The sequence below is a fragment of the Mastigoproctus giganteus genome, chromosome 9, assembly GCF_048544385.1.
Source record: "Mastigoproctus giganteus isolate SK-2022 chromosome 9, ASM4854438v1, whole genome shotgun sequence".
Taxonomy (NCBI): domain Eukaryota; kingdom Metazoa; phylum Arthropoda; class Arachnida; order Uropygi; family Thelyphonidae; genus Mastigoproctus; species Mastigoproctus giganteus.
The window spans coordinates 72,130,683-72,246,766 of record NC_143583.1 but is presented as its reverse complement, the minus strand read 5'-3'; the positions used below and the strand labels follow the sequence as shown (position 1 = coordinate 72,246,766).

Below are 116,084 nucleotides of genomic sequence, written 5' to 3'. Positions count from 1 at the left end.
GAGTGCCCTGTCTCCTTCTCTCCCTTGGCAAATACAGGCATCTCATGGATCACGTAAACCTGTGATTAGGACATTTGTCAACAGAGAGAGACAGATAGAGATTTCAGATAATTGAATGACAGAAAACGATTATTCTTGAAGTAAAATATCGGCTGGACTTTCATTCCAAAATTTAAGAGTCAAAAGGGGATAAATGGACTTTAGGGGTTCAGCATTTGGGAAAGGGGATATTGTTATGCAAGAGCCTTTTCAATCAAAGGGTTTGATCTTTATTAACCACCTTATAGGCCCATGTGTTGCAATGCTTTCGAGTAACTGCGAAAGTATTGCAACACATGGGTCTATTAAAGTGGTTAATAAATGGACTTGTTTCACCCAGTGTCTGTTAGTCGGTCTCAGGCATCGATAGGATTTTTTCCCAGGAAATTCTAGTTTTTCGTCCAACAAAACAGTCAAATCGGCCAGAGAACACACGAAATTTATGGACATATTAGAGGTGAGCGCCCTTGTGGTAGTACATGGTAAAATCACTGTCCTCTCCACATCGGGTGGAAAAGACCTGAGTTTGAAGCCCTTCAATGATGCGAGGAATTTTTATTGGCCTTTTTTACAATGGCTGAGTTAGTCGGTCTCAAGAGAGGGTTGCATGGTTTTTTCCTCTCCCGGGAACTTGTTTTTCGTCCAGCAAACAGCAAAGCGACCACAAAACACACGAAATTTTCGTGTACTCGTAACGTCTTTGATGGATTTTGGCCTTTTTAATCCACACCACCTACGTCTCAAAAAAAAGTAAATAAATAAGCAATAAAAAGCATTCGAGTCCTGCATTACAATATATGCGTTGACCAGGATGAAATTGAATGCTGAATATAAGAAAATTAACTATAAGAAATGTTCCTAAACACAAAAACCAAAGGGAAGTCCGTATCTGTCCTAGGAGAACACATTAAGATTATAAAATAGAAGCTGATTGATCAAGAGATTTCAACCCTCGTAAATATCTGCAAAATACTTTACCAATGATAAAATATTTTGCAGGCAACTTTGGCTAAATACGAAAAGTATGAGTGGAAACTTTTTTTCTGAATAAGCTTACTTATGGGTTATTCTAGCAGTCTGGATGTCACCGATGTATAATGAAAATACATCGTAGGTGTCACCCAGAAACATTTCATAAGGGTTAGATATAAAGATCACAAACTTCCCATGCTGTCGCTGATCAGGGACGCGAACCCCTACCGCTACACCACCGTACATACAGAATAATCCTGGCAAAGCAGGAAATCAAACCAGGTTTTCACAAAGAGCATAACTTACTCAAGACAAACGAGGAAAAATTATTGAACGATACTTTCTCTTCCGCTTCCTGGGCCACAAATATATTTTTATTTATGCATCTAATGAATACATTATTGTAGTTCACTCCGAAAATATTAATTTTTGGCCAACTTACATCCGAAGTACAGAGGAAAAGTAATTCTTATTATACTGTACACGTAGCGACTTTCTGTAAATAAAGAGCGCTTTATCGGGGATTTACATTGTGACTCAAACTTTTTATTCTGATTCTTCTTTAGCAAAGAATCGGGTAATAAATTATAAATTTTGCGTCTCTGTAATTGAGCTGCCTCTTCCGAAGATTTCTTTCGTTTTTTCAATGTTTAAATAAAAAATTATATCCGTGAATGAGGCCACATTAGAGACACGCCCGTATACATAAACATTTTACTGGACGCGTATCTGCTTATTTATTTTATTTTATTTTTTAATATCGTTCTATTATGCAAACTTGGTTAGAATTAGTATTAACATTTCAAAGGATGCATAGAAGCTGACTTTACGTAGAATTTGGAATCAAAAAATATAAAGTTTTTCTGTCTAATTTTATATTTTATCCATTCCAGATATTTATATAATCGCTCTTTTCGCTCTTTGAAAAATCCACAAGCTCTCTCTGATTTTTAATGATACGTGTTTGTAATTTTTCAACCTGTGATTACTCTGCGACCAAAGGTAAATTTTCTTACATCCAACAGTTATCTTCCTTTAATATTAATCTATATCTCTTGTTTATGGCATCTTATAAAGAGAAACATATCTTATCATTAAGTTTGCGCAATCCCTTTAACACCTCAAACGGGGAAATTCTCACGCAGATAGCTGGTTTCTTGCTCTAAGAATATCTCTTCCACAATTGGTCTTGTTGAGCTTTGTACCTTTCCAAACAGGTCGATATCTTTCCTGAAATTAGGCATCTAGACCAGTATTCAAGACGTAGCCTGACCATTTATTTGTGCAAGGAGATTATCTTTATAACCATGCGCTTATTATATTATCTTTATACCCATATCCTTATTATATTGTTCGGTGAACTTCATATCGGACTGTATTGCCACCAACCAGATCCTTTTCATCTTCAATAGTGTTGAGTTATTGTCCACAATTGGCAGTTTAACCTCGAATTGTTGTAACCCAGACTCAGCATTCGCTAGCATTGCAACTAATTACCATTTTTCGATAAGTTGTATAATTTATCTAAATCTTGTTCAATCAACAAACTCTGGTTGCAACAACCCTGCTTTCCTTAATATCATCAGCAGATTTTGGCATGAAACACGTAATACCATCATTAGTGTCATTAATTAAAATTAGAAATGGCAAAGGCTGTAGCATAGATACTATACATACCAAGATCTTCAAACCTGAATCCCATTAAGTGAGTGAGAGATGTCTGGGAAGACAAATTTCGATTCATCACCCCCTCCTGATCTTTACATGAGTTATGAACTCCTTGGAAGGGAGTGGAGGAAGGCAGAGGCCACTTCATGAAAAACGAAGTGTGAATACCGAAGTGTGAATATCAAAAAACTGAATAAGGAAGTCCGTTCGTTGTAAGAAAGAATAACAGATTACTGTGCAGTCAACTTGTTCAGGACACTGTGGCTACCAATATCAACATAAGTATGGCTCGAAGATTTCAGCTTCTCTGGAGGATGAAACTTGACAAAAGGAGTGAGTCTGTGTACGTTGATTGGTATAGATGAGAAAGTAAATAAAATGTAAATAAAATGAACGAGTGGATGAATAAGAGCACAAGGTTTGGGCAATTTTAAATTTGTATATACAATATATAACTGTATTTCATGTTTTCTTGTATTAGGAATGCACATAACCGCTTGACGAGACGCCAACCAACTGCAAGCATGTCGGGAAGACAGAGGATAAATGTTTAAGTGTGGTACGATTGCGCTGGTTCAATTTGTTAGCTAGGTTTAAACATAAATAATTTTGTTATGTATCGTTTTTATATCCTGACATGAAGCCCTTGCTAGCCCCTCATAAGTACACTCTTCTACACTTGAACCAAATCTAATCTGTAAGTAGAATAATGCATTAAACTATAGACGAGGTCACTTCACAGAAAATAGGAGTTTCTTGTTGATATAACACTCTTCTTTGCTCTCATGACGTGGCTTGTATACATAGCTACTGTCCACTTTGACGTATGTAGGGGTGGAGTGGATGTTTAAATGTGTCAAACAGATACTTGAACACAATGAGGTTATCGCCAGCAATTTTTCCACACCTCTGAGACGATCTTCGTCGTGAAAACAACCAGCTAAATATGTACCTTGAAGCACTTAAAGAACGCGATAATTTTTTTCCTAGAAAAACGAAAGTACTTTTTCTTATATCTTCGCCCAACGTTTGGGTATGCAGTTTCTCAGAAATATTTCGTACTTAGAAACGCCCTTCACCCGATGTCTTTAGATGACCCTGACCTTGCCGAGAGATTCATTAAAAACTTCCAGGACTAGAGTAATATCCACACCTTCCTTGAATGGCGTCTGCGCCTAAAAAACTGAATCATTATCAATTCCTTTGATATCTCTCAGCACGCTTGAAGGACAAAACACCAAGTAGAATTTTAAAGTGTCTTTTGAAGTCTCTGAGGTCATTAATCTTATAATAACAGTGATAAAGATGGACAGTCAAATTAAAAAAAAATTAATCAATCCGCATAGCAGGAGAATTATTGCATTTATTTAGAAATGCCCTCTAAGCGCATGAATACATTTATCTCAATTCGTAAAAAGTTTGTTCCTGCTGATCTCGTAGAAAGATGTTGGTAACTACAGCGATATTTCTATGATCACATCATTGGAAAAGATACAGACAATATACTGACACCTGATGTTCATAGTTGCCTTGGCGCTTAACACACACATATCATAACCTAACCATTGGAAAACAGTTAGCGAAAAATCGCCATTTTATATATATATTTTTTCCTTTTTAAAATTTAATTGTCCAATTATGTTTTCATAAGTGGCATATTCTTTAAGATACAATGTTCGACTTCGATTTTTTGTCATCCTGAAGATTATTTAAGTTTTAAGTCCTTCAGTGACGCACATATGAATTAATTGCGATTGCCATCTTTAATATATATCTTATTTACCACGACATTAGGCTCTGCCCATGTTGCAATTAGAAAATTTGATTATCCCAGAGGTTCCTAAACTTTTATACCTTGAGCCCACTTAAAATTTTTCATAAATTTCACGCGATCCTCAAGTTCCAGAATACTTGAATATAAACAGATTTGACATAAAATTTAATACATTTAATCTACAAAGAATATAAATAAATGAAAAATGCTTCTTACCTGGATTACTGGAACAGTTTGTCCAAATTTCGTTAAAAAAGTGCTTCATGAAAGACACATCCCCCTCCCAAAAAAAAACGAAGTGCATTCCGCAGGGATGGCGCGCCCCACACTTTGGGAAACTCTGGATTATCCTAAGCGGATGTATACAGGGTATACTACTAGATGGAGAACCATCTGGTAGTATGCAATTAGCAATTGTATTTATGATTATTTGTAAACTCCTTGTGGCGGAGTATAAGCAAGATTTTCTTCTTCTTCTTCTTCTTCCCTGTCTGACTTCTCAATTTAAGTTTTTAGAAGAATAATTCCCGTTGGAATTCATAAGGAAGGAATTTCAAATAACTGTCTTCTTAATAATTCTTTTCAGATTGTAAAAACTTCTTTCGTTTTGTCTCCATATTAATCCCTCAAAATCACATCATATGATTTTTAATGGGAAAAAACGTCTTTCTTTTCAAAACTAGCTTCATTTAACGTTGGATATCCTTTGACAGAAAGTCATTGTACATAAGGACCTTGTTGTCTATTTAGATTCAAAACTATTCAGGTTAAAAATCCAAATCCTAAAACGTAGGCATTTTACAAAAAAAATGTGGCTTTCTCTACCACGATCCCATCCATATTACAGATAAGGGATTCAGAAATTCTGATAAAATAAGTATTTCACTTTACATTCTCTCTCTCTCGCTCATGGTCTGTTGGTTCCAAAATTTGGACTGCTGCTGACCCCTGAAATTTTAAAGGTTGAATTTGTTCACGTGGGCCAATAGCAAATGAATTTCCAAGCATACGTCATCAAAGTCTCTCCTGCATAAATAGAAAAGATCTGGATCTTGTGTACTGAGCGCCGAGCCTAAAGATAATCCAGGTCAAGTCTTTGGTTGCTTTTTTTGCAAACAGCATTGTCAACTTTGGATTCCCCCTTCCATCTGAGATCCCGAAAATCAATTGATTAACAGCTTCTCTTGTTCCCGTTGTAAAAGTCCATTCTAATTTTTTATGGGATGGATCAATATGATGAGATGAAATTGAGCAATAAGATTACAAATACTATTTTCTTGCGTTCGCCCTGGTGGATAGCGCAGTTGCTATAATCATTGTCCCCCACACCTGATGGAAAAGACCCCTGAGTTCGAATCCCGTCAATGGGCGACGAATTTTTATAAGCCTTTTTCACAACGTGGTTGAGATAGTCGATCTCAGGTGAGTGTAACATGATTGTTCCTCTCGGAAACTCGGGTTTTTCGTCCAGCAAACAATAACTTGACCACAGAACACAAATGCATGTGGGACTCACTTCAGAGATGGATTTAGGACCTGAAAACAATAAAAAAGTTCATGGTCACATAGGTTTGATTTTGCTTTGCTCCCGAGTTACAGCTATTTTTGTGTTCCAGCAATTCTTTCCACAAATTGAGTTTGCATAGCTGGCTCCATTCAACTGTTTACAAACAATGCTCAATATCTCATAGAGGCCTTGCTGCAAACAAGACCTCGTAGTGTTCTTTGAGTGATTTCAGTTAGTTCTCCTTACAAGGGCGCTACATTTGGAGTTTGTTATTAACATTTTTATACTGTGCATTTGATGTGATAATGGAGGTTTATTTAAATCGAGCCGTGGCAGACATGCTTCTCGTGTATGAACTTGCTAGATGAAATGCAGCCGAGGCAAGACGTCTATATGCAGAAAACTCCCCTAATCGTTCTATGCCAAATAAGAAGACTTTTCAGAGAATACATCAACGCCTTGTGGAAACTGGTTCATTTAGAAAACGAGTTTCAAATGGTGGTAGACTAATCAGCACCAAAACAGCAAATCTGACAGGCACCTGGAACTTTTGAGCGAGTGAAGATGTCTAAAAGATTCAAGAGACCGACAACAATGGAGGTCGATATCAAAATAAGGACTCAACCCGTGCCAAACGGAAGAGTAGAATGATGATGATGACGAAGAGGTCTATGACGAAGAATTGCAGGCTTGTATTCAGACGCACGGTGATCATTTTGAACATCTCCTGTAAACTTAAGTAGATAGTTGCTGGACACAAAAATGACTGTAACTCGGAAACAGGGCGAAATCAAACCTATGTTTATATGAATTTCTAAATTGTTTTAAGTCCTAAATCCATCCCTTAAGTAGGTCCCACATGTTATGATATGCCCTATATACGGCGCAATATGGCCTAAGTTGCTGAATGCGCCTAAACTAATCCATCTAATCCTTGTATCCATTCTCCACTCTGGTTTTGGAAATATGCTTAACTGTTCGTACTGTATTACTAGTAACGTTACTTGTGTCTTTTTCCATTTCTGTTCGAAACAACCTATTCCAGTACGAAGCTTCGATCCCTTTCTGAAAATGGGGAAGATACCTTAAGGTATTCGAGAAGAACGCAGCTGGTTTTCTAGATGCTTACCTGGTGTGAAGGGCAGAGAATTTATGATTTGATAATGGCCAGCGGGGTCGTCATAATTTTGGATAAGCGTCAAGTTTTATTCACAGCTTCTCCACTGGATTTATTTCAAAAAAAAATCGCCACTGTGGCGATTAACCTACCCGTTCGTGTTACACTTCTCAGATGTGTCACCGCTCTTTTGCTTTCTTTTTCTGCATGCGTTATACGCGCGCGCATACATGCCAAGCACGTGCTACTGACACTTATCTACGAGGAATTATACGCATTACCATTACCTGTACAGATAGTCAAGACACCTCCAAGTGACGACCGAAGCCAGAGGCGGTCTATTATTCAGGCCCAGCGACGCCCGTATGAGATTATTGATTTGCGAGCCAGTCCAACTGTACCTCCGTTACGAGAGGTTATGAATGCGTGGTAAAGACCTCCGCTTATCCGTTCTTCTGTCGTGACTGCATGTCGTATCTGATTACTTGAAAGAGCGCTGTAGAAAACGAGAGGAGAGAGAGAGAAGGTAAAAAGTGTTTTTTACTTGTTCGCACTTCGTTGTCAGACCCATGCTTCTCTGCTCCTTCTCTCACCCCTCAACTATTTGTTTCTCCTGGTCACACCGCGTGACTTGTTCGCATTAGTCACCGAAATCACATTTAGTAAGATTACAGAAGAACAGTGGGGAAGATGAATGTCAGAAAGATAAAAAGGCAGAGAAATAAATTAACTAATTACCAGATTATTGTGTATACAAAGCCTGTACGTACAATAAAGGGAATTTATTATGTTATCATGATAAATGTACGGTCATTGTAATTGAAAATTCATTAATCGATTCATTTTCATTGAAGAGGAGGGCCCTGGTTCGCCAGAGAAGCGAAAAACGATTAATGGAAGATAAAATAAAGGTGAAGGTGGTTTAGATTGTGACGAGTTCTCAACCTGTTTATTGGATGAAAGACGTAGATCGTTTTATCTTTTTATCTATCAAAATATGTTGCGTTTGCTCAGAGCCTAAAACACTATTAATAAAGAAACAGATTTTATTTTGACTTATTTCAGAAGATTGATACGAAAGTAATATTTAGTATATGATGTCCAAACTTGCGTGAGCCATTAAGGGCCGTTGCTCACTTTCGTACAACCCTATTACAGGAAAATTGCTCAAAATACGACTAGTCAGTAGAAATCGCCAGTCTTCAGGATATTTAGTCCATCCTTTGAGACTTTTAATATTTTTCGCTGTTAATGGAGGTTTCCGAGTGCCATACACTTTCTGTAGCTCAATCAACGCAAAATATTGATGGAGGTGGCTGGTTTGCTTTATCAAAAAACGTACGCCATCTAACTCAATCCAGAACGAAAAAAGCCTTTAAGTTCCTCTGGTCGATGATGGAATACGAACACAGATCATTCTAAAATTACTGGTATTCTGCATAACCATAACCGCGAAAGCTCAAATAGCTGCTGTACTGCTGCCACATATTAATTATGGCGGATTCTTGAATGAGAGGTCATCCTACCCAGCCGAACAGAAGGAAATGTCCTACTTATATTCATAGTACCTACAGAAGACATTGTCAATGTTTTGATAGCAGCTGCGCACTTCACATTCGAGTAATTTCTGCAAACACACGTTTATTGTTCTTAGACAATAATTCATAACTGGTAGGAATTACTTGACCTTTCGGCAGCTTGTCCTAAGGTGGCCTATCGAAAACGAGGTCACTTGCATTACTTGTGCCAGGCATGCGGTCACTAACATTATAAAGATCATTTGTGACGTCACGCTGTGTTATTCTTAGCTATTGCTGTCATATGCACAATTCATGAGACATTCGTCTGATTTATTAACTTGTTCGAGGGTTATTTTTGCACTTTTCTTCTTTAAATGTCATTCACGAAAGTTTCGTTGGTCGAATAATTTCACATTTTTGGAAAGTAGCGCTTATGTCAAAATAATTCAAATGTTAAAAAACAACCAGAACAACCCAGTGTATTCTTTACATTCTCACAGCCTTTTCATGTTATGTTTGACTATAATTTTATTTCCCTCTGTCTATCTAAGCCATCTCAATACCTGTATACTGAAGAGTTAATGAAGTCATATCCTATTTCCAACAAGGGCTTTCCTTAAGTGTATTTCCGAGAATATAGAAACCCAGTGGTCCCCAAGCATTTTCGGCCGCTGGTTCTCCAATGCCCCCCCCCACCGTACCCTAAGGAAGATAATAACACAATAAAATTTTAAACAGTAACAAATTAACTGCACATTTATTCAAAATCCAATGAAAACTTTTCAGTATATTTATTTCAACAAAATTGACGAACTTGTTCCAGTGATACTAGCTGTGATACTATCAATGATACTGATAGTCATTTAGCGAATCTTAGATACCACATTTAGTAACTACTTCACTGTTCAATAAATTCTTAATGATGGGTGGGCTTGATGAACCGATGCCAATTCCAAATGTCTGGTTTAAAGTCATTTAGCAGGCGTCTTAAATCACCATGTTTAGTAATCTGGAGTTGATTTCTTTGCTTGGAGATGGCCAAGCTAATACCAGCATAAAATATTTACATATAACTACGAGAGTGCAGTAGCACACGCTCTTTGAGTAGACCAGGGTTCAAGCCCTGACTGCTAAATGCGGTTGATCTACCAACCTGCACTGGACTAGTGTGGCAGATTATGGTCCATTTCCCGAAACATGAATTGTTGAGAAGGCTTCCATCCTGCATTGGGTTGATAATGGCTGCAGTTTACCTTTATCTGTTTTTACTTACCAAACATGCATAAGCGTGCCTAAAATCAATAGCTATTACCAATAATTGGCAGTCTTGTGACAACTCCGAATCGTAAATATAAACAAAGTGACCAAAGGAAATATCTTTAAAAGGGATAAGAGTGGTAAAACTTTAAATACGAAGCTAGGAAGGTGTTTCGCCCTAGACGCTAGCCTGGTCAATCGTAAATAAGCGATCAATGCGCTCGGAGAGCTCACCTCCAGCAGGAGCACTCCTTCCGTTCCCTTTCCCCTTAGCGCCCTCTTGGTAATCCTACCGCCCCTAGGGACAGTATCGCCCACTTTGGGAACCACTGCACTAACCATTGGTCTTTTGTTGCAGGCGACCTATGCGCCAAACTTTCTAGTAATTTTTGGCAAGTTTCAATAGAAATAAGTAGTTATTCCCCAAGAAAAACCTTTTAACGTGCCTTGTGAAGTTTTACACCTTGATTTCGCATATGCATCTCTAATTCATCCAACAGAGGCTTAATGAAGCTAAGATCGGACTCTGAGCTAGCCAATTGTAGAACTTTTTTCACTTCGTCATATATTAGCGTACAGGCTTCATAGCAATAAGCATTATTCTTCTAAGACGTGTATGGGCCTTCAAATTTCATCAACGCAGGAAGTGGAGCATTGTCTAGGATATCATAGTAAGATAATGCAGTCAGTGTGCCTCCTACAAAACTCAGCGGTCCAACATCATACCATGAAAAGCAACGGTACATCATCATGCTTCCACCAACATACTTCATATTTGGGACGATTCAGTCCGTATAGGAGCTTTCGCCTAGTTATTGCAAGACCCAGATTCTTCCATCAGATTGAAACAGCAATGGCGACGAATTCATCGCCAAAGAAAACGCATATCCACTCCTCCTATCACTTGATTTTTGTGATCATCGATTTGTGAATCGCAGGAAAACCATTTCGATGCCTTGTGTACAGTAATTATTACCATTTGTATTAGTAGCGGCATATGACGCAAGAAAGCAAGTTTATGCAGCATCAGCCAAAAAAAAAAAAAAAAAACATTTTTCATTTCACTTACCCATTCACTCCAAACATATGTCCAGTTTTTCCTTGAATTTATTGAAGCTATCAACTTCCACAACGACAGATGGAAGTTTGTTCCAGCAATCAACTACGTCCTGGCTAAAGGCAAACTTTGGCACATCTATTTTGCAACCGTCCTTCCGCGACTTGGATTTATGTACCCCTCAAGTGCGTAATCTGAGCAAGAGGAAGAATCTCAGCCCATTAGCATTGAGCTTGCTCAAACCATTCAAAGCCTTAAACATTTCAATCAGATCACCTTGCAGGAGCCTAGTCTCCAGATGCTGCAATTTGCAGAACATAAGCCTTTCTTGGTAGGAGAACCCCTTTGTTTCCCTCACCAATCTCGTTGCCCTTCTCTGTATTCGTTCCAGGAACTCTACATCCTTCCTAAAATGAGGCCTCCAGACCTGTATGCAGTACTCAAGATGTAGTCTGACCTTTGCCTTATATACTGTATAATCACCTCCTTATCCCTGCTAGAAAAATTCCTGTATATCATTCATAAACCCCATAAGCTGTCCTGGCAGTCTGTCTGCACTGTTGAGAAAACTTCATATCTGACTACACAAATACCCCCAGAACTTTCTCATTTTCCACTACTCTGAGTGTATTACTACATACAATAGTTGGTACGTTACTCTGGGGTTGCTGTTTACCCACATGCAGTACTTTGCATTTTTCAATGTTAAACTTCAGTTGTCATTTCAATGTTAAACATCAATCGCAACTATTCATCACGTGAACGCCACGTAGTGAGGTTTTGGTAAACTTTTCCTGAGTACAAGATAGAAATTTTTAACCTCTGAGGTACCTTATTTGATAACGTACATTGTGAGACAAATAGAGGTATAAAACCTCTCCTTTAGTACTGCGTTCAGGTCTGGAGGCCTCATTTTATGAAGGATGTATATTTGCTAAAACGAGTACAGAGAATGGGAACAAAGGGATGCTCTTACGAAGAAAGGCTTAAGTTCTACAATTTGCAGCACCTGCGAGGCAATCTGATCGAGGTGTACAAGGTTTTGAATGGTTTGAGCAAGCTCATTGCTGATGGGATTCTTCCTCTTGCTCAGATTACGAACCTGAGAGGACATAAACTCAAATTGAGGAAAGACAGGTGTAGCATAGACATGCGGAAATTTGCCTTTAGCCAGCGTGTGGTTGATTGCTGGAACAAACTTCCGTCTGTTGTTGTTGTTGTTGTGGAAGTTGACAGCTTAAATAAATTCAAGGAGGAACTGGACAAAAGTTTGGAGCGAATGGATGGGTGAAATGGGAAGTTTTTTTTTTTTGGCTGCTGCATAAGCTTTCTTTCTTGCATCATATGCCTGTACTACTGCTAATACTAATTTGTCTTCATCATGTCTGTCCGTCCACACATGTAGCAACTCGGTCGAACATATTTTCATGAAATTTTATATTTGGACCTTTTAGAAAGATTTCTCGAGCAGTCCCAAACTTCATTAAAATCGGACCAATTTTACAGAGACAACTCGAAATTTTATTTCATAAAATTTCGAGTTGTCTCTGTAAAAGTCGAAGCATTTTTCAGATGTTGGGCACTCTAAGGAAAAGTAAATTAGCACTAAGTTTTCAGTTCAGAATATACTCTTTTACTCCTTCGAAAGTTTTCCAGTTTTCCCTAGAAAACTTCCAGAGGAGTAAAAGAGCTAATTCCCCACCCTTATAGAAATCTGTATTAGTTTGAAGAGGGAAAAATCTCATCATCACTTAACTCTCGGCATATGTCTAGTTGGTCCCTTGGGAGCTTTTAGGAACGTATGATTCCATAATCCTAATCAGTTTCCTCAACCTCCCCCTTTTCAGGTGGTAAAATCAAACTGCTACATAAATCCGACCTCAAGGCACCTGATGTTCACGTGATGGGTAGCATGAAGTCGGTTATAGAAGTTTTGAACTTTTGGAATTGAATAATCGAACATCCCTGAACATCCCTAACTTGTTTCATGCTGCTAAGTGATGCACCCAGATTTTTTTGGGGGGGCGCTCGTTCTTAGGAGTCTTTAGCACCCCTGTGGGTTCGTCTATGATGTTAATCTCAAATATGGTACAAACTTTTGCAGCACCCACAGTTTTTGTGACATTTCTATCTTTATTTTTCTTAAACATACAGAATTAAAAATTAAAAATTAGTCTTCAGATGAGTCACCAGGCATTCAAATTTCTTATTAACTTAATGATGACTTTTAACTTATGAATATTTCCTCAATTATTTCAGTTATTGAAATCTCCTGATTACCAATCATTCGATTATGCCATCACTAGATCACATTGAACGAATCCATCAGTCCCCATAAAACTTGAATACTGTTATTTCTTTGTAAAGAATAAAAAGTCCTATTTAATAAGAAATATCGATATAAATGATTACTTATTCGAGTAATTAATTTTCGCTTATTTCATATAATTCAAATTAAATTAAAAAAAAAAGAGCCTATAATTTAAAACTTCTGCATGAGTTTTTTCTTATAAATTGGTTTAACTTTAAATGTCACGAAATGAGAATAATATCATTTTGGTACACGCATCCGGGAAACTTTAAACAGAAAACTTGCACAAGCTTCTATTATTTTTTTATGCCTAAAAGAGGAGTATTTTTCAACCTTTTGGATTTCCTTTTTTCGAAAGAACTAGTAAGTTACCTGTGGCTTTAGAATGTTGCCAATTTTATTTTTGATCATGTTCTATCGAGCATGAATGCTCATAAAAAGCTTCTATTATTTTTTCTATTATTTTTTAACCTTCAAGAATGGTTAAAAGTTGTGAAACGTTCCGCCCAACCCCACTTTCGAAAAAATAAATAATTCGAGTAGGGTAAATTCATTTTTTTTGTCTCTTCGAAAGGTTGGCATTTTATTTTTCTTTAACTTTGCGGAATTACCCGAACTACGGTGTAATTGGGCATTTACAGCTCAATGAATTTCAGGTCTGCCATATTAATATAGACAGTGGGCCACTAACTGACACTAAAAACACACTACACTACTTAAATTTGAATTGGTTTAGACGCAAAATATTGCTTATGGTAAAAGATGGAGTGAATATTAAATTATTTTCTGTCTATACTGCATAATGTAAAAAGAATCCGGTACGATAATGAGAACAAGCAATCCATTATTCAGTGCTGGATGAATATAATGAATATATACATGACAATGGAATGATTAATCTTAATTTAAGAACTTACGAATTTGTTAATACATCTATTTATTTTTCCAAATGCAAAGCCTAGCAATCTTCTGGAGAATAATAGTAGTTAAAGAAGAAGAGAGGCACACGTTCTGAGTACAACAGATAAGAAGTAAGCGAAAGAGTATGTTAAATACCTATATTTTGAAATTTTAGATGCTGATAATGAAGACGGCTTCCTGAAAATTGAAATTATAGTGCTAAAGGTCATCCGTGATTGTACACTGGATTCTCCAGGTGTCACTCGTTTGGAAGGGTTTGAGTTTCTTTTAGCAATTTGAGGAATTCTTAAAGGTTTCTCATTCGAGGCTGCAGTTAGCTGATCTCCGGCTCAGAGAGTAGAATTTTCACAAGGAACTATTCCAGGTTTTTAAGATGTACAACATATCGGCTCTTTAGAAAACACTTTAATGAACTGGTACGCTAGTGCGCCAAAGAACTACTAATTAACCAGCGTTGAGTGGTTTTGGAAAAAAGAAACAAAGTTTCTGAGGATATTTGTCCTATTGTGAAGATCCTGACGTTTCTGGTAGTGATCAACCATTCAGAAATTTACCCGGTTGATTCCAGAAGCATTGCCTAATTAATAACAAGTTGGCTATTGTGCCTAATTAATAACAAGTTGGCTATTGACTATTATATAGAAAAGAAGGAGTCTCGTGTGGCTAGAGGATCGACCATTTCATATGAATAGCATTTTTGAGACTGAACCGAGTTTGTGAGTTACAAATATAGTCTCTTTTCTCTTTGTATATTACTGGGCATTGAAATGATTCACCTCAAAGGACTTTAGGAATAAGTGTCAAGGAAAGAACAAATGGTACACAAGTTGAAATGAGCTCTTACTCAAAATAGGTGAAAAATAAATATTGCATATGATCTCCGCGGTCAGTGACACGGACTGCCGTACACTGTAGTGGTGAATCAAAATGCTGGTCAATGTTATCCAGTGGGCGTCTATCACTTGCTCTTTTCGTGACTTACTTTAAGCAAGAGTTAAGACGTGGAAGTACTCAAAAATGTATCCCATCATGCCTTACACGTGCTCTATTAAAAATAGATTAAGTGAGCTTGTGTCTCAGCGTACCATGCCAGTATCACGAAGGCACTACCCGTATATTTCTGCCTGTACGCCTATGAGTAGGCATTTTCTTGCTGGAACATGGTGTTTGGGACGGATGAACTGCAGATACAAGAGTCTCAGAATGGTATCGACATAAAGTTCGGCCGTCAAAGTGTCTTTGGTAATGTATGACTACTGTAAGTGATAGCTCCCCATACCAGCTTCTTGCACTTCAACCGCTAGCCAGTATAGCTTTTCCTAATGAAAGAGTGAACAATCCATTTCGTATGTTCCCGACATGAATACACTTTCGATAAATTGCAAACAGAATCGAGGCTTGTCCTTAAAGATACAACAGCATTTAACACGCTAATTGACTATTTCTTTACACCATTTTTTATCTGACGATGACGGACTAAGGAAAGAAGTATACGGAGCACCTAACAGCGAAAATGTAGCCTGGTTGTATGAAACGTTTGCACTTGTTGTATCAACGAGTACCATTAACAGTCATCTGTTCGGTGTTCGTTGATATAACCAGTGTCAAGAAATTTTAAATCTAGCAGGTAGCGTCAACCGGGACCAATAATGAATCCATCAATCGCACAGTTTGACGTTTGTGTGGCTTCAGATCCTTGCGACGGGATTCAAGTACTGTTCTTGTAATGAATTCCTCCTGTTCACTGGAAATGAATGCCTAATTTACTGAGTAGTAAAACAGTAAAACCAGTTGTTATCCTTATTATTGATACGAAAACTATTTTTGATTATCAAGATATTTCGAACACTGGTCGGCAATACTGAAATCTGGAATGAATACGCCGTCTATTCAAGTTTGCCCTTGTGTGTATTAAGCGCAAAAGCAACTGAGGCTATGAGGCATCAGTATATTGTGTCTGTAAATTGCGTGTATTCTTTGGTTGATTTTCCTGTTTGCTCGAAAAAAAAAAAAAACCTAGCTTCCTGGAGATAAAATCATGCAACCCTGGGCTGAATCTAACTAACTCCATGTGAGAAGAAAAAAAACAAACAAAACAAAAAATATTTGTGTCATTAACGGGAGTCGAAATCAAACCTTTCCCACCCCGTGTAGGTAGACGGTGATTATACGCGCTGTGCTGTGCGCGAGGAAGTTATTCCTGCTAATGAAAGAGGGATTTGCTGATAGTTTAATAATAGAACTGATGGTTTGATATAGTGTCAGTGTTAGCTTTCAGCGGTTACGATCGCTATTCTTCCACGCCGCGTGCAAAAGGCAACGGTTGGAATCAAGTCCTAGGACTGGATTCGAACTGGATTACAAGGCTAGAGGCGCCTCCGTAGCCAGATGGGCAGGAGCAACAGTGCGTAGCACACGCTTCTTGATTAGACCGGGGTTCGAGCCCGTGACCACCAAATACGGATGATGCGGAAAGGTCAGGGAATGACCACCGCATATCCTCCGGAGCAATATGGCCGTAGTTGCTAATGCTCCTAATAACAAACAACAAACAAGGCTAGGACCTTGGACAGGCTAACAAAGCTTTTGCATAACCATATCTACGAACCAAGTCACTCCAGGTTCATTATGACGCAGTGCATTGTCATGTTTAAACAGAAACGGGTCCCTTCCTGTGTTGCTCCCACCGTGTAGAAAGAGCGAAATTGTCCAGAATGTCATCAAAGTACAGTGTGACATTCATTTTTCCAAGGTTGCTCTAAAATCAAATAGTCTAAATCCAAAACACAACAAACAATCCCAGACGGTGACTGCACCTCGATGAAACTTCGGAGTTGTGACGAAACACTCTGGTCAGTAACGTTCTTCGAATATTCGCTAGACTCAAACACTGCTTTCACCTCGGGAAAACCACGCACCGTGATTCGTCTCTCCAACATAGCTATCCAATATTTCAGGGATCAATTACTCATCAACTTTCCTGGTGAGTTGTGCACCAGGAAAGTTGATGCTGTTCATTGCGTGCTGTGATCCCTGGTTTGTGTGCTGCAGCAATTCGGTAAAATCTGATGCAGTCTAGCTCCTTGTGTATCATCCTTGTATCATTTCGCGTAGGCTCCAAGAACCCTTGGTTGACAGAATTCGATGAGGACCGACGCGATCTTCATACCTTTGTCTTCTGCTCTCTTTCCATCAATTTCTGCAGTATACCCGAGCGTTTAAAAGTTCATGCTAAATTGTAAGAGTTAATTTGTCTTCGACAACTTGATGGAATTTGATTCTAACTGCTCTAGTAGCAGCTGGTTATCTCCAGAATTTCAACAGTTGCTACTAACCAGGTACTTTTTGTTTACAATGAAGACAGCACGTAATTTTCCTACAGCCTATGTTCATAATTGAACATCCACGATCCCCGGATTTTTATCTTCCTGACTATTTAAAAGGAGTGGAATGCAATGACAACCTACACATACTAGACGAATCACTCTAAAAGTCAATACAGAATCAGAAATTCCAACAATTGTCAAGTCTCATCAAACATGGCGAAAAGTGTTTGTGTTTATGTTTGGGAAGGAGGAGACGTTCAACGTTTATTGCAATATCTGCTATAATTATGTTTATAATAATAATTGAAATAAAACTGAGAATATACTATGGGGTGTATATGTTTTGTATGTCAGATTGTAGCACTATCAGTTTTCATTTAGTATTTACATTAGCTGCTGGTGATGGAAAATGTTGCAGTTTTGCTGAAATTGCGCTAAAATATTGATTAACATTGCATCCTCTAAAAATTCTCCATTGGGAATCACTAAACTCAACGTCTTGACCCATCTACTGTGTTTTGTTGATTTGCTTACTTCCAACGTAAACTTAGTTGCTTTTTATATCTATTTCTGAGACGTGGATATCAGAGATATTCGTTTTTAATAAATTCCAAGGGTGCCTGGATACTTTCGGCAATGTAGTGTACCGCTCCATTTGGAGCTGTGCTTTTCTATTGAAAATGAGTAGTGTAAAGTCCTCCAAAGTAAAAAATCGATGTACTTATAACTGTGCTCAATGCTTCTTAAAAGCGGTGGCTATGTCCCAGATGTACAATAATCGAAATGATTAAATATAATTTTTAAATATTCCACGCGAGTAATTTTAATTCCCCTGTACATCTAAACAATATATTCAACCGGCCTCTATTGCATTTAATATGTTCTGAAAGGCTCTCTTGTTTCCATACAAGGTTTAGTATCACTGAGATCATCGCCCTTTAGAAAAAACATCTTTAAGACGTGTTTTTGCTTAGAGAATTAATTTAAATGATATTTCCACCACGTACGTTACGGTGGCGCTTTTGTTGGTAAGGACATTGCTCCTGTAAGTCCGGATGGGGAGCGGGGGACTGACTCACGTTTGCAATAATAGGATTTTAAAGAATTATCTTACGGGGAAATCTTTTTCTTTGCTTTATTTCCTGACAAGAAGCACCCCTTTCTCTCAACACTCTAAATACAAAGGCTTGGCCTTCCACTGATGCGCAGTTGACACCTTCATTACACCGAACTGTGGGGGATCAAAAACAATCGGCCTTCACTGTTGTATAACCTCCTCATCCTTATACTGCGTGATAGTAAGGCCATAATAGGTGTGTGGAATGACCTTAACCATGCATTCATTCATTCATTCGTCTGATCTGACAGAAGTTGGGATAAGCTTGGTTTAGCCTATCTTCTCAAAGCGTCTTTCTTCCAATTTCTCTTCAATTAGTTTCTTTAAGATGAATACTTTTAAAGTCTCTTTATCGCGTTGCTCATTTTTTCTAATTATTTATGATGCAGAATGAGTAACAAATGAGGGCGAGATAAAACGAACGCCACTGCGTTTGGACCTGGTGAAACGATGATATGGAGGAAAGAATGCCAACAGATTTATCTCTGTTGGATACTGGAGGATGAGGTAGGAAGTAAAAAATAAATGACACCACACTCCATCTTCATCAGAACCAAGAATGACGGAAGACAACATAGCAGCGAACAGAGGTCAGTATTAACGAAGTCATCAAGTTGTTGCGATGTGGAACCTAGATGGGCAATGTCTTAAATGTTAAAGATGGATGGCCAGATCTGTTGGGAGTCCAGTAAAGTTCTCAAGTCATTTACAGGTTAATGGATTTCGTGACGAAGTCAGGATATGGAAATAATGTATGTGTACGTGATCCATTGAAAGTATCCGGAATAGTTTTAAACACTGGTACTTTTGCAAATAAATTAGCAAGAGGACGTTGACTAGCATGCCAACCCAGACACATATCCGGTATAAAGATTTCTCTATCAAGATCTTCTTTAGGTAACAACAGAAATCACTCTTCTGTCAAAGTTAGACACAACAAATCTAAGAGCAAAACACTTCTCATGCTAATATATGGCGTGATTGGACTTTAATAATATACGCATCTTGATAATACACTGCACAAATAAAAATGGGTTTTGTTTTTGATTAGAGAAATTAAATTTATAATTGGTTAATGAAAATCAAAGTTCTTATTATGAATAATAATAATTGCCTATTTCTAAAAGATCTAAGCGATAACAAAGGAAAGTTTTCAACCAATACATAACACATTGGTGGTTATTAATTAGTACACTCTTCAAGGATATGAAATGTCGTAAAAATAAATCTATAAACGGATTTTACTAATTAATAACTATTTAATACAAAACAGCTACGCAAAGTTCATTAGTAGTTCCAAAACCATAGCTAAAATAAACATTCACGTATTGACCTATTATTTATTTATTTTTTTTTTTTTTTTTTTGCATCAGCTCTGGCACAGCTATACGACCACCTCAATTGCGTGTTATTCTGTAGAAAGGCTGTTTGGATATTCGAGCACACCAACTCGAACGGATCACAGTTTATCCACTTGTGTCACTAACAAATCAACCCAAATCTTCTACTCGTGAAGCTAGTAAGGAGTGCGTTTGGAGTTGCTAGGGATTGTTGCTACACTCCCTAGAATTCTAGTGCCCTTGAAACCAGTATGTTCTATGGGTTCCATTCTATTCTTCAGGGTGGTGGTGGTCACTGAAGTGCATTGGTGTACAGGACTATGGGATAAAAATGAAACGTAGTCTGATAAACTGTATTCGGGACTCCAAGTTCCCATGGGAACTTTGTAGTATGACTGTTAATGTGTATTAAAATTCTTTGCAATATTCTCCGTTTTTCTTCTTATTGTTGTTGAATTATATATGTAGTTGTTATAAAGGAACAGAGTTATTTTGACATTGAAGGGCATCTCTATAAGAATATTAAACAATAAATTTAGTTCAGAGTTTATTCAAGCAGTCAGAAACAAATATCATCTAAAACTTTAAATTCAATTGAACCTTTCTGTAGAATTAACAGAATGACGTTTTAAAAATTTAATTTAAACAAAAAACATAAAATTTAATAGACAGAAAAGCAAGAAACATTTCTATTTCCTCCATAAAGAAACTACATATCAGTATTACACTTTGGTGACTTAGATGTTTCAAAGGACAAAGAGCCCAGTATATTTCTTCTAACAGTTGGCGAATTTCGAAATGACTCCAACAGTTGGCGAATTTCGAAATGACTCCAACAGTTGGCGAATTTCGAAAAAAAACTTCATGAAAGCAAAGTGGTGCAAAATATGCTTTATTGAAGTCATGTCCAAAGTATACATCGCTTATTTCTCTTAGCATGTGCAACCGTTTCGAAATTCCTGAGTCATTTTTTGCACACCCAGTATCCTGTTTGGACCACCAAAAATATTTAAGGAGTAATACTAAATTTAACTGTATTAAAAATGAATTGGAAATTGGTAATAAAGAGGGGCTACCAAAATACCTCGCTGGATGTGTGAATCAGATGAAGGTGAAAGAAATACTGGTTAAATAAAAAGTATAACACATTCGCCAGTATTTTATTTACATCTGTGTTAGAATACATTAACCACGGTAAAGAAAGGAAGTTATTCAAATGACTATTTTGTGTAATTACACTAACCATCAACGAATAAAGGTAGACTTTACTATCAACAAAAATTATAAAGGGAATGCGCAGAATGATATAAAGATCAAGTTAGTTTTACAGTAACCTCTGCAATCTTCACCCTTACCATTACGTATTAAATACACCAAACATTCACTGATAGACAGAGGAATGATTTGTACACAGTTTTATATTTTCATAACTTGATTTCGATTCATAGAGCATATCTATCAATCATAGATAACATATAACAAATCTGCATAGAGTTGCTAGTGATTATTTAGTACACATAATATATACCAATTTTCGCGGCAAAGCTTATTAGTAACATAAAAAGCTTTAAGAACCTTTCTTTATCAATCTTATAAATTTTAAGAATTTCTTCAGTATCACTTAGTTCAAATTTCCAGTTCACAGACATTCCAGACATTTTCTTAACTTCCATTCAACTAAGTTCACTTATGGAGCGTGGTCAAAGACGTGAAATCAGTTCATCTTTGATTCAGGAACGAACGATTTTCTTTTTTAGGAAAAATCCAGTCAGTATAGATTGAGTTATTGATGGCACATAGTTGAATCTAGAATGAATGTCCATTTATTATGTAGCTGTCAAGCATTTCTGACAGTATTATGTGCAAATATGAGAGGAATAGACACCATATGAACTTGGAGATCCAGACAGGGATTCATTTGCGTAACAAAACAAGTGACAATAGAAGAACCCCACAACTGATGTTAAAGTGGACGGAATAATTGATCGTCTCCCACGTTTTTTTATTTCTTTACAGTCATTTTAAGAGCCCATAAAGCTCTGATACGATTGTGTGCGTATCGGATGAGCAAAAGGCAAGGTACTGCTCCAGGATTTCATTCATCCAGCACTCAATTACTGAAGGAATAAAATCTACAGACCAGGTGGAAAGTCAGGTCTGTAGATTATGCAAATTTCCATTACATAAACAGGGATGATCTTCTTATCTTACTCGATTGGAAAGTCTTTCCGAAAACTGAGCTTATCATTTTCGATATCATCAGAATGCTCAACTTTCGATTAACTGTCACTTTTGGTTTTAACTTAACCACTCTGGCCTCACGAAGAAGACTCTCGAATGCCAGAGTGACACCAACGTGGCTATCGGCAGCGGACACTTCGTAAAACTGACAATGGAAATGAAGCGAGAGTTCCTGACCGTCATCTACGCCAACCTGGCGCACGTGTTCCAAGTCTCTCTTGTTCCCCAACAAAATAACAGGAGTGTGTCTGGTTCGCCTTTGATGATGGATGCGTCGCAAAAAGTCAGCCGCCACGTGAAAACTCCACCTGTCGGAGATGCTGTAAACTACAACAAAGGCGTCTCCCCATTCAATCTTGTCAGCAGGAAATCCATCAGCCTGAAATTAAATTTAAAAAAAAGCATGAAGTCGTTTAAATTATATGGTTATATATATTTTGTTGTTCATATTGTTTATTTTTGTAATCTGAGACGCGTGTTTTGAATATACAAAATATTTCGCGTTCTAACAAAATGTTTCAACAAAATACTTTTTTAAAAAAATCTTGCAGAAAAAAACATGGAGAACATTTATTATCAGTTGTTGACCGAAGATAAATGCATTAAATACCTCACAGAGAGGACAAGTTTTTAAGATATGTTTGCGTGCAATTTTTTTGACCCTTTCATGTTAGATGGTTCTCACTGTATGTTCCAATAGAATGTGCGCTGTTTTTTTTTTTTAAGAATGTTTTATTCTGTTAAAATAATCAGTTAATAACATTAAACTTTGTTAATCAGCTTACAATTGCTATAAAAAAGAATAAATGCTCTCATTTTTATTATTCTTATTCTTTTCTTATTTCTTATTCTTCTATTTTCTTTTGTTATTCTTATTTTGAACGCTTTCTTTTTTGTTATCTTTTATTTCATGGTAACACTTGTTGCGTCTTAATGCTTTCGAGTACATTAATTGCCTTGTGATTCGATTTGGTTGTAGATGTCATTTTTGTTTTCACAAGTTCAGCCAACAACTTTAAAAATAGATTGGCAACGTCACCATCATTATTGATTGGCCATTTACGTTGACGTGGCAATGACCAAGAAAGGAGACAATTTGTGTTTGCTAAATGGGCGAAAGACATAATGATAGAGTGGATGTCATTTTGATCGTTCTAAAGCGGGTCTCGGTAAATAATACTTGTTCGCGCGCACTCATGTACATTTACGCATGTTATTTGTGTGCTATAAAGCAGACCTTAAGTCACCTCATCCCTCAGGACATCGTCAAAGCAGGTTGTTAATTAGATCAAAAAATGCTTCTTTACTCGGCAAAAATTAATTAAAATCTACTTTAATCGCAATAAGCAACGCATAATCTAAATTCAGTATAGTTATTGCAATAAGCACTTCCTCCAGTAGTCTTGGAGACACTCATACACTGACACGTTGACCTCTTCTTTTGACGAGAGGAAGTAAGCGCTCCGAGTACTTCCTCAAAAGCAAGAAATTTGAAAATCACTTGGCAATCAGTTTGGTAAGTATGGGAGGAGTAGCGCATCAAACCAAATCTCCTGTCCCATCTCCAATGTAGAACAAGCTGTTTCACGAAGACCCTATCATACAAGAGCATACACACACCTTTAGACAACAAACCTCGACTCTTGACCAGGTTTATTCACCGGTGATTCATACACACCACACCATATTGAAACTACATTTTACTCCTTCGGCACTTAAAAAAATTATTTGCAGATCAAATCTCAATCTTCGTGCATAAAGAATTTAGCTGCTGTCTTGTAGACTGTCTCCTAATTAAAGATTAACCCCAGGGGTTCACATCTGGTGAGTATGGGCTTGGCACACCCAGGTTCCTGAGCTGGATATCATCATTCTTCTCTTTCTTGGTGATTCCCTTCTACTTCTGACTCTTGTTTTCTCTCTCAGGGTGTAACTCAATTTTTTTTGTGGCTGGTGCAGCAAAAGCCTCGGGCTTCCTTGCACCATATGGATAATAATAATAATAATGACGCTAAAAAACGGGTTACCACATGCTCTCAGATGTTTTATTTATTAATGAGATTTAATTCATAATAGCATATTTAATGGAAGGATCAGAAATAACAAATAAATCAAAGTTAAGGTCTTTCTAAAACAGGAATTAGAAAAACGATGATGAGTACGTATCGGGGTTATGCAGTATTGGTATTTACAAAAACGGAAGATCACAATGAGTATATGCATGGATGTTTTGGCTCTTGAAACACACGAAACGAAAGAAATGAAGATACGCTATTATATGATTTATTATTAGGGCATTATCAGAATACATGATTTACTATTTTTGTTTGACATTTAATTCAAACGGTCTCAATAAAAAGTGCAGTTCTCTCGGAAACTCGGATTTTTTCTTCTAGCATAACAGGCAAACCGACTAGACAAACCCAATTTATGGACATTATATACTTGGGTGGATGAGGTTGAGCGATCGATTGAGATTAGCGCTATAATCGGACTACTTATGGTTTGAGGATAATAATTGATAATTGTACCAAACACATTCTTAAATCCTTCCAAAAGAGAAAAGAAAATACATCTAGATTCAAGTCTGAAACAGTGGTTATATATTTTTTCCTATTCGAAATCACACCCATGTATTTTATGAGTATTAAATGACATTGAGAAACTGAGAGAATCCTTGTAATCCAGATTGGAAATAATTGCATAGTCTGTATAGTCATAATATATCTATGTAGAACAGGATAGAATAGTTCGCGCAGAATAAATGTTTCCTTCGGTATAGTAAATATAATGTTAAGGCACAATCTTAGCCGAGTTATTAATATTCAAGTAGAGGATGATTCACTTCGCATGTTCGAATCCACATGACACCACAAAACACAATAATAGTAATAATCTTATATTCTCTATCTTGTAAACTCCTCTAACCCTATTTGATCATCCCAGAGAATAAAAATTCATTTTTATTTAAGTTTATTATGTTTTCAATTGTAATGACCGATTTTATTAGTTTCGTCTCCACTCACTTGCTTTTTAGTTCTAACTACAGATACTAGATGAGAGAAAGACAAATAGACAGATGAATGATACAACTTACACTCCCAACGAACGCTATTAACAGAACCTTGCCCTAAAATAGCCCATTTATCATATTAAAATGATGCTACCATTGTTATACGCTATGAGGGACAATTTTAAGCCATCTAAAAGGCGTATGACCTGAATGCAGAAGATTTAGGAGCAAACGTTAACCATAGTAAGACCAGTGGATTGTGGACTGGAAAGTGAAGAGCCAGAACAGACTACTCTCCTATCCAATGCAGCTGGTCTAATGACGAACAGAAATATCTAGCTGTGTCACCCCATTGTCCCAAATTTCGAATTGTTGATTATTTTCAACGATGTCCTCGGAAAATGGAGCATAGAATGTACAACCTACTCAGAGGGAAAGTTTCAATGTTTTAATTTCATTGTTTCAATTTCAGATGGAGACAAGTGTACTCTGGCATGCTCTCAAAGTGCTAACCCCATCTTCTGACTTCCTCCATTAAATACAAGCAGATATCATACCCTTTCTCTAGAATAATAGACTGGATGTCCTTCTCAAAACTCTGTTAACCGCTTACTCAGAGGCCAGGATCTAATCTCCCTTTGAAGATAAAATTACAAAATTTCAGACAGATGAAACTGACATATTTCTTTCACCATGGATTTTTTTTTAATATCCACAGTCTCAAATACATGCATGCATCAGCACTAACTACTCGTCTTCAATAAAGATGTACTGCACCATTGGGAATGGCTCATCAAATTCCATCACTCACTTAATGGAACATCACTATTGACAGTAGACAGGGAACAGATAGAGAGACTGGTGCACAGTGGAGGTCCCTGGATTTTCTAAAGGTGGTTTAAAGCAGTGTTTGGAGCATTAATAATCATGTAATAGTAAAAAAAATCCACATTATTTTGATCATAAAAGGCATCACAATTCCCTCCCAGCAGCTTCTTTTTGTAGTTTTTTTAGCACCTTTATATCTTCTTTTTCACATTTCACTCGGCTCGTCCTCTAGTTTCTGTTAAAGTTTCTGTCTTTCTGTTTTCTTAAAAACCAAAAGGAATTTTTAAAAGCTTAAACTTAAAGCTTAAACGTGCTCTCTGGAGAGAGAGAGAGAGAGAGAGAGAGAGAGAGAGATGAAGAAAACAATCTAATCCATCATATGTATACCATAAACATACATATTCATATTTAGGACAACTCCAACAGATATACATCATTCGAACTTGCCCCCCCAAAAAATCTTTCCCCTCCAGTTACGCTGGTTTCCTAGTGTTCAAAATATAAGAAGGTTGTTACTTAACAAGGTGCCGACCAATCCCAGACGGTGTCCTATTTTATAGAATTTCCTTGACAAGGGAGGGGATCCTGTTTCTTAGGTCCCACTTCCATACCGCTAGGTATAAAATTCTTTTGATAAAAGAAGGGTCGCTATGATGCGTTTATAATTCCCAGCAACAAAATAATTGGCAGTATTTCCTAATCTTTAAAATCATTTCGCAATATATTCTGCTATTTGATTCTTTTTTCTTTTTTTTTTCACAACCCACCCTTCGCAGAATACACCCACACGTGTTAACGAGGAAGGAAAAACTAGTTCCTCTTTTCGCTTTATTGAATTATTAAATCATTTAACCTTTCGGTATTGCAGACAGACTTTGAAAAGAATACAAGCAAACACTTTTCATTAATGCTTTTATTATAGAACCTGATGCAATCTATGTACTCCCACCTCATTTGCAACTTTTTGAGCAGGAAAAAACGATGGTCACTTGAAATAATTTTTGTGACATTTTTTATGAAGTTATATTTATTCTCCAGCATTGTCATTTGTACAAGTACTTATTTTACTAGCACGCTGTGTAGGTGCAGCCTTCCTTCCTGAATCTTATTATGCTAATGTCCTCTTCTTCCCACAGTCACTAAATATGACTGCCGCCATGAATGTCCATCAGGAGACTGACACTCAGGAGGTCTCTGCGAGAGCAATCAAGAGATCAGCGTTTCATCTTCTGCTGACTTTGTCTCCACAGTCCAGCGGCCCTCTTGGGTAGCACTGTTGGTAGATTCGCCGTACTCCCCACACTGGGTGGAAAAGATCTGAGTTCGAATCCTGTTGATGACGTGAGCAATTTTTATGGGCCTTTTTCACATTTAACCTCAAGTTCAGTTAGTTAAGCTCAGTTAGTCGGTCTCAGACGAGGGCAGCATGGGTTTTTCTCCCATAAACTCGGATTTTTCTTCCAGCAGAGAGAAAATCGACCACAGAACACACGCAATTTACAGACAGTGTACACGGAGCAATATGGCCTTAGTTGCTAATGCTCCTAAAACCCCACTACAACAATAACAACAACAGATCCACAGGCCAGCGACCAACTAAACTTGCTACAAAAAAAAAAAATAATAAATAAATAAATAAATAAAATATTAGTATTAACAATCCCCTTATAACCGTGCGTGTCTTATATCTGCAGAAGTACGTTCAGTAGCCGATTTGCATCTTTTCGGGTTGAAAATCCCAGAAAACACACGTGTTAAAGCCCTCCGTCTGAGATCTGCTATTAATAAGTCTTTAGAAATTCGTCCAATCGAATCCACGCCTCTCTAAACGAGTGGCAGACAGCAATGTTTCGTGTCGAGTAGGCTGCCGCGGACAACATGCTGAAGTCGATAAGATCGTCTGCATACGCTTTTTCTGTCGTTATGTACGTTTCCAATACTCCCTCTCTGATACACCAAGAATTCAATAACAACAACATGTTGTTGTTGTTGTTGTTGTTGTTGGGTTTAGGCGCATCAGCGACCTAGACCATAATGCGCCGTATATAATATGTTAGTAAATTTGCATATGTTGTGTGATCAATTATCTATGTGCTGGGCAAAAAACCCAAGTTTCTGGTGGTGGGGGACCATGCTACCCGCTCCAGAGACTAACTCAGTCACGTTATGAAAAAGGATCAAAAAATTTACGGCGTCAGTGACGCTATTCGAACTCAAGTCTTTTCCACCTGGTGAGGGGTTGATTTGATTTGATTTTTAATGGCGCATCGGTAGCCTAGACTATCATGCACCAAGTCGAACCCGGTGTGGGAAGGATGGTGATTATATCAACTGTGCTACCGCGAGAGCTTTACAGCATGCTGCTTCTGACTGGCATTCCTGGAGGCAGCCATCTTTAGTGATCGCTACAGCAATGCCCCCCCCCGTAGGAAGATGATGTTATCATCATAATAAAAGATAAAAACGTAATAACACTGTAAAGGTGTTGATATATTAATAAATATAAATATGTAAAAAAAAGAAATAAAATTGTGAAGCATACTTTTAGAGTAACTTCTTAGGTCTTTAACTTAATTAATTAATTAATAATAATAATAATCTCCTTAATGATAAATAATATTCACTGATATCGCCTCAAGACTTCTGTCCCATTTTCGCAATCTCTAGGGAAAGCTGCCTATTCCCTTTAGGTACTTATAAACTTGCTCATCGATCTATCTATCAAGGATTTAAACAGATAAGGGAAAAATGTTCGAAATATTTTGAAGTCAGAACAAAACAAACTGGACAAGTTTCTTCGCCCAAATATAAATGATAGTAAAACGGAGGTGTCTACGAACATCGCGTTTCGTAATCTGTCTGAATGTGTGATGCATTTTCTCAATTACTTAAATATATACTAAGGCCCTTATCCGTCATATCCCCGTGCCATTCGCATTGAAAAGGAAAGTCGTAATAATTTGATTAATAACTAGCATTAAGAAAACGAAGAAGATCGCTAAAGTAGATAAAATATTGCTATGCCAAATTTAGAATACCTGATAACGAGATGTGTCCAGCAATTCCACTCCATGTCGCTGCTGGTTGATCGATAAGTGATGATGATACAGCAAGTCTGGAAACAAAGATAAAAAATAATTAACTGATTGAACTCAATAAAAGAAACAGAATTTTGAAATGTGTTTTGAACGTGCTCCTAAATGAAGCGTTTTCCGAATTTCTCCACTTGATCCATTACAAGAGCATTGGATAAAAGAAAGTCGAATTTAGTTATAATGTTTGGCTAATTGGATTTTTTTATTTTAGAAAAAGGTGGGGTCTAATTATTTGAGTGCGTTGTCCTTGGTTCGTGCGAGAGAGGCCCTCCTATCAGGATTAAATTCCTTATCGATTTATTAAAATGCAGAAATGTCTACCATTTATAAGCACCCTGTGGGATGCTTGATTTGATTGGTTTCAGGCAATTCCCTTTAATCGTCAATGTCAGTTACAGAGGCTAAGGGACTTGTTAATGTAGCATTTAGAGCGGTTCCTTCACCATTTTTTGTAAACTGAAATGTTGATGCACGACATATTAAAAAATAATCATGAGAGGCCACTGATATGTACCCAATTAGTAAAAGGAAGCAAACTGGAGTTTAAATTGAAGATGTTCCAAACCCACACGCAAACCTCAACGATTGGAGATGGTAAACGAGGCACCAGTATATCTTGTTTGAAAACTGATAAAATTATTGGGATGAAAAATCCATGGGGGAAAAAAGTCTTCACCTTCGTCCCGAGACTCTGTCTCAGTCATCGCTTAAAATATTTCTTTAGAAATTCGTTCCATCGCTGAAGGAAATAGATAATTTGGAATAAGTGTGGCATAATTTACAACGATGATTCTTTCAGGCTGTTCAGGTGGGTTTGGAGGAGTGTGATAATAACCAAATAAGAAGTTAAGTAAGTGACCCTTTGTCAGTTACTTAACTTCTTGGGAAGAAATATGATGGACTGATCTCGGCCCACCATATTTGTCCTCTACAAAATATGAAGATCAATTCAGAAAATGTGAATGAAAATCTAAAGGCAAATCTGATGTTTGTAGAAATATATTTTGTAACTTTTCTAATTATGTACAAATTATTCATACATGAAAATATGAAACCGAGTTTATTTCGATTCTCGTGAACTACAATAGATATATACTCCTAAGCATGGGCCGTAGTCTTAATGCTGTCATTGACCAATCGAGAGCTTGAAATAATGACATCCTTTTTTTTTTTTCAAAATTATAGTGTTACTGAAATCTAATTACTCTGACAATCCAGCTTGAAATTAGGAGTCTAAACCGTCCAACAGGACATCTGTAATTTGACTGACAAAAGAATTCGTTTCCAAATATTTTAAAGATATTTCTATTCTAAGATTTGGCTTAAACACGAATGAACTTAATTGCATAAAATGCATGCAACAAAGTGGCATTGCAAATTATCCAATGCGCGCAATAATTCTTTAAGAAACAATAAAATTTTGAAGGAACCCTTATATTTATTAGCAATAATTATCAAAAGCACTAATTATTACCATCAATAAAGGTAGCCGGTGTCCTTCATTCAACACTGTCCCGCGTCTCAATTAAGTTTCTCAGGAGCAGTGAACCATTCTTACTACAAGTTATGCCTGACTATGCAGTTCTATGGCCTTTGAAGTGTGTGGAAGATGATCAAAAAGGAATACCGATCTACAGCAGCGGCTTAAGCAAGCCTTTGATTAGACCGTTTCGTTTCTTTTGTAATTTACATACCAGATATTCGCACGCACTTGAGTCATACATCATTTGACTACATAAGCGTATTGCGGTAGCAAAAGTGCCATAGAAAAAGGACAAAATTATTGACTTCGAGAAACTGTCTTCCTGGATAGTTGACAAGACTGATGTGACAAATTTGTCATGCCACAAATAGCTTAGCTAGCCACCAACCAGGAATATTAAACACTTCATTTAGGCGTACTGATTTGTGTCACCGTACGACTGTCCAATAAAATAGCCAATCATTTGACCTCGTGGAGCCATTCGTTTCCAAATATAAACTTTCGAAAGATATACGAGTGAATTATAACCTACTGTTTAAGTTACCAGTCACGAATAGGATTTGAAAATGTGCTCTTTTTTATGGTAAGTAGATAAAGTTTTACTTCATAATTACTTGTGTTTTGATAAATGGCACAGATCTGTAAAGCGAAAAAACAGCAATTCGAGAACTTCGGTACCACTCAACACTTTGATTTAGGATTCTTAGCCAAAGGTTGTGTGTGCGTGCTCCTCAACTCGGCATTTCATTTCATTAATATCTTATCAACGAATTTACTACTATTTAATTAAACTTTGATTTAATTTATCTAATAAAATATGAATATATAAAAGTTTCTCTCTTTATAAACGTTGATATATATGTATTTGATTAAGAAAGAAAGAGCAAGTAAAAAAAGACTAAAAATGACCCACCTTTCTTTGAGCTGTATTCGCTGATAAACCTTCTGGTTAAGTATCGAACTGTTACAGCTAAGGAATAAAAATAAATATATATTATATGAAGCTGATAGCAAATATTTTTCTGCTATAGTAATTTTAAATCAACGCGTTAACTATGCTGGGGGACAAAATTAAGGTGTAAATAAGATTAAGATGAATAATGTACATAATTTTATATTCAATTAATTTTCAATATACAATTGAAATTACTCTAATACATTAGAGTTTTTAGAAGTCTAAAAAAATGTTTTCCTTGGAAATTCGAGTTTTTCATCGAGTAAAGCATCAAATCGACCACAAAATAAACTGACCCTTCATAGTCTTAGATACTCTGGCACAAAAACAAAACAGCGGAAGCTAAAGACTTCATTTCAAGGGTCTTACTTTCTCCTGACATTAATCTCATAATTAGTAAGAAACGCTACTGAATGTGAATGGAACTTACTACATGTGGTTGCTGTAGTACGATTTTAAGAACATCGGCAACTAAGGCCATATTGCCTGTAAATTGCGTGCGTTCTGTGGTCGATTTTCTGTTTGCTGGAAGAAAAACCCGAGTTTCTGGGAGAAGAAACCATGCTACCTTCGCCTGAGACTGACTAACTCAGCCATGTTGTGAAAACAGCCCCATAAAAATTCCTCACCTTATCGACGGTACTCGAACTCAAGTCTATTCCACCCGGTCTGGAAAAGACCTGAGACGGCTATTCTACCAACTGTGCTACACACACGAGGGCTCTATATGTGTGGTCCTTTGTTGCTATGGGAGTTTGTGCTTATTGACGTCTCGTTTTGAGAGCTATTCAGCTGCAAATAACGGCTTAATCGTTATAGTATTGAAGTGGGACGAAAAGCTCAGTTTTAATTGCTAAGCAATAATCAACGAAGGTGACTTCTGCGGGTAAGGGGCTTGTCTAGGTGGTAGATGAAATGCTGTATTTCAACTTCAGTGTGTTTGTTTACTTTGCGGTAGGGACATCAAAGAGAGAGAGTGTGGGTTGTACGTATTTCAAAGAGAATGGGTACTGGGATATGTCTGGTTTTAATCCTAAACCAAATTGATTAAGGGATGTTGTAAAATCGAGAGTAATTCATTGAGGGATGCAGTTTTAAGTGCCACATTATTGTATGACTTGATGGGAATGAAAATCTCTAAATCAGCATTGCAAATTAAATCTTGTTTCAACATAGCAAAAGGTGAAATTAGTGCTGTGAGGAAAGTTCAAACGAAACACCACCCTGTGGAACACCGGCTGAGAGTGGACAGACGTGTAAACATTCAGCAAGCAAAAACTGGATTGATGTTTATTCTTAAGAAGAGATATGAGAACTGCAACAAATCCCGTTTAATGTGGTAATGGCACTCTGGGGGTTATAATCATTATCCTATCACACCGGCTGGAAAAGGCCAGAGTTTGAATCCCGTCTCGAGGAATTTTTAAGGCTTTTTTTTTTTTCACAGCGTGGCTGAGTTTATTGGTCTCAAGCGACTGCTCTATGGCTTTCCAAAAAGCAGCAATTCGACAGAAGAATACATGCAATTACAGACTCAATATATCAATATATATATACTGACGCCTCACAGCTTCACAGCCTTAGCTGTTTTGTCGTTTAATGCACAACTGCTAGCTTTGGTGAAAAGGCAGAATAGTGTGATAACATCACGTCAGCTATCTTTTGAACTGTGTACGACCTCGAGAAGAATGGTTTAGGAAAATAGAGGCGAGAAAACAATGTAGTGGGATCTATGTCAAGAGGCCAGCGGCATTTGTCTTATTTCAGTCTTCCCACCGAAGGTGGTCGCTCCGGTGAAAAAGAGAGAAGGAAGACCACACAATCAGGAACGTAGCAAGGATGGTAATCCACTCAGGAAGCGGGTACAAACGAAATTGTTAGTCTCTCAACTAAGAGTGGGAGGCGTGGAATATTTGATTTTAGCACGGGGCAAAAATCGGCTAGTTACACGTCCGATCTTAGGTTAGCCTGCAGTCGTATTACAGATGTCATTTGATTCGGAGAGACGAGTTACACGATATTGCCTCTTCAATATCAGGAAAGACTTTGGTAATCATCAGGAGGTGGCATGACAATCAATGGTAGTCTTCCTCTTTATATATATTCAGTGAAGGCACTATGATTGCTCAGAGGTACAAAAGATCTTTGAGCAACCTTAACTGCGAATTTTAAGAGTGTTGTTGGCTATAATTTCCTATGTATGGATGAAAGCGTTTTCCCCCGTAGGGCTCAACTGGTGCAGGAGTACACATAAAGCAAACATATCTGAAAGATAAGGTGCCCAGCGAAGTCACTTGACTTAAATCTCTTCTAAGACGCAGGGATACTTTAAGGGATTATTTTCATGTCAGAATCTACTCCAAAATAATTTAAATCATTTGGAAATGAACTTAGCAGGGGAACTGGTATTTGTTATCTCATTCTGTGATGGTCAACTCTATATTGATATATGGGGGTACAGGGGGTTTCACTTTAAACGAAATCCTTTTAATTTAAAATATCATGTTAAGCGAAATCCTTACGTACGCAGTTCAAATAAACGTGGATATCATTTAACATGAAATCTTCAAGTTAAAAGATAAATGGTAACACAAATAATTGTTTTACTTGCTTTCAAAACGTATATAAATATGAAGAGGTATCCCTTGTTATCCGAGTTAAGAAAATTTTCAAGCGATAATTTTTCTCTGGCTATATTTGCCAAAAATTTCAAAAAGCATGCAAATTTTAGCGCATTTTGATTTCTAGTATTAATAATTGAAAATGTCAGCATAACCTTGGAAACTCGATGAATAAAATAAGCAAAATTTTTATTCTTACACGCTCATAACCTAATAAAAGAATACTTATAGTACACGAAAAAATATCTGTAGTTTCAATAACATTTATTCAGAAAATCAGCTCTTCCAGTAAATCTTTGCGACGTTCGTTTTAGGTCATATTTAAGAGGTGATGAACTGGAAACTCCCAGAAGATTAAAGAATGACAGTAGGGGGTTTTCGACGAACATCAAACAACTCCAGAATAAATGGTTTCGAGAGGAATATGACCCCAATTGGTCATGAACGTTTTGGCATTGTATGCGAACTCCACTGATTCTCTACGTCAAGAGGCATGACCTAGAAAATCAAAACTGTTACAAGTCCCTTAATCCTATAATCTGGGAGGAGTTTCTCTACAGGGAACAAAATGCTCGCAGATTCTAACATGATAATCACTGTATTGGGAATTCTTTTTCTATGGGCATTGGAACGAAATCCTGTATTATTGTTTGACAAACACTTACGAACTGTCATGAGGTAGTGCTGATGACCTTATGAAATATGAAGGCCTCCCCTCCCACAAGGTGCCGCATTTCAACTTTTTTTTTTTTCGTTTTTAATTTCCTAAACAGCTCTGTTCATTTTCTAAAGATCCTTTCTAATTTCGGGAGGTTACTGTATGCGTTTAAGGTTATTTCATGCAAGATATGGCGGAAAATTATATGAAATTAGATATTTAAAGTAGCATAATATTGTGGGAGAACAGAAAACATTAAAAAGAAACGAATCTAAGATAAGAAGATAAATTACAGTCCTGTAAATTGAAACGTAAAATCTGGAGATCACGTAATGTTACTTCCTAAGTTTGCTACGCTTATTTCAAAACTGTCATCCATTTCTTTCTTTGTTGGTATCAAGTAAGGGCTTTCCACAAAATGGAAAGCCCTTACTTGATACCAATGCGGAAGAACATTAATACGAATTGAATATCTCCAGACATCTCCTTTTTGAATGATCAGCAGTTATCTACCACCGTGTTTACGTTCCACCTTCTGTGGTATCTTCTTTCAATCTCCTTTACATCTTAGTGGAATCGTTAACCCTGTTACTAACTGACGGAACCAATATGTTTCGAAAGAAAATGTATGGTAATAATAGAAACGAACCTTGCTTGGAATTTCGTTGGGTCTCTGGAACCAGCAAAAGTCTGTTGAAGCAGTACAAGTCAGTTTCTGCGTGCTGTGTATGTTGTTGAGTCAGCCATCAGCTGACCCAATAGCATACAGAGAACCCTGAAGTTTGTATAAGGCAACCAATTATGATTTCATATTTAAATTTAACTTTATTAAGACGTGTTGAGTTGTTGCGCAGAAAGGATTCAGTACCTAATAAATTTTCAATTTAATTTCACATTTTTCGCTTGGAGTTAAGTGAAGTGTTATGCATTGCAGAATGGTTAAAGATTAACATACGTGATCTCATGTATGTTAAATCTTTGCTCATTTTGTTCTTTGTAAGTAGCAACAATATCAATCGCTGTAGAACTCTCTGGAATTCACCACGAAAGGCCTGATTACACTCTAGACATAAAGAGATAATCAGTTCACACGTAGGTGGATATGCTTTATTTCTTCTTTTAATTCAAACATGGCTTTGCGTTTTTGAACTGCTCTGGACGAACCAGAAGGGTATAGAAAATGACATCCTAGCCACGGGCTGTCCACTTATATACTTGTCATATTAGGGTTACCTGAGAAATATCTCATGCACCTATGTGTATTATGTCCATAAAGTTTGTGTGTTCTCTGTTCTGTTTGCCCGTTTTTCTGGATGAAGAACCCGAGTTTCAGGGGGGGATGGGGAGAACCTTGCTATCTTCTCCTGAGACCGACTAACTGAGCCATGAAATGAAAAAATCCCTGGACAAAAACTCTATAGAGTTTTTGTTCAGCTTCTTAATCCACTTTAGAGTTTTTGTTCAGCTTCTTAATCCACTTTAGAGTTTTTGTCCAGTGGTGACGGTCCGATTATTATTGGAAGTCATCAAGACTTATCTTTGGTTTACTTTTCCAATTCTCGAAATATAAACTTTCAGGATTATCAATTTCCTATAGAACACTCTTCCAAATTGAGACATTATTTACAGAAAAAATTATTTGTAGTGCAGTACCAAACAGACAACAAGGAATGGCTTGGTGGCATAGTCTAAACCTCCAATATAGACACGTAGTATGAATAAGAGCCGCAGTCACCTGTAGATTTTGGTTTCGCGATCTTAGACATAAGGGAGTACTGTATACGCTTACCGTTTTCTTTACAGTTTATTTACTTTTAAAACTAAAACTTTGTAAACTTTTAAAAGAAAGAGTAAAAATATTTGAATTAAAAAAAAAGCAGAAAGTGGCTCTTAACGCAAAGCGAGATGCTAAAAATAACTGTAAAATGAGGACCAATTTTACCGCGAATGTATGTTAGGGAAGGACGTTACGTGGTTGTTTTCCATTAAGATTATTACTATAATTAATACCCACTCATATACCACGTGAAATTTCAGCAGCATGGTCTGATGATGGGTATCGATAAGATGCCTTAAACGTCACCTTAAATGTATAGTGATTTAGGCGATTAGCTTAATAAACTATATTATTAATTTCACGTGGTATATGAGTGGTATTAATTATAGTAATAATCTTAAAGGCGAATGTGTGATTCTCTGGAACCAATTTTCAAGGCAAACAAATAAAAGTCGACTTATAAACCGGAATAAAAGGAAATTTAACTGCTTCTTCGCCGATAATAAGTATCTATTCTTATATAAATATAGGTATTAAGTTCTTCTATAATTATAATTATACTATATATTCAAATTATACATAATCTTTTAAATGGTCGACGCTCGTTAGGATTTTGCAGAACAATCCCAAGAGATCTCGTTTCCTAATTCAGCAATGGTTGGATGCCAATGAAATGCACACTTCGAATTTGTTTTCGTCCTTGGTTCATTCCTAGTTCAAAGCATTGAAATAAAAACAGGCCATTTCTACTTCTCACGAAATCTTACACTTGATATAAAAGAGAAGTCCAGTTTGAAGAACTCATAAATTTTCTTCACTCATCTACGCTCACAGTGTTTATGTGGTTCGTTCAGGGAGACGCGGGAACTTATCTGTACTAACGTCATTCCGGTCCATTGAACTGAACTTTATGGAAGCCATTAAGTGCTGTACAAAAGTCGAAGGTGGCAGATTATTATTTATTTTTTTTTTTTTCTAGATGGACATCATACATGTGTAGTGGGTGGTATAAGTTACCAGGAAAGCATAAAAAATAGTGGTGTTCGATTTCCGAAAACAAGTGTGGTTGAATTATAAACACGATGGAAAAAAAAGTGCATTCGTTTTAAAATATAACCATAAATCGCTGAACAAAGAGAGTCTTCTGCACTGGATCAGACACGCTGAGTCCAGAGTAGGAGACAGCTGCTCTTCTGCTAATAAAACTTACGTTACATTCAAAAGCATGAAGAACGTGAAAACTTAATTTCTTTTTAACTGTGTTACGAATAAACTTTAAATAAATCTTGAAATTCGTAACGCTGTTCAGAACTTAGTAGACCACCAACGTACGAACACTTTATGTTTCTATTAAAAAACCCAAGAAAAAGCGAGGTACTTTTGTCTCGAATTAGATAATATTGATCTTGAAATTTGATGATTATTTAAGGAACTGGAAATGATTATAATTAATAATAAATTCCCTAAGAAGGAAACAAATTCTTTTCACTTATGAAGATTCAATTTTCATGCTGGAAATTGAATCTACATAAATCCCCGGAAGAAAATATTGGTTGGGGAAGGCGCATACCCAAACTTACTTCGACCTCCACCCTCCCCTTTCTGAAGGTCTCAAGGAACGCTTTAAAGTAAGACATGGAAATACGAGTCATATCCGAAACTTACCAGATTTTCCTACTTTCTTGGCGCCTAAGACAAGAATTCGGATCGCTGACGTTGCCTGTGGCGTCTGCATCATTATTACCTTCGTGCTGACCCTTTAGAGGAACGGACCATCGGCACTAGGCGGAGATGGACTTTTCGGAGAGTTCGATGCGCGACACCTTTCCGCAGATCGGAGAGTGTTCGCACCTTGTGAGAAAGACAACAGTTCCGGATATGCCAGAAGCACGTGTAGACTTCGCTTCCGAGACGGGTAAACGAACCAGTAAACTGTTAGACGGGAGGAAACCCCGTCCGGCGAGGTCGATTACCCAGATGCCACTAGCTGCCTGAACATGCACGAGACTGGGCCATTTACTCGGTGCCACCAGCTGGCTTAGGGTCACCCTCGACATTCGTCTCGTGGCGCCAGCTGGCATGTACTCACGTGGATCGAAGGGGGGGATTTTAAGAGCATTTTTGGCCAATGGCGTGTCACCTTTGGTGTTGTCTAGTTAAAGGAAAAGAGGAAAGCAGAAGAGTTTGGACTTTGGCAGCACTCACGATTTTACGCTAATCGCGTATGAAAGACAACACGCTGCCTCTGTCATCGCGAAAAAAAATTCAAAACGGAGGCTCCGTTTTCATTCTATTCGCTTTTTTTTTTATATCAGTAAAAGTGGACTGTGGTTTTGAAGATGAAAAGTGTCGCGTTTATGCGTGACTAATTTAGTGGGTTTAGGGATGAATTTATCTCTTTGGTATGCTGCTACATAATTTCTTCTTTCTTACTCTTTTTCTTCCTCTCCTTTTTTTTTTTCTTTTTCTTTGTTGGACTTACAACATTGAGTGACACAGCGCGTTCATACGTTTCTTTATACAAAAATTAGACTTCCAAATGAGCTAAACGATGTGGGTATATTTTAAACATTTTTTCCATTTTTACATGCGATGATTATTCAAATTAAAGTCGCAAAATTTATATAAAACTACTTTAATCGCGCAATAAACAAAACATTTATTTCCGTTTTAAAATAGCATTAAACTTATCGGGATATTCCTCGAGTGAAAACCCATTCGTGTATCACCTTATTGAATACTTCGTTTAGTGTGTGTGTTAAGCGCTAAAGTAACTAAGCCCATGAGGCGTCATATATTTTATCTGTAAATTGCGGTGTATTCTGTAGTCGAGTTGTCTGTTAGCTGGATGAAAAATCCAAGTTTGCCAGAGGGAAAAACCATAAAACCCTCGCCTAAGGCCGACTAAGTTACCCACGTTGTGAAAAAGACAATAGAAATTCTTCGCGAGATTCGAACCCGACCTTTTCTGCGCTTTGTGAGGAGGACACTGATTTTATCCAACGTGCAACCAGGGAAGGCTAGTCTAACGAGAAGTGAGTGCTGCCTAATAGTAGTCCCTCCGGTAGAGAGAAAGGTACAAATCACTCAGTGTTAAGTCTGGTGAGTGGGAATGGTAAAGTAAAACTTCAAACTGAATCGCCTTTATCATATCCAGTGTGCAGCGAGTAGGACTGAGGCACTGTCTTAAACTTCGATATTTGTCGGAGTTTATTTGCCTTTGGCTCATACGCATTTCACAGTACCGAACTGATATTCTACGATAGAATTTGGTTGGTATTTCAGCGGTTAAAAAATAAATTACAGATGACATCTTAATCCTCGTGACTAATTGCAATGAAGCCGCCATCTTGCTCAACGATAATATGAGGATGGAGAAGAGGGAGGGTGAGGGAATGATGGAGGACAAGCGATTATTTTGCTAGCAGACCAAGGAAATAATGTTTACGCAAGAGTTTATTTTTGCTGTTTATTATTTATTTATTATTTTATTTTGCGTTTGTGACATGGTGTCATGCATGGTCAGAGGTAAAGTGTTTAACAAATATCTTCAGTTTCGATGCAGTTTAGATCGCAAATAGTACAGAAGGGAAAACGATCGGTAATGCTGTGCGTGGTACCGTTTTGCACTCTGGTGTACTTACAGGTAAGGACAGATATCAATCTCGACTTCAAGTTGCCTGGTTCTTGCTGGAGTTTTCTTGGTCGAGTAAACCCTCTGCGACTTCGACCTGTTTTTTTTTAACCCAAAATCAAAGAAAGCAAACATAAAGTCACATTTCCTATATTAAAAATAGGGAAACTTACCTGCCGCCTGCAGATATCCATAAAAATTGCTGCGTGGATAGAATTTTCCAATTACCACTTGAACAGCAAAATGTTATATAATTTTTTTTAAATTAAACACAAAACAGTCATATTTCAATTATGCTGTGTAGACGTAAAACAATAATATACATATCTGCAGCTTATATTCATTCTATAATTATAAAAAGACATACCAAATTGAGATTTTATATTCATTGTAAATTAAAAGTTACATTACGCAGATAAAACTGTACAAAATACAAATTGCGACCTTTATGAGGAACCAAGCAAATAATTTAGAGATCCTTAAGGCCTGGTTAGTAATATATGTATAACTAAATGCAAACAGCTAACTTTTGAAAGAGTTAGATGATTCTGGCCGGCTGGTGAATTTCCGAATCATACTGGATGACTTGAGTCCGGGTTCCAATACTGTTCATTTATTTATTTTTTTGCGTCAGAATATTGGTTTATTATACAACTTGGCTTGTCAACTTAACCATAATAAAGATCTGGCAACATATTAAACATTCTTCAACTATACTAGAAAGGGATGCTGACCTGAATGCGTAGTTCCAGTTCAAAATTCTTGTTAAGAGGAGGGAGGAGAGTTTTATGGAAGACCCAAAATCCCTTACACTGATCACAAAAATAATTATAATCTCGCTTTAATATTAATATTAATTTCGTTGTAGCTGTCGAACAGCAAACACAAAGTGAAATATTTCCATATTTATAGAAAATAATTTACAGTTCGGTAAAAAAACGAGAAATTTAACAACATTTTGATAGATAAGATAGATAAGAGTATTAAGTATGTGATTTCAGAAAATTTTACATCAACAGGAAATGGTTTTTAAAGTGCTGTTACCCTTGTGTTTGAGGAAGGGAGAAAAGTTTGATGAAGTGTGACTCTTATTCCTTATTAAAACAAATCTCATAAAATATCCATTGTATTCCTTCTATTGGTCACATACGCTTGCTCAATGATATTTTTGTTCAATGCGCATACATAGGAAGTTCATTCGCCAACACTCCCTTCTTTAAACGTGAGAATTTTTGAGAAATAAAACAAGAACAGCATCTTTATACTTGTGCAATTATTAATGTATCGAACTATCTAGCATTTACAGTTTCCAATTGCGCATCTGTTGGACGACTTATTTTAAGCCTTGCCTTTCTGTGTGCACGCCACACCATATGCAACCCAGCGGGTGGACTGGACGTTCAACAGTGCTCCAGTCGAGAAAAACGGAAGTACTACCTCAGTTCCCTCTTTGTGTGGACACCTGCCCTTTGTATACCCCACCCCACTGCTTGTGAAGTTAGGTGAGGAGTTGTTTCTTTAACCCCACGAAGGACATATTCACTGAGAACTTCTCTTTCAACATCATAGCAGCACTCCTGCATCTTACTATTTCTGATATTGCTATACTATGATTATCCACGTTAAATATCTACAAAATGCTTAATATTTTCTCTTTATTCTGGTGGAATCTGAATATATGGTTAATATTTAAGAAAAAAAGAAATATCATATGCTAGAGAAGAAGGTTTGAAATCTGAATAACAATAAAGCTCGATCTTTTCTCTTTTTTTTAAGTTTCATATTAAATAAATCTTAATCCTTGTATCAATTTATCCTTCATTAATACGAATTGTATTAATTAAGTTACGTTATATGTATATCAGGTTTTGATTGTGTGTACGGACAGCGCACATAGACACAGACGTTCAGCGGGAATATGGATAAAATACAGGAGATGAACAAAATAATGGAAACACCTGCGATAAGAGTTATGGGAATGTACTCATCTGGTGTTAAGCCACCCTTTGCTTTTAAAACAGTTTATATTCTACGTATAATAGATTAAAATAAATTTCGAATTGTCTTATTGGACCATATTTCATGGAGGGACGTTTCGATCTCCTTGAGTGGTGACGGCTGAGGAAAACTGCTCGATCTCCTCTCCAAATATGTTCACAGTGACTCAATAACGTTTAGGTCTGGTGATTGTGCAGGCCATGGGAGATATTTGGCCTCAGTTACTTTATCCTCAAACCAAGATAAGATTGGACATATCCGGTTGTGTGTATTGGAGCATTATTATTTTGAAATATGGCATTATTTGTGGGAAACAATTTGCACAATTACTATTATTACTTGCTAATCCCAATTTAGTTCTCTGTAGTTCTTTTGTTATGGTTAAGTTCTTTGTCTTCCCTGTGGATAAATCCTACATCGTACTCTTTTGCTTTCTCACTAAAATTGTCTAGCACTCTTTCTAAATCGTTTTTATTTCTGCCATTAATACTGCATCGTTCACATTGCAAATGTCAATGTAGATGATGTGTTAGTGGTTAAGTTCCGCAAATATAAGATGTCAATATGGATGACAAACGAGGTTAAGAACTCAATTGAATAAAAGAAACACCATTTGAACATTTACATGTAATCACGTATTTCTGATTTATATAAGCATTATAAGAGAATATGTAACAAAGCCACTGCCGGACTAAGACGAGCGAAAAGTTATTACAGGGGACATTTATTTATTATACTAGGCGTTCCTTGCCAAAAACTGGCATCTACGCCATATCATACAAAACCGTCCTTAGAGACATAAGTACATGAGTCCACTTATACAATATATATAAATTTAAAATGCATGTCCAGTTAGTCTAGTCCATTAAAAGACGCTCAGGAACTACAACTCCATGTGACAGGAAGCCCACTAAAACGCCATCAGTCCATCAACTGTAAAAAGTGCACATTGATGAAGTTCAGACTGAACGAAGATGCCACCAGAAAGAAGAATCCACGTTAGCTAACTATATTCAATGAAGTCCGAAAGAAGTGATGGGTTCACCAAAGACGCGCTCTCCACATGAGGTACATCTTGGCAGACTGCAAACACTGTCGGCAGCAAGTCCAGATAGATCAAATTATCCACTCATCGTCAGCAGTCCATCAAGTATATATGATCACTAAGCCAGTTCGGATTAAAAATAAGCCCCCAGAAAAGTCTGAATTTATGATATTCTCCTTAAAGAAAACGCCTTCTTCTATTCAGCCAATTCTCCTATCCCCATCGTCAATAAGCATACTTCTCTCTGGGTTGTTTTAGATCCTAAGCTCTGCTTCAGTAACCACATGGACAAGCTGCTCACTCAGGCAGCTCGACTCCGATGGATTTCCAAACAGTATTTGCATTATATTAATGTAGTCACAACTACCATAAAATATATAAAAACTACGGTATACTCTTCGAGTTTATAGGTGCAGAAGTATTAGCACCTGCTGCCCCTAGCACAATTATACCACTTTTTTCTGCTGAGTTTTGGCTCTTAAAATGAGCCATAAACAAGCATAAACTTCCTGCGCATTTAAGGACAACTAAAATGGCTAGTTGGAAACAAATTCATAGGCTTCCCAAGCTGATTAGGGTGAAACGCCTTACCACGACTGCCAAAATGATCGTTGGCAAGATTTCGGCACCATCATTCTGGGACTTGCGCTCTTGGAGTCCCCAGTCTTCTCTTCAAGCGACTCCAACTCTGTGCCCACATCTAAGTCGTCTCCACCTATCCGATAGGTTTCTGCCTTTTCAGCTACTCTCATGTGCCTAGTTTTTGGATGCTGACATTAATAAATTTGCTTGTGACAGGGAATATAGACGCCTTATCCTTCAATTGTATTTTCCTGTCCCTGATCCTTCTCCTCGAAGCTCGTCTTAATGCCGCAAGCCAACATTACCATATGATATGAATATGGCTCACTGACTTTTCAGTTTCCCACCTATATCTTCTTTTTGTGGTAAATTCTGGTGTTTATAACTGTATTTTGAGTTTTGCTATCTGTTTCCTTATGTTTACTTTATCAGTGTCTCTGTTTATTATTATCATTCATCGATTTCTCTTATATATTGTATTATCACTGTTAACCCCTGGCCTAGTGGCCGTGATGGGCAATATTGCAATGTTTCGATTTGTATTATTATTATTATTATTGCAATAAAGATATCTAAATCACAATATAGTCCGAGCTGAAACTCTTGGCAGCACACAACTCAACAGAGAAGATGCAACTAGGTGAATAGCAGACATTGGGAGTTGAGGAAGGTAGAGTAGAGCATACACCGGCTCGTACTCCCACCCAGTAATCAGAACAGTACACACATCCGAAGTCTACTCTGTTAATAAATATTAATCTGTTCTGATCTGCTGTTCTGATGCACCGCCTGCAAGACCCACAAAGATTACAAGCCAGTGTGCTGCTCCAGTTGGAGCGTTGTTTTTTTATTTACCAGGCGGTCCCTGCCAAATTTCAGCAACCTCACAATATATTTACAATGCCATATATACAATATTATTAGAAATCTTTATTGCAATAATAATAGTAATACAATGGATACATTGCAATACGCCCTTCACGACCACAAGGCCAGGGGTTAACAGTAATATTACAATATGTAAGAAAAAGAAATTAATAAATTAAATATAAAAATACATATTTGAACGAATAAAAAGTAAATACAGCTCAACACTCAAAGTATAATACAATTAAAAACATCACAATGTACAAAGAATATATAGGTGGAAAACTGCAAGGTTGGTTTGTAAGCCATCTTCATGTTGCATTGCTGGATTGTCGCGTTAAGGAGATTGCGGAGAAGAATCAGGGACGGGGAAGTACAATTTAAGGATGCGGCGTCTATACTCCTTATCACTAGAAAACTTATTAAGGTCAGCATCCAAAGACTGGGCGCATGAAAGTAGCTGATATGGCAGAAACCTATCGGATAGGTGGAGACGGCTGAGATGTGGGCATAGAGTTGGAGTCGCTCTGAGGGAAGGCTGAGGAACTCTCCAAGAGCACAGGTCCCAGAATGATGGTGCGAAGATCTTTCCAGTGATCATTTTTACAGTTGTGGTAAGGCATTTCACCCTAATCAGCGTAGGAATCCTGTGAATTACAAATACAATTCATAGTATCGTACAGAGAATGAAGTGCATCAGTTCGAAGTAGGCAACCATGTCCAAAGTCCATCCGCAGGAGTTCTTTTCATATGTGACTACAAAAAAGAAGATGGTAAATCAAACAGGTCTCTTAATTGGTTGCAATGGGAGCCATATAAAGCCAGCAGAAATGGCAGACGAGTCAAAGAGACACTTTTCAACGATATTTACAGTCGAAAGCAAGGTCCAGTCTCTGGGGAATGTCAATAGTACAAAATGTTGTGCAATAAGTGATCTAAAAAAATGATGTCGTTTGCTATACAAGCTACTGAGTTAAATCGGACATGAAGTGCAAAAAGCATGTAGGAAATCACATTGTATCATTAAATCGTATCCTCTCCACGATTTAGAGAACCTTTTCTAGTAAGCAGAAGGACGTGATATCCTTCTGTACAAGACAATGGTTAGACAGCATTTGGAACATTGTATTCTGCTCCGGAGACGGCACCTAAAAAAAGACATAAAACTTCTACAGAGAGAGCTCAGAGAATGGCGACTAGATCAGTGATGAGGGCAAGTCGATGTATCGAAGAGAAGATCTCACTGAGGTGAACAGGGCACTGAAGGGACTGAGTAAAATGAATGAGGACGGTTTGTTCTCCTTCGTAGATGAGGAAAAAGTCAGCGTCACAAATATAAATCTAAGGGAATAACAGAAGATTGGATTCAAGTTCACCTATGGACAGCGAGTTGTCGAGCACGAATGTTGCTTCCCAACGTGGCGTAGGCAGTGTCTGACTAAATTCAAAGCAGAATTTGATGGTTATCTTGTGGGAATGGGAATAGTATAAATGTTTTATTATTCAACTGAAGCAGAAAAACGTGCGCTTGCTGGCATCATTTGGCCTCACTAATTCTAATACTACTCACTGTTCGAAAATTGCTAATCAAAGATTGTGCTTTTGTATTTCCAGTATTGTATTTTAGTAATACAACGGTGTGTTGTTGATAATTAAGTATAACCTAAATCCTACAAATTAATTTAAATTTACTTTTAGAATATTTTTGCAAGCACTGTTTTTCACTGCGTAAATCATTTTTTATGAATTTCAGATTGCCTTCCTGTTTTGTATTATCATTACCAGGTCAGGTTCCCTCACTTTTTGCTATTACAGAGTTCAATATAACAAGAATTTTTCTTCTTAGCAATGAAAAAAAGAAAGAGAGACAGATTTATTTATAATTAGGCCAGAAGATTATGGACAACTCTTGTTTTCGCTGATGTGTAGCAGATGTGAATATTCTTGGACGAAATCGCTGCAGCTATAATTTTAATTTTATTGTTATTTTTTTCATTCCATCAAAAAGGGAAGTTGAAGATTAGAGGAGAAATTCCGAGACATTATCTAAGTATTTATTTGGCATTTGTGCCACTGTGTCATAAACCTCATTTTTATCAAATTAAGGTCATCGTTTTATGAGTACCTCATCTACCCCTCGAGAGTTCACTTTCATTTGTAAGGAGCTGGTCGTTGGTGGGGAATAAAATGTCGAACAGCTAGACCATGGAAGCCAATGAAATACTCCATTTATGTTTTTGATATACTGCGGTTGGAAATGGCTATAAAACTTGCCGTCTTTAAAGACTATCATATCCTTTCCGCACTTTTTTGTCTGCTTTTTGGGGGCTGAAAGCAGATAATTGAATAGTAAATTGATGTTACAGAATGTGTGTCAGCATCTACTAGGAAATTTACCAAAGCTAGAGCAGTCGCATATTATTCCGTTAGATGACTGAATATGGGCAAAGCCAGCTGGCGCTCCCGATTTTCGATACGCTTCTCTATGAATATGTTAATAAAATGCTTAAAAACACTTCTGTTTTTATAAAAACTGGATAGGATAATGGAAATTGCTAATAATCAGTATTGATTCTTCAACTGAATTAATTTCTTAATCGGGAACCAGGTGGAACTTATTAAATAGCGTGAACTGTTCAAAATAAAACATACACTATTTCGGAGCCATATTTTTCATAAATGATAACACATTTGGTATGCCTTTAAGAGACGAACAAATTTAATTGTTCGTCTCTCTGCATCCGAAAGAAAAAACCATACAACCCTCGTCTGAGACAAACTAACTGAGCCGTGTTGTCAAAAATTCCTCGCATCATTGATGGGATTCGAACTCATGAGTATTTATTTTCCGCTCGGTGTGGAGAGGACGGTTATTATACCAACTCTGCTACCCAGAAGAGATCCGACCCGGATCTCTTCTTCCAACTGGTCAATATTTCATATAGCAGAACAATCTACAAAATCCTTTAAGCCAATCAGTGCTTTTATAGCTATATCCAGTTGCACTACAAGCACTAAACAACACTCTTGGTTCGAAACTTATCCCATTTAGTGTCTGAAGGGTGCTTACCTATCGTCAAACAAGAGGGTGCATTGTGCTTACCACTCCAATCAGTGCAAAACTGTCCACCGAGAATGCGGCTTAATGCGCACAAGCGATTGTGCTTCTAGTGTCCTCAGCCTGGCATGTTTCGAACTCTCATCCTTATCAGAAAGAAAAAGCAAAATATTAACCATAACAAATTTGTTTCTTTTCTGTATCTAGCCATAAGTCTGATGAACTTGCCTGTATTCTTGTAAATAAAATAAATATTTATGAACTGTATTTATTTATATCATCGATTTTTGGCAGTATCCTCGCATTATCCGAACTTAACGAAAAATATTAATATTATCTTTATGCTTTGAGCATCATTTATCAAATACGGTTAATCTAACAAGTTACTGCATTCAGTTCGTAGTAAATCACCGAAGCAGGCGAGGTTAATACGAATTAGCTTACGACTAATCCTTTTTTGGAAATTCACTAGACAGGAGGGGAAATCTCGGATTTTTCTTCAAGCAATTTTAGGATTTTTTGTAATTTACAAATTAATATACTGTCACCTCATAGTCTTTGTGTTTAATGCGCGAGCACACACACACACACACACACACACACACACACACACACACACACACACACACACACAGATTATTGCCTTTTCATTTATAAAGCAATTATTGACTCATTCCAATTCCACTGTGATCATTTTAGTTCTGTCCCAGGTGCTGTTCTACACATTCTATAACGGAGTTCATATTGTTCGTTATCACCTCAAAGTGTTCCGTCTCTTTCTTTTATATTTGTTCCCCATCCATCGTAACACTTTAATTTTCATCTTTCATTCAAACATGCAACACTTTTGCTTAAAATCTTTCCGCAGTCATAACATGATTTATTTATTTTTCCATTAAAAAAAAAAACTTTATAACGTAAGAGACACAAACTGCTAAATATAATTTTACATTATACAATTCAATAATACGGATGTTGGAACAAAAGGCCTAATGTCCCTCGTAGAAATTATTTAATTAAAATGAATCCTTCGCACCTTATGGGTAAGAAATGTGAATTTCAAGTTACTCACGAAATCCAGTGGTAGTGGTCAGAAATAGTATTCATTAACTCGCTAATTAAAATAGCAAGACTTCCTTGTTTTATAATGAGCTAAGCAAATCGAGGTTTGCTTAAGAAAAACAATTTTTTTTCCATTAAAGTGGCGTTGACTCTCATCTGCAGGGCAATTGCCTGAGTTTTTCCAGCATTCTTTATTTATAATGGTAAGTCACCATCTTTACAAATGGATCAATGCCTTCATTATTTTTTTTCTTATACAATCCAAGTCTTTATTAGCTAATTATAAAATAAGGACGTAGGTTCTATTTCTTAAATTAGTACAGTATTAACTTTAATGGCACGAAGCTCTTTTATTTTAACTACACTATTTTAAGAGCAGAAGCAAAGAAGATAGTCCAGATCAGAAAGTAATACATAGAGAACAGGTAATTATAATCAGCGCGAACTCTTGATATTTGATCACATTATCTTCACTGCATGTGTTGGCTGCTCGTTCCACACAAGATGCATCATCAAGCCAATCGCCAAACTGATTCCCACTGAGTTTGAATTTCACTGGAGGATTTGTTCTAAGGCTAACTTTCCATATATCTGAAGGAGAAGGGGGTAGATATACGGTAGTCAAAATTCAATCATATCTCCTGTCTCTAACCCTTCAGCTCACGATACCCATCATAACCTTCATACCGATAGCCCACGATACCCTTCAGCCCTCTATCAATCATTCAACCTTCCAATTCTTCCTCTTCCTCTAGATCTCTTTTGTTCATAGCTATCCATTCAATTACATCTAGTAACAAATTCTCTCCCCTAAATTTAACCGCTGATTCCGCAAATAGAAAACCATACAAGGCCTTCCCCCGTTGGCAGTTGCTATGAGAAAACTAAATCAAAAATTTCCAATCGGATTTTAGTGTGGTAACTGCAAACAAACTTTGGTTTCACAAATATGGTGAAACCAAATTGCAAAAACCAAATAAAAATTGTTCCCAGCATTTGATTAATATATTTAAACCAAGCTAAAAAGATAACTATCAATAACTATTGTACATATATTATATAACTATATGATATAACTATCCCATATTATGGTTGTTTCTTTATTACTTGATCCACTGTATTCCAATATTGACAATATTGGATTAAAGTTGCTTATAAATCTTTGAGTTTTGTAGCTTTTTCAGTGTTTCACATATCGTACAGTATATATAAGTTAATAATAATAATAATAAAAGGGCGCGATTAGTCCAGTGCTTACAATGCGACTACCAATATCATAGACCCGGGTTCAAATCACTTACACTTACATGGAACTCCAGAAACCTGCGATCCTGAACACCTGTAGGATAGTAAGAGAGTTCCTCAAACAACAGTAATAATAATAATAACAGCAACCGGACACAACCAACCACCCCAGGCACTTGATACCAATACCCATCAAGGGAAGAAAGAAAAAGCCATCAACAGAAATAATAATAATATATTTCTCAGATTCGGATTTCTTTTGGACTCCTGTCCATCTCAGCGGCAGCGGCATAGTTTTGTTCAATATTTTTTTGCTTCATCACAACCAATGGTGCATATGAAACGAAGCAAACAATTTTTACTATCATTAAAGTTTTATTTATTCATTCGACTTCCTCTTCGACTCATAACTTTCACCAGTCTCCCTGACTTTCTCTGTTTATCATTTTTATCCAACACGATGCAAGCAGCCTATACTCTTCTCCTCAATATAAATTCTCTGTCTTTACCCTCGTTAATGTCCCACCATTCCACATGCCAGCTGGGTGATTTGTAGCTTTATCACTCGCTTTTTATTCTCAGTCGTGGGTCCTTACCCATTTCTTAGAGCATACAGGAGCACCTGCAGCATGACTGAGAGGAACACCCTAGTATTTTTCTTACATAATAGCCTACTACTATCCATGAATTATAATAGAGCAGATTCCTTGTAAGGGGAAAAGGGAGGCAATCCGAAGACGGTTTACATGTATATTTAATGGGAGCATGTACTCACCTTGTCACAGAGTTATTATTAGATGAAGTGCTTAAGGAATTCGTGTATTGCATTGAGTTGTTATTGTCAAAAAAAAAAATAAAAATAAAAACTTGATTGTGCAAGCCACCTATAAGGTAACAGGGAGAACAGGTGGATCACCTAAACTATAAATACTAATAAAAGAAAGCCTACAATCACAAAAAAAATGTACTTTATAAAATGTACATTTTTAAATGTTAAATGATTGAATATCAGTGAGTGAAAAGAAATTGGAAAGATCTAGAAAATGGGGATAAAATATGAATGAGTATAAATACAAGGTCTACCGGGCTAGCCAGGTGGGTAAAGTGCCTGCCTGGCAACCCAAAGGTCGCGAGTCCGAATCCCGACTGAAATACAAAAAAATATTAAAAATGAATATAGAATTTAAGTAAAACTGTTACAAAATATCCTGAAAGTGTCCAGTTTCTCGTATCGACATTCACTCATTTTAGTGTGTCCAATGAAACTCTACAAAGATTACGTTAATGACGCAAAAGCAGTAATCAATGTTTGCTAAGGGTCATCCAGTATGTGAGTTGTTTGTGTAAGCGATATTCTTGAGTGCGCTCTTAGGGCAATTTTCCAAAATAAACACACCACACCTTTCTCAGGAAAACCCACATTACGCACCGCACTAATAAATGCAACTGATTCTGCACTTCTCCTCAAATATCGCTGCTCTTACAATGAAACTGCTTTTTGCCACCTGTCTAAAAATACCTCACTCCACATCTGATGACAGCATCCACTCTGTTGCCACAGTTAACTCGGCAAGCACACAACGTTACTTAATTGACTGCCAATAAATGGATAACCTTGCTTTTAATAATTCATTCGTGTCAAACATTGCGTTAATTTGCTTCTGAGGTGATAATTAACGTTAGAATAAGTTTGGATCTCTAATCACTGTGTATGAATCTTCAGTATTTTTTCTTTGAATTATCAGTCTTTAGAAAATATCACCACGTATAACTCTACACAGTGGGTGTGGGGGAAAGAGGAATCTACTCCACCCAGTGAATTAACGTCATTTTAAAAACTATAGCAAATTACATGTTGAAATCTTAAAGTGATCCACTTTTCCACAACTCTTCCTGTCTTATATCTACCTCTAATCTGCTTTATTCGTAGGCACAGTGGAAAAGGAACTAAGCAAACTACCATGCTAGGTTCCAAGTACGGGTTAATACGAGTATTTGAATTTTTTCTAGGCTTTTTTAAATTGTACCAATATGGTGTTTAGGAGAGATAAGCATGATTTTTTTTATCGCAAACGAGTGACGGGTCTAGTAATGAAATTATTATGCTGAAGAAAGCTTGGAACTTGTGGTAGATATATCAACAGACAATTTTAATAAAAAAAATTAAGAAAAGCCTACATTAATATGATATTCGATTACTTGAGGAAATGTTGGAAGTGGAATATATTCGCCAAATGTAGAACGGTATATTCTCTGTCTTAATGGTACCAGGCTGATTTTCTTTTAAAAGCAAGAGCAGAAAGTCACTGAGGATAGTTATTCATTTAATTACTTAATTCGTTCACAAATGCATGGCGATCTTCTTTCAAGGCAAGATCTTTTTCATGTAATCGCTCGTTGTGAACATGGCAACCCCCATGTGACCGTTTCCAAAGCGATTTCCTTGGCGAACGTTCCACATATGCACTGACCTTTGTCCACGTTGATGACCTTTCTGAACCTGGCCTGTCCTTTATGGAACTGGTTTCAAACAGCTTCTTCTCTTAATATAATATTGCCGTTTTTGGTAGCGCTATTGAATCTGAAGAAGGAATTGAAAATAAATCACTTTAAACGGTCAAAGGAACCGTTTCTGAAGTTCCAATGTCTACAGTGAGAGATCGCATGAAAAAAGATGATGGCTAGAAAGTATAGTAATTGTGTTCTTTAATGGCCTGTTTTCCACCACTAGTCATAATGACACTTGCCACTATCACTTCAATGCTGTCAACAATAGATTTGTTTTTTCTGGGGGAATAACGGGACTTTTCACCCACCCTGTAGATTGCATGTGTTGATCATTCATTTTTCTGCTTCCTACTAGTAGACTATATCAGTATGAAATTCAATCCTGTTCGAGACAGAACTCATCTAGATGGAGGTGAAAATATTATAGTATTATACACAGTGTATTATTAAATATTATAGTTAAAATATGATTTTGATTTTCGACAATCTTGTATTTATTCATATTGAAGCTAAATTAAAATAACAGATGTAACATATACAATATTCACCAGCAATGAAGATTCAGAATACGAGCATAAATGTACTTGCTCAGTAATCTTCAACATTGATTTTCGTTTTATACCGGCCAACAATAGCTAACCTTGCAGCATCTAAAACAGCTCAAGAAGACCGGGGATCGTTCCAATTTCGTTTAAACAAACAAAACACGGTGGGACGTGCTAGTAGTCCACATATGACGGAGCACTGCTGTAAAATTACAGGGAAGGACAAAGTTAATATAATGCATAATCGGTGACGATAATCAGGCGGCCGTCTACCTTTCTGGTGTTGGGGGGCGGAACGAGAGGTTCCGTTGAATTCCAATGTGTATACGGGGATAAAAGCCTCCATCCCCCCCCCCCCTTTGCGTTCCGGTTAAAGAGAGGAAATTACTCCTTTCTTATTTTTCTTAATTCTCCTGTGCTGGCACAAGTATAGTAATTTCCTCTGATCACTAGGGTTGGTTTGACCTCACGTGACATCGGAAGACAGATGAGGATAACTCATTCGGAAAGACTTATTTTGATGCTTAAGACATCAACGAAGGCTGCCAGAGTGCTTGGCATTCAATGACAATAAAAAATAGAATCTCTTTCGATTGCATTGTTTGCAGCAGTTTTGATCATAGAGGATTTGGTTATCGGACTTCGTGCCTTGGTCTTGAAGTTATAATTTGCTTTCCAATGACTAAACAATAGAACGTTCCTCTTTCTCTTTCTCTTTTTTGTGTATAAATCCTAGAAATTCGCTTCTGTAGTCAATGAGAAGCGAGCAAAATAGGTCAGTGCCAAGAACTGGGTGATATGATCCACCTTTCTCGTTTTTTAGAACAAATAGCTGTCGGATAACGTGTGCTAAGAAGACCTCAGAACTGCTAAACATAAGTTTAATCAGCAGTGACCTGCTTTGTGAATAATAATAATACCACCAGGAAAAAGATGGCAACTTGTGATGGTCCCTACCTTCCTTCAATATGCCTTTTTCTGATGTTAAGGATTTGTTGGGAGCGTCTGTTTGACCCATACAGTAATGAACGATTTAAGCTGACTTCAGACCTGACGACTTCGCTAAAATTATGGCTTCCTGTGTGAACTATATGAACATAACGAGCCACGTAGATTTATGCAAGTATACTTAAGAAATACGTAATATATTTAGAGCGAGTAATTAAAGCATGCTGAGAGAACTGTCAAAGTTTAGTTTCAGTGTACGCAAAGATACAGATGTAGCCTCTGCTGTAGCCTTCCAATTGGCTTTATTGAAGATTCCATTTTCTTAATATTCCGTATTTTAATGTGCTTTAGTAATGGTTTTATTTTAACGGTTTTATTCAGATGCAGTTTTTAATCTGATGATTAGGTTGCCATGTCGTCGGTTAGATAGTACGAGCTTTCCGAAGTCAGCGATTGCGAACATGATGAAAAGATGAAAGACCGAGGCTGATGAGGGTTAAACCACAATCCGGTAGGGCTTGCCCGGATTGTGGTTTAACCCTCATCAGCCTCGGTCTTCCATCTTTTCATCATGTTCAACAAAGCCTTATGGGGATTATGGTTTAACTCTCACCGAGTCAACTCGGTCTTCATTTGCTGTGATTTAATATTAAAGGACAGCGATCGGTATACCTTGAAGAGACAGTCGTGTCGTCTTCAAAGACTCTTCTGTGCCTTCGATCTAACACAGTGGTTGCTATGTGAAAAAGGCCTTAGTTTGATTCCAATCGAGACACGAGGAATCTTTACGGGCTTTTTTTAACATTGCTGTGACAAAGTTAATTGGTCATGAGCGAGAACTACGCAAATAAAAAATAAATAAATTTTCTGTTTATACTCCGAGATGACCAAATAAAGTCAGAGAGGTTCACAAAATAGAAAGAATACCACACCAGCTTGAATCATGGACAACTCAAAACGAGCGTAAAAATGTACCTTCGCGTTTTATCACTCAGCTACGGTTGCCATAAAGCTCTTTTTCTCTTGGAAATTCGTGTCTTTCATCCAGAAAACAAGCAGACAATACACGACCAAAAATATACGAAATCATAGGACTCGTTCCACATCGTTTGCAGTTTTCAGTTTCTCATTGTTTGTGGAGTTTGAAACTCCACAGATAAAGAAAAAGGAGATCCTATGGAAGAGAGATCGAGAAGAAACCAACTGGAAGTTAAATGGAGTCAAATTCTAACTGGATACTCTTCTCGTGACCTGGTCAAAAGCCTTCCACGAAGGCCCAACGACATCATTAAGGCAAAGATGGGCATACTCGTTTTATTTTTAATAAAAAAATACATATCCTTTGTTATTACTGTTGTCCGAATACATATAAGAAGCATAAAAATTTTACATGGATGCAACTTTTTGGAAGTTATTTTGGTTACCGAACGACATATATTATAATTATAATAATAATATTTACTAATTAATTTTTCTTCACTGACTCGTGTAATGTCATAATTTGTTTAAAACGAAAGGGAATTTTCTTAAGTAAGATATGATCGATTAGTCAATAAATATCAATCAATAAATCAACTTTATTAATTCAGTTCGGTTTTGTTTTTTTAAATAGCTAAAGTATAGGTTAGAAATCCAATTAAATCCATTTTACCAGCAAATCAATGTTTTAATCAATTTATTAACAGATATATTTAGATAAAAAGAAACTTAACCACAAAAAAAATTTAAAATATGGAGCAAATATCCTAATAAATAAGAAAATTCTGCATACACGCCGATTTGTTAATAAAATAAATTTAATTGAGGTCTTATGATCTCGCTAACTTATGAAATATGTAGCGTAGTAAGCAGCTTTTGATGAAGTACGCAGATGCTGATGAACTGGCAGAAATCGAAGTGCATTTAATATCGATTTATCTCGGATATTTGGGATTTGTAATTCGCTGCCACGTTGTATGCGTTAAAATATTAGATCTTAATTGTGTTGTTATTTGTTGCGTTTAAGAAGAAAGCCCATTAGTTAGCATAGTTAGTGTGTTCTCAATGTTTGCTCTTCATACATTATCATTATATTAAACGGCTTCCCAACAAGACCAACAAAAGCCAATCAATTATCCTTTTGAGGTGATCACGTGTTTGCACCGTTCTTTGTTAGTTTTTATCACACTGGGGTGATGGGTGCAGCGCCCATACTTAATTATAGTTCCACCTGGCAAGTAAAACTCGTTTTTATAATTAATCGCTTTAATCAGACTATACCCCTAATTGGGGTCGACTGTACCCTATCAGATAACGTCAAACCCGCTACATAAAACATTGCACGCCATCTCCTTCCGTCCCTTCTCGCTAAGCTGATCACGACACAAGTGTTCATCGACTAACGGGGCAGCTACTGGTGTAATAGCGGGGAATGTTTCTCACCGCTTGACCTATAGAATACAATCTATCAAAGACGTGACTGAAATTATAAGCCTCATTGGCTCATTTAGGAGGAAATGTTAAAACATTTATCCTAAGTTGGTTGATTTGTTTTTCTTGCATACAACAAGTGCAGTGTCACTGTAGGCAAATATCCTTCCCCCTTCGTATAAATTTATAACAGTTCACTGCCCGTTTTGAGATGTTTATTCAGTCCATACTTTTCAAATAATGAACGATTGGATCAACTTGAGGCGATTCTCGTGGCACGCCATAACAGTTTTCCTTCTGGGGATTCATATTCACCGCTAACAATTATAATTTTATTTTGCAAGTCAATCTCTTCAAGGCAGACACCCTCAATAGTCTGGATTACATATACTGGATCGCATTAATTGCAGAAAGTTGCAGAAATGTTCGAAATGAATTTGTTAGATGGGATATATATCTGTGTGAATGAAATCCAACAAAAAGACTCCGCCTGGTAGACCTCATTGCCGTAAATATCTTCCCAAAGGGTAAAACGCGTAGTTAATGAAAATATGAGAAATCGGGCAAATAACAATCAAGACAACCAAACGTACATTTTATTGCATTTACATGTACAAACTGAAATGACAAGTTAACATAATAGTATTATGTACTGTAAATCAGCAAAATAAGTCCTCCATAGCTTGTTGTTCTTCCTCGAGCTGCAATTACAGCCTTGCAACCATCTGGCATAGAAGTAATGAACTTCTGGATATACGATTGCCCAATTTCGTGGCAATGCTCTCCTGCATTTGAATCTTACTTGTTGGCTTCTTCTGAGCAATTTTAGATGGCATATGTACCAGCAATTTTCAATAGGGTTCAAACCTGCACCGTTGCCGGGCCAGTCCAATGCTGTAATGCCAGCATTTCTGAGGTATGACTGCACCTTAAGGGAGAAAACGAGGGAAAACATTGGTGTAAGTATGTTTTAAGCCTTGTGAGACAAGATGAAAAACTCATCATTAAATCTAAAGCATAAAACTTACCAATTTTGCTGTGTGGAAAGGTGCTGAGTCATGTTGAAAAATGAAGTTTTTGGACGTCTGTACGGTGATCCCTAATAACTGGTTTCAGGCACTCCTCCAAGATAGCAGTGTAGGTTTCTACATTCACCGTTCCGTTAATAAACTTAATTCGCCCAACCCCTTTGCTTGTTATGCATCCCCAGACCATCTGACCAGCGGGGAACTTTACAGTCGGGGTTATGTAGTCAGGATGGTATGCCTCCGATTTTCATATTCTGACATATCGCTTCCCATCCGAGCCATGCAGGCTGAATTTCAATTCGTCAGAAAGATGACGATGTCCTCTTGCTCTTTTGTCCATGAAACATGCGTTTTAGCCCAAGCAAGTCGGTTCTTTCTCATTTGTTGGGTCTACAAAGGCTTCTTCTTGGGCCGATAGGCATGCAGACCACATTCCGAAAGCCGTCTTTGGATAGTTCGTGCAATTTTTTCAACACTAGAGGCCGTCTCAAAGTCCAGTTTTAGATCAAGAAGACTAACATGACGATTACGAAGGCATAGTCGTTTCAAATATCGATCTTGGGAAGGCCTAGTCACTCTCTTACAGCCTGATCCAGGTCTTCCCTTGACATCACCCGTTTCACGCTTTAATTTGAGCACCCAGGGATACTGTTGACTGGTGTCAGCCTATTTTATCAGCGATAGCACGCGTAGAAAGCCCTTCCTGGAACAGACTACACTTTTTTTCTTGGTGTCAACTGAACATAATGCAGCCATGCTTACACCTCCGCAAAACAGGATACTAATGAGCGTGTTTACCCTTCCATTGCCGTGTTTATAGAAACGGCTGATGCAATATCTTGAAATTACTGTCTGGTGCAATAAAAGCGTTATCTGACGCAATATCTTTGCTTTGGGACAAACAAAATGACTGTAATCAAACAATATCTTATGTTTCACTACAAATATTACTTTTTTTAAGGTGATGCAGTTTTTTTTTTGTCCGTATTTCATGTATTTCATCTTCCCTCTTATAAATTTTAAAAATATATGTAAATAGTAACAATTGTCAAATAAGTCACACCTGCTACATAGACATTGCATTGGGTAGTGGTTATTTCAAATTAAATGCAACCTCCCTTTTCAGGGATGAAATAACCAATAATATATTATAATGGCTAGGTTGAACTGAATTTTGTAAGGAGAGGCAGACCTGGTCACTTCGATAAATCTTACTGTGCTGTAAGATATTGTCACCTGTTGTGAAAGTTACACAAAATCTTCTTCGAGCTTCGTAGAAAGATTTCCTGAGTTTTAACAACCTTTTCTGGCATTCGCCTCTCCTAACATCCTTAATATTTAGAATAATGAAAACTTGGATTTTAAGAAGACAACTTGGATAGAACATTAATACCCGTAGTAACAAAACAATCAGAACTTGTGAATTACTTAAAAATTAAGAGGTCATTTAATAAATTCCATTTTCTTTTTTCCAGTTTCTGCAATTTCCTCTACAGAAGTGTGTTGTGAATGTTAATTTCGCATTAGGTGCAGTTCAAAATGAATCCGCCCATGTTTGTTCTGTTAATGCCGTTACATCGGTGTTCTTACATAAATTGCGCTTAAATAGATATCTGAACGCAGGGGTGTGAATGCGGAAAATACAAGCGGAAGTTGCGATGTCTGGCCATCGTTCCAAGAGGCAGTCGAAAGAAATGCCTCCAGAAACGTTAAAATGGCAGCGTCAAGTTTGTTGACACTAGCAAACGGGAGAAGTGTGGCGCATGTCACGGTGCGAGATGCGTGTCGACTTTGCAACAGAACCGATCCGAGACACGTTTCCTGATATAGGCGATAAAGACAGATGAATAGTTGCGAAGGGGTAGGTAAATTACCGTTGACACATTTAGTTGTATTGATAAAGTCCCGTTTAGCTGGTCTTGAGGTTAAACAACCACCATCGACGCTTTTAAACTCAAAAGAAGAAAAATAATAATAAAAAAAAAGACATTGTGGTGTTGTAAAAGAGAAAATAAACGGTCCATCATTACCAAAGCACATAATGACAAAAGATTGGATCGAATAGGAAGCATCTCTAATATCACCCAGAGGATTTAACAATCAGTTACTCCTCGTATCTTTCAGAAAAAAATATTAACCAAAGGGACCTCTTCCTTCAATGAACGACAATGCCCGTATACTTTCTACATGTTGCAAAAGTTTGTTGCCATAGGAAATATATTTACAGTTTAATACTCAGAATATTTACATTCCATATTCGAACACTACATTCATTGTAATCGTATAACATACCTATTCGAGAGTTAATTTCTCCAATAAATATCAAATAAATAAATTTTCTGTTTATACTTTGGAGTGGTCAAATATGGTGGTCAGAGGTGTTTGTTTACAAGGTAGAGAATAAGCGAGCGTTAGCGTATAGGGGTTGAACAGCAATCAACTGAACTTGAACTACTTTAGCCACTTGGCTAAGTCAGGCGACAGTTATCGATTATACTAGACCTTGTTCCAAATTTCTCCATTTCTATAATTTATCAAAATTTCAAAATTGTTGCAAAGAATCTTTTGGCTTTTCACTTTTTCTAACAGATTGGACTTGGTCACCATAATTATCTCGAAACCCTCTGGCTTCCTAATTGTAACCAGAGTGAGAGGTTCCTCTGCTTAGACTGCTTATTGTCTTGACAGAGTCACGAGAGGTTATCGGGGAATATTCATTTCAAGTTCTGACTCAGGACCAACAAGATTCATGTGTCTGATCAATTTGACGCTTTCATTGCTTAACCAACTTATGATCGAGCTTGAACAAATGTGCCCGTTCCCAAGAAGAGGTGAATACCTACTGGACCTTATATTCACCAATTAGCCAATTGAAATCAGTCAAGCTTCACAAAATTGATGCTGTTACCTATAAGCTCCTGGTTTTTAAGGGAGTGTAAAGAGGACTAATTCACGTGAGAACTAATAACATTAATTTTACACGAACAGACAACTTGTTAAATAAATATAGGATTGCTGAAAATATGTTTCGGGGTAGATCGGAACGTATTTTCATCTATAGTGCTGCCCAGGCACGTTAGGAGATATTTTGTCCTGAAAGCCTTATGGATTAACTCAAGGTTAAAGGGACTGTGCAAGGCACTAGTCATGGGAGAGGATTTTTATCAGCCAGGCCCTCACTTGTAAGTAGAAGGAACCTATTTTGTAGAGACGGAATACATTGGAACAAATGCCGAACAAGGATTTTTGCTAAAATCATTGTGAGGAGGCCTTAAGGATTTGGGGAACTGCTAGTTGGAAGGGAGGAAATATAGGTAAGATGACAGCGCTTGTGCACATCTCAAGAGTTGTTGTGTAAGGCCTCTAAAGCAATAAGCCTTCTCTGTCTCGTGATACTCGGAGGTTGTACTGAGGGCAAAGATGTTTAAATCGAGGAGAAGCTAATGCTAGGGCCACAAACCTTCATACCTTCAAATGATGTAGTAAGTAGAAAACACTACAAGAACACTTAGTCTAAATTGTGTGTATAGTAATATCAGGAGTGTTTCAATAAAAAAAAATAAGTTTGAAATCCTGATTAGAATAACAAGTGCTGATATTATAGGACTAACTGAAACTTGGTGCAAGTCAGAAATAGGAGATAGGAGCTTCGCCATGGAATTGTGTTTACCAAAGATAGACAAAATAGAAAGGGTGGAGAAGGGAGGGAGGAATCATGCTTCTTATCAAAAACAGCCTGATCATGATAAATGTATTCCCAGGTTTGAAAGTTATGGATATCAGCATAGAATCTGTGTGGTATGAATTAGTTGGAAGCAAAAATAGAGATTGTGAAGACTACAGTGAGAGTCTCGTCTGCAAATTGAATGGTTGAGCATGTGTGAATGTCTTTTTATAGATGATATAAATTTTTCTCTTATTGATTGTGGGAGGGAAACTCACTATCAGGAACAAAAATTTTAAATCAACTAGATGGCTAGTTACATCAGAATGTTGAGAAAAGTACTAGGGAAAAGGATGTTCCATACCTGATCAGCATCCACTGTCCAAATAGAATCATAAGACTGACAGTAGAGGAACCAATAGCGGGAAGTTATCACTCGGGTATACGTTCGGACAATGACGAAAGAAGCCGCAGTTCTTAAAGCTAAAGGCATAAATTTAATTTCAGAAAGGGGCAGTGCAATGACAGTCTACGTCTCTACATCATGGCCTCCATTAACTGGATGGGCGGTACAGAGAAGGTGAACATAGTAGCATAGTGTTTGAGTGGGGGGGGGGCGCCTCCAGTGATTTCTCACATCTGCACCGTTTACTCTGTGTGGTGATACAGTACTCTGTAAAAGCCAGAGGTGTGAGTTGTGTGTTGTTTTGTAAAGTGTTGTGTGTGTTGGGTTTGGTTGTGTTGTACTCTGGCTTTTCGCAGCGGGCCACTGGTGGGTTCCCTCGTTGCCCACCACTAAACTCTGGGAGGTAGCCAGGCAGTCCCAAATTTCAGAAATATAGCAAGAGGAGCACGTCGCGATGTATGAATACGGAGTACTTTACTTCTTTGTTTTCACAAAGAAACAAAGGACTAATTAGATTGGATCATTAGTAATGGACACGGAGAGTCTTAAAATATCCCAGTTGATGTTGTAAATGAATTAAACAGGTACTTCGCATCGATATTTAGAGACGAAAGTTCATTCGCGGAGAGGAGAAAATGCGTGAGTGCAGGAGAAACTGTGCAGTAGCTAATTAATGATACTGAAATTACAGAAGATTGTTTATTAGAAAAACACTTTCGAGTAAGTGGTTTTTTTTTTAAATAAGAATAAGGCGAGTAGGACTCCTGGAGTTGACGGCATACACCCAGTAATTTTGAGGGAGGCAGCGAGAGAATGCTTGAGCCATTGAGGGATCATTGAACTCGGAGAAGGTTCCTTTGGATTAGAGAAGTGCTCACGTAACACCAATATACAAAGGCGGTTCTAAGAGCGAGGTGAATAACTGCCGACCGCACAGTCTAACTTAAGCGGTAGGGAAAATCGATGATTAATGATGTTTCATAAATGATGAATTAAAAAAGAAATTCAAGGGTATCTCAAGAGAAATAGTATTCTGAAGGAAATAACGTGATTTTGTAAAGAGAAAATAATGTCTAACAAATCAGATTAGTAATTATGAAAAATTCACCCATGATACGCATGTAAGAAATAATTTTGACATTATTTAATTGGACATTAGCAAAGCATTTGACTCAGTCCCGCACGAGAAGTTTCCTGTATAAATCTAATGTTGGTACTGAGGATTGTGGGATGGCAAGGCAAAATGATTTCTCTTCGGATTGGGCATGTTTAATGGATAAATTACTAATGTTCTAATGAACAATCAACAACTTTCAACTTCAACTTTTTTGCTACTGGCTGCAGTTATATCCTGTTTCCTAACTGTGTCCTAACTTTTTCCTAACTGTCTCTCCATGCCTTGCAGCTGAAAATTCTGATAGTATTTTCAATTTACTGGCTAATAACATCATTTCTTCAACAAGCCTCTCAGTTGACTTTTTCTCCAGTCACATAATATTTCTTCGGAAAAGAATCGAATTATTTCAATCGACCTCAATTCTTTGCTATTAAAAAGGCGAACTTTTCTGCTCATATTCGATGTTTATTGGGCACACTTACTCCTATTATTTTCCCTTTTCGTAAACGACATCATCTCGCCTGCACCACTGAAACTTAGATAGTTGCTGTACACAGATGACTATACAAAACTATTTAGGACTATCTCCAAGTCTGACGATCCTGTCATATTTGGCCGTTAACAATATCCTACACTGGAATGGTGATTTTAACAACCAGAAAACCAGTTCCAAAAGGCTTATATATAGTTTCAATTACAGCTTTAATCACATTCCTATTAACTAATCCGATCCTGCACCATAAATGATCATGGAGCCAACTTGGAAGATATTTAAGAATGACATCACTACATCATTTCTTCAGCATACTCTTCGCTAGGCTTCATTAACAGACGGCACACGACAAGGACCATACTCTCCTACCTTTCTGTATAGCTTCAACGTGTTTCTTTCTGGAAGGGTTATTCAGTTCGCAATTCTTATTTGGCTTACCAAAAGGATGCCATTTACAAAATTCAAAACATCTTTAAAAGTTTACCTGCACCAGGAACTGGATTACATATCACAGGAGTGATTACACAGGAGTGTTGCACTTTCTTTTCTGCAGAAAACTTATTCTGAAAGAAGATAATATCACGACACGAATGTCTTATATAAACTGCTCAGTGAACTGTCCGCCCTTTAATGCCTCAACCAATCAAGACGTTTTTTGGAGACACCTTCCATACCTCTGCTAGAAGCCAACTGTTCGGACCAAAACTTTTTTTGGGAAGCGAACCTTCTTTCAAGAGGGGGACAGTAAACCCGTATATAGCCATATATTTCTGACAGTGAACTTTCTTTTGGATTATTTATTCCAAAAAGAATTACTTTTTTCTCTTTCATAAAAACAAAAATATTGTACACTTAATGTACAAAACTAGAGGTATACTGGATTATATGACGTTCCTTCAAATTACATTACAATTTACAGAAATGCAAATGCCAACAAGTATATTTTTCTTTTGTCTTCTCAGCTTTCAACCCATGCACGGTACTAAGTCCTATAGATTCTAACACCTTTCGTGCTGCTTTATTGGACATGACTTGTGCATTACGCAGCCATGCTAAATAAAAACAGAGCCCTCATTAACCACCCATCGATTATTAAACATCAGACATTACGCTGTGATAGGGGTAATGCATCAATTATTATGACGTACATAAAGTAATGAACTTTTGCTCGGTTCCATCGTCAATCAATATGCTAATAACTTCACGATTACGAAGCGTATATTGTCATGAATTAACTGACGTAAGAAAATCTCACAGTAAACAGCAAATGGTAGAGCAGAAAATTCAAGCTTGCTTTCAATTGCGTTTTCTTTGTTATTTTTTCGCTCATACGAAACTATTCTGACATTGATACGTTGTTAATTATCCAATAACCCGAATCCAGCAGACGAAGTGACCTTTTCAACTACCCCAGTAAGGGCCCTGGATCGAGCGATAATAGCCATGTTGGTGCAACTGATTGACTCGAAGCTTCAAAGCTATAATATAGCCACGCTTCTAGTTGCCATTTATGGCAGTGAATGTCTCCACCACCTTCAGTCATAATAAACACCTTGCGGTCTAATTAGACTGGAAATGGCTCCCAAACAGCGAAGAACTTAAGCACAACGACCTGTTCGCTGATCGACATTCGTGCCCCGTGGCTCCAGTCTATTGGCAGCTTTTTAAATGCGATAATTTTTTGTTCTTTGATAACTTGAAGAAAGAAAAAAAGTAGTATTCAATAAGAAAATGGTTTTTAGGACATTGTAATAGAAGATAATCGAAATAAAAAACGTCATTCTTGATTCAATTTCGATTGATAAAGCTTGGCGTTGGTAAGCATAAAGATAATATATTTAAAATAAATAAATAAATACCTCTTTATTGTACCAAGAGAAAATGAATAGTACTGCGCAAGTCCTTCGCGAACACAAAGCCAAGAATTAACCAAAGGGAACTTTCAATGTAAGGTTTGTAAGTAAAAAACAAAACAGATTAAAATAATCAAAACATAAAGTAAAAGTTAAGAATTATACAATACAAAAATGAGAACAGTGAGAAATTACACAATACAAAACCGTTTCAAAGAGTCAGTTGCACGAAGTTCTAGATTTCCTGGATTGAATTAGGACCAGACTGAAGAATAGTTTCACGATACTTTTTATCAATGACGAGCCGCTTGAGATCGTAGTCTAGTTCCAGAATGATGGAGAGAACTTGTTTAGGTAAGAACCTGTGCGTTATGCACAGTGCGTTGCTGTGACAAATAAGTGAAGGATTTGACCTAAGTCCAAGTAGTGGCACCCACCATGAACGCTGCTCCCAGACGTTTGGCTCGACGATAACGCTGAAAAACATTTTCATTGTGAAGCTGCTGAGTCATAAGCGTGCTGCGTTGTTGGGGAAGGAGAAAAAATTTGGTCAATGCCCATTTAAGTAGCCAGAATTCTGAGTGGATTTTTCTTAACGTTCGGGGATGCCACGGAGGCCCAGATTTCGCTCCCGTAGAGGATTGCTAGAGATAACCGTGCGACGGAGATATCTCTAAGGTGAAGAAGTTGTGTTTTTGAGATCCAGCGAAGCTTAAAAAACCGTAACTGCAGAGTATCTATGTAGTTTCTGAAGGAGAACTTGCTGTCAAAAATAACTCCAACGTCTGTGTGAGAAATCCCGTTTGGAATGGTTTTATCCCCAGTAATGATTAGAAAATTAGTTGGATCTAGTTTCAGGAAATAGAAAACCTGTGTCGACTTCTCTGGATTTACGGAGAAGCCAAATGAAGACAGATGTTTTCAAGGTCAGCTAGCTACTGTTAATCATGTTGGAAGTTGCGACAAAAGAATTACACTCGATGCGGGTGAGCACCTTGAGATTATCGGAGTATGATATCATGTCACGCTACCCGCTGATAAATGGGACGATTATAGTCGTGAATAACAGACCAGAAAGGACCCCACCTTGTGGAATACCGGAATAATTGTTCTGGTTATTGTCTGGTCGCCAAACTTGAGGAAATAGTCCTCTCAGGGAGGAGCACATTCAAAAACCACAGAAGGTCATCATGAAGGGAGAAGCGATTCTCAAGCAGATCCACAAGCCAGTAGTATTAACATTACCAAAAACTGCCTCAATATCGATGGAATTTATTTGTTTTGTGAATAAATAAATAAATTTAAATTGATAAATAAAATATACGCTGTACTGTATATGTACTCACAGCGAAGTTATGAGCCTACTGAGAGCCTCATTTCCATATATTGTGAGGTTTTATTTCATTTACAGAGGACATGAGCCGCACGTATATCGAAATGGCTGATTCTCAAATACACGCGCTAGTCAACAAAATATGAACCTTTGTATTAAGTGTCACAGACAAAAAAAAATGCAAATAGATGCAAATAAAACTGTGACGTGAGTGATGACGTGTTGCCCCGTTCAGTATAAAGACTGTACAGGCTGTTCGACTGCAATAATCTGAATCCAGGATGGGGAAAACACGTGTGATCTATCAAATTTTAAAAAAAAGTTTTATCGTGGGTGCTCATTTAGCAGGAGCCACGTTTCAAGAAACGAAAAACATAACTAGTTTCTCAAAAGCATCCGTCTCAAAGGTTTTTAATGGCTGGAAAGCAAGCGGTTCTTCCACATTTCAAAGTGTGGCAGAAAACATTACTTCAAGAGCGAAGCCGTCGTACTTTAAGGTGAACTGCACGGAAAAATAGGATATCCAGTATGCAACAAATAACAGCTGAATTCAACCAAGCCCGGAACTGCCAGAACTATTTCAACTCGTACCACGCAGGGAATTGAAGAAATCGGCTATTGCCACTCAATTTTCAATTCTTCAATTCCCTGCCAATAACGCCGAAAAACATTTTCACTGTGAAGGGAAGAAAAGATCCGCTTGCATCTGCGGTGGTATCACGGTATGGGGAATGTTTTGTTAGCACGAACTGGGTCCGTTGATACCGATGGAAGGGAGTACCTGAATTTTATCAGATCTCCTGCACTCTGCAACGTTACGCTTTTATTCCAAAAGTGATGGCCACTTTATGGATGACAGTGCAACAGCAAATTGTGCAAGAAGAGTTCGGAGAACGTGAAAAGGATTTTCACCATCTTCCCTGGCCCCTAAATTCACCTGACTTCAATCCTATTGAGAATGTGAGGGATATGCTGCAGAGAGCTATTCGGCAACATCCTCTGCCTTCAACTTTGTCTCAGCTGCACGATATTTTGCTGGGAAATGGTTACAATTAGACGAAAACGAACTAAAACACCTTATAGAATCTATGCCACGCCACATCACTAAAAGTTATTCGAAACAAAGGTAGCCTGATTCGATACTGAATAAAGGTTTGTATTTTTTTTTGGCCAGTGCTTGTACTTTAGAGGGCAATGCAACTTACAACATTGGTCAGAAAATGTATGTGTGATCACCACCAAAATTCCTTTTTGATATCTTAAAATACGTTTGACAACGCTCCCCATTTCCAGTTAAATAAACTAACCCAATAATTATAACGTAGCAGTTAACATTGATATAATCATCTGTCATTAGTCTTATCTAAGATACCTTTTCGATTTAATGAGGCGCTGGTAGTTCGTACAATAATATCACATTTAAAAAAATTGTATTAAAAATATCGAAGCCATTTTTAGAAGTGAACTATTATATTTAAGAACTTTAGGCGCCAAAAGGGTTCATGCTTAATTTCTGTATATCTTTCATACGATTCGTATGTGGAAATAAAAGTAAATAAACAAGATTTGTATCATTATCGAAGTGACAAGTGAGAAAAAGTAGGCGAACGAGCAAAACATAGTCACCAATCACCGAGTTTATGTAACCCGTGACAACTCCGATTTAAAGTAGACTTTAAGATAAGAAACGAAGGAAAGGGGGAAGGAAGAACCTATCGCTGGAGGCTAGAATTGCTAATTAAGAAGCAGACACTGACATATTGAGAGTCGTGTGCCTCTATTCATCATAATGCCAAACTTTATTATCACTATAAACACAGGCTGGGTGGTTTGTCAGACAACAACCAAAATAAAGCGAGCCGTCTTTCTTATGAAATATTAATGCGCCTAATAATACTATTAGCACACTTAATATTCCACCCGTTCTATGATTATGTGGAGGGTATCTTTCTGTTTTATATCCCCTTCCCTCTTTTTTTTTTTTTTAAAATACAGCTTTTAAACGTCAGCGGATTGCTATTTGTCTGCTTACACTCCCAAGCATAAATTCATGCTACTCTGTTGAGAAGCTTCTTGTGCTGAAAACTGATGTTAAATGATGAATTCCCGTGAAACTTAAAAGATCTAAAAGACGTAGTTTGGATTTTGTCTGCAGTTAAATTAAACTAAGAAAGCTTATTCCTGGCTGTATCTTATAATAATCAAATCGCACACCCATTTTGTCAAAAATCATTATCATTATTGACAAAATGGGTTTGCGAATCGTAATAAAATCCGCATTTCCAAGCGAAACAAACCATCCCACCCTCGCCTGAGATCGACTAACTCAGCCACGTTGTGAAAAAAGGTCCACAAACATTTCTCATATCATCGAAGGGATTTGAATTCAGGTGTGGGTTGAAGAGGGCAATTCTACTAACTGTGCTAACCACGAGGACCCAAGTTGGAGGACAGAAGTTTAAAATAAATACTATTTTGGACCTATAAACGACATTTAAGTTACGCTCTTCTCTCAATCCATTTTATTACAGCAGAATCACAAATAGTTTCTGTAGCCACTAGAGAGAATTATTCGAGAAAATTCTCAGTTGTTTAGAAAAGGTAGACAGCGCCAGAAAAGGTTGAACAGCACTGTGCTAGACTAAATAGTCCAACCACCAAAGTTAAGCAGGCCCCACTTTTAAATCGATATCAAATGGAAATTTAATATCAAAGCACATCCAAGCGAAATTGAGGCAAAACTCTTCCAGTTGCCTGTCCACATTTCTCATATATATTTTTTTTCATTTTTATTTAAATAAACATACTTCAAAAGGTTAACAGTTCAAAGCATTTAGCAATGAAATTATTTTCATCATAGCGTGAGTGATTTTTCTATTTTGACGGGGGGTTTTGATTTTACTGCCTGGTTACTTATACAGTAAACTTGTCGAAGAGATGCACGTAATGGTCCTAAAGTGTATGTGTAAAGTCAGTCTGTTTAGCTTTTCAGGACGAAATGGGGATTTTTGTAAAAAAAAACCGATTTCTTTCTCTCTATCTGCAATACCGATTAGTTCAACACGCTTTAAAAAGTTCTTTTTTCTTATTTGCGACAGGATTCAGACTCATATTTTTTTGTCGATGGAGGGGACACGTAGTACATGGACTGCGCCAAGAAAGAACGCTTTTTTTGGGGTATTTAATGGAGATTGTTTACCGTAACGTTATGTAGAGTAAGCTAATTTGAAGGTCAGTATCAAACAGACATTGGGTATGTTACACTACCCCAGATATATTACACAACACTCCACCATACCATGGAACACCCAATAATTTGGCTTGAACTTTTAGTAGACTAAGTAGGACATGATATAGAAGACATGGCATACTTTCCTGGATAAAAAAGTTATCTTCACTGTCGTAATTAAAAAGATATAACCAACGATACTTTATCTTTGTCTTTCATCTTGAACACAGGCGTTCCTCAGGGATCAGCCTTAGGACCTTTATTATTTAATGTTTACATAAATGACCCGGCCCACTTAATAAACAAACAACAAATTCTTGGCCTACGCAGATGTTTATTAAGATTTGCAGAATGGTGAATACAACGATTCATTCTTTAGAACTCCAAAAGATGCTCTGGATATTTGTCAAATATGGGTGAAAACATCAGACTGTCTATAAAGGTGGCAAAATATCACATGACATTATTTACAAAGACCTAATACACAGCTCGACAAAATTAACAGAACAAAATGTTTTTCATGAATATTTTATTGTGAACAGTTTCGCCGAAGGCGAATATTTGATATAATGGGCATCCTGGCATGCAAATTCCGAGTATCCTTGCAGAGCCGCACATTATGCAAATTATTCATGCCTATAAAAACACGGGTTGCGACCACGTCACTCCATTCCGTTTTTTGTCTTTCTCAGTGGGATAGCCACATCTCCAGTACTCAGGATGGCAAAGTTATCGTCGATTAGATAATTCTTTGAGATGGCCGGCCGTTGAACGACTTGAAGACGGGCAGTCGCAGGCGAAGGTGGCACAGTGGCTTAATGGGTCACGCAGTGTCGTCTCGACACTATGGAAGCAGTTCCTGAGCGGTAGCACAGTGGTATTGTCACCTTCCTAACCACACCGGGTAGAAGGGGCCCCTGATTCGAATCTCGTCGATGACACAAGGAACTTTTATGGGATTTTTTTCCCTCTGTCGCTGAGTTAGTCGGTCTCAGGTAGAGATAGGGGATGTTCCCTCGAAAAACTGGAGTTTTTCGTCCAGCAAAGCAAGCAAATCGACCAGAAAACAAACGCAATTTAAGCACACAATACACCGGTAATTGAAAGTTACTTTCCAGCTGACCCTAACGTAATAGTTAGTCATGGAAGCAGTTTCAGGAGACAGGAACCGTTACAAGAAGAGCTGGACAAGGTCGCTCGAGGCTACGTCAACAAAAACAGACAGCTATCTGGCTCTAGCAGAAAGAAGGAGTCCTACGATGTCCTGTCATCAACTGTCTCTTCAGGTTGCTGCGATCACAGGTCAAAAAATTTCCAACCGAACTGTACAGTATTAAGAAGGCTCAATTAAGTGGACTCCACGCAAGGAAGTTAGCGGTTTGTATCCCATTAATTCCAAACCATGGCAGAGCTCGTCGAAACTGGTACCATGAACATTTGACTTGGAGCTTTTACTCCATTTGGAGCCCAAATGGAAATGGGGTACAGGAGTTATCATAAGCAGCGAAGTAAATGGGGTTATTATAAACAGCGAAGTAAAACACTCACATACTACAATAAATCAAAATTAAATACACAAAATGATTTGGATGGTATAATACGATAACAATTTATGCTTCTCCCCCCCCCACAAAGTTGATCCTCGCGATTTGATGCAGTGAATGACGATTTTTCCACTGTTGAAAGCATTACCAGAACTACTGTTTAGTAATCTTCTTCAGTAGGTTCAATTGTTTTTTGGACCTCTGAAATATCATGAAATCTTCGCCCCTTGAGTGCAAAAGTTTAGTTTATCACAGATACATCTGGCGAATACAGAGGGTGAGAACCAAAATCCCCTCTGTATTCAAAGTTATGAAAAATTGAAGTTTCCAAAAGGAAAACCACACAACCCTCGTCTGACCAACTAACTGAGCCACATTGTGAAAAATTCCTCTAAAAATTCCTCGCGTCATTGACGGGATGAAAATTTAGTTCTTTCCACTCGATTTGGGAGAATGGTGATTATAGTCACTATAATACCCGCAATGTCATTATTTTTCAGAAACTGTTACACCTTCAGAGTGCGTGAGCAATAACAAATCTCCAGCACGCCGTTTTTCAGCCATATTTGTAGCATGCATCTTCCAATACCTGCCTTGTAAAACTTTATGGTAATTCTGATTGACAGTTCTGCTTAGTGGAACAATTTTTTTTTTATGAACGATCCCATGTGAAAAAAAAACAGTCAACTAGCTCTTGACATCCAAGAAACAGTTGCGCCCGCGTGAATGTGCGACAATTATTGGGGGATCTTTTATTCTCGTGCCTTCTTCAAATCCTGCTACCGGTGATTTGTTCTTCTCCTTGGGAATTTTCGGCGTACGGACTACCCAGATGGGCTGAGACGCGGCAGTTGAAGTTTAACATTGACAAAGGCAAGGTGCTACATATGGGTAGCAGCAATCCCAGATCAATGTGCTAATTGTGTGGTATCACAGGCAGGGTAGTGCTAAAATAAAATGATCTGGGGGTAATTGTTCAGTCAGATATGAAGTTCTCTGAGCAGTTTAAACAGACGGCCTGGACAGCCCATAAGGTTTTATCAATGATTTACAGGAATTTTTCCAATAAGGGTAAGTAGGCAATTATCCCGTTGTATAGGGCATTGAAAAACGGAATAACTTCTAAAGAATCTCCCACCGCTTCTTCTACTTCGAGGTCAATTAAGTCCCAAATGAAGAGGCTTTAAGGAATCCTCCAATCTGGGACGGGATTCGAACCCAGACCTCTCCAGTCGAATTACCAGTAGAAAAACAGACCAGTTTTGTTACACGAGCCTACAAGCCAGTAAGGTTCCTGGGGTTGATAGCATATATCCTATAATCACAAGGCCTCCGAAGCCAAGTGGTCAGGAGCGGGAGTGCAATAGTACACGCTCTTTGAGTAGACCGGGGTTCAAGCCCCTGACTGCTAAATACGGTCGATCTGCCAAACCGCACTGGACCAGCGTGGCAGATTATGGTCCATTTCCCTCAGTATGAATTGTTGAGGAGGCTTCCATCCTGCAGTGGGTTGATAATGGCTGCAGTTATGAGAGCACCACTGGACTGCTCTCATAATTAGCCTCAAGAGGCAGAGGGTGGTAAATGGCATTCCTCAGATTCGGTTTATATAAGAAGTGGGGTTCCCCAAGGATCAGTATTAGGACTACTGTTGTTTTCGATTTTCATAAATGACATCGATAAACGGATAGAGGGCGTGATGTCTAAATTTGTAGATGATATAAAGATTGGTAGAGTAGTTAATGATCACCGCCAAGCAGAGCTTCCTAGATAGACTTCAGGGATGGTCAGATAAATGGCAGTTGCTTTAATCCAGCAAAGTGTAAGGTGTTGCACCTGGGGAACAGTAACCCCAAAATAACTTATACACTTGGTGGAGTTGAACTAAAGCCGGTAGTGGAGGAAAGGGACTTGTGTATTACGATACGGTCAGATATGAAGTTTTCCGAGCATTGTAGACAGGTTACAAGGAAGGCCCATGGTGTCCTATCGATGAGTTATCGAACTATTGCTAGTAGAGATAAGGATGTCATAATCCCATTATATAAGAGTATTGTTAGACCACACTTGAAATATTGTGTTCAAGTATGGAGACCGCAAGTATGGAGACTTAAAGAAAGACATTGTACTTCTTGAAAGGGTCCAAAGACGGTTAACTTGCCTGGTGAGATCAGCAAAAGGAATTCCATATGAGGAAAGACTTCGAATATGTGGGTTGCAGAGCTTGGAAACTAGGCACCTTAGAGGAGATTTGACTGAAGCGTTCAAGGCTCTGAGAGGCAAAAGTAAAATGAATGGGGATGAAATATTCACGGTTATAAATGATTCTAGAACTAGGGGCCATAAATTCAAGGTACAGGGGGGAAATGTTTAGATTGGACTGCAGGAAGTTTTATTTTAGCCAGCGAGTTATAAATTACTGGAATAAGTTATCTACATGGGTGGTAGAGGCTGACGTTTGGGGAAATTCAAAGTTTAGCTGGATAATTACCTACGGGAGGTGAGAAACGCATGAGTTGTCGATTTCCTTTTCTCTTATTTTAATTAGTTATTATTTTTTAAAAATTTTCTTATTATTATTATTATTACTATTTTATTTTATTTATTTATTTTATTTTACTTATTTATTTATTAAGATTAGTATTATTTTTTGGCTAGTGTAGCATAAGTCGCAGGTTTCCTTGCACCATGTGGCCATTGCTAATACTAATACTAATTTTAAAACCACTGTACCCTCACGGAAGACAGTTAACTAAGTCCTTGTTTTTTTAGCGTATAATACGCCAAATAAAATTTAATACAATCAAGAATTGCAATTTATTAATAACGATATAATGATATCGATTAGTTATACGAATAACAACATATATCGATATCTCCATCGATATACAAATAAGTTTTATCTGTCGAGTAGTTGCTGTTGTTTTTAGAAGCGTCAGCGACTAAGGCCATATCGCTCTGTGTATATATTGTCTGTAAACTGTGTGTGTTCTGAGGTCAATTTTCTGTTTGCTGGACGAAAACCCAAGTTTCAGGGAGAAAAAACCATGCTACTCTCACCTGAGACCGACTAACTCGGCCATCTTATGAAAAAGGACCATAAAAATTCCTCATCGACAGGTCTGAGGTCTTTTTCACCCGGTGTGGGGAGGACGGCAATTCTACCAACTGTGCTACCCACGAGGGTGTGTTGCGTAGCAACAACTCGATGTGAGCACTGATCACCGCAATTCAAACACACCTCTAATAGCGCTAATTTCATACCAGATGATATCTTTTAAGCTGATTAATGATCTTTATGAACATCATTAAACCTTCATTTCATAATTCTAAGTACTTAGAATGCCATTTGACTATTTCGCTCAAATTTAAAAGCCCAAATGCAAGGATTAATGCTTGCCTGAAGGAATATTTTACACTGCTAACCATTGTGCATCGGAGACTTTTATTCCATAAACAGACAAAGTATCTAATAACCTGAGTATCAGTGGGTATTTGAAGATTCTAATTACTATGCCGTGTGTGTGTGTTTCTGGAGCAGGAAGAGTACCCTTACAAGGATGGGAGTTCGCGATGTTTTTTGGCCTTAATGATACCTGTTTATGTCTACTAAGGTGGGTTTGGTCAAACACAGGGCTGTCACCGAACAAAACAGGTTCTCGAGTGACCATGGCACGTGCGTGGGAAGTGTATTGTTACATAACAAAATCAGCGATAACCTTTTTGCACGCTTAACTTATGCAGATCAATTGCGGTTGACGTACGAACGCTGGGGCTTGTTTGTCGCATCGATCAAAACAGCCTGCACGCAGTCGATAAAACAATAGTTACAAGAAGAGGTAACGAACCGCGACCCACACTTTGTTGTCTTAAATCGATCGTCTTTGACGCAGATAATAATGCGAATTATTGTTTGCTTCGGGTGTTTAAGGGAGCCTTCGTGTGGAGTAGATCTTATCCGAAAATACCTCCCATATCTAGAGTTAATACAATGTCACGTTTTGGATACATAAATAGAAAGACAGTGTAACTGGGTTTTCGTAGTTGCAGTTGATAGTTTGTTGGTTGTAACACCAAACAGTTGTTTGTGGCTTTTAGTGTACACGATACAAAAAATATGTTGTTTACTCCCTTGAAAGTTTTCTTTTTTCTTCGCACGAGATTTCAGCCTCATTAAAGGGGTTGAATTATGATAAGATCATAAATAGAGCGAAGTGATTCTTGAGTAGAGTTATCAGGCAAAGTCTGAATGACAGCTGTGGTACAGCATTGATAAGTTCGGAAATTACAGTTATCAATGAGTATTGTTTTCTATATTTATTAATGATACTGATGATATGATATATTATATCACGTCCGTCCATCATATTCAGATCTTGTTGAAGCAGCAGGTTCTAGTTATACTAATCACACTAATGTAGTAGTTCAGGAAGTATCAGCCTCGGGCTTACAAGTCATAAACCATGAAAAATCACGATACACAGTTCACCCTTCTTTATACATGTACTCGTATGTCAGCTGGATAAACAAATTTGCACTAGAACAGTGCAAATTTGTTTATCCAGTGTCTTTTTTGTGTTCAAACTTTGGTTTTTCTGTTTCATCGATTTCTTGTATCGCTACGAATTTCTCCAGTGCTCCACTATTAAACAAACTTCCCAAAAACTTGTGTATAATGATATTTTTTATTTATAAAATCTTACTGCCGCCCAGATGACGTTTTCGAAGGTTGTTGCTCCTCATCAGTGGGCGGAGATGTGCCATTGGTGTAGCACCGAGCAATCAGTGCCGATTTAGCGCACAAAAAAATGCTGGGAAGTTCAGTTCCACACCTTTGACTCTTTGTCTTTCAATTTTCTTAATTTGCAAGTTAGGAATGAAAGGAATTTCTTGGTCTTTATCCAATCAGAAAGAGGTCTGATTGGATAACGACCAAGAAATTCTTTATGATGTGGTTTTAAATATTTTTGACGGTAATACTTTCGTCTTTTCTTTTATTTAACTAAAAGATCGTGAAGGAGTTATCATATCCGATTATTGCAAAGGTCATGACACGCTTTTGTCATTTTGATTTTAGTTTGCTCCTCATATTAATTCACAAATTCCAAGAATCTTGTGCTTGTTGGAATGAGTGAATGATTTTGAAGTAATTTTGTTTCAGACAGCGATTTATTATCCTTATACAAACACTCCATCGAGTTCTACAATCCATCGAGCACGTTGATGTCGTATAGTTTCCTTTTCAAAAATAACTTCTGGATCGACGAGAAATAATTCGAGTTCCTTTTGTTCGATTTCTGTGTAGACCCCATATTAGCAATTATATTCGTCTTATAGCTATTTTTGTTGTTGGTGTAAAGAGTTCTTGATGGGTTCTCCAATTTGCTCTGAAAGTCCACTCCAGATTAAACTCCCCGAGGTTTTATACCATTTTAAAGTTTCGCGCTGATTGATATTAATGAAAATTCTCTTGGTAAGCCTGGATTGCTTGCGTGTTCCTTTTTGTGAGTTTTTCCCAATTATGTTTTCTCATCAAGTCCCAGGTCAGAATGTAAAGCTGCGGTAGAAATGAATTAGGACAGAATTTGTTTAGGGAAGTCAGCTACACCTTCATGACCTTCCTCCGAAATAATGAATTAGTCTTTCTTTAGTGGTGATAAAGTCTGCGTGGGTAGCACAGTGGTATCGTCACTGTCCTCCCCACACCGGGTGGAAAAGGCCCGGGTTCGAATCCCGTCGATGACGCGAGGAACTTTAGTGGGCTTTTTTCACTCCATGGCTGAGTTAGTCGGTCTCAGGCGTAGATAACAAGGTTTTTTCCCTCAGAAACTGGGGTTTTTTCGTCCAGCAAAACAGGAAAATCGACCAGAGAACAAACGCAATTTACAGACACGAATACGGGTTAATGTAATCATTTACGGGTAACCCTAATATAGTAATTTGATTTTTTTTTTTTTTTTAGTGGTGATAACAGAAGCAATTCTTCTTGGAATTCATTTTGAAAGGTTCGTAAAAATAATTAGATAAACTCAAAAATTAACAAAGTACTGAATAATGTTTATTAGTCTGCGAGGATAGCACAATGGTATCGTCACCGTTCTCCCCACACTGGGTGGAAAAGACCCGGGTTCGAATCCCGTCGATGACGCGAGGAACTTTTATGGGCTTTTTCCACTCCATGGCTGAGTTAGTCGGTCTCAGGCGTAGCTAGCAAGGTTTTCCCCCAAAACTGGGGGTTTTTTCATCCAGCAAAACAGGAAAATCTACCAGAGAACACACGAAATTTGCAGACACAATACATATATGGGTATATATAGAGGGGATTCTGGGTGACTGTAATGAAATAATTTGAATGATGGTTATGAATAAGCAGAAATGAACTGGTCATTCTGTTTCGATTAGACAGGAACCCTCTAATATCGATTTACCATCCTCTCTAAGATTTAGATAATGCATTGTATTTTTTACTATTATTATTATTTTTACTAAGAACAGAACAAGTGAACGAGAATAGATATTTGATAAGTATAATGGTGAAATCAGTAAAAAGCAGCAGAGAAATAAGAACAGCAGTGGATAAAAAAACGTCTGAGAAGCGAAGGAGAATATTATGTGTGAAATTAGAAACTAGTTGAAGGAAAACATTGATACAACGTTTGGTATGGAGTATGGTATACTTTATGGAGAAGAGACGTGGACATTGAGAAAGGAAGATATCAAAATATTGAAAAGTTATGAGATATGGGTATGGAAAAGGATGGAAAAGATAAGATGGGTTGATGAAGTGAGAAATGAGGTTTGAGAAGAGATGTTTGACTGAAATAATTAGAAGGGGAAGAGAAATTGGATTAGATATGTGTTACGAGGTTGTTGATGAAGCATGTGACGGAGGAAAATGCTGGGGGGGGAAGAGACCCAGAGAAAGATCGTGAAAAACTATGATAGATGAATTGATAACGATGTTGGAAGATGAACGGAGGGATGAGGAGAGAGAGAGAGAGATATGGAGAAGTGTTAATCGAATGTATTAGAAACATTCAGTATTATTCTACGTTAATAAAAAGATTTTGGATAAAAAGCTGCATAAAAATTAGTGTATCTACAGATGCTTCTACGCAGGGAGATAAAAGTAAGCGGCAGCCCACCCTCCAAAAGAAGTCAGCGATTAGACAATGCATCTGCATCCATAAAAAGAATCTGTCTCAAGGCTAATGGCCTGTGCTGCAGTTCATTTCCCAAGTGAGAGGTGAAGTGCGCTTCGCTTATTAATCCTCAATGCGATAGAACCTATGAGAAAGCCTCGCTCCAGAATCCCTGGTTTCGTCTGTGTCCGAATGGCCTGCGCTATTATTATTATTATCTCTTTTTTTTTTTGAGATTTTCTTTTTGTACTTGCTTTGCTCTATTCTTTTAAGTAGTGCTTATGAACCCTCGTGACTCCGCCAAATACACCTGTCACTTGGCTCTCAAACGTGTTCTGAAGGTTGTGGTATTCCCTTTGTGTGTCCGCCAGCTACTTTCTTTGTTCTCGTATCGCTGTTCTCGCCGGTCTTTGTTTTGTTGCTACGATGTCTCCCTTTACCGTTGCAACATTACCGTATCTTTCGGTCTCGGACCATTCGGCACGGGCGTGATTTTACCGGCACGAAACCAGAAACCGTATCTGCTGTCTGATCTCCATATCTTTTTCATCTGTGTCCAATAGGAGACTGAGTAAACGGTCCGTTTTTCGTCCATGTCTAACTGCTAGTTCCGTTTTCACTGAGCAAGTCATTACGTTGCTCTTTGTGGACGACATCACCCAACAGCTGGAAATACATCACGGCGGTGAGACGAAGCAAAATAACGTTCTTCTAGGAAACGCAGAAAATAAAAAGTTTAATATCAAAGCGACAAAGAGATCCATCGGCACGGATCTCTTCATGAAGTTAATATAACTGGTGGCGGATAATTTGGTGGCCAAAAGGTAGTACGCAGAATAACGAAATCACTTTCACCAAGATCCTATGAGATTTGTGTAAAGCAGGACTGTCTTTTGCTGGATGGTTTATATGCGTCGTAATGGTTTCATTGAGAATAGAAAACTTGGCGAAGGCCTGATAGTGAATTGATGGAAGACCAGCCCAAAAAACTATTTTTTTCTCACTGTGTTGGTTGTGCTGTTTTTAAAAAGGGTTTGAGTTCTCGACTGGAAGTGCTTCTATGGACGCTTTTCCCTTGTGGCCGAGATAATTGTCCTCAGGTGAGGGTTACATGCTTTTTTTCTTCTAGAGACTCGAGTTTTCATCGTGTAAACATCCAAATCGCTCATGGAATACACGCAGTTTACAGACACCAATTCTAACCTCACAGCCTTGGTTCCTTTGGCGCAGCGTTTTCGCTGATGTTATCACATCGCACATCTCTGGCCGTAAAGTTCCACAGGGTGAATGAATCCGCGCACATATCTATTAGTAGTTAAACTTCACTATTATGAAGGGGATGTTTCTTTGCAACTCATTTTTGCTTACATAATTTGGAGTGCGGATTTTGCATGATGATAAAACCTAAGTTTCTCAACAAAAAGTACGTCGAGATCACGATAATATGTGACGTTAGCAGTCCTACTGACGATCAGAACACTCTTAGAATTTAAATTAAGTTTGGTCTGAAGGATAAAATTATGTAAGATGACTTCGTACGCTCCCTGTCCACTTTATTAAGATCACGAACTAATAGCGGGTTTGACCACCGTTAGTCAGAAACACTACAACCACACGATGTGAGTAAAGTCAACAAGGTATTAAAAAGTGACACAGGGAACATTGAACTAATCGTGCAAACAAGTGATGTAGGAACACAAACTGTGCTGACGAATACTTCTTTCCAGTCCATCCCACAAATACTCAGTGGAAATGAAATCCGAGGTTTCAGCTGGACCGGGGAATGATTGAGGTCTTCCCCTCGTTTCTCAAGTGTCTGCATTGTAACCTAGAAAGCATCCCCCCCTCCACAGCGGTAAACGTATACAACATTGCCGGGCACACCTGATCCGCAGTGATATACACGCTTTCATCAGTGCTGAAAAGCGTAAATCGGAACCACATGGCCTACCCTTAGTTCCTTTGCATCCATCCGTTGCATTCCTAGCACCATTTTTTTTCTGTTCAAAAAAGTCCGTTTACGGCGGTGTTTCGGAAGTTTTTTTCCATTCGTTAAAGATTTTAATGATATTAGTCCTTGAACACTCCCAAGTGCAACCATTTTCTCTTTTACAGTAACTCTAGGCACGCAGCATGCACCATTGTTCCTCTTTGGAAGTCCGTAAAATCATGTCTGTTCCCCAAAGACGGTGAACTCTTTGGACACTAGTTGGGTCAAACAATTACGTAGTATGTTCCTGCAAAGGTTACACACCACGTGACTTCCTTAGATATTTTTGCATATATTGTCGCATATACAGTGACGGCCACATAAATTACATCACTGAATTTTCTCCAGGAACAAACATAGTAATTCAACCGGGCCTTTTCCACCCGGGTTCGGATCCCATCAATGACAAGAGGAACTTTTATGGGCTTTTTCCACTCCATAGTTGAGTTAGTTGGTCTCAGGCGTGGGTAGCAAGGTCCCTTCCTGGAAACTCGTTTTTTTTCGTTGAGCAAAAGAGACAAATCGACCAGAGAACACATAATTTATGACCATATTACACATAGGCAGATGAGTTTGTTCTCGGGGTGGCCCTGAGAAGACTGTTTTAAACACTTCTATAAAATTATTAAGTAGACTATGTAGAGATATTTATTTGAAAATAATTATAGAAATACGCCTTTTCATTATGAATATGTCTGAAATTCGCATTATATAAGAAGATGGAAAATATATACCAACAACAAAACAAATACGGTTGTGATACTATTAGGTCTTATATAACAGATAGTAGCTTCAATTAGCACCTTGCACTTGTTTGGAATAGAGCCACCACGAGGTTTAAATACCGACTTGCACCTCTGTGGAATAGAGTGTCTTGCTTGATGCTTTTTAGCAGTGAGTTTCTTTTCCACAACACTCCAAAAGTTTTCAGTTTGATTCAAATTGGAACTATTTCCTGGCCACGATAGCATAAAATTAGAAAAATATGCTGTTTCCTTGTCTGCATTAAAGATAATGCAGACAAGCAAGCCTTCTCCCAGACGTATACGTGTTCTTGAAAGCATTAAGTTGCAAATTCTTTTGAAACTATTTGAAATTTATCCAGCCTTCCCATTCTTCATTTTGACTAGCACTATCTTTATTTCTGAAATGGCAATTTATACAACCCGAACAAACCTGCAATTTTAAATACTGTAGCGTGAAAATGAGCATCAATCAGTGGAGAAAGTGTGTCCCCCTGTAAAACAGACTTCGTTGCAAAGATACAGTGCAAGACAGGTGCCTGAACAATGTAGTGTAGTGTAGCTTTTATTTTTTATACGACTTTTGTATTTGTAATAGTATTATTATAACACTTTTTATTTTGTACACTGTAGGGACATGTCTAGACAAGTTTGCAACTTCACCATAACGGTTTTACTGAAACCGATATACAACTGCTAAAAACGGGTCGTGTGCACTTTTTATGGCAGAGTACTGACTTGGCCTCGTAACATGCGTTACCACAAGAAATTCCTAAATTCATACACGCTTTGAAATTTCTGTAGTTACTCTGCTGGCTTGGTTTTAAATTAAATTAAACATCTAAGCCCTCACAAAAAACTTGCTTTCTATTCATACTAAGAATAATTGTACCGGTAAAATCAACAGTCAATCTTAAATCAATCAATCTTAAATATTCTTTCAGCCGGTGTGCAGGTATATCAGATTATAACAGATTATTCTCAGACGTTTCGTGGTACTTCCTCTACCACTTTGACTTGGCATATTCCACCCTCAAATGCTGATGCGCCATAAAGCCCTTAAACAAACAAACAAATCCTACACCATTTCTTCAGAGAACTTTTCTAATACTGGTCTTATGATACCACTAGCCTCACAACTCCACGCAGGTTTTAAGTGCTCATTATTTTACTAATTTCCAGTTCTTGATATACCTGTGCACCATGCCGCTAAAGCCTGGTATGCGAGGCTAATGGTGTCATAAGGACAACATTACACGAGCTCACTAAAAAGTGGTACAGGAAGTAACCACGAAACGTCTGAGGATAATCTGTAATTCTTTAAGAAATGAAAGCAAGATTTTACTCCACGCAGATTTAAGTGCTCATTATTTCACCAATTTCCAAAATCAATAGAACTTTTATGTTAACTAAAAAACAGCCAAAAACTTCTTTAAATGTCAAGATATTGCCTAATTTGTTTTATATATTATGCAATAACTCGGTTCTGTTGCATCAACAAAAGAAATGCTATTCGCATTCGATGTACGATAGACATATGAATGTTACCCAAAAATTTCGCTCCAATATATAAGCAATAAGAAAGTTTGGATAAAAAGTTTCATACACAGAATAAAAACAAAATATGTTCAGATAAGAAGTAACTAAGTCAGACCTTTTTGAGGCATAACTGTTACCACAGACGTTGTAATTAATTCTATATGTTTAAATGAAGAAATTTTATCATTTTTTCTTCATTCAATTACTATTTTCTCGTATTAGAATTCTAATGTGAAATAATTATGAAGAAATATCCATAAACATATAAGATGGGACTTCAAAAAAATTAAATACTGGTATTTTGAAGATGTAAGATTAAAATCGTAAACTAATTTACTTGAAAATAAACTAAATCATGGTTGAAGAATGATCTACTTGAAGGGTACCATTAACTTGAACACAGTTTATATAACACGCCAGAACATTGTTTCATTGTGGAAGCTTGTTCGCTCATATATTTCGATACATTTCAGCTTTACAATAAGTACAGAAGAAAAATAAATAAATCGAATGCAGTAAAATCACTCACCGGATCTGAAAGAGAAGGAAACTGGACCATTTCTGGAAATTAGCGCTACTTAATTAGCATTATTAGCGGGACAACAGAATCGGTCTCACTTCCTCAAAGCAACCTGATTCTTTTGGAGAATCAGGACTACAAATCTTTTCTCCCAATCAGTCAACAAGATAAGCAGAGAACAAAGGATATCCTAATTGCTGAAACTCTTAACTTTTTTGTGTCCCAACTGATCACAACGGTGACCAGTGATGTGTTTAACAGGATGCGAAAAAGACAGTGATTTAAACTTCGACTATCTTTTATGTCTCTTTTATTTCCATACTTTTGAATCAAGCGTTTTAAATTTTCCTTAGTCTGTCTTGTTTTGTACTGTTATTAAGGACCAGGGGCAATCCGTGAAAGTTGTTGGTGTCGATTTAAGTGCGTGCTGCTTTTTCTCGTAGTGTTAAGTAGCCCGTTCGAGTTAATAAGCGATGAAGCTAGTCTTTATAGACTGGAAGCATTGAAAAAGGTTTTCCTAACTGCTTTTCAAATTATTTTTACATGCCTTTTACAATATTTACTTAAAGTAAGTCGGTAAAGTCGGATCCTTCAGTTCATCAATCAATTCGAATTAAAATGCAGTCCAATATAGAAAATTTTCATGTACTGGAAATGTTACAAAATTTGCTGGAAGTATCCATCTTTCTCACATAGACACACTTATTTCCCTCTTATTGTGTTTCATGCAATCAGAAAGATGTTCACCAATAGCACGAATGCAGTTCTCAACGTTTCTTTCGATCTTATTTGCTTCAGTTTTGTTTAGATGTTTATTAGTGAATGTCTGTTGCCATTGCAAATTTTTTTTGGAGACAGGAGGGAGACAAAATCATTTTATTCCCAAATAAGATTGATATTTATAAGGCTCTGAGAGTTTAACAAAATGAATGAATGCGGTATTTTCACTGTTAGTAAGAATTCAGAACTGGGGGCCAGAATCTAAGGCTATAAATTCAAATTATAGGGGGAGAGGTTTAGACTAGATTTTAGGAAGTTTTCTTTTAGCCAGCGGGTTGTTAATTACTGGAACAAGTTGCTTCCGCTGATAGTTGAGGCTGACAGTCTGAAGAAATTCAAAGGTCAGCTAGATGGTTACCTAATTGTCTATTTTCTTTTTGGCCTGTCCAGCAAAAGCCTGTGGCTCTCTCCCACTATATGGCTAATACTAATACTAATATTAAGCACACATTCTTCTCTATGAAACCACGGCTTTTCACATTCAATGAGTTATGAAGGCAAACGATGGATCCACGTATCACTAAATGCGTTTTTAGTGAAGGAAATCAGGATACTTTTGTTTAATTTCCAGTTCTATCTTTTTTTGTTTGTTTCTTTCCTTATACTGTATTAGCTTTGTTTATTAAATAGCTATTTACTAGCTGCATTATTTAAAGCTCAGAGAGAACACTGAATGGGATTGAAGTAAACACATCTGTTGTTCCTTTGTAAATTGATAAAAGGCTGTGGGTATTTGTTCAGTTACTGGAACGGGTCACCACATATAAGTAGGGGTGGTCATAAGGAAGACGATAATGCAGTTTCGAATGTAGGCCTACATATAAAGTTTCAGCTGTAATAAAACCAGACTTCTGTTGTTGGAGTCGGGTTAGTTGGGATAGGTGTGCTGAATATACCCGGTAAGTTTACAGCCACTGTATTTCAGTGAAGCTATGTTTATGGGTTATTTTTCTAACCACCATAATAATACAAAGACTGCTTTAGATCAAGAAGCGAAAAGGTGTCGGTGTTGAGACCTTCTTTCTCGTATAAATGCAACAGAAAAGTTAATTTAAGCTGCCTTTATATCATATTATGATGTTTTAATAAATACATATTTCCCTGATCTTTCATATTATATTTTCAAAGAAAATTTAACATTGTTCTTATGATATTTTCGATGAACTTTTTGGTGAAACCAATGAAAACAGACAAAACATCTCGCAAAACGTTAAATCAATGATCCTGAAATCGCAGTTTCACTGTACTAAATGTTTTCCTTCTACAAATAATGGCAAATCAATACCTTCCCGCTTCTATACTTAAAAAACGAACAGGCCACCTGCCTGCCAGGACATATACAACGCAGAACTGGTCTGCCTCATCTCCAGCTTTGAAAAGAAGGAAATCCTGGAATGTCCGCTATAATAAAACAAAAAAAGGAAACAGTCGTCAACCCTAACATATATTATATGAGATAAGGGAGGGTCAGTGGGACTAGCCTGCTGCATCGCAAATAGTTCCGTGACTGATATTACATATAATTGCACAAACTGACCTATCATAGTCATAATAAATGCTCCGGGCCTCAACTTAATAGGCCATTTATGAAGCCATTAAAATTTGAAGTCTGTTGCCAGTACAGTATGAGTACAAACATCAGGGGTCACGGCGTATTATCCACCGGAACTATTAACTTTATGCATGCATGCGAGTGTCAACACTGTGTTTACCAAATTGCACCCAATGTTAATGCCCCACTGACCTTGGTAGGAACAACAAATGAAAAAATATTTGAATTATGAACATCACGCAAATGCCCGGTGTTTTCTGTCTTTATTTTCCTTTATTATGCTAAAAAAGTTTAGGAGAAGAGAATTACAATTCAAAGAAGTACAAAATCTAAAAAATTTCCTCTGTAGTCTCTGAGCACACATAAGGTTCGGCCAACTTTTATGGTCAGTCTCCTTCTTCTTCTTGTTCGTTATTCGAGCTACACAGCAGGATATTCAGTCTCATTTATTTTTCTAAGGTGAGTTTGAGATTCTGTCTACTCTAAGTCATTTATAATATCTTAGAAACGCGATAAATTGTCTAGCTAATTATTTATCATGTTTATCTTTTCTTTACCACATTTATTATTATCGCAATCGATTATATTAATAATTATGGAAAACGCCATGATTTTAATTTTTATGCATGATTTGTTTCGATATGCGAGAAGAGGCACTGCCTTAAAAATTTTTTATCCTTAATCGGAGTGGAGAACACCTGTGCCCTCTTTCGACTCTCGTTCAGCTACCTCTCAGAAATCTGGTTAATGTGCAAAATTCAACTAGATTCGGGATCCACCACATAATTATAAAGCGCATTATCATTCTAGTGATAATACGCTTTGGTCATTGAATAGCTCCAACAAAACTTTTCTTGCAATGATCATACTGTTCGTCCCAGTCGACTTTTCTCAAGGTTTCAGTTCACTTTTCGTTTTAAGGTGGTAGATGACTTTCATCAACCGGTGAAATACCACCACTTTGCTTATTGGAGGCTTGAAGTGGTGAAACCCATGTTTAGTCTCTAGAGCAAAGTTTCGGCATCCCCCTCCCCCCATACTTCACCTTCAACCCATGCACGGTACTAAGTACTATAGGTTTTGATACCTTTCGTGTTTGGGGTTTTCATAAAAACAAAAAAAAAAGCCTTTCAGACCAATTGAGGACGCGAATTCGAAAGCTACACATTCAGGCTGTTGGTTTTACTTTATCTCTAACGTTGACGAGCCGATTAAAAAATGCGTGTTTATACCAAAATTAATTTTTAATTTTAATTTCTATTTTAACGCTTCAAGTTCAACAACCCACACGGATCTCAGGGGTGAGTTTCGAGAGATAGAAACGTAAACGACATTCACATTACATTATATGTGCTGCCCACGAGGGAGGAATTTTTAGGGGCCTTTTTCACAACGTGGCTGAGTTAGTCGGTCTCAGGTGAGTACAGTATGGTTTTTTCTCCCGGAAACCCGGGTTTTTCGTCCAACAAATCAGACCTCAGAACACACGCCTTACTAATATTTTATTTTTGGATATTTGAGTTACGGATGGTGTTTTCTGACTTCTACCAAGCGATTCTGCTTTTAGATTGGGCTATCAATTTCCTTTGTCCTGAAATGGATTTAAATTTCTGGCGATTTTCATTTTTGGGGCCCTGTTGCATCTATTGGAATGACTCTGTATGTATGTTGGAACCTTAGAAGAAAATGTGCATATTGTAGGCATCGATGAACACAGCAGAACGAGTTTACTCAGAAAATGAAGTTATTGATTTAATATTTTGCTATATAAATAGAATTTTTACCATACTTTCCAAAACTGAAAAGCGGGAATATCCAACCACCATAGCTATGTGTGTTGAAGCAAGATTGGAATGTCTTCTACTACTCACTGTGTAGAAAGAATTTAAAAAACTCTCCTAGAACGTCTTGTTTCGAGCTGTTATAGATATCCATCGATGTTTAAATAAAGTTCCCTGATCTGACGCGGTGCTTGCCTAGATCGGCTAAATAAACAGGATAAGGGAAAATTCTGGACAGAAGTATAAAGTTGAAACCTTAGTTAAGGTCTCAACTTTGTACCTCTGTCCAGAAAATTCTGTTCCTGAAGCTAAGGTTAATAATGTTATTTGGTACTGGCTAGACCGTCTGGTGTATTTTGATCTGGAGAGATGCCACTACGAACAAACCTCCTAAATTTATCTTGTAACTTATACAAACACTTGTAACAGTAGCGATTCATTCTAAATCTGTATATCCTAGAGAAACACTTGAAGTCTCGCAGTTTCAAATTACCCTTAATAAGTTTATGCAGTAAATTCTTGTACTTCCGCTGAGTGGTACAATTCTTGTTTCTAGTGGCCTTTATGGATTGGAGAAGTTGATCGTCTTGCCGAATACGGTGAATGATATCATCATCGATAGTTATACTGTTATAAACGTAAACCTAAGCTGTTAATCTCCCAATTCGACGAGTAACAAATATATTTGTCTAGTCTTTAAGCTGTTATCCTTTTTGAATAAGGTTGTCTTTCTACTCTTTTAATTAGGATATTAAGAAGAGCCAGAACCTGCTTCTTGAATTCCGATAATATATAGATCTCTTGGTAGACGAACAGTTTTGAGTCCAAAATCCATAAAAAAGCTTCTCATAAGTGGAACTTGCAACCCTTTTATAAAAGGTCTCAACTTTATACCAGCAGTTTGACACAATGATGAGCAAAAATTAGGCATAAAATCTATATGGTATCAAATTATTTAAAATTAGTTCGTGTTTCAAATTTTCAAATCGGGCAAGTTTAAAATTACATCTTCTTTTAAGATGTAATTTTAAGCATATTTAGTTTTAAGAAGGAAGGGTGGTCAAATTGAAATATTAATTGAATAACGATGAACGATAAGTTGAAATTGAAATATTTCTTCAATTATTATTTGTATTTATTATTATTATTATTATGGCTAAAGGATCCAAAGAAGTGGACTTTTTCTGCAGCTGCCGAAAAAATAATATCTATTGCTCATACCTTCCCCGTCGCCAAAACGGTTCTCTCCAATTCCGTTTTGAACTTGGCTGAACTCTCTGCATCAACCACTATGTGGCAGTCAATTCATTCTAATGATCTACAACACTCTGCGCGAAAGTAAACTTCATGAGATCAGTCTTCAGTTACTCCCCAAAATTTTGTATTTGTAGCCCCTAATTCTTCTTTATTCTACCCGTGATATTATACCTCCCTAGTTCATTTTGTTGATTCTCTTCAGGGCTTTATGTACCGCTATCAGGCCCCGCACTAAAATGTCGAGTTGCTAAGCTTTACAGCCCGCCTCTTCTCACCTGCTTTTCTTATGAGCTTCGGTCAGCTCCACTCACCAATCCGGTTGCCCTCCTTTGAGCTCTTTCTAAAAATTCCATGTCTTTCTTCAAGTGTGACCAGATCGGAACATAAATTTTTTAAACATATATCTGTTTTTATATATGTTTAAAATGTTCCCTTCTTTTTAAAAAAAAATATTTTGAAAACAAGGAAGGAAGTTGGTAAAATATCAGGACTGGTTCAATGGACCTTAAATGTGTTTTTAAAAAAATCCTTTAGAGACATTTCAATCTTAATTGAACTTTGAACTTTAAATGCAAATGTTTCGGTTTAACTGTAATGAAATTATATATTTTCTGAAGGAAAAATTTTTAAAACGCTTATCAGTTAAGTATAAATACATTTGCGGGTGTGACAATGATTTACATTTGTACTTACCTCGTGCTGAAAACAGTTTAGGCTAGCTGTTCTCCACGCTTGTCAGCCATGTTTACTCCAGGCGAATAAAGCAGCAAAACTAATGTCTAGCCCATATAGTTCAAGTACCAAGTCAATGAAACATTCAAATCTTTAGATAAACAAGGGTAGTTTCAACTTCCGTTTTGGAATAACTTGTTTACTTCTCAACGTCAATGTAGCATTCTGTTCTCTAGTAGTTCCTTTGTGTATTTTAAATTCGCTGACATTGGAGCGCTAAGCAAAAAATAAACCTTCTCCTTCCTTGGTTTATCCTCCTAATCTTCGAACCTTTTCATGTGAGAAATTTTATGTTCCGTTCCATCAAAGAAAAGATCGTTGGCAATCGCTTCCATTTCGTTTTAAATACAGTCATTTTTCATTTCATTACCTTCCACTAACGTACGATATTCACGGAGTTCCAGTAAACCTCTAAAGATTACACATACGACGTGCACTTGTAAACACTTATTTAGAATTTCTTTTAAATCGTTTAATAAATTTTTAACATGTACGTTACAACCTTTTATATCAGTTACCATTGGCAAAGAAAATTTACATCCATTTTGCTACTTGAATAGGCCCTATATATCATACACAGAGCATCATATGCCTTCCTAGTCATTTGTTTAAACTGCATGGAAATTTTCCATTCAATTTTCACCATGTACAAAAACTTACATTTAAAAGCATTAAACTACAGATTCCATTTTTCAGACTATTTGTATAACCAATATAAGTTATTGGCCAGTTCTAGCCAATGAAATGACCTCGTTTTGGCCGTTAACGGTCCTTTAAATCATCAAAAAAAGTTTGACAAATTCCCCTGCTATCCCTTATCAAATGTCATTAAGAAAATAAAAGGCAAATATAGTCCCAATTCTGATCTCTGAGGGACTGAAGTCCTGAAAGATAAGTAGCCTTTCGAACTGGTAGGCTTTAATGGGGAACTGGATCAAAATATTTCCTGAACTTATGGTGAATAATGTCAAAATTGTATCTTGCATCCAACTATGTTATGACCTCATAATAATTAACACGTTGATCATGCAAGATTTCTCCTTCCCGAATTCGTGCTGAGATCCATAAACGATACTGTTTCTACCGCAATGGTTCTGTATTCTATCCTTACCACAGGCTCCGTTGTCTCTCACACCACCAAAGTCAAACTCACTGATTTATAGTTTCCCATTACGTGAATGGATGGATGGATGGGTAAGTATAGCCTAGCGGAAAAACATTAGCGCTTCTTCAGATTCGGGAGACATTAGTGCTCCTCCACACTGGATAAACATTAGCGCTTCTCCAGTCCAAGGCGATTGCCCAGGAGTCTAAATATTTATCTAATTAACATTGACAACAGAATGATGCACTCCCATATGCCTTTTTTTTTTTAATTTACATTACCATTAAAATGCCTTGCGTCATTGACGAGCTTTTAACTCAGATGGTTCGATTCCACACAGTGTGGAAGACGGTCATTATAACTACTGTACTACTACCTCCGAGGTTGAGAAAGACTATCTTGTTAGCTGATTTTGCTAAACTATAGATATGTCCTTTCAGGACTCAACTAAAGTAAAAGTTATATCTGGTTTTCAATAACGGTAGTTCTCTTAAAATGGCTCAAAAAGTGCTCATGACTTTGGACTAGTCCTTCAACAAAAGACATTGTAGATAGATTAATATTATCCTCAAAACATTTCATAGGCGAGTAAAACAACTAATAACAGCTGTCACTAAATAAATTCTTTATATATCTATAAAACGTTTAATAACAATTATAATTATTTATATGGAAACATGCAACTGCAATCTTGGTTGGCATGTTTTCTTTGGCCTAAAAATTAAATTTTCCTTTTTCTTTTTTTTTTTTTTAGTTGACACTGCTTATAAAATAAATGTTTTATTTATTCTCCGGCGCGGCCACACATAGTTTACAGCTATTAATTCTGTGACAAAAATACAATTATTATTAACTTATTAAGTTAATAATAATTGTATTTATTAAGCTATGAGTGTACACAATTATTATCAAAATTGTGTACACTCATATCTAAATTTTATGTCAAACCCTTTATTTGCACTTGGTCTAGAAAATTTTGAATCTTATGAAATATTTTAAGGGGGCACAATATATAAAACTTTGGGAACTTCTGGTTTAGAGTATATACTCTAAACCAGTAGTTCTCAACCTTTTTTGCTCCATTCACCCTTTTCACCATATGTCAAAATGTCATTCACCCCCTTTCCAAGATTATCTGACTCAAAAGGTGCATTCCAAAAAGATAAAAAAGTGAAATATTTATCTTTATTTTTAATTTAATATGTGGCATCCAATAAAGTGTGATGTCCTGTAGATTATGTAAAATCTGTAGAATTGTAGTTTGTAGAAAGATCAATATTCCAACGGTTTGAGTCTGTCAATCTGTGGTCCCAATTCCCCCCCTCCCCCCGAAACCCTAAAATTCCCCCTTGGTCGAGAATCCCTGCTCTAAACTGTATGTATACAAATATTAGGTAAATTGCAAAGATTAGATCCCCCCCCCATGTGTTAGAAACAAGGACTTGAAACTAGAGTGACCAGAATTCTGGAAAAATTTTCTTTTTCTCCAGCGAGTGTCCGGATTTCTGACGTAATGTTCCACTGCCCTGGAAAAAAAATTTTAGCACGAAATTTGTTTTCGTGTAATGCCATTTTTCTTAACTAAATATAAGTAGTTGAAATTAAAAATATATCAGTACCATTTTGTTAATAGAATGGTGGTTAACATTATTAGAAGTTTATTACATTACATTACTACGTTGGACATTACTAATACGAACCCGAAGTGTAAGAATTAACAAAACGCATCGCTTTGGATACAACAGAATTTGGATGCCCTGTTTTTCAAGAATTAAAAATAAGCGATGTGAATTTTAGATTGTTTATTTTTGATCTCAATTTTGGATTCGATTTAACTAAAGCTTTAGACAAAATGAAGTATCATAATTCGTTTATATCAATGGAACGAAAACGATAAAATTAGCAAAGGTTTGTGCACAGACTCCAAAACTAAGACCAAAAATTCGTGAACAAAAATAGCAGCATTAATAATGTATTCTACATCACTGATGAAAGGACAAAAAACTTCTCACTTTTCTAGATGGATCCCAGTTTAGTCCTTTTTTCCTTCCTCGGGGTTCGTTTTATTTTATTTATTATATATTTTTTTATTTCCTCAGAGACCTTTGTGTCACGGATTTCCATAAAAAATACAAAATGAATGAATGAGTATATACACAATTTTCTCTTCATTATAAAAACAAAAAAAAAAACGTGTTTTACGTTTAAGAGTTATCGGCAGGCGTTAAAAACGTTTTAATTTTCAGATATTAATAAAATTCATGGATAATAATATAACGATGTTTTATTTTATTAATAATAACTAGGGGGCTGCGCTCACTTCTTTTGATAAAATAAAATAAAATACTTACAAACGGTCTGTGATAACTAGTAACGTATTTATGAATACATAAATGCGTTATTATATGTATATAATAATACACTATAGACAACTCTTAAATAAAAATTAAGATCGTAGTGTGAAAGGCATCATTTCATCTGTATCTCATATTGTGCTCATCCTTCACAACGAGTTACCATGTATTGCACTACCTCGAATAAGCAACACTTCACTAATAGAGAGGACTATTGTCACTTATTCTCGGTGGGCACCACCACCACCACCCAGACGCACCGTTTCAAAGTTAGTTGGCTTTTCATCGGTGGGTGCCTTTCACATTGCGATCGTAGTTTTTCTTTAAGCAGAAGTCTGTTACGTATTTTTGTATTTTTTACGTATTACCACGTAACCCGCATCTCTCTCCTCCCATTGGCTGAATAAATATCATTTATTCAGCCATACTGAAAGTATTGGTCTGTGACGACTAAAGTACAATATATAATTTTTACATTGAAGAGTTCACGAATAAATACACCATCTATAGTTGTTCCATTACGTGTTGTATTTATCGAAAGATCTGATGACATGTCCAAGTTGAATAATGTTTTCATAAATGTGCACAACTCTTTTCCAGCTTCAGAGTTTAATTTGAAAACACCAGGTGACTTGAAACCGGGTGCGTTTTCGAATTAACGCATTTTAGTTTCCGAAAGTTTTTTGTATCTTAAAACCTTAATATTTCTGTTTCTAAATTCCTTAGCTTTCCAACGATATGCTATACGTCTCCATTATCCCGTTTATTAAGTGAGAAAATTTCCTTGATCACATGTTCATATTTTCCACAATCCTGGAAAAACTACTGCAGTTTTCAGAGGTTTGAAAGTTTTTCCTCTAGTATAGAGCTAAGATGAAGCTCCCTGCAAAATTTCATTAAATTTGGTCCGGTAGAAGATAAATTATTGTTGCAATCATACTTGTATTATGGCAACAATAATTTATAATTTATTGTTGCCATCATACAAATATGATTGCAACAATAAAAGTTACAATAATTCGCTTCTGGCAGAAGCTGAAGTTGATGTCACTTCCGTAACGCTTTTCGCATGACGGTTTTTCGTTACAAAATTTTTGGAATAATGCCAGTAAAAACGTTTTTAACGTCAAAAAAGAAAGAAACTTAGAAGGCAGGTTATGCAGCTTCAAGTTATCGCAACTACGTATGACCTTATTGTTACACATATTAACACGATGAACGTACAACCTCGCGTTTGGCGCCATCTATCCACAAATTTTAAAATCGTATCGATTAAAATAAATGCACAGAATGCGAGTATACACAATATAGTATAATGTATAAATTGTATACACATGTATTTAATAATAAAAATTTTATTCATGTGGAAATTTTTCATAAATGTTAGTAAATAAAAAACGCATTGTTTTTCTATTTTTAAAAATACAAAAATAAAAAAATTGAAAAAAATAGAAAAAATTTTACTAATGTTAGTAAATACTGTATACAAATTTATATATATATATATATATATATATAAAGGTTTTTTATTAAACTTTAATAATAAAATTTCATAAAACGGAATGGCCATCAAGATAATATGCAGAAAACAGTTAAATGCACAGAATGCGAGTATACACAATATAGTATAATGTATAAATTGTATACACATGTATTTAATAATAAAAATTTTATTCATGTGGAAATTTTTCATAAATGTTAGTAAATAAAAAACGCATTGTTTTTCTATTTTTAAAAATACAAAAATAAAAAAATTGAAAAAAATAGAAAAAATTTTACTAATGTTAGTAAATACTGTATACAAATTTATATATATATATATATATATATATATATAAAGGTTTTTTATTAAACTTTAATAATAAAATTTCATAAAACGGAATGGCCATCAAGATAATATGCAGAAAACAGTTAACACGTACACATGACATTAATGATGGGTATTCTGATGGGTATCCTATCTTGACAGGATTCGGACCCTTTTTCATACGGTGAAGAAAGCGATGGCAACCATAGTGCTACTCGCAAAAGTCTCTAACAACAACAACACCAATGTCGCACGCAAAATAACAGCCAGCAGGGGCGTGTCATCACAAAAATGGATCCTGGTGCAGTGTAATTTATATACTGAGCTCAGTCCTCGCGGTAGCACAGTGGTTATAATCACCATCTTCGCACATTGCGGGGGAAAAAATGAAGTATGGACTGTAACAGGACACTGCCCATAATTCACCTTGTGGGAAACCACCGGTGGCACCTCACCCCAAACGCTATGTCTAATTCACCTTTGTATCGTGTTTTTTCGAGGGTGGTCATGAAATTTTATAACATTCAAAACCTAAAAATCTACAAAGCTATTGGCCAGTTAATACGCGGATTTCAAATAATGAATCTACAAATTTCTCTTAAAAATACGTTTATAAAAATAACGTGTCTATAAAAAAAACAACTTATGTATCTCAATTGGGATTGCATTTTTCACTATAACAGAAGCTTGTTTTACTGTGGTAAAACAAGCTTCTGTTTTAGCGTAGTCACGCTAGATGAACCTCGTGCACACGCTTTGCTTAACTAGCATAATCACGCGGTACCATCCTTGTTTTCCATATGTAACGTATTTATGTATTCATAGCTGAGGAAGGGACAACACAATATCGAAAGCATTTTAAGTAAGTATTTTATTTCATTTTATCAAAAGGAGCGAAACCCCCTAGTTTATTACTGTTATTATTTTATTTTATTATTATTTTTTTTTGCATGATTTCGGTTTTCAGTTAGTTTATTTATTCATTTTTTTTTTTTTTAATCATATTCATCTTTTTTATGATTTTTTGCATAACTGAAGGCTTGGGTAGCCATAAGTGAGGCTGACTTATCAACCACTGATCGCTACCAAAAAAAAAGAAAAGAAAAAATGCGAGAATCCATATAACTATAATAGCTAGTTCAGATCATAACAAGATGTAATGATTTTTATTATTTTTATTATTAAATTTTAGAAAGATACTATTAAGATAATTTACACAAACAATATTAACTGAATACTCTTAAGGTTGTTGTTGAGGAAAAGGTCAAAAGCGAAAATTCTGTTTGGAAAGGTTAAAAGGTCGAAAAGTTTGGTGAGGGATTGGGGGTGGTCTGCTATACTAGCAGATAATAAACAATTTAATAAAGCGGATAATAAACATATGCCTGATGGATATTCAGACTACTCGCTGCTATCGCCTGTTACCGTCCGGTTTCAATTCTGCGGACAGCTCTCAACCGCAATAAATCAGAGGGTCTCTTTGCGATGGACCATATGCACGTGCCCATGGGTTCATTTGCATTTTAAAAATAACTTAATCTATGCTCAATTTATAAACCGTAATTAGGGAAACTGGACTATACCTTAACTTTTGTTGACGAGTGTGGCTAAATCTCTCTACAGTATATACACCGAGCGATCACTGAATTATGAATACCTAATACTTCGTAGGTCCTCCTTTTGCCTTCAGTACAGCAGCTATCCGACGTGGCATTGATTCAACAAGATGTCGGAAGCGTTCGGGAGGTATCGCCAACCAAGCTGTGTGTAATGCGGTCAACAATGCAGGTGTGGAGGTGATTGGTGTATCCAGACGCCTAATATGCCTTTCCAAAGTGTCCCACAAGTGCAGTATGGGATTGATATCGGTGGAGTTAGGAGGCCAATCGATATGCTGGAAGTCAGAACTGTGGTCCTCAAACCATTCCTGCTCAACAAATGCCCGATGGCTCGGCGCATTGTCATCTTGGAAGACACCATCGCCATTCGGGAAAAAGTGTAACATAGAGGGGTGGACACAGTCAGCAAGCAGTTGACGATAGCGGAAACCAGTGATACATTGTTCTACATGCACCCGGGGGGTCCAAGTTCCTGCCAGTGAAACATGCCCCACGCCATACAACCGCCTCCACCAGCCTGCACTTTTGATACCATGCATGATGGATCAAGAATCTCATGTCGTTGATGCCAAATCCGTAAACGACCACCCACGGTGTGGAGTAAGTAACGTGACTCATCCGACCAGCACACCTTCTTCCAGTCTTCTAAAGTACAACTTGCATGCTCTTTGCACTAGGCGAGTCTTTTACGCCGATGAACCGTGGTTAGGAGAGGATGCCGTAGGGGTCGTCTGCTGGTATAGTCCATGCGTCGCACACGTGCGAGTGTGCGACGCATGGTCATGCAAGATATTGTTCCGGGTTGGCCCATGTTGTATTGGGTAGTCAACTCTTGAACAGTGCTGCGCCTGTTCGCCTGTACGAGTTGTCGGACCCGGTACTCACCTCTAACGTCAACCTTTAGCTGACCTTTGCAGTTTTGCCGTCGGGTTGTTGTTTGACCATTTTGACGCCAGTCCTGATACACTTTAACTACGGCAGCTCTCGAACACCCCACCAGTTCAGCCGTTTGGGAAATCGAGGCACCAGCTCGTTGTTGTTGTTGTTTGTTATTTAGGAGCATTAGCAGCTAAGGCCATATTGCTCCGGGATATGCGGTGGTCATTCCCTGACCTTTCCGCATCCTCCGTATTTGGTGGTGACGGGCTCGAACCCCGGTCTAATCAAGAAGCGTGTGTTATGCGCTGCTGCTCCTTCCCACCTGGCTACGGAGGCGCCGCACCAGCTCGTCGGGCACCAACAATATGTAATTTATAAAGTCCGATAAACCCTTCCTTTTACCCATCACGCTCGGAATTTTACTACCTACTGAACCACTGACACCTTATCTATGCTGCGCAGGTCGACTAACTCCGCACTCTCGTAACTCACGTGGTCAACGGGTCGCATTCAGTTTTCATAGGCGTGGTCATAATTCAGTGATCACTCAGTGTATAATATTGCGTTTTAATGCTTGCTTGTGCGTTAGGATTATAATAAACCGAAAACCGTAAATAAGAGGAATAGGGTTGACTGACAATGTAAACGGAGCAATCACATTGCTTGTTGAATAAATAATGAAATAAAAAGTGTTGGCATTATTTCCTACTCTAGTTTTGGTGGTGCCTGGGAATTGGGGCTCCCGTCGTACAGGATTGCAAGCACCCACTGGTTTCTACCCTTCTCTTTGTGAGTGCAGTTTTCTATTTTTATTTAATTGCTTTATTTTATTTTATTCTACCTATTTTAACTAATTTATTTATTTAATTAATTTTCTGTTCTATTCGTATTTGAATTTATTTCATTTTACTTATTTTTTTACTATTATTATTTTTAATTTATATATTTTTTTAATTATCTCGCTTTGTTTTATTTTATTATTTTTTATTTATTCTTTTTTTTTTTTTTTTTTTTTGTTCTGCCTTTTCACCCTTGTGCTGGGACGGAATCTTTTGCTGTCACCATTGGCTTAAATGGTACGTTATTCGTGGCATAGGACTTTCACTATTGCCTATGAGTACAGGATTTAGTCCACAAAGGACAATGCGTGTTACATAGTTGTGGTCCGCCTCCTCGTGGCGTGGACTCATGGTAATCGCTGCTTCCCAGTATCTTTGTCAAAGTACTTGCTTCGGTTCAGAAGGATTTTGGAAAAATCCTTCTGAACCGAACCAAGTACTTTGACAAACAAGAAGGATTAGCAATTCTTCACTTTTCTGGAGGAATGGAATTAAAATTGCTTGAAAATAAAATGTCCAATAGATGAAGTGATTATTTAGTTTCAATTTTGTCACGTTTTCAAAAATGAAAGTTTCAGCTTAACTTTGCCATCATTATGCCTAGTGCTTGTTATCAGAGCGCACTTACGCGCAGGATGTGCAATTTCGAAGGAAGTCGTTGCCGTTATTGTCTCTATCAGTATCCAATCGAACGAGGCCAGAAGGATCGTGTATCAAGGGTAAAATGAAAGTAGGACAATTAGTGTTTTGCTCTTAGGGGTGGGATATGTGGCCTATCTCTCAAACTTGTTTAGTCATCACTAAAGGAGCGTCAAGAGTATTAATAAATAGCGGAAATCTTCCTGATAGTGTTATCTACTTTTTCTGTGAATGCGTCTACAAAGAAATATCAGCGTATTGTTTTAACCTTACTTAGCACTCAAAGACCGTAGCAGCATGGCGCAGTTTCGAAATATCATAGAAAAAAAGAGAGACGGCATAGAATTAAGCCCTGAAGAAATTGAACAGGCTGTCCAGTTGATTGTTCAATGCAGTAATGGACCTTCCAGTAAAAACATCAAGGACTTCAAACAAGTCAAAGAATGTCAAATCGGTAAGTCAGTTAACAATGATCGCAAATTTTAGAAAAGTAATTAAAACATTTCCTAATGAAAAGTAGATTTATCAGTTAGTTTGATTCAAAAAAAGACTCACTTTTTAGCTAAGATAATTTCAATATTATTAACAGTTTTAACTGTAATGCGACGATTTTTGAACCGTTAAATAAACTGCTATTCTCAGTCGATATGTTTAAGCGCCTGAAAACTTATTTTCAAATTTCCTCTTCTTCTTTCTCCTTTGGTATTGTGTCAAGACCTGGCATAGCCAAGTGATCAGAAGCGAGAGTGCTAGTAGCACACGCACTTTGAGTGGACCATGATTCAATTTCGCGTGACTGCTCAATACGTTCAGCAATGGTATTCTTGGTTTATTGCATTTATTGATTTACTTCTACACTCACGCTTCTGCCCACTCGGCTACGACATAATAAAAGGAGTCCCAGGACGACTGATAACAGTATGTCCATAGATATGAAATCTATAACGAGACATAAGGTTATTTTCGGAACTTTTGCTAGCTATATAGATCATTGAGATGATCTGTACAGTGACATATAGTGCAGTTTATTGAAGAACCTTCTAAAGTGACCCTCGTGAATAGCGCAGTGATTTTAAGCACCGTCCTCACATAGCAGGTGGAAAAGGCCTGAGTTCGAGTCCCGTCAATGACGCGAGAAATTTTTATAGCTTTTTTGCGCAACGTGACTGATGGAGGGCTGCATGGCATTTGGTCCATGAAACCTCAGTTTTTCATCCAGCAAACCGACTAAAGAATACATTCAACTAGAGATACAATATACTGACTTCTCACAGCCGTAGTTGCTTTGGCACTTAACATGCACCTAACACCTAACCTTCCGAAGTGATCTGTTTTTCTTTGAATTTTTACCTCCCCTTAACTGTCCCAATATCAAGATTTCTTCAACAAATACATGCTTCTACAATAAGGAGACTCATAGATGTTAGTTCTGTATCAAAAAAAAATTACAAAAAAAAAGGAGACATATCAAACTGTCATTATGCTGAGAATCTAGTTATAAAACTTCATCCCAATTACTTGGAAGGGACACAACTCCTCGTTCAAAGAAATTTGACAGTCTGATTCTAGATATGCGATTCTGTCTTTCGATGTGCACCAGGAAGAAGTGTTACTGTGAATCATGTAAGAGATCTGTTATCTTTTCTGGATTGAGCAGAGGTGAACGGTATTGGTATTGGAAACGGCTGAAAATGCCAATGGCTCTGTATCTATACAGTGCTACGTTGTGTAAAAAAACTAGTAAAAGTTCCTCCGTTGAGAGAGAGGATTCGAATCCATGCCCTATCTCCACAGTGTGGAAAAACGGTGATCATAACCACTGTGCTCTCCACCAAGGCAGCAACCATCCAGACATTGTATTGGGAAGTAATTGGCATTCTCCATATGGCCAAGAATTTTTTTTGGCTTTGTGGTATCATGTTTCTTGAAGAGTAAAAAAAAATGATCTCACAGGATTTTAGCATAATACTGATGACGAAATGAAAGAAATCATGAAACAATGGTGTCAACAGCAACCACAATACTTTTACAAACAAGGTGGTTTAAAATCATCGTGTTTCCCATCTGTACACCAGAAGTGATGTAAAGTACCTGATAAATAATTGTTGCTTTCATTTCAGTCATCCTCGTATATGAATTTGATATTGCGTGACTGTATCCTCTTCTCCATACTATTTGTTTCACAAAAAGTGATAATCAAAATTTATATTTTAAGACATTCCATTAGGTTGGCATACTGTGAAATATTGTACCTCTAAATAAGTGCCAAGGGTAAAGCACATTTAAACCTTTTAATTTAAATTTATAAAGGATCTTTAATGTTAAATACGCTTCGTCAGAAACAGAAGCCGCAGGCTTCCCGATTCTCTTTGAAATATTCGTAGATTCAGTTTTCACTTACCATATTTGAATTTTGTCTGAAAAATTCCATTCCGTCATGGATGGGTGTCTGTAACCGCTGTCTTTCTCTGTAGGTGCTCTACTTATGGCTATTTACCTTAATGGCATGAGTGATAAAGAAACCAATGTCCTCACAAAAGCCATGACAAACTCTGGACATGTTTTTCAATGGAAGCCACATATTAAGAAGCTCATAGTGGACAAGCACAGCACTGGAGGCGTTGGTGATAAAATCAGTCTTGTTCTTGTGCCCGCAGCTGCAGCATGTGGCCTGAAGGTAGGTTTGTAAAACTGTGATAATGCTGTAAGTCAATGACTATCAGAAAGCGAATTAAAAATCATAATGAAGAGATATGAGTTTACTGTTAAATAATAACAAGGAAATGTAAAAAGCAGTAAAAAATTAAACACATTAATTAAACACATTAAAGAACGGAATCATTATATGATGTAGTTAAATATTTCAGACACCGCCAGAATCATAGCAAAAAGATGTAGCTATCAACCATTTTCTTTATCCCCATATCACTAGTCTATCCCCTCTAGTTCTTCCTTAAAGTTATTCAAACAAACCACTTTCGCAACACCAGATGGAAATTTATGTTCAACAGCCAACTACCCGCTAGCTGAAGGTAAACTTAGGTACAGCTCTCCTGCAACCATCCTTCCTCAATCTGAATTTATGTTCTCCTCATCTGAGCAAAAGGAAGAATGCCATTAGAACTGACCTTACTCAATCCATTAAGCATTAAACACGTCGATTCGATCTCCTCGTAGGCGCCTGGTCTCTACACGCTGCAATTTTCAGAACTGAAGACTTTCCTGGTAAGAGCATCTCTCTGTTCTTCTCATTAATCTTGTTTCCCTTCTTTGCATCCGTTCCAAAAAACTATATCGTTCTTAAAATGAGACCTCTAGACTTTGCAGTACTCAAGCATACGATATAACCATTTCCTTATACAGCGGGATAATTACCTTTATCTCTTGCTGGTAAAATTCCTGTACAGTATATCATTGACAAAACTCCATGAGCATCCTGAGAGCGTGTCTTCACTGCTTAGAGGACTTCATGTTTGACTGCACTTCCAAAATAAAGTAACATCCATCATAGAAATCTATCAAAACGACTTCGATCTCTGGTCTTTGAATCACGGCTACTGTTGATACATTAAATAAACTTAACAATTGCAAATGTGTACAATGTAATGTCCGTAGCACCTATTCACCACTTACCACCAGCGGAACCAGGTGAACTGTGACTTTTTTGTTTCTTATTAAACGTGCCTAATCATATTTGCCGATTTAGTATTAGTAGCAGTATTAATATTAACCACATAGTGCAAGGAAGTCATGTCGAAACTGTTTCCCACATCTAGCTCATGAGTAACTGTGTCAAAATAGCTTACAAGCAAGTTAAACATGATTTTGTTCTTAAAATGCGTCCTTCAGAATGTTCCTAGATTGTCCTTCAGAATGTTCCTAGATTGTCCTTCAGAATGTTCCTAGATTGCACTCTTAATCATTTCCCTCTAAGATTTTCCCTACACTGAAATCAGACTAACTGGTCGTTACTGACTTCACTCTTAGAACTGCCTTTAAGTATTGGCGATATGTTGGCGCTTCTCCGATCCAAGGGAATCTCTCCAATCCAGTGATACCTTCATAATTAGCCGCAAATAAAATACACTCTCTGGCCGCTTCCCTCAAAAATTACTGGGTATATGCCGTTAACTCCAGGAGCCTTACTTGCTTTTAGACTCGAAAGTTTTCCTATTAAACTGTAATTCCGAAATCACTAATTTCATATGGCTCAGCCTCACTCGCACAGCCTCTCCTCAGCGTGGTGTTTCGTCAGTAAAAATCGATGGAAATATCTGTTCAATTCATCAGAAACATTAGCTGAATTATCTAAGGCTTTCTAAGACACACTCTTTACACAAGGGTCACATCTGGTTCGTTTTATTCTTTGTACTCACATAGATGAAAAACTCTTTGTCCCCATTCTTTGCTCTCTTGGCCAGTGCTTTCTCATACGCAGCCTTGGCCTCCCTAACCATAATGTGATACTGCTGCAGATCAACTTGTAGCTTTTTTTTTTTTTTTGTATGCTTCAGTAGTTTTCATCGCCCTTTAACTTTCCCATACTATCTTTTTCTGCTCTATTAGACTGGTCAGCTCCGTATTCATCCATCTCAGCATCCTCCTCGTGCTATATTTCCTTAATGGTATATATGCGTTCATGGCTTATGCGATTATTGCTTTAAAGGTATTCACCCTCACTCAGAAATCCCCACAATTAGTAGATACCATACAGCGCCTTAAACTGTCAAAGTTCCCTCTTCTGAAGTTATTGAATTCGCTCAGTTTGAAAAACAGTAGTTGTAAATTCAAAAAAATTATAATTTGGTCAGCAACAATATTTAAAAACGACCATAGCAGACATTAAAAACTTGTTGAAGTAAATAATACTCATTTATGAGAGCTTTCAGAATTTTAATTGTTTATCCCTTGTATCATTTTAAAAATTTTGATTAAGCCCCTAACCTCGTTATTTGAGCGCTTCGAAGTGCCTTTTAGTGCGCAATTAAAGTACACTCTCTGCTCACGAAGTTCATAAAACAGCGTAAGCCTAGCTCTATTAGTTTTCGAGAAAACTGCTTGTAATTGTTTACGATTCAGCCTATACACCATATATCTTTATTTTATCCCTAATAAGTTTATCAGCAATTTGTTTTTTATTTCCTATTTTTAATCGAACAGTTTCCAATGATTAGTGGCCGATCCTTGAGCCTAACGGGAGGAACACTTGACAAACTAGAATCGATACCAAATTTCAACGTGAACTCTACTAAGGAAGAAATCGTACACCGTGTAGAAGACATTGGACTGACCATCGTAGGTCAGACCGAAGAACTCGTACCAGCAGACAGGATAATGTATCACACAAGAGATATTACTAGCACCGTTGGAAGCATGCCTTTAATCATAGGTAAGAAATCAGTTGCTATCTTCACACCATTCCAATCCTTTTTTGTTTTGAAATGAAATCTTTATTTTCATGTGTCTGCGCATGTATTGATGACTTTTTGAATCCGAAGATGTACTGAGTGATTGTGAAATAATCTAGGAAAATAAACAGATTAGATTTTTTTTCGAAAAAATGGTCTGAGGTTATTGGCCTCGGGTTCACACCATACGGTCTCTCTCTCTTATCATAAAGGGAGAGAATTTCGAGACTTCCTTGAGGATTTGCCTCTGACCAAATAATATACAATTGTGAGTTTTAATAATACTGAAATTCATCTGATCACAATATCTTGCAATTCCAAATCTTCTTCCATTCTAGCAAAGAACTGTAGTGCAAAGTCTATGTTAGATTGTTGGTTATTTTCTCTTGTTTCAAGCGTTGGAACGTTAGAGAGCTGACTTGACATCTACAATATCCTGACGGGCGTTCAGTACCACTTAAAAGAAGGTCCAGTTGGTTGAAGTTTCTTTTGAGCATCGACAAATTTTGGTCATGGTATGCCACCTATATGGTTTGTCATGCATTATGTACAAATGCGTGTTCCCGGACAGATTTGCATGTTTTGAGGACTGAAAAACCATAAATAACTTACTGGTAAACTCTAATCCTTCTTCCGAGATCGGCTAACTAAGAATTCCTTGAATTCTTAATTAGCCGATCGAACATTGAAGAAATGTTCGCTCTTCACATCATTCATTTGTTTGATTTAATAATTCAAATTTAGAATTGGCACCATATTGGTACCATATGAATTTCTTGTCCCTATACTGCAGCGTGGATTTTTAAACCCATTTCAGTCAGTCAGTGTGCGGCGTCTTCCTTGACGTTTCCAGTGCAAGTGCAATCCGTACTCTCCAAATCTTTCATCGAATTATGCGTAGCTTAATTTCAACGAGGAACGGTGGAAGTTAATAATATTTGCCTAATTCTCCGACCTTTGTCCACGGAAAACCTGGTGACCTTGTTGTCAAGTGCACTACATCACTGTCTGCCACTAGTTTAAGAGGTGTGGGTTCGATGACCGTAACAATTTTTAAAATTTTTTTATGGTTTTTCCACCTGCACAACGTGCAAATACAAACCCACAAAATTAATATGAGTGAATTTTAGGGTCGTTTAAGTGATAACGTGTTTGTTTATTTATTTTTTTTTTAAATTTTGTCATTAATTCCTCACTGAATTCGGCTTTAATTTATAGTGTCACAGAATCTGGTTGCGAAAAATCAAATTGCACTGCACTTTTATCAAGATATTCCAGATTTTCAAAAGAAACTTACCTTAAAAAATGCAATTTTATAGCCATATTGAGCATGGTGGCGAAAAGACGCTCCACAGAGTTAGGAGTGGCAATAAGTAATGATCTCTGGCGACATCCATCCTCTTTTGTATAGAACAAACTGTTGTGGCTCTTCATCGGTGTGATTTAAACAGTGGTTATAATCACTGTCCTCTCTACACCGACTGGAAAAATCTGACGTTGTCTTCAATCAAGGTTCTAGTTAGCCGACGTCAAGAGGAAAGAGTAGAATTTTAGCCCGACTGAGTTTCAGGGTTTTTCAGTCCACACAGCATAGAACTGGCCTGTGAACACACACCTATACATACGTATATGAGCGACAAACAAAACCGCCTTTAAAATAATATCAATTTAAAATTGTTAATTGTAGCCAGTTTCTTCTGGAGGAGGGAAAACAATATTACATGCTATAACGTCTCAAAATTCAAAAACCTTTCTTATTCCTTAAGTGAACAACAAATTCAATGTTCCGTGTTTAAGCTCATATAGGAAAGTCTTTTACCTCTTATTAATCAACTCAATTTAATTTTAAATATAAGCTAAGAAAATGATTTTAAAATCGTATTTAATTATTTCGTTGTCTTCCTGAGCAACATATGTCCTGAGTTTGGGAAGTTTAAGTTCTCCAAGTCAAATAATTCTAAAGAATTCTTTCTAAAATTTCAAGGAATAATTAAACTTCAACCGGGAAAATTAAATAAACTGGAGTCACAGACAAGGGTATTAGTATTAGCTGAATCCATCACATAAAGATTATTTCGAAGATTGTATAGAATCAGTAAGTGAACAATGTTTATAATGCCAAACCAACTGAAAAACTGTTGACAAGTAAAGAATTGTAGGTAAAATGACAGGAAATTTTCAGGACTAAGATAACATCAATCTAATTAAAAAAAATTAATTTTCCTTGGAACACTACTTAAAACTCATTTTAAAACTTTAGTGTTATTAATTTATGGCTCATATTTTAATAGGTTCGATTCTATCGAAGAAACTGGCAGAAGGACCCAATGCATTAGTATTTGACGTAAAGGTTGGCAAAGCAGCATTTATGAAAACAAGAAAAGATGCAACAGAGTTAGCAAAAAAAATGGCAAGTGAATAAGTAAAGTTCCAAATTTCAACTGATTTTAATCATTTAATGTGTGTTCTGGTGTAAAATCGGTGTCTAAAAACCAAAATATTTCGTACTGTACTTTCTCCAAAGTAAAGAAATCAATTAAGACGTACAACTTATGTCTGATTTATCTCAAAAATAAAAAAGGACACAAATCCTTACTATCCATTATTAGCAGAGAGAATTTTTCTAAAATGCATATTTCGTTTTTAAAAGCAAGATTTGCCAGAAAGAAAGCTTCAAAAACTGTAAAAATCTTAAAGCTTCAAAAACTGTAAAAATCTTAAAGCTTAAAAATTCCTAACTCGGTGTATTTTTCAAAAAAATTGCTTACAAGCGGAATATAAGATTCTCTGCAAACTTCATCCATTAGATTGTCGTAGTAGCAGGATTTTAGGAGCATCAGTGACTACGGCCATATTGCTCCGCGTATACTGTCTGTAAATCGCGTGTGTTGTGAGGTCGATTTTCTGTTTGCTGGAAGTAAAACACGAGTTTCCGGAAGAAAATATCATGATCCTCTCGCCTGAGACCGACTAACTTAGCCACGATGTGAAAAAGGTCCAAAAAAATTCCTCACGTCGTTGATGGGACTCGAACTCAGGTTTTTTCCATTCGGAGTGGAAGAAAATCCTATCAACTGTACTCCCCACGAGGGCCATCCATCAGAAGCAAGTCGCTTTTAAATACTGATGCCGATCTTACAGATTCTTCCGAACACAAAAGCTGCAGGTTTGAAGAGTTAGTATTGGTATTAGTATCAGAATGGCTAAATAATGCAAGGAAGCGGATTTTTTCTGTATTTTCAAATAAACAAAGTTAAAAGTTAAAAAAATATTTAAATCATTCACAACCTAAATACCAAACTCTACGCCTCAACTATTGTGGCAAGAAATTTATTTCGGTGACCTACAACACCCTGCCGGAAAGTAAACTTGATGATATCTAGCCATCTGTTATTCCCTAAAATTTTGTATTTGTGACCTTTATTTCTCCTACTAGTGAAATTCCTCGTTAATTTTACTGATTCCATTCAGTGGCTTATATATCTTAATCAGGTCTAGTTGTTATGCTTTGCAGTCCGCGCCTTCCTTGTTGTTCTTTATGGACATCGATTAGCGATTAACACCCCTCGCCAGTCTGGTTGTTCTTCTTTGAACCGTTTCTAACGCTCTATGTTTTTCATCAAGTGTGGCCTCCAGACCTGAACACAATATTCTAAATGCGCTCTCACCATCGTCTTATATAAAGGGACAATGGCATCCTTTTGCGGAGGTCCTATATATCATAGAGAGGCCATCGGCCTTCCTAGTCACTCGATTACTGCTTGAAAAATATGCAGTAATCTGACTGAATCGTAACCCTTAAGTCTTTTTCGTCTGAACCACTTTTAATTCCTCTTCCTTAGCTAATAAGTAACCCCTGGATTTCTGTTCCTCGGGTGCAAAACCTTAAAATCAGAATAATTGAAACATTTAGAAACGTCGAGTTGTTTTGTGATATACAAATATTTTCTTCTCTTCTCTTGTCCGAGTTTGTCGGTCTCGGCTGATTTTCGCATGACTTTTTCCTGGAAAATTCGTGTTTTAGTCCAGCAAACCAAGCAAACCGACCACTCAATACAAATTTAATGAACTGACAACATACCCATACGTAACAGTTTTAATTGCTTTGATGCAATAACAGACAAAATTTTATACACCTCTAGTTAGTTTTATCTATCTCTAGATAAAACTAATTGTTTAGTTCCATTTTAAAATCAGTAATTATAGAACTAAGAGTTATTGTTTCGATAGAAAAATTTTAATCGATATATAATTATTATCAACTTTTATACCGATATTATATAGAAATGCGTAATACAAAAAAGTAGACATCCAGTGTGTGTGTGTGTGTGTGTGTGTGTGTTAGAGAATGAGATGGTAAAACAATACTTTGAATGCTTGAGGCGTTATTAACGATGTCTTGATAATATAATTATATCCATCTATAGGTTGAAACCTCAACCGCTAATGGTGTGAAAGCAACGGCCTTCATAACTGACATGGAAACACCCCTTGGCAAGATGATCGGGAACTCATTGGAAGTAGTAGAGACACTTCAATGCCTGAAAGGACAAGGACCAGCAGACATTCTTGAGCTTGTAGAAGCAATGGGTAATATTAGTTTGCTATTTCGATTATCAGCTTAAGACCTTTGTAATCATGTGAAACTTCAAAATTATTAAACTTTAATAATTAAGAAACAACTTCGTTATGAGTTTTTATCTTCATTACTAGGATTGGTTAGTATGGCTTTGATCGCTAAACATTAACAGATTCATTCTTGTTAGATATCTGTTAGAAAGACATGAAAATAACAGTTGTGATGTGAGATGAAGACTAATATGCATATTGCTGTACTAGATTCTTTACTTTTTCTTACAACTTAGATAAATAGCCAAACTCAGTACTTCCCCAAGAGAATGAGAAGTCTACATTTTAACTAGCATCAAGCTACTGTATACAGCTGAGTTTTTAATTCTCAGGCGAAAATCAAAATTACGAACATAACAGCTTTCCCCTCCAGCCAGTCAATTTATTCCTCTTAACATTTCCAAGATGTGTTACTGTAGAGTCCCTTTTCTGATTCAACCATTCATTAGATCCTGCCCTCCTCCCTCCCGATGTTGTGTCCTGGTACAAAAATTAAGTCTGTTTGATTGAATTCTCTCTGCCCAAATACTTTCTCGTGCTCAATCCTTAGATCCGAATCTAAATTAGTTTTTCGCAGACAAGATTTATTGGTGGCACATTCCAGAACTATTTTTCCGAACTTAATATCCTAGCATCTGTTATCCATCTGTAGTTACCAGATCTCTTTATTCTACTTCATCTTGTGAGTACAGATTCATCTTGTGAGTTTCCAGTTGCCGTATTCGCAACTGAAAACTCACAAGATGAATCGGTACCTAATAAGTTTATATATTTGTTGAGCATGAACAGTATATATTGCAAAAAATATCCCTGCTTCCCCTAATAGGTGTCAGAGGGCAAAGTTGTATAACTTTATTACTTTTTTTCATTTTAAGTACAAACTTCTCTGCTGAACGGCAGTACATGCTTAATTCAAGGTTACCATTTTAGTAGTTAAAATGTAGTTACCATTTTAGCGCTAGTTCGTATCAGTTATTATGTATTAGGTCTACAAAAGTTGTGTACCCACTGGTCAATCTGTATGTCGTGCGGACAAATAAGCCATAGCAAGCCACAAGGAAACACCCCCCCCCCCCGCGTCTTAAACTAAATAAGTACAATGCTGACTGAAGAGCTCTTTTATGAGTCCTATGCAACTGGAAGACAAGATAATTTGTGCGTCTGCATGTAAATTTATGTAACTGTATTAACAGAAGCTATTTTCTTTTTAAAATATATGATGTACCCTCAAATTGTGGTCTCAATCTCTGATATATATCAGTTGATAAATTAAAAGTCCATTGTTCTTTTATTTATCGACTGAGATTGACCTTTAGCTTTTAGGCGAAAGTTTTTATTTCAAAAGGCTTGTTCTACTGATGCGGACTTAGCTTGTCAATATTTTAACTGCAAGTTTAATTTTTTTATACTTTTAAATCTTCCACTCCATGTTATTAAACCTAACGTGGACCATTAAAATCCTGACATGGTTGGTGGATAAATATTGGAATGGCATGAGCAGAGTCCGATTTCAACCTCATGGAACGCCTCTCAGATGAATTGGAAACTCGGGTGGGAGCCTGACGAACGCGTCCAACATCGCTAACTCAACTGTTGTGAAGGGGGAATAAAAGACTATAATTGCTACAGTCTATCGTTTGTTGATGAGTGTCACAGAAGTTAAAAGGGGCTGGTGCTCTATTGAAGGGAGTGGAGGTGATCAATATGAAATCGAAAGATTCCCGAATATTTTTTGGAGGGTAGATTATGTGGATAAGAACAATCTTTTCCCTTATGTTTTTTTATTATTATTATTACCTATCTCTGATTTCTTCTAGGCGGAGAACTCTTATATCAAACTGAGCAGGTAGATACGATAACGGAAGGAGTAGAAAAGATACAAAAAGTCCTGAAAAATGGAGAAGCCTTAAAAAAATTTTACCAGATGATAGTTAGCCAAGGGGTGGAAGAAGATCTAGCTAAGAAGATTTGTTTAAGCAACTGCAATCCTCTGGATTATTTACCAAAAGCGAATCATATAACAAGTATTTCTTATGATGGAGAGGATGGTAAGAACTTTAAAATTTCTATAAGCAGATGTTAAGCGAACTACTGCGTTACTCAGATCGCGGGTTACATTCTGATCCCATCAAAAATCAATTAGGCTTGGTCTTACCATAGACAAATACCGACGGTTAAAGCTAAGATGCCAATATCTTTTTAAATCGCGTGACATCACCCAATAGGCGAATACGCTATGCATTTAAATTTTCTTTTTTAAATTTTGTAATAATTTGTAATAATAATTTTTGTTATAATGTATTAGCAATGTTCAACTTATAAAATATGCAACTACACTACTGTACGAGTACATTAATTAGTTACTATATTCATAATGTATTGCGCATGGAAAACGCAGCCTGGTTCTAGTGGCTTAGAAAACACATAATGGTCGTTATGTGTTTAAATGGAAGTTCTAACTTCCATCCACCTTTTGACTGTCCGCTTATGAAAAATACATTACTGTATTTATGGTTCGGCATACGTTCTTTAATAGAGACCACCTGCTAACTGATGAGAAGCCAGCAAGTTGGGAAACAGCTGTCCTTGGGGGCATCTCAGATTTTTAAATATATAACGGATTCGCCTTTTCAGGTAATGTGCAATTTAAAAAGATATAGCAAACTTGATCAGAATCGTGCATAACGGTATTGTATTTCTCTCTACATTGAACATAAGTGGGAGCAAAAAATCCCCATTATCGAAATCAAACCCAGTAAAGCGTAAGAATTTTATTTGAGAAAAAAAAAAAAAAAAAACTCTTACTACAAAGAGCGAAACTGGTTATAATAATAGATTACGAAAAGGCGCGTGTTCTTCTTAAAATTGAATACGAATGTTATTGCACATAATCACAATTTTATGGTCCTCATCTGTCAGAGTCGAAAAAAATACTTGTATATCACACTTGCCAAATACAAAAGACTAATAAAACAATTTATTTTAGTAACACAAATTAAAATCTAGAAAGTCTCGAACTCGGGTCATTATGAACTGTATTCTGAACATGTTTATTTATTACATATTGATTCAATTTTCAGATTGAAATTAAACAATTATTATTGCCTTGGTTAGGTCACATATGGCATATTGATGCTGAACGCTTAGCAAAAGTGTGGAAAGAAGAAATGGATTGCAGTGAAAAGTTAAACTACGGTGTTGGTTTGGAGCTAAAATTCCAGTATGGAGATTTCATCAAAAATGGTAAGAATAGGCTACCAGTCTCCTAATTTTCTTAATTTCTATAAGCTAGAAAACAGTTTTAATGATTACAATATAAAACTAATTGATTACTCTGTAAAAATTACATCTGAAATTTCCAGGAATTGTTTTTTATTATTATTATTTGTAATGCGTTGTTCTCTTTGCTAAAACTTTCAGATAGGTGTTACTAGTACTCTCAAAAGAGTTGAAAATAACTCTGTAGTTTTAACCTGGAGAAGAGTGGATTTACCTCAGATAGTATGTTGATTTTATTAGATTTTCACCGACAATTCTTAATGCTTCCATCAAAAGCAGCCTGAAAGCGACCAAATTGTTTCTGGGACCTGATCAAACCCAAATGGATGTTCAGTCTATGTGGTTTGAGATGACTACTGATAAACGAAAGATAATAGTGGGAGTACGTTGCAAATCAAACGATTGTGAGGAAAGGATGTCACTCTTACACTTCAATTGGTAGACAAGTGTCATGCTTCGTTATGGAGCTCTTTTTGTTGTTGTTGTTGTTGTTGTAGGGTTTTAGGAGCATTGGCGACTAAGGCCATATTGCTCCTTGTATAGTGTCTGTAAATTGCGTGTGTTCTGAGGTCGATTTTCTGTTTGCTGGACAAAAAACCTGAATTTTCGGGAGAAAAAACAACGATACCCTCGCCTGAGACCGACTAACTCAGCCACGTTGTGAAAAAGCCCATAAAAATTCTTCCCGTTATCGACGGGACTCGAACTCAGGTCTTTTCCACCCCGTGTGGGGAGAGCGGCGAGTCCTACCAACTGCGCTGCCCACGAGGGCATTGAACTCTTATAGACTGTAAATCGTGAGGCGTCAATATGTCAACTAGGAGCACTTATTTTAAATCAACTGAATGGTTATTATTAGGAATATCACATTTCATTCCAGCATAACAGATCAGAAAAAGTACTAGGGGCTCAAAAGGTCCTTGACCTGGTACTCATCAAGAATCCAAGCACTATCAAGGACATGACAATGATGAAATCGATAGCGGATAGTGATCGCAATATCATAAAATGTGCAGGATCCAAGGAAATTTTTATAATCGGTGGAAAGTGTGAGGACTTCAATTTCACAAGAGGGACTATAGTGGACTGAAATATTCTTTGGGCTCTCTTAACTGGACAGAACTCTACCTTGCTGGATACTAATGCTGGATTGAAATATATTGGTCATATAAATTTTATTTAAATAAATTCCCGAACAATGTTCACGAGGCGGAGAGTTTAATAAAGTTCAAATATCTGAAATTGGATGGTCACTTTTGCGGCGATGCATCACTTAGCCATTCTAATAGGAATAATCATCTAAAGGCAATGTATCGACGTTGTGCTTGGGTCAAATTTAACTCTAAAACTGAAGTATGTGATAAATTAAAAATTATCTTTTTATTTATTTATTTTATAATTTTTTTGTTATTGTGTTTTCGGAGGTATTGTCAAGTATCAAATGCAGGTGCAACTTCAAATTACAATTGCATATGTTCGTTGTTGTAAACGTTCATCATACTGCAGTGAATTAAAACCATCACGGACCACTTAGTAGTAAAGAAAAGAGAAAATTCCAATAGTTCCGTTCTAACTTCAATGATTCATGCCATGTCAGTTCACAAAGCCAACCGATATAATTATGCCACTTTTATACACAAATCCATCAATATTTATATTCATTACCATGTAATAGGGCTAAATATGTATTATTAATATTAATTATATTATTACAGGATTGAATATTACACCATTTCTTGTTATGTCTAATAAATATTAACGTTGGAAGATATGAATAATTTATACTACAGCATTCTTCTGTATTAAACTTGGTGTCTGGAAATGAGTAGTCAAGTGCACATCTGTTGGCTGATTATTATAATGTTCCAAGTCCTGCTTTGAGAAAGAGAAATTCTAAACAGGAAATAAAAATCTTAGTTTTGTTAATTAAACAAGTTATACTGGTTCATTTTATTTTTTTATGCTTTATAATTTGATCGAAGGTGAGTGTTGTCATTCCGGATGTCAATTTGCAATTTAGATGTAGTATAAGTATAGTGGAAAGCAAAGAACATTCCTCTGCCTTTTCAAACATCTTGTTTTCACTTACACTCTAGCAGATGACCAAGGATCTACTAACATCAGAATAAATTAGAAAAAAGAAACAATAAATAAAAGATACTAAAAGCATTACTGTTAAATACGATAGTTAATGCGTGCCTTTTATCTTTCAGTCTGTTAAATTGACGACTACAGTTGTTTAATATTCTGAAATCAGTCCACAATGATAATTTGAACCTGCAAATCAGAATTAAATCGGCCTTCTTTTTCTTTCATAATTCAAATAATGATGTATATCATAATGTTACATTATATTCAAGTAGTCATATGATTTACTGTTTTACTTTCAGGAGACGTCTGGATAAATGTCCACCACGATCGAGATTTCCTGAGTGGCAATCAAATGAACCATCTAAGAGAAGCAATTTCGCTGCAGGATAGCGGTACACGAAGTAAAATCTTTGACGTCATAAGAAGTCATTCAAATGAGAGTAGAAGAAAAAAAGCAGTGCATTGTACTTAGTATGTGATAATGAAGATAATCCGAGGTCAATCAACTAATACTTTTGTAATTATTGATTAACTTACATATAATTACTACGCCAGCTGTCTCACACATAAATGGATTAAGCTTCAATGTATGGCAAATAAATCCTAATCGGCTACTGATCTAACCTCTGTCACTAGTTCTGCTATGGATGTTGCATCAGTCATCTTCGTAACTTTATTAACAGTGCCAGATTATCCAATTGGCAAAATATGCAAGGGGAGTGAATTCTGTCAATATCCCTATGCAAATGGAGTGTAATGAACTCTGTACCTATACCTATAGCAAATAGAATGAATGCTATCATTGAACTAAAAAAATAAATAAAAATAGACCAGTTTCTCATTACTTTACGTACTTGAAATACAGTAATTAATACAATTTCTGATGTAATTTTTAACATCCAATTTAACCGCCACAGTTCATTGGGTCCAGAATGGAGCAGTTGCAGCAAGCCCGAAATATGTTCACTCAAAATAATCATATACTCAATATAATTATATATACATAGTGTGGTTGCCTCTTATGCATTGATATTAGGTTTCAAACAAGAAAAGTTCCGTATGAAATTACTGTATATGTTGTTTATGTGCATCTAATGGTTTCATCGGAGAGTTAATGCTGTAGGTGGTACAATGCATAAAATGGGATGGGCCATTTTACGAAGAGTTTGTGAATGTTTGTTTTGTTTGTTTGTTTTGGGGCTTTACGGCGCAAGGACAGCAAAGGCCATAATGCGCCTAGCTATGGTGATATTAAGATACATAGTTCTATCTGTATAGATGATATTCAGAATTATATCATGTTGTATAGTTTTATCTGTTTGAGGAAGTCAAATATTTTGGTCACATGTGGTGTGTCTGCTAGTAGGTCAAGTAGGTCAGAAATGCTGAGAGAGGTGTTCGCCGTTGGAAATGAGGTAAACATAGCTTGTCGCTCAGTACTGTACTTGGGACAATCAATAAGTAGATGATGGACAATGAGCTGGGTGTTACAGTTTGTACACGTTGGCGGATCAGTGGCTGCAAGCAAATAAAGATGTGTTAGGTGCGTGTGGCCTATCCTTAATCGGGCTAGTACAACTTCTTCGTGTCGGTTTTCACGTATACTAGATCTCCATGGTTTAAGACCTTTCTTTATGCCAAGTAGCTTATTGTTGACTTGATTCTGCCAGATATGTTGCCATTTTTCAAGGCATCGTTTATTTATAATGTACTTATAGTCAGATGCAGGTGTAGTGAAGGATTGGTCTATAGGATTGGTAGCAGTTTTGGCAGCTAGGTCGGCCTGTTCATTTCCAGGGATTCCAGCGTGACCAGGAATCCAACATAGCAGAACTTGTTGTTTATTCTGGTTTAATTTGGTCAGAGTGTTCCAGATCTGTTTAAGTAAGGGGTTATCATATTTTGTATTGCGTTGTATGGCTTGGATAGCACTAATGGAATCGGTATAAATAACGCTGTGCAGTTTAGTTCTTGAGAGTGTGTAGTTTAAGGCCATGTGGAGTGCACAGAGTTCTGCAGTATAGCTGCTACATTCAATGGGAAGTTTTTTGGACAAAGTGATGTTAGGAAATACTGCTGCTGCACCAACATGGTTGTCTGTTTTAGACCCATCTGTGTAGATTGGTGTGTACTGGCCGTCGTGGGTTCTCAATGCGGCAAACATTTGCAGTATGTTCTGTTGAGACAGGGTGTGTTTTCCCCAGACTGTCAATGAAAAGTTACACGGTGGTATA

General features: G+C 37.0%; 2 protein-coding genes across 2 annotated transcripts; one reads left to right on the top strand and one right to left on the bottom strand.

The window, feature by feature from the left end:
- Positions 1-22,105: 22,105 nt before the first annotated feature.
- Positions 22,106-78,902, bottom strand: LOC150080446 (ras-related and estrogen-regulated growth inhibitor-like protein). Its single transcript, XM_090380695.1, has 5 exons — positions 78,762-78,902; positions 63,691-63,769; positions 31,500-31,556; positions 29,047-29,123; positions 22,106-22,546 (listed from the first exon to the last, which is right to left on the bottom strand). Exons 1-5 carry the CDS (start codon positions 78,900-78,902, stop codon positions 22,106-22,108), a joined length of 795 nt encoding a protein of 264 aa, XP_090236821.1.
- A 19,627-nt stretch (positions 78,903-98,529) lies between these two features.
- On the top strand, positions 98,530-114,624 carry LOC150080445 (thymidine phosphorylase-like). Its single transcript, XM_090381075.1, has 8 exons — positions 98,530-98,897; positions 100,918-101,120; positions 103,604-103,832; positions 106,143-106,261; positions 108,279-108,441; positions 110,298-110,528; positions 111,595-111,723; positions 114,150-114,624. Exons 1-8 carry the CDS (start codon positions 98,741-98,743, stop codon positions 114,320-114,322), a joined length of 1,404 nt encoding a protein of 467 aa, XP_090237201.1. The 5' UTR covers positions 98,530-98,740; the 3' UTR covers positions 114,323-114,624.
- The last annotated feature ends 1,460 nt before the right edge of the window (positions 114,625-116,084 follow it).

Excerpts from the sequence above, each read along its gene's own strand:
- LOC150080446 (XM_090380695.1), bottom strand. The coding sequence starts at position 78,902 with ATGGACGAAAAACGGACCGTTTACTCAGTCTCCTATTGGACACAGATG. Across the intron at positions 63,770-78,761 it reads GTCCGAGACCGAAAGATACG|AATAAGTTTTCTGCAGAAAA; the intron begins GTAATGTTGCAA and ends ATCTTCTTTCAG. Across the intron at positions 29,124-31,499 it reads CGAATACAGCTCAAAGAAAG|ACTTGCTGTATCATCATCAC; the intron begins GTGGGTCATTTT and ends CTTTGTTTCCAG.
- LOC150080445 (XM_090381075.1), top strand. The coding sequence starts at position 98,741 with ATGGCGCAGTTTCGAAATATCATAGAAAAAAAGAGAGACGGCATAGAA. Across the intron at positions 108,442-110,297 it reads TGAGCTTGTAGAAGCAATGG|GCGGAGAACTCTTATATCAA; the intron begins GTAATATTAGTT and ends GATTTCTTCTAG. Across the intron at positions 110,529-111,594 it reads TTCTTATGATGGAGAGGATG|GTCACATATGGCATATTGAT; the intron begins GTAAGAACTTTA and ends TGCCTTGGTTAG.